Source organism: Festucalex cinctus, chromosome 1 (assembly GCF_051991245.1).
Source record: "Festucalex cinctus isolate MCC-2025b chromosome 1, RoL_Fcin_1.0, whole genome shotgun sequence".
Classification (NCBI taxonomy): Eukaryota; Metazoa; Chordata; class Actinopteri; order Syngnathiformes; family Syngnathidae; genus Festucalex; species Festucalex cinctus.
In genome coordinates, this window is record NC_135411.1 from 42777446 (window position 1) to 42921126 (window position 143681).

The following is a 143681-nucleotide window of genomic DNA, read 5'->3' on the forward strand; positions in this document are numbered from 1 at the left end:
GTCAGCCACGCCAAGTCTTCAACGTCAACCACGCCAAGTCTTCAACGTCAGCCACGCCAAGTCGTCCGTCAGCCACGCCAAGTCATCAAAGTCTTCCAAGTCTTCCACGTCACGCCAAGTCTTCCGCATCACGCCAAGTCTTCCGCATCACACCAAGTCTTCTGCATCACGCCAAGTCTTCTGCATCACGCCAAGTCTTCTGCATCACGCCAAGTCTTCTGCATCACGCCAAGTCTTCTGCATCACGCCAAGTCTTCTGCATCACGTCAAGTCTTCTGCATCACGTCAAGTCTTCTGCATCACGCCAAGTCTTCTGCATCACGCCAAGTCTTCTGCATCACGCCAAGTCTTCTGCATCACGCCAAGTCTTCTGCATCACGCCAAGTCTTCTGCATCACGCCAAGTCTTCTGCATCACGCCAAGTCTTCTGCATCACGCCAAGTCCTCTGCCTCACGCCAAGTCTCTGCCTCACGCCAAGTCTCTGCCTCACGCCAAGTCTCTGCATCACGCAACGCCAAGTCCTCGCCATGATCTGGGTACACGTCCAGCCCAGTCTTCTCCACTTCAGTCTCGTCCAGTCCTTCCCCACCACAGTCAATAAAGTCATGCTAGTTGCTGTCATTCCACTTTTCCCTGCCCGTTCATTCCGCCTCTGGGTCCGTCCATCACACCCCCTCCTTGACAGTTAACTTAACCAACAATCAACCAGTGTTCTGAACTAAGCTCAAAGCAAGTGAAGATAAGTGTAATGTTGATGACGATTTGTGTTGCAAAAGAAGTTAGGAAGATGCACTGTCATTCCTGAAGCCTTGCATGTACAATTTTCCGTAAGGAGATTGTCCCACATTTACAGCTCTACTTTTTTTTTTTTAATTATTTTTTTATTTTTTTATTTTTTTTATGCTATGCAGTACTGTCGTTTCCTTTTGGTATCGGAATGAGATGGTTTCTCAACAAATGACAGTGCAGTTAAAGTAAACAGTAAACGTGAAGTGTGAATCTGACACTCTTACACTTACAATCTCTTGCAATTAATCTTCCACATGCACGAAGGTGCAACTTACTATAATGAATAGTGAAAAGCAAAACTTAAGCTGTAGTTTACATCACAACATCCCTTCAGAGTACACTGATATATTGACAGTGTGACTAAGCAATTTGACTGTCTAATCAGTACACAATGTCACAAATATTTGTCACTCTGCTGGCACTGGCAAACATTTACTTTTGAGAGATTTACACTGTATTAACGATTTTGAGAAAGAAAATGCCTTTTGCAGAGGAATCATCATGTTTTGCTATTTGTATAAATTGCTTTGTGAAATGCGCTGTTTTGCGAATTTGTATCAAAGTGGCCAAGAAAAACGGTATAGTGCCATCAAATCACACTTACCTGGCAGTTGTAAGAAATCCATATCAGTACCAATGTCAGCTTTCAAAATAAAAGAAAACACAAGCTTGAATGAAAGAGAGGTGTAAAAAATGTGTAGGTACAAGTCACAGCAGTTAGTTACACAGTGACTTTTTTTTCCCAAAGAACTTTGCCTGTGGTTAAAATAGGTAGTGGTTATTTTTCTTTGCCAAACACTGTTAACTACAGCGACACCTTGAAGGGTCTGTGTTGTGTCACCTCTGTGCAGCAGAAAGCAACAATAGCTCAACACATCCTAGCAAGGGGAGGGGAGGGGAGGGGAGGGGAGGGGAGAGTCGGCGCTGACGATACAATGATTGCTCACTCCCTTCTCATGGTATATGTGTATCTGCTAAGGGAAAAAAAACTCAGAAGAATCAATTGATCCATTCACTAACAATAATGACAGATTTTTCTCATATCATAAAAACTTGTGCTTTATAATACACAAAAACTCACCTGAATGATCAATAATTTATTTAGGTAGTTAACAATTAGGCAGCAGATGCCCACTCTGTTATGACTTGGTTTGAACTTTCAAGACGATAGAAAACTGACGTTGTGAGTCACTGATAGTGTAGTCACTGTCGTGGTTAACTTGCTGTATTTCTGTGATGGCAGCATGGATTCAGTGCCTACTTAGCAATGGTATGAAGTGAATATGAATTTGAATGCATTTCTTTCTTTATACTGCATGTGGCCCCAATTCAGGGAGTAATCTCCCTTTCGCTCTATATCAGGTGTCATAGGCCTGAACAAGACAGGCAGTTAGAAAATAAATGGATGGGTGGGTTCGGGTGCTAAAGCAAGGCTGATTTGCCTCCCAAACAACAAGCCAGTCAGCCCCTGTGATGTACCTCCAGCAGGTATGCGTCAGAAAGAAGAGAGAGAATAAAATGAACGTAATAGCCAGAGAAAAAGATTAGCCTATAGAAGAAAAAAGAGGTAAATGTCAACTATTATATTTGGGGGGGCAATGAATTGTATGTAATTGTATTGAACAGATGTAAGAAGTGAGCACAAATACTTGGTTACTCTTGTTGTAATAAATTGTGTGAGTAGTTTTTTTTCCCCGAAAAGAGAGAGAGAAAGAATAAGAGAATGAACCTGATTGAAGATGACCATATTTGAGAATGTTGCCAGACTTCTTGGAGTGCGTTGAATGTGAGAAGTTGTCGCGTTGCAGTTGAGAGGAGCCGGTGGATGGCAGCAATGAGATGTCAGATGCCGCTTAATCCCAACAGAAGAATAAAAACAACGGAAGTACCAATAGTAGGTGGGGCTAAACTAGGAAGTAAATGGATACAACAACAAACTAGTACTGTACCGTTTTTGCGATTTCAATGCTTTTTTTGCGAAGATATGCCCTATTTGTTTTGTCAGTATTGGATTACGAAGACCACAATGTAAGTGTTTTTGTTGTTTTCATTCTTAGCAGTTCATGCCATCTATGTATCGTCTTTTTATGTTGGTAGTTAGCTTAGCATCTTCTGTGAAAACTCTAAACGTCAATATGCTTACAACCCTACCACAGCGAGCAACTTTAAAGGCACGTCGAAGAAATAAAGCACAACGTAACATTCGGTGTATTGGCGCTTGTGCCAATAGCAAAACAAAAAAACAAAAAAACAACAACAACAACAAACTAAATACTAATACATCGTCAATAAGCATGAAGAGTTTGCCTTAGAGGTTAAGACATTCTTGTCATGACAGTATGTTTGAAAATGATCAATTGATTTTTGTACTCAGCAGCTTGTCATATACACTATTTGCATTAAAAAAGAAAAATGATACAGTATTGGTTGTTTATTTTTCAGTGTTTAGAAGACTAATGTGGTGACCATATCGCCCCCACTTCCAAGTGTGATTGCATGAAGCCCATGGACACAAGATTGCACGACTAAGTATCAGAATGGAGGAGACAAGCCGTGAGGCGGTTGACACAGCAGTACAGCGTGTGGCTGGAATGCTGCAGAGATCTGACCAGTTGGACAAAGTGGAACAGTACAGAAGAAGAGAGGCTAGAAAGAAAGCCTCCGTCGAAGCAAGGCTTAAGGTGATCGCATTATTTACAATAAAGTCGTTTGTTGTTTTTTGTAGTGATGATTATGTCAGTGATGTCATGCAATTAAGTGCTTCTCTTACATCAGAGTGCCATAGAAAATATTTTGCCCCTTCCTGATTTAATCTTTTTTGTTTTCCTTTTTTTTTTCCTTTTGTATGTATATCAAATTTTAAAACTGGTTTGGATATTACACAAAGGTAGCCAAATTAAACACTAAATGTATGTTTTAAAGTTAAATGTTTTATGAGGTAAAAGATATCCAAACGTATGACCCGAAAAACTGATTTCCCCCTAAACTCAATTACAAGTTCCAATTAGTCTTTCTTTCTTGGAGCTGTGGAGGAATTTTTGGCCCATTCTTTTCTGCAGACTTGTTTTAATTCAGTCACAATGGATTATTATTAGAGGTGTGCAAAATTTCCGATTCTTAGATTATTCACGATTCGGCCGTGGAACAATCGAGAACGATTCACAAACGTCCAAATTCCGATTATATAAATATGCCAAGGGAAGCGAAACGAGCGAAAAGTACGCGGAACTGAAACGCAGTAGCGCGCGCGGTCTTCGGGACGCTTTTGGGACGGACCGAGAGTACACATCCACAACTCACGCCTCGAGGAGAGGCCAAGATGGCGGCGTAAGCGGTTGTGTTTTTGGGAGCTGCGTACCTCGTTCCGATTTGAGTTGGTGGAACACTGATATTTTGCTTCTTTTAGCCTGAAAAGTTTTCAACGTGATTTCCTTTATTGCAGTGCTGTGGAAGCAGTGAACTGTATTCGTCGTTTTTTGTTGTTTCTCTTTTTCTTCATTTTTGAGCGCTGTCACGTGTCAAGACACGTTAAAACGAGCTAAGCTAACGACGTGATCAGCTACTTTGACAACATGGAGCCGATGTCTACACCTGAAAATGCGCTTGTGGATAATGCGCACGACTATTGTCTGCGGAACCAGCCTGTTCTTTCTGTTAGGGACGCTGACTTTCCTCCCCTGCCGATCTCACCATCAAAGCCGCCGGCTTCGAAGAAAAGTAAGCAGCTTCGTACGGCAGAAGGAGACAATGTGAACATGATACAACAAATATCGACATTATTTAACACCAGAATCGATACTTTGGAGACAAACATCACGTCGAGGATTGAGGACCTGAAGAAGACAGTTGACTACGCTTGTGCTGAAGTACGAGATCTCAAAGTTAAAGTGAAACGCGTTGATGTGCGTGTTGGTTTGGCTGAGACAAAAGTGTCCGCGGTGGAGCAGCGGATGGCTGAACTTGAAGATTACTCGCGGCGTTGGAATTTACGACTCTATGGAGTACCTGAAAAGAAGAACCAAAATGTCCGTGAGGAGGTGATTCTGATCTGCCAGGCTGTTCTACCCGGAGAAAAGGAGAAATTTTGTGATGTCATCGGCACAGTGCATCGTCTAGGCCAGCTGAAAAATGATGAATCGAGACCTCGAGGAATTATTCTTCAGTTCACTTCAAGAATTCACCGAGATGCTGTTTGGAAGGCGGCAAAAAAATCTGCTTTTCTCCAGGACAACAAGATGCGGTTTGCTGAAGATTTGTCATCATTTACGAGGGAGAGAAGAAAGCAACTTTGGCCACTGGTGGCGAAGGCACGCGAGCAAGGGAAGACGGCATATTTCGTTGGAGGGAGAGCCTTTGCCAATGGTACTGAACTGCTTCTTACTGCTTAGGTTCCACCCGCCGACTTCTGATATTGATTATCTGATACTGAGATCAGGGACTCGTCGGAGGCCCCTTCAGGGGTGTCACTGACTCTATTTTGTACTCGTCTAAGGAATGCCATAAAAAAGCAAAAGGATCCCTTACTTAAAAAAAAAAAAAAAAAAAAAAAAAAAAAAAAAAAGCCACGTTGTGTTTTTTTTGTATTTTGTTTTTTTTTCCTAGTAGGAATGCTTCTTTTTGTTGGATGCAAGGCCACTTTTGGAAGGTCGTACTTTTATTTGTCTTTTTGCCACGTGGATTAGTTATATTTTTATAGAGTAAAGGTTTCTTTTATTTAAGTGGATATGATTGCTTTTGTTAGTAGGGCATTTTGTTTTTTCGTTAGACTAAAATAACTGATGAAGAATCCGTTGACAGAAGTTAGTCTATTTCTATTGTTGGGTTCCACTGACTCATTTAATAGTGATGTTTAAATGGTGCAGTCCCAAACAACGGGGTTATTGTTCTAGCACTCTAAATCTTACCTTGTTTTTGTTTGTTTGTTTGTTGTTGTTAATACGTCTTTGTCTATTGTTACTCTCAATGCCAGGGGGTTAAGAAATATTGTAAAGCGTAAAGCGATTTTTTTGTTTGCTAAACAGCATAGATTTGATTTTTGTTTTTTTCAAGAGACACACTCGACCACTGATGACATGCGGTTGTGGAAAGCTCAGTGGGGTAACGACTTATGGTTTGCTCATGGTTCTGCATATTCTGCTGGGGTTGCTACAATGAAACACCTGTTCTCTGGTAACATTTCACACACCATGTGTGATAAAGCAGGCCATTTCTTGCTACAGGTAATATCAATCAGCACTGGAAATATTGTAATATTGGTTAATGTGTATGGCTATAACTCAAATTCTGGAAATAATGACCTTCTTGAGGAATTGGAAAATTATATTAAGAACTTGCTTGACAAATTTCCAAATTCTGGCATAGTGATGGGTGGAGATTTCAATATGATATTGGACCATGATTTGGACTGTTGGCCTCCACGTGACCAATCTGCTGTTAACAATAGGTTGAAGATATTCATGCAAGTTTTTAACTTGGTTGATATATGGAGGAATAATAACCCGAATCTGAAGGAGTTCACTTGGAGTAATAGAAATGCCACCAGGTTGTCACGTATTGATTTTTGGCTTATTTCTCAAAATATGAACGTAAACCCAATCTCAGTTGATATCATTACAACTCCTTTAACTGATCATAATGCAGTCTCAATCTCTATTCCTTTGTACTCGAACAACTCTAAAATGTGTAGAAATGCCTACTGGAAGCTTAATAGTTCTCTGTTGCAGCATGATGCAGTTAAGGATAATATTGTAAGACTAATTAAAAAATTTTGGAACCAAGCTAAAGCGGAAGACTCTTTTTGTAGCAGCTGGGAATTATTTAAATTTGAGGCTTGTCAATACTTCAGGAAATATGGTAGTATCATGGCGAAAGCTCGTAGATCGGAGGAAGAGAAGATAGTCTCTGAAATAGTTGCTTTATCATTGAAGAACCTTGTAAATGTGACAGACGAAGATAGACTCATGTTGACTTCACTACAGGCTAAATTAAATGAATTGTATCTTAACAAAGCTAAAGGTGCATTTGTGAGGTCTAGGAAAAAATGGATCGAGGAAGGTGAACAAAATTCAGCCTATTTTTTTCGTTTAGAAAGGCACCATGGGAAAACTAATTTGGTACGGGAACTTAATATTGATGGCATAATAACTGATGACCCAAAAATCATAGCCAAGTACTGTTCTACCTTTTACAGCAATTTATATAGTTCTAAGTATTGTGAACAATCTACAACTTCCTTTTTAAATTCTCTTGACAATGTTACACAGATAGCTCAAAATGATAGAGACTTTTGTGATGAGGATATAAAGTTGGATGAAGTCCTTTATGCTATTGAACACCTCAAAATTAATAAATCACCTGGAATTGATGGCCTAACAGGAGAATTCTACAAAGCTTTTGCAAACGATTTAGCTCCTTTTCTACTTGAAGTTTTTTTAGAAAGTGTTATGAAAGGGTCTCTTCCTACCTCAATGTCACAAGGTCTAATTACTTTAATACCAAAACCAAAAAAAGATCTTCATTTCATTGATAACTGGAGGCCCATATCTTTGTTGAATAATGACTATAAAATATTCGCGTCTATAATAGCTAAAAGAACTAAAGGTGTACTAGATTCGATAATTGATGAAGTACAGTCTGGTTTCATGAGTAAAAGACATATTTCTAATAATATCAGACTTGTACTTGATCTAATTGATTATTCATATCTTTGCTCTGATCATAGTTATCTTTTATTTTTAGATTTTTACAAGGCATTTGATACGGTAGAGCATAAATTTATTTTTCGTTGTATGGAAAAAATTGGTTTTGGTGAGTCTTTCTGTAGAACTATAAAAACTATGTATGCTAATGGTAATAGTTCCATCAGGTTGAGTAATGGTACTTCCCCGAGATTTGCTCTAAATCGTGGAATAAGGCAGGGCTGTCCAGCCTCTCCTTATTTGTTTATTTTGTGTACTCAGCTCCTCGCCTGTCACATAAAACAAAGTGCTATTCAAGGTATATCTATTGCAGGAAGAGAAATTTTAAGTAGTCAGCTTGCTGATGATACTACCCTATTCCTGAAAAATTCAAGCCAAGTCTCTGCTGCTATTGAAACTGTGCAACTTTTTTCTGCAGCTTCTGGACTTTATCTCAATTTAAACAAGTGTGAACTGCTACCTATTCATAAGTGTGACAAGACTTCTATATATAACATACAAGTTAAAGAAAAAGTGACCTATCTGGGCATTACTATAATGAAAAATGATGTTACGAGGTGTACTGAAAATTTCACACCAATTATTCATAAAGCAAAAGCGAAATTTAACCAATGGTTAGGTAGAGATCTATCTTTAAAAGGTCGAACGTTGTTGGCGAAGGCGGAAGGATTGTCACGTCTTACTTATGCAGCAATCTCTTTATTTGTTAATAAGACTACTTGCAATATTATTGATAAGATGCTTTTTGATTTCTTATGGAGGAATAAGACTCATTATGTGAAAAGATCTGTTGTAATGAATACATATGAGACTGGTGGTTTGAACTTTCTTGATTTTACTACTCTAAATAATACGTTTAAGATTAATTGGGTGAAACAGTTTCTGAGCAATCCCACATCTATTTGGAATTTCATTCCTAATTATGTTTTTTCTCAAGTCGGAGGTCTTGAATTTTTACTTTTATGTGACTACAAGATTGAGAAAATCCCCATGTCTTTGTCCAATTTCCACAAACAAATGCTGTTGGCTTGGTCTTTGATTTACAAGCACAATTTTTCTCCCCATAGATGCTTTATTTGGAATAGCCGCCATGTCTTGCATAAGAATAGATCCTTATTTTGTCCTAATTGGTTTGGTAATAACATCATTCTGGTTAGTCAATTACTCAATAATGAAGGTTTACTTTTAAACTATTCAGAATTTTTGAATAAATTTAGCCTTCCTGTTTCTCCTAAGGAGTTTGCTATGGTCATGGATGCTATTCCAGTTGGAATTTTGTTCCTTTTGAAAGGAGTGGGAACAAATGTCTCTTTACCTAAATTGGACCCCAAGGCAACTTTAATAGGCAAATCTTGTCTTAATATTTCTGTGAGAAACAACAATCGTTGTATACGCTCCTTGTTTCAAAGAAATGTTTCTACAATTCCGTATGTGATTTCTTACTGGTCTGGTTTTGCTAGTGGTTTGCATTGGAAACAAATTTGGTCTCTGCCATACAAATATCTTTTAACAAATAAAGTAAGGGAAATTTCTTTTAAAATAATACATAGATATTATCCTGTTAAAAATTATCTCCTTAGATTCAAGAAAGACATTTGTGTTGATTGCTCATTCTGTGAATTGTCCCCTGAAACATTGGTCCATCTATTTTGGTATTGCCCTTATACAAAAAGATTTTGGAAAGAGGTGTCTCGATTTATTATTGATTATATTGACTCTACTTTCTGTCTTTTCTGGAAAAATGTACTGTTTGGATTCTGTAATGATGATAATGAACGGAACAAAAATGTTTTATTGATTAACTTGATAATTATTTTGGCTAAATTTCATATACACAAATCTAAAGTTAGTCATTCAAAACCTTTGTTTTCAGTTTTTGAATTGGAAACCAAACAGTACATTAATACAATATTGAACTCGACAAACAAGAAAGCAATGAGAACTGTGGCTTTATGCTCTTTCTTTAATGTTTTTATTTAAGTAACCCCCTGGCTTATTTGCGTATTTGTTTTTTCTTGTATTAATGACGTGTGTGTGTGTGAATTGTTCTCAAGTTCGTTGTATAACTTGTTTAAAATTATACAATAAAAAAAAAAAAAAAAAAAAAAAAAAAAAAACTCACGCCTCGAGATTCAAAACAACAACAAGCATGGCTGAGCTGACCAACCCACCTCTTCGTGAGATCAGACCTGCTCCGAAAAGGCAAACAACTTCAGGCGGAAGTATCAGCTAGCTGGCTGCAGTGCGTCGGTTAGCGTTCTACAGGGCGCCGCGCAGTGATACGAACGAACGAACAGAAAAGTAGTGGCTGGCGGTAATGGCGTCTGACTTTATTCAGAAAAGAGTATTGTGGTGGAAATGTATCACGCTTTTGAAAACAAATAGTTTTTTTTAGAAGAAAAACGCTTTATTTCCGAGACCCCAGCCAGCTTGCTGGACTATTTTCCTCTCGTCCAACGTCGAACATGAACGCGTGTCACCGAACACTGTCAGAAAGAAGTCAGTGCTGATCGCACACACGGGAGGTGAGGATCAAATTGAGATTCATGTTAAAAAAGCAGAACGATCCCTTTAATGTTTACACGTTCATGTTTACACAAGTTAAAAAGCAGAAAAGCACTTGAGGTTTTTTTTTTTTGTACCTCTGAGAAACTTTAATGTTTACATGTTCATCTTTACACAACTTAAAAAGCAGGAAAGCACTTTTTTTTTTTTTTAGGCATTTGTATTGAAGTAGTAGTTCACATTGTTTTTCATTTATACCACAGTGCACTTTTGAGTGGATAAAAATAATATATTTTTGCTCAATGCTATGTTTTATTCTGTTGAAGAATGAATATACTTAAAAGCTGTTGTTACAGAATGAGGACTTGAGTATTTTATTTACTGTTTTGAACTGTTAACTTGATACTGAAATAGTAGTTTATTTAGGCCTGAGAGGACTTTTGTACTATTTTTGTAACTAATGTACGAAACATTAAAAGCACCAAAATACATTGGGGGGTTTTTCTGCTGCCTGGGGGGGAAATCAATAATCGTTTTATAATCGAATCGTAGCCTCCGAATCGTAATCGCAATCGAATCGTGAGGTGCCCCAAGATTCCCACCTCTAATTATTATGGTTTTTCGATCATGAACTTCCCATTTAAAGTTATCCCAAAGCAAGTCCAGACTTTGACTTGGCCTATCCATACCCCTTTTATTAGTATTTTTGTAAGCCAACAAGTTTGCTCGTGTGCTCCAGGTCATTGCCCTGTTGTTACCCAAGTGCTAATTCATAAACTGATTGTTGTACATTTTAGTAAACTCATTCCCTGCCATCCCTTCCAGTTAACATGAATATGGCTGATATTGACTATATAGCAGCAAATGAGTGTTAATTAAGGATATTCTGGTTAGCGAGCACTGGTAGGGGTGTGAATTGCCTCGTACCTGACGATTCGATTCGTATCACGATTCACAGGTCACGATTCGATTCGATACCGATTAATCCCCATACGAATTTATAAGTCGATTGTTGCGATTTTTTTTCATTCAAATTTAGAAAATACTAATCAGTAAGCTTGTAGAGTGTAAGATTTATATGAAAATGTATTATTTATTTATCTGAAATTTCAGTCTTATACAGGTTGTAATCTGTTTCATGTTTAAACAGCATTAAAATAAAATATTAAGGCTTAATGTTCCGTTCATATAACATTCTTCCATGCTTAAGGTGTGAATCCTAAAAAAAATAAAAAATAAAAATAAAAAAAAATCGATTTTGCCTATTATTGAATCGATTCGAGAATCGCGCGATGTAGTATCGCGATATATCGCCGAATCGATTTTTTTTAACACCCCTAGCGAGCAGAATTCATGGTTCCATCATTTATGGTAAATCATTCAGAGCCTAAAAAAGCAAGGCATCCCCATGCTATCACACTACAACTACAATGTTTGAATATTGGTACGATGGTCTTTTTATGAAATGCTGTGTTGTTTTTGTGCCAGATATAACAGGGCGCATACCTGCAGTCCTGTGGATCTCACTTTTGCTGAGTCTTGTTCTTCAGGTTAAAGAGCACTAAACTCAATTAAATAGTGAGGCCTTTAGTCATTTTGCAGTTGTTCTTTCCGTTGTAACCTTCAGGATGAGTCAGGGATGCTTTTGGAAAATTACAGAGTTGCTTGTCACTTGTGGGAAGTTGTACCACTGTGCCATGCTTTCTATATTTATGTGGAATTGCTCTCTGCATGCTTATCTGGTTCCCAGAGCCTTAGAAAAGGTTTTGTAACCCTTCCCTGAATGATAGATATCAATTACTTTATTTTGCTTTTTTTATTTTTCTAAACCAATTTATTTTGATTGCATCATTGATATTGTGCTTTTTGAGTACTTTTGGCCCACATCACTATGTCAGACAGGTTTTATTTAAATGATGGTTGAACGGGTCTGTTAATTTGTGTGCAGTAAAAAAAATAAATAAAAATAAAACAAATATAAACCTTAGCAAACATCATATTGTGGACCCAGTAGTCACCCTTTGTGCACTTGCAGTGAACGTGCAAAGGCAGGATTACTGCATGTTCCCGAGATAGTGAGTCTTCACACTAAAGGTCTTTTCACACTGCACTTGGAATTTGGTGTGTACCATGGGGCAAAATGCAAGGGTGACAGTCAGAAGTCACTCAAGTAGATTGCGAGATATGAGGTAGCGATGGTTCATATGTCAAGCTTCTAACACTATCATCAATTAAAAGTCTCATTCTCATGAAATAAACAATAAATTGTTCCAAAATACCATTATGTAAAACCCAACATATGGATGTCTGTTTAGAGCTAATGGTAAAGCTCTGATTTGTCTTATTGTCTTTCGTTCCGTAGCACAATGCATAATAAGCACAGACATTATATATGTGCAGTAGAAGCACATTACATGATGAAAACAAGTCATAATGTGCTCATTTTTCAAATGATTTTCATGAGCTTTACTTTTTTGTCAACGCTAAAACGTGCGTATCATTATATACCAAATGGGGGTAAAAGCCCCAAAAACGTTTTTTTTTTCACTATTTTCATTATTATAATTTTTTTTAATATATGCAAAGTTTTAAAAACTAAATTGAAATTATCTTCTACATATCAGTAGAAACATTTGACTTTGACATTTTAGTGGTTCCAGTATATTTTGAAATAAATATATTTTGTTCATGCTCATGTTTTTTAGGCTGCCATCCAATCTCAGCTGGATGGTGTCCGCACTGGACTAACTCAGCTGCACAGTGCCTTGCTTGACGTGAAGGACATCCAGAGCTCGCTGGCTGATGTGAGCAAAGACTGGAGGCAGAGCATCAACACCATAGAGAACCTGAAAGATGTCAAAGATGCTGTAGTTCAGCATAGTCAGCTGGCCTCCGCTGTGGAAAACCTTAAAAATATTTTCTCAGGTAAGTATTACTCAAGTGTTCATTTGAAGTCTGATTCAGAGACTTAAGGAGCAGAGCTATGATCCCTGCTGTCACGCTAATCTACAAACATTACTTGCCTCATATTAATGCATAATCCAGTTTGAGATATTGTCAAAAATATAGCATCTCTTATTGCAGTCCCAGAGATTGTGGAAGAGACCCAGCAGCTTATAGAGCAGGCAGAGCTGCTTCAGGCCCACAGGAAGCTGATGGATCTAGAGAGCTCACGAGACGACCTCATGTATGAGCAGTACCGTATGGACAGCAGGAACACCAGTGACATGCATCTCATTTCTATATATTTTGAAGATGTAAGTTTGACCAAAAGCAGGTGACCATCTTTGCGATGCATGTGCAAATTTTGCTGCGTAGTATGTCTGGGCAACTAATCGAAATTCAGTCATGATTTTGATTTTGGCTTCTTACAATCATAAAAACATCCTAACCCAACAAAATAATTGATGTGCAGAACGGTGGCTTGCGTGTGTATATGTAAATTCCTATCTTATCTTTCTTCCCTGAGCAGGCTGTTTAATGACAACCTAGCTGCTGTTTACTATAAAACTAAAGACACAACAAAGAGAATTACATCATATATTTAAATGCAACACATCCTTTGTTATATTTATTTATTTATTTTTCCTTCCTTGCTGCTCTTCTAAATCACTTGATTCTAGGTTCAGCGGTTGTCAGATGAACTGGCCAAACAGTCGTGGATGGTTCTGCAGAGGGCCATGGTTACTGTTCGTCGTGATCCCACCATGCTGGTGTCAGTGGTTCGCATTATTGAGCGTGAGGAGAAAATCGACCGGCGCATGGTTGACCGTAAAAAACAGACAGGCTTCATCCCTCCTGGACGACCCAAAAGATGGAAAGACAAAATGTTTGAGGTGAGAAGAATTGTTATTTCGTCACGTGATTCGATCAACTTTGCTCAGGTTTCCTAAAGTCCAATAAATATGTGTTGTTATTTCATCACTGAACCAGTGGGAATCTTACAGCTGAAAGACTATTGTCTTGATTTTATGTTCTCAATTATATCATTTGCAATCGCAATCATGGTTATCAAAATATTTTCTAATGCAGGTATTGGAGGGCACTGTCAGCACCCGCATTGAGGGCACACAAGCAGTGACAAGAGAGGCCGATAAAATGTGGCTTGTTCGTCTTCTGGAGATAACCAGGAAATATGTTTTAGAAGACCTCATTATTGTCAGGAACCTTATGGTTCAGTGCTTCCCACCACATTACAACACCTTCAACAGGTATCACATGAACATTTTCCTCCACCATCTGTCACTTCTAAGAATCTACAAAATACACAAATGATGCCAGGCCCATACCTTTTTATTCTGAATAGAAAAATCTACCAGGCTACCACATTATGAAAAGTTTAAAAAGAACATGGATCTCTGCTAAAATGGACAGGAATACAAATTAAATGCAAATTTGTTTGGCTGGAAGTTGCTGTTGTTCTCTGATATGAACACACGGTCTTGTATTCATAGTTGTGTGCATATTTCTTTCAGGTTTTTCAGGCTTTACCACAATGCTGTTTCCACTCGTGTCAAAGAATTGGCATCTGAGGACTTGGAGGCTAATGAGATAGTGTCCATGTTAACCTGGGTCCTCAATACATATAAGAGGTACTGGCCATACAAATACACAATACCTGTGACTCATATACTTTGTTTCTACTTTCTACATTATGGAACATTTACCTGTTAAACAGCATACTGATGTTTTATTTGTTGGTAAGAAATGAAATTCGAGCTGAGCTTTAGGTGATGGTGAGTTGCAATGTTTACGCCACGTTTGAGTCAAGGTCAAATTATGTTGAAAGCCAAGGAACAAAAGTGTTAAAAAGTGGCATTTGCAGCATTTTTGAAATTTTTTATTTTTTTTGGGCTGACAGTATTGTCAGTTATTGACTACAAATGAATTAACCACAAACACAATATTGAATGTGTTGTCATACTCATCCAAGATCTTCAACATTGCATCCATAAGAAAGAGTCCTCCAGAACTGAGTATGACATTGAATGTATACAATACGTATTCACAAAAAAAGGAGTAACACAATACATGAATTGTTTACTTTGATACTGAACTCGTGTCCACTTTGTTTCACAATGGATTGTGCAACAATAACCCAGTGTTGGTCTGGAGCCCGACACTGCCGGGTTCAATCACTGTGCTTCTTGTGTTTGTGTGTGTTTCTTAGCGCCGAGATGATGGGCCATCCAGAGCTTATTGCGGAATGTGACATCAACCAGCTAGAGCCACTGCTACCTCAGGATGTGGTGGATGATCTACTCAGCAAATATGTCCAGACTTTCACAGTACGCATTACAAAATAACCATTAATTGATTAATAGAGGAATATTGAATCTGTTTAGATTTTTCTTTTTCCTACCTATTAAACATTGCACTTCTGTCAAATATATTATATTGCAATGTGCGTTCCTATCTGTGTCCCCAGTCGAATATTACCGGCTGGCTGAGGAAAGCCCTTGAAACAGACAAGAAGGACTGGCAGAAAGAAACAGAGCCTGAAGCTGATCAGGATGGGTACTACCAAACTACACTGCCTGCCATTGTCTTTCAGGTACCGCCCACATTTTTACACACATCCAGTTATTCCCCAAGAACATTAGAATGGCAAATACTGTGTACAAAACTTCCTTCAGTGACGTCTAATTTATCACTCTGATTCTTATATACTTCTTCACAATGTTAAAAAAGTACATCTATTGGATGTAAGTGTATTACATTTCTCAGTCATAGTTTATAGCCGTGCTTGAACAGCATTTTTTATTCTGTGTCATTATTCTATGCTTTGTCAGATGTTTGAACAGAACCTGCAAGTAGCTGCTCAGATCGATGGGGACTTTAAAGAGCAGGTTCTCAAACTCTGCCTGAAGCAGATGAACTCATTCCTCATTCGGTAAGCTTATCATTGTTACCACGTCGTCTTATTGGCTGTCTAGCTCGGAGGTTGTTGTGTGATAAATACAAATTATTTTACGAGGATGTTCGAGAAGTGTTGAATTTACCAATTTGTCCATGCTAAGAGAAATGTGTGTGGCGTGTGTAGGTACAGAGAAGAGGCCGTGGGCTATAAAGAGGAACACCTTCGAGATCGGCAGCTGCCTCAATGTTATGTGCAATACATGATCGCCATCATAAACAATTGCCAGACATTCAAGTAAGTGCTACGTAGCTAGCTATTGTTACTTTGGAATTCTTTTGTGGATCCTTGAATCATTCTTAATAATCGCATCAGCATTAGACAAAGGCTGCAACATACCCATTATTTTCTGTCATTATTATCCAAGTACTTTCTGTTGACTCGTTTCCCAATTCATCTGTCACGGGTAGTATTTGTTTATGTCCAACGTTATTGTTTAGAGAGTCCATCAACAGTCTAAAGAGAAAGTACTCTCAGTCCTCGGAGCCCACTGACAGTGATGCTGCCATAGAGAGAACACTCAACGAGGTGGCCAAGGAGGGATGTCAGTTCCTCTTAGATGAAGTCTTCTTGGACCTTGAGGTAGGAAGGTTGTCACCTTTTATGTGATGGAAGTAATGAAATATGACATGTGTCAAGATTCAAAATAACACAGTACATAGAATATCTCAGATATCAACAATTTGTCATTTCCAGCATCACCTCAATGAGCTTCTTACCAGAAAATGGCTGACAGGCTCTGATGCTGTGGACACCATCTGTGTGACAGTGGAAGACTACTTCAATGATTTTAACAAGATCAAGAAACCCTTCAATCAGGTAAGAAATGTATCTTTTTTTTTTGATAGATGACTATTAATGTGACAAATTTACTATATATTTTTAAAATTAGAGCTATCTGACTCCAGCTTAACTGTTTCTTCCAAAGTTTTGTCTTTTTTTTGGACATCCAAAAGGTAAGTGTGGTTTGCACATCTGTCTCAAATAATCTTGTGCAATGAATGCAGGAAATGACAAGTGAAGCCCTTCGAAGGGTTGTGGTAGACTACATTAAGGCTGTGATGCAAAAGAGGATCACCTTTAAGAATGCTGATGAGAGGAGGGAAGGAGCTGAGAGAATGATCAAAGAGGCCGATCAGTTCAAGTTCCTCTTCAGAAAACTGGCTGCCGTGAGTTCTCATGAAATCATACCTCAGAAGCGCTTTGATGTGTGATGCGCTCGCAACACTTGTATGACAATTGTACCTATAATGTTCCTTATTACTTAAAAGATCTGCTTTGGAATGTAAGGAGGCGGTTTATGGACAATGATGATTATTGTGTTGTAGGGAGAAGACACAGATCGCCTATGTGGTGCCATTGTAGCCATTGCTGAAGTCTTTAAGCTGACTGACCCGACACTGCTCTTCCTGGAGGTTACTACCCTGGTTTCCACCTACCCTGACATCAGGTACCAGGGCTTTTTTTTTTTTTAAATTGATAGTGAACTCCTCGGTGGCAAGGTCCCGGGGGTGGATGAGATCCACCCAGAGTTCCTAAAGGCTCTGGATGTTGTGGGGCTGTTGTGGTTGACATGGTTCTCCAACATCACATGGACATCGAGGACAGTGCTTCTGGATTGGCAGACCGGGGTGGTGCTCCCCCTTTTTAAGAAGAGGGAAGGGAGGGTGTGCTCCAACTATAGAGGGATCTGGAGAGGTGTTCCGGGCATGTCCCACCGGCACGAGGCCCCGGGGATGACCCAGGACACGCTGGAGAGACTACGTCTCTCGGCTGGCCTGGGAATCCCGCCGGAGGAGCTGGTAGAAGTGGCTGGGGAGAGGGAAGTCTGGGCTTCCCTCCTAAAGCTGCTGCCCCAGCGACCCGACCCAGGATAAGCAGTAGTAAATGGATGGATGGACAGTAACTTGAGTTATTATAGCATTTGTTAAGTATTTTACTGTGATTAGGAGCAATTATTATTATTTTTTTATTAACATAATGGAAGCATTAATGCCTTAAAAGAAAATAGGCACATTTGGCTGTATGTGTTTATCAATTACCGGTGGTATAATTCTCTTATTACTTGCACGAACGTAACTAGACGAATTTTGTTCTAACACATGATGAAAAACAAGTGCTAGAATGCGACCAATTTGGTTGCGGTCTCAAGCCATGGGCACACAAACAGTGTCTGAATTGCCATTTGCAAGTGATGCAATCATAATTCTTTTCATGGCACTGTGTGTTTTGTGTATGCTTTTCTACCACTTTTTTCAAAGCTCTGTTCCTTGTAAACCAGGTGTGTTAAACACATGGGCCACATCGTAGTTACTATTCCCTTTACAGGGCCATTTTTGACTGTGAAACCAAATAAATGTATAATCTCATATTAAATCAACACCACTAATAATTACTCATTTCAAGTCACGGGCCAAAATATGGCACATTTGAAACATTACATTTGTTTAAAAAGAGGGATTGATAACAAAATGCTTGCAATATCTCAATGTGTTGAAAAGTAAAGACAATTTGCCATTTGAGCAAGAAACATAAAGTCAATGCACATAATTTGCTTCCACATACAATAATATGGTGGACCGGATCTGGCCCCCGGGCCTTGAGTTTGACACCTGTGTTTTAAACGCTTATCAAGTATCAAAGATGTCATAATTATTTGACAAGTCATGATCATGTCATGTAAGTACTGAATGCAGAATTGCGTACTATCCCTTTAGGGAGGAGCATATCCAGGCATTGCTAGCGGTGCGTGGTGATGCCAGCAGGGAAATGCGCCAGATGATCATCGGAACTCTCAGCGAGAATAAAGTATCTTACGGAGGTGTCACACAGCCCATCTTTAAAGACATCACTGTGCCCACTATCACCATGACAACCATGACTACCATGACCTCCATGGCAACTGCAAAGCTACTTAAATAAATACAACCTTACTGTTTCCTCCTTCAAAAAAGACAACATGATGTTCACCTCAAGATACTGGGTTCTCTGTTTATTGCACCTTTTTGTTTGTTTACTTGCTGTTTAATCGCCATGCTGATCACATTAGTGCACTAGAAAATTGTCAATGTATAGTTGTAAAAATGAACAGCCTCTATAACTGTAATCCATCTGAAAATTATAACACTCAGTGAGAATTAGGACCATTGCTATCACTACCTTTTACGTTTTCTTTCCATCTGCAAGAAAATGCGAGGGAGCAACTTTTCTTCTGACATCATACTGAAACGTTTCTAATCTTCTTTTTTTTTGTCCGTCGTTTTGGATTTCACACAGGAACTGTGCTTTATATACACTACCTTTCAAAAGTTAGGGGTCACCCAGGCAATTCTGTGTTTCTTGGCAGTTTCTCGCATGGAATATACTGTGCTAACATTATTGCACAAATGTTTTCTAATATCCATTAGCCTTCCGATGCAACGAGCAAATAAATTATAGAACACTGCCGTGATAGTTGCTGGAAATAGGCCTCTATAAGCCCAAGTCAATATTGCACTAAAGACTAGAGATCTGCAGCTAGAATAGTCATTTACCACACATTAACATCACATTATCAATGTATAGTGTATTTCTGATTAGTTATCTTCATTGAAAAACAATTGAAATTTCTAAGTGACCCCAAGCTTTTAAACGTTTGTGTACATTCAGCTGAAAATGTGTGTATTTATCATATAGTATCTGTGCTCTGTCTGCAACAATAATGTGGTCCTGAGGGTATTTCTAAATCATTGGCTTGATTAAGTGCTCAATAAATTATACAAATTATGTATTGTTTGAGTTTTCCCTTCATTCAGTGTTTCCTAATTATGTAATTGACTCCAACACAAATGACAACGTAACTTTTTTTTTATTTTTTTATTTGTCATTTATATACTGCAATTCAGGGGTGTACTGCACCTCTCAGACCAACGCTATAACTGACAATTGATGCATGTGACTCTGCCAACACACTCATGTGGGTTGGATATAGTCTGGTGAGTGGGCCCCATTTGGGCAATTTTGGCCAGTTGTTTGTTTCATGGTGGCCCTATCTGGGCAACCCAGATAGGCTCAAGGTTGTTCTCATGTGGGCCCTAGCTAAAACTCACATGGGCATGGAAAGTGCTGGTGAATGGGCCCCATCTGTGTTGCGCATAAGGGGCACCGTCATTTTTGTCCAGGGATTTCATGGTGGCCCCATCTGGGTTGCCCATTCACCAGCACTTTCCATGCCCATGTGGGTTCTATTTCGTCCCTCCCAACCGCCAGGTGGCGGTTTCCCCTTGTCACGACAGCGTCATCGAGTAATAATAAAATATGCTCGTACCTAGTTCCGGCTGACGTAGTCCCGTATATAAAAAGGGAACGTCGCCAGAACACATCCTCTAGAACCTTTCACGCGCAAATCAACACGAGGGTTCTGAGTGGCAAGCAATGCTGGCGGTCGTTCGGGACTCATAGAACCGTAGTCCAATAGGAAACTTTATTTCATTTGTCCTTTCTATTTCCATTCCCTGCACTGTCAGAATTACTTCAATATCCATATTTTTACAACTGAATATCATAAATCTAGTTCTATTAATATTTATAGACAGTCTGTTGGCATTAAACCACTTCATAATGTTCTTGAACTCTTTCTCTATTACATGTAATACATTATATTTTTCCCAGCAAAAAATAGAGCGGTATCATCTGCAAACAAAATACATTTTAACAATTACCAAATGGTTGTAATATCATTTACATAAAGAAAAAGTACTGGCCCCAGACGTTTGTGTTAATTCCCTTCCCCTAGCTGAACCGGTCGTAACAGCAAGTCGGACATGGATTAGCTAGCACACAAGTAAGTCACAGCTGGACACCATTCTGTACTTGAGTAAAAGTACAATTACTTGCATTAAAAAAAATGACTGGTAAAAGTACTCATTCAAATAATTATTCGATTAAAAGTAAAAAAGTACAGGCTCTAAAACGTACTTCACGAGTAAAAGTAAAAAGTATTTTTACTGGATGTTTCCTCGTGTCATATAATTTAAAGCCAATGAAATTCAAAAGATATCGTCACTTAACAAATCCTTAAAACGGACTAAATCGCCTCATGAAGCCCTTGCAACATTATATTTTTTTTTTTAACTCCTCTAAATGGTGCCCTTGGTTTAAAGATCCAATGAAGATGAAGGGTCAGAGTCAAGGCCAGAGAGTCATGTTAACTGGTGTTTAGCACCTTAGTAAAGTTAGTTTGATCTAGTTAATTTATTGATTTAAAAAAATTAACAAATTGGTGCAATTTTTTTCTCCTATAAACAGAACAATAGCTGCAATGTACGAAAATTGTTTCAGAAAGATGTTGCCTCTGTAACTTATGTTTTTTTTGTTTTTTTTTTTGTTTTTTTAAATACCACTTCGGTCAAATTTTTTCCCGAACTGACAGATTGACGGACTGACGGGTAGTGGGAAGACGGGCAGACGGATTGACAGATTGACGGGTGGTAGACGGATAGACGCACTGATGGGTAGACAGAGTGACGGATAGACGGACCGACGGATTGACGGACAGACCGACGATTTGACGGACGGACTGACGTAACGACGAATTGACGGACGGACCGACGGATTGACGGAATGACTGACGAACCGACGGATTGACGGACGGACCGACGGATTGACGGACGGACTGACGGATTGACTGACGAACCGACGGATTGACGGACGGACTGACGAAACGACGGATTAACGGACGGACCGACGGAATGACGGACGGATTATCTGTGGGTCCGTCAGCCAATCCGTATGTCCGTCGGTTCGTCAGCCCGTAGGTTAATCCGTCGGTTCGTCAGGGAATCCGTCAGTCCGGCCGTCGGTACGTCCGTCAATTAGTCGGTTCGTCAGTCCGTCCGTCGGTTCGTCAGTCCGTCCGTCGGTCCGTCAGTCCATCCGTCGGTCCGTCAATCCGTCAGTTCGTCAGTCCGTCCGTCAATTCGTCGGTCCATCCGTCAATCCGTCGGTCCGTCGTCAAACCGTCGTTCTGTCAGTCCGTCCGTTAAATCGTTGGTCCGTCAATCCGTCTACCCATCAGTCCAGGAAAAAATGTGACCGAAGTGGTGTTTTAATTTAAAAAACAAAAAAAAACAATTTCCTTTGTGCTCAAATGCTAATCTATTCCCTCAGTGTTACTACACCTCCTAGTGGATGGATCTGGAATAGTGACATAGAAACGGAAACTACTGAGAAACTATAGTTTAATCTAGAGAAAATAAACAAATACAAAAAAAAAATATGTAGGTAAAAAAAAATATGTGGTCTCTGTTTTTATCCACTTTAAATCCTAATTCAGTCTGTTTGAACATTTCTATAGACGGCTGATTTCAACTCTACATAGTCACATAAAAGTAAAAATTCAAGACCTCCAACTTGAGAAAAAAAAACATAATTAGGAATCGTTGCTGTATACAATTAAATACTAACCTTGCTCTCACAAGATGAATTCTCGCGGTATTTTTGAGTTCACAAACTCCGGAGAATATCCATCTGGCTATTGCCAGGTTACTTAAATACCTTAAAATTAAAAACAAGAAAATCCTCATTTATTTTCTTTACTGTAGATTTTACAGAAATGTGCTACAATGTCTGCGATTGGCTGGCAACCAGTCCAGGGTGTCCCCCGCCTACTGCCCAGAGCCAGCTGAGATAGGCGACTCTTGTGAGGAATAAGCGGTCAAGAAAATGGATGGATGGATGGTGTTACAATGTTTTTTCCAGGCTGTTGTGGGTGTCAAAATCAATCCCAACAATTGTTATTTTCATCTTTCTTTATTCAAGGATTTATACTAGTGTTCATCAATAACTTGAGTGAACATGACTTCACACTTGATATAGATCCAAGAGTGACTGTTTGTTTGAGTCCCACAATTGCTTCCCCACTCAATTTTTTTTATTTTTTTATTTTACCAAAATATTCCTTTTTTTTTTTAAAGTCATGTTGTATTGTTATATGTTCATGCTGTATACAAAAATGTTCAAAATAAATACTTGTATTCAATTTGTTAATATGTAATTCAAAGTAAATGTACAAAATGTTCGACTTTGTCTCCTCATTTTGTTATTTGTACAAACCAAAAGAGACTTACACACACACACACACACACAAATATTCAAAGTATTAACTCCGATTTTAACGGTGGGTAGTATGGTTTCCTGAAATTGTTACAAAGATGGATTAATGAATTTATGGATAGAACGTGTAAAAACAGCAAAAAAAAACTAAAAAAATAAATAAATAAAATTTGCTTTTTTCTATTGATTGGGTTCTTACTTACCTGAGTCATAAAAAATATATATTAATTACAACTTGAGCAACATGACAAAATCACAATAGTTACTTTTAACACAATGTATTAGACGAAAAATATCAAAAACATAAATCCAGACCCTTTTTTATTTTGATCTTTTAATTGTATTTATTATTATTATTATTATTATTATTATTATTATTATTATTATTATTATTATATTATCAATTTTTTTATGTTTTTTACATTTTATTTATGACATGATGCATAAAATAGTTTCAAACGTGGTGGTTCTCACGATCAAAGCCCCGGCATTCAAAAAGACATCATAATACAAAAAATATGCTTAAAGAAAATAGTTTTTTTATGTCTGTATTTTATTTTTAATTACAACCTTTTACAATGCCAATACTTGTTTTACAATGCCAATATTTGTTTCCATGTCAACGCAGCTTTTTCCACAATGACACCCCCCCCCCCCCCCCCCCCCCAATAACAAATCTTATTGTAAGTGTTCCATACTGTTGGATGGTTGAAATTGTACAATTTATACTTAGTTAAGTTTTAAAGTTGGAAAAGAAACTGAAACACAAATGTGTATATTTTAAAAGGGCCATGATGAAAAACGATGTTTCAATATTTTCAGTACCTATTGCGTCCAGTTGGCGGCAGGGTGTCTGGCGGAGTTGAAAAAAGCCACCGCACAGCACATTCGGCTGAAGAAGACGTAGTAACTGGACGATGCGACTAATCCAAGAAACTGTATACTGTGGCAAGAACAACCCTGTTTAGCTTCAAAGGCCTTACCACCAGGAATTCTGTGGCAACTGCACGTATCGTCTGACGTCGGAAATCGACGAATCTGTTTTAGGTAAGACGACATGAACAGTGCGCATATGTGATGTTTACAACCGTACAATGCTAAGCTAGCCTTGGACCACTATACGTCAAGGAGCTCAGAAGCTAACCGGCCACCCACGACCACATTGCTAATAAACTTTGATCATGTTTTACTGAGCTGGTATATTTAATAATCTCGCAGGTAGATTCTGAGTAGGGGAGACCTACGTCTTTTGATGTAGTTATGTAAGGTTGAAGCGGTCGCACAAAGCAAACGTCACCTACAATTTCTTAACATGAGTATTCAAATCAAATCACTTTATTTCACTCTTTCAAATAAAAGAAATGAAACGGGACAGAAAGAAGTAAAGCTTGTTTTGTCTGCCTCTAATCAACACACACAAAAAAGAATCAACACAAAATCAATGACAGCAAGCGGTCAAGACGCTTTTGGTGTTACAATACTACCAAAAAATAAAAAAAATAATTCAACTGCATGTCCTTTTATGATATATATTTTTGCAGTAAATATGCTTTTATTCATGTTTTAAAAATACAAATAGATTGAGAAGATTTTGCTTTACAATCCAAATTGTTCCATAGACTGACACCAATATTCAGTATTCAAGGGATTTGGTGTCATTGATGCAACTAAATTACTTACATTATATTGGTACGCTGTTTTATGTATATATTTTGTGTTTAAGAACATTTTTATGCGTGCATGAGTAAGATGACAAAATGAAATAAATTGCCAAAGTCAATGTTAAAGATAAATTGTTATTTTGCATGGTTTGCAAGACAGTATAATATTTAAGGTAAAACAATGATGAAGAAATAGCTCTGTGATATAAAAGTATCCAGGTATGGCAATTAAGTAACCTGGCTATAGCCAGATTCATCTTGCGAGAGCAAGGTTAGCAATTAAGTGGCGACAAGAGTAAAACAAGGCAAAAGCAATTTCAAATTTATTTAAAATAAACTGTACAATGTAATGCACACCAAATATATGCACAACAAACGCACAAACTATAATACAATCACAACTACCCAGACAAAACCTCTTCCAGGTGAATTGCACCATAGTTCCTTTTGCATTTGCACTTAACATAAAGGAGGTATGGATTTGTATTCCCCTTTGTTGCACATTTTATTTTGAAGTTTATCTGTTTAGAGATGAGAGGAGTAAAAGTTTCTCCTTTTGATGATTTTAGGGCACTGGGATAATATTATGCCATCACAGCGTGCATGACATCACTCATATTTGATAAACTGAGTTTCAAACCAAACAACTTTCCTTTTCTGACAGCCCCATTGCTTTTCTGTAGGTGCGTATAATGCATACCAAAAGAGTGGTTAAAATTTTCTTACCCCATCTATTTTCCTCTCATAATTCACTTTACTTTTTGGCACCAACTCTTATCCTACTTCATATCTCCTCTGGGATGCATTCAGCTCCATGTTGGGAGGCAAAGCGCTTTGCGGGTTCCCTTCTTGCAGCTGAACCATCATAGACAGTCAAAACAGCACTGACATACTGCTCTCATTCGCAGCAATAAATGAGTGAAGGCGTAAAACAAAACATATACGCTAATATAGATATTAATTCACCTTGCATCAGCAACATTTTAGTAAAGATTTTGTTTTGTTTTGTGTTCCATCCCAATGTACAATATTATCATTTTTCCTTTTAGGTTCCTCAAGCCTATTGTCGTGCTCTTCAGCCACTCACTATGGTGGACTACTACCAGATTCTAGGAGTGCGGAGAGATGCGTCTGCAGACGACATCAAGAAATCGTCAGTGGATAAGTTTTACAAGTTGACATTTGTAGTCTATAATTGGCAAAGAAAATAAAAAGCGTGGGAGGTTGAGTAAAATAATTCAGTTTTCTGAAAAGTGCCAAGACAAAGTCATTATGAAGCTAATGAACGTTTTGGAATATATAGGCTTCAACTAGGGCTAGGTATTGGTCGATGTTAGATTCTGACGGTATGATACCCGTGAGCAAAAATATTGCAGTATTGAAATAACATCTCTTAACTGTCCTTTTTTTTTTCTTTTTCTTTTTTTTTTTCTTTTTTTTAATATTGGGCAAATATTTGTTTTAACACGATCTATTTTATCTTTGGAAAAAAATGTCGACTGATTTAAGTCAGAGTAACCAACCACTGGTCAGTTATTTTTTGAAAAGACCTGGCAGGCTAATTACCCGCTGGCGGCACGTTTTTATTTTTAAAGAACAGTGCACATTAATAAATAGAAGAAAAAATCAGTCGAGTGTTCTGGCCTCTTAAGTTAAAAGAAGCATCTCGTTTAATTTAACTCTGTAAGCAGCCAATCATATTGTGTCAAGTCAACCTTATGCAAATGTTTTTTGGTACTTTACAAAAAAAATTGCAATTTGAAATCAACCGATTTAAAAAATAAAATAAAAAATAAAAAATAAAAAATAATAATAATTATCCAAGTCAACCAACTACTCCCTCCACTTTAACCACCCACCGTGACCCAACCCAGTGATCCCACACCCCACAAATCAGAACTGTTACAACATAAATTAGACGAAAAACAGGACTAAGATATATTGTTGAAATTCTTAATAGTCACCTCCATAAAAAACGAAGACCAGCTCATACACCGGTGAGATGGTATTAAGTCATTGACGTTAACCGTCAACCCGATAATTGGCCCATGTCTACTGTCAACACCCTCACAATACTTAGGGTATATTTATTTGTTTGACCCATTTGACCGTGCAGTAATTGTTAATCTATCTGTTTGTGTTGCTTCAACTGTGGACGTGATCAAAGGAAACCACTAATGGCATTTCATCAAGTAATTCATCATCCTGAATGCACATCCTGTTGCTTTTTTTTAAACCTCTCAAAAGATATAATTTGTTTTGAATGTATCAAGACAAGTAATCCAACAACCTCCGCCCATTCTGATGTGTAAACAATGTGGGTGTGCCTTCTTAACCAAGCACACCCGCTAGCACCTGTTAGGCCTGTTCGACTCGGTCCAATTTTGGTCGTCTCAAACAAAATCTGCTCAATCGTGGGTAGAATTATCTATTGTAGCTTAGAAAGTTTGATTGTACATATTACAATGAGACACGGGCAAAGATACAAGATGTACAAGCTGTACTGGGTGCAACAATTCTCGCTGACAGAACAACAGTTAATAGGAACACACAATGAAATTATGGTGTGCTAATCATGGCGGCCACTCACAAATCTGTCATCAGCACCAACAACAACAAAAAACAGATGTAGGCGGACTGAGTGACTCAAATAGAGACGCACTGTGGGGTTGTGTTAGTAAAATAAAGCAAGTTGTGTGTTGATACGTAATAATGTGACACCTTCAGCTCTGTTTGAAAGACATCCCAAATGGGCCACATTTCCCCGACCCTGCACGTGTATTAACACATCACACGGATTGTTATTTTCTCGCTGACCTTTCGCAGGTACAGAAAACTGGCCCTGAGGTGGCACCCTGATAAAAACCCAGAAAACAAAGAAGAGGCTGAGAAGAAATTTAAGGAGCTGTCTGAGGCTTATGAAGTGCTGTCTGATGGTTTGTAACGTCTTGATGTCACTTGAAACTTTTCAATGTGTACATTGATAACTTCATTTTTCAACGGTCTTGTTGATTTGCATTATAGGGGTCATTGTTTTCTAATTGGTGAGCTTTTTTTCCACTCAGTGAACAAGAGGAGCACATATGATCTATATGGCAAAGAAGGACTGACGGCGGGTGCTCGAGGGCGAGGTAATGTAATCATTTGACAGAAAAATGCAAACAAATATTAGACCAGTATGGTACATTTTCTGGCTACAAGCTGTGCTGAACTATCAAAAAAGTCCGTTGTTTCCTCTCAATTCTTCCTCCTAACCCTCCTATCTTGGGGTTTTTGTCTCTGCATCTATGACTGACATGGTTAAACAGAACTTCTTATCATTATTGGACTGTGCTGGGAAGGATTTGGACCAGTGGTCTTCATTACCACTCTCGTTAATGGGACGTGTGAATTTAATGAATATGACTGTATTTCCTGAATTTCTGTACCTTTTTCAACATGTCCCCATTCTCCTTAACAAGTCATTTTTTTGACAAGCTGGATACAGCTATCTCACATTTTTTGTGGGGTGGGAAGTCCGCAAGAATCCGTAAATCAATACTCCAGTCCTCCAAAGATGATGGCGGTCTTGCCCTACCTAATTTCAGACAATATTATTGGGCAGCCAATATTCAGAAACTCTTAAACTGGGCGTGTGATGAGGATAATTCAATGCCAGCCTGGGTACAAATGGAAAAATCATCTAGCCACTATTCTTTTTTGTTAATACTTATCTCGTCGCTTCCTTTGTCTTTATCCCACTTTAGGAATAACCCAATAATTTGGAAAACCATAGCCATTTGGAGGCAGTTTAGAAAATGTTTGTGGCTTCTTGGACCGTCTATTTTAACACCTTTAGTAAAAAAAACTGTAACTTTATACCTTCAAATACTCATATCGCCTTCAGAAATTGGTATGATGAAGGGCTTCGGACAATTAGAGGATTTTTATTTTTTTTATTTTTTTTAAGCTTTTTCTGACCTATCATCAAAATTTGATCTACCCAATTCACTTTTTTTTTTTCTCGTTATCTACAGGCTAGAGATTATGTCAAGAAACTGTTCCCGGAAACCTTTTTGGATGTTGTACTGGGAATAGACCCTCAACAGCGTAAATGCATTTTAGTCTTGTATAAAATACTTGATGGAATCATTTTAAAATCACTTGATGTTTTTCAAAGAAGTTGGGAAGGCGACTTACAGATGACTTCATCTGAACAGCAATGGAATCTGATCGTGAAATTAATACATTCATCCTCAATTTGTGCCCGTCATGCTTTAATCCAATGTAAGGTGTTTTATAAAATACATTATACAAATGCTTGTCTAAAATCTATCCTGCAGTTTGTGACATTTGTAATAGGTGTGGGCAATCAACGGCAAATTTTATTCACATGTTTTAAGTGTCTTTTGGAGAGAGGTTTTTAATACACTTAGCCAAGCATATGGCTAAACTGTTCCTCCTAATTCGCTTTCGGCTATCTTCGGCGCTCCTCCTGACACAACAGTATCTGGTCCCCTGAAGCAGGCCCTTGCCATCACGACTTTACTAGCTCGTAGGCTCATTCTATTGAGGTGGAAACTCCCCAGTCCCCCATCCCATGACTTGTGGATGAAGGAAGTACTTTTTAATTTAAAGTTGGAAAAACTTAATGTTCACTGAATGGTTGTATTAACAAATTTAAGGAGAACTGGCAACCTTTTCTGCTATTTGCTGATACTGTTATTCTGCTTTCTCAGGCAGGGGTGGATTAGGCTGTACCTACTTTTTTTTTTTTTTTTCCCTCCCTCCTTCCCTCTTGTGTGTGAGTGGTGTGTTGTCTCCGTATGCAGCTAGCTACTAGATCGCTGCACTGTCTGTCTAGATCTGGGTTGGGTGAGTTCAAGGGTTGGGATATTGGGTTAATAGATGTAAAATTGTAATGAAACCAAGCTGGTTATGATGTCTACTTTATGTCTTTGGGTGAAAATTAATAAAGAAAGTTGGATTAAAAATGCAAAAAAAAAAAAAAAATGTTCGGGTAACCCACTTATTTTCATGAAAGGAACTTTGAGTGAGTAAAACATCCCTGAGGTTGCATAATTCGTGGACATTCTGTCTTTTAAAGTTTTATGCTTGTGTTTTCTATTTCGTCCCTCTCGACCGCCAGTAGGCGGTGCTTAAAAGCACGGAAATCCCCCACGCGCATGCGTCACTGGAGTAATAATCCCAAAAAAGGGACATGTACACCATAGTTCCGTATGACATCATCCCCATGTATAAAATGGGATGGGAACCAGCTATCGTTCGGGACTGATAGAACCGTAGTTACATTCGTAACTCTCGTTCTAACTTCTGATACATGATGTCATGTCAGCAGCATATCGGGTAGCACTTGAGCAAACTTAAAAGCTGTTTTGCCTTTTCTTTGACTTTTTGGTGGTGGTGGTTTTTTATTTATTTTTTTAATTTTTGCTATAGGAAAATGGATAGCTGGATGGATATTCAAAAAGATGACCAGCCTCAACAAGGGGTGTTATGCTAAGAATATGAGAAGAACATAGCGTATATGCATACATCAGGGCCTGACAGATAAGGATTTTTTAAGCCAATGTGATTCTGATATTTGGCAGAATGAAATTTGGATAACTTATTAACTCATTCACTGCCATTGACAGAAAAAGACGTCAAATGATGCATTTTTGCTGGGGTGGCAGTGAATGTGTTAATTAGCTAATTTATGAAAAAAAAAAAAAAAAAAAAAAAAAAAGCCAACAAAAAAGTGTTGTTTTTTTTATTTTGGTCCCTTATATACATTATTTATCACAAACTGGATTAAGCACTTGTCATGCAGCTAACCAGACCTCTCAGTAGTTTTTATATACCGGTAATCAATATTTAACCAATTATTTGATTGAATATGTTACAGGGAGCCACTTCCACAATGGCGATCATTTCCAAGAACCCTTCACATTCCGCAACCCGGAAGATGTCTTTCGGGAGTTCTTTGGCGGGGACCCATTTGCAGACCTTTTTGGTAAGTCCAATTTGTTTGTGGTTTTCCTGATGATTGAACTGTTGATTTCAGACGTTTGCTGGCATTCTCTCGTCTCTTGTTCTTCAAGGTGCAGATCCATTTGGAGATGATCCGTTTTTTGGCAATGGCCGACGCCACCAAAATCGGACAAGTCGAAGCCGGACAGGGGGCTCATTTTTAGGGGGCTTTGTAGGATTTCCTCCCTTTGGTGCTGGCTTTTCACCTTTTGATCCCGGTAAGAAACCGACAGCAATCGTCAATAGAATTTCCTCTGTATTTGTATCTTAGATTTTATGATTTATTTTATGTATTTTTTTTATGTTTTTCCCAGGCTTTGGTTCGTTTGGGTCCATGAGCCCAATGGGTCACATGGGTCATATGGGTCACATGACGACCATGGGGAGTCTAGGAGGCGGGGGCTTCACCTCTTTCTCCAGCAGCTCCTTTGGGGGAGGTGGTGGTGGAGGAGGAATGGGTAACTTTCGTTCCGTGTCTACTTCCACCAAAATCACCAATGGCAGAAAGATCACTACTAAAAGGTAAACAATCATTCAATTAAATCCAGTCTAATCCTATTAATTTTTATTTATATATATCATCAAATTTGGTATGTTAAGGCACATCAGGTTGCAAAGGTTTAAGATCATACTCTTACCCTTTTGTGGCCTCCTTGAGTTTACTGCCCCCTTGAACACCTTCATGACAAATATTTGCTCTTGTTCATAAACCACCTTAACAACATGTTTTTTTGTAGGGTATTCCCCTTAAAATGCTATCTATATTTGATTGTTGTTGTTTTTTTAAGTGACAGAAATTAACATAAAAGTGTATTTTCCATCTCATACAGTCCCCTCCAAAAGTATTGGAACAGTCAAGTTTTTGTTTACTGAAGACATTTGGGTTTTCGATCAAAAGATAAATAGGAGGAAAAACGTGCAAAATTCCAGCTTTTATTTATTATGGTATTTTCATCTAGATGTGTTAAAAAGCTTGGTACAGAGGACCTTTTATTTGAGCACGCCTACTTTACAAATGTGCAAAAGTATAGGAACAGATGTTATTCATTAACGACGTTATTAGCTATTCAAAGCTACCTGAGCTCCTGTGGAAAAGTACCTGCCTTCCCTGTTCTTAAAACCAGAATTTACTGTTGCTAATCACATTTCTCCATGTGTCCAGACCTGTTGAATCAAGAAATCTACTAAATAGAACCTGTCTGACCAAGTGAAGTCGAGCAAAAAATGTATTAAAAAAAAATAAATAAATAAATAAATAACAAAATCTGCACCAAAATGCCATGATTTAAGAGCACAGGTCTTTTGTTGCCTGTGTTGCTCAACATAATGAGCTTTAAAACATTTCTCCAGCAACATGTACATTTACTGTGACCAGAAAAGACACATTAGTCCTATAAAACATACTCTCAAGCCAAAGATACAGTGCATAGAATATAAAAGCTACAGTTTGGGCTAACAGGATTGCAGTTTGTATGCATGATGTTAAAATGGAACGCAATCAGAATTTTTTTTCTGTTTTGTATAAATAGGGTCGCACCCCTGTGGATTTCAGCAATTTCCAATCTCAACAGTTTCAAGGATCATTGTGTGTGTTTTGTTTTTCTCCTTATTAGCAAAAAGTCACCAACAATTTAGCGGGTGTCATGTTGTGTGTTATGTTGTCCTTCACCAACAATTTAGCCGGTGTGGTGTTGTGTGTTATGTTGTCCTTCTCCAGGATCATAGAGAACGGTCAAGAGCGGATCGAGGTGGAGGAGGATGGTCAGCTGAGGTCATTAACCATCAATGGTAAAGAGCAGCTGCTACGACTGGAACACAAGTAATGAACCAAGAGTTACCTCAGCACAGACATACCAACAAACTTGAGCTTGAAAACAAACATCGGCAACAACAAAAAGCAACAAAGAATTGTAATAATAGTGTGGCTTTTTTTTTTTTTCTTTTTATGTACATACTTTAGTTGTGTTAAATTTCCATTGATGGTTTCTTCTGGCAGACGTTGTTACCTGATGCTTAACATCTGTGGATTTGGATGACTATGCATTTTGTTTAAATACGTTTGAATGGAAACTGACCTTGAATTTTGGCTAAGGTTGGTATTGACGCTTCAGTGTGTGGGACCACAATGTTATTCTGACCCCTGACCCCCATATTCCAGTATTTTATGTATACACTCGTTGTGTGTGTCAGATGGCTCACAGCATTCCAAAAAAGTCTAACTCTGCTTTCCTTGTGAATATTACAAAAGTGTCTAAATGATTACGATAACATGGGTAGACTTAATAAAAGCATCACCCCCCCTCTTTGTTTGCTTGTCTAACCTGTTTTTAGTTTGTTTTGTTTTTTTATTCCAATGCTGGTATGATGTCTTTTGTATGTTTTGTTTATTTAATGATGCATGTATACCTGTTGATGTTAAGTCTTAATGTTAAAGCTGCATATGATACACAACTTGAGTCATTCTATAAATTATCCTGTATATTGATTCAGAACTTTAGTGTACTTTGTAAACCAATAAATTTAAGTTTCATTCTGTTTTGGGCGTCCTGATGTTTGGTTCTCAAATAGGGGAAACAGTGCCATGCAATGCCAGTATGGTGTGTGTGACCTCAGGGAACTTTTTTTCTTTTTGTTTTGTTTTGTTTTGTTTTATTTTATAAGTGTAATTTAAAATCCACTACAGTAGCGCTCATTGTCAGAGTGTGCAAGGAGTGTTAGTGCCTATGCAGAGGTGTACTGGCAACAATTTTGTAGACAGGATAGTTTTAGGGCCATGAAATATTTTCTTTATCACAATCGTTTTAGTTCAAAATTTTATTTATGGAGCATGTCTCACCGAGAGCACTCACAAAGTGTTCGTCATCAGTAAGAAACCAAAAATAGTAATTTAAAAAATCTAATCAATAGAATGCTTGCCTAATGAAGTGTTTGTTTTTCCAAAGAAATTATTCACTTCCTGAATAACCATGATAAAACCTTAGCTACATTCTTATGAATCTGTATGATTATTCAGGAGTGAATGTGATGGAAAACCTTGTCTTCATTATGATGTATGAAGGAAGGACTTTAAATTTATTATTTCTGTAAATTGTAATTGTTTATCTAGAAAATGTTTAGTCTTTTCAGTCTGAGTTACATTGTAAGATTTCACTTCATTTACCATATGGTAATGGAGTAAAATCTTCCAATGTGACTCTCAAAAGACAGAAAAATTGTGGCAGTGGTGTCCAAACTACTAATAAACGTTGCTAGATATGCATAGACACATAAAATTACAGCTAAAATAGCAACAGAATTTCTCTTCATGAGACTGTGGAGAATCAAAATAATGCTTTCAGTAACAAAATTTTTTCTCCGCCTTCTGCTTGTCAAGGTGCTCTTGGTTCTAAATGTGAAGATGGGATTCAGCTACTGTTCAGTGGAGGGGCGGGTCTATTCGAGTGGGATTCAGGTTCACCAACCACCTGAAAACCTTTTTTTTTTTTTTTTTAAAGTTTTAATCCTGAACTATTTGCCCTTTCACCTTAAGCAGTAATTTTCAAAATATTCTACAGTATAAACAGATGACTCAGTTTTACCGTGGCAGCACGGTGAAAGACTGGTGAGCACGTCCGCCTCCCAGTACTGAGGACTCGGGTTCGAGTCCAGGCCCCGGCCTTCCTGGGTGGAGTTTGCATGTTCTCCCCGTGCCTGCGTGGGTCTTCTCTGGGTACTCCGGTCTCCTCCCACATTCCAAAGACATGCATGGCAGGTTAATGGGGTATATGCCACGGAAGAGGCGGGACTGTTTTTGCATATCAGCTTTGGTTCCGGTTCCGGTTTGCGACGTGTGGGCTGCATCAAAATACTTGTGTTTCCGACTTTGCGATCTCGGTTGCGTGTTCGCAACCCGGATCGGAACCAAACTCAAGTGCAAAATCACGGAAGTCCCGCCTCTTCCGTGGCATATACACCATTGGGTGCTCTGAATTGTCCCTAGGTGTGCTTGTGAGTGTGAGTGGCTGTTCGTGTGCCCTGTGATTGGCTGGCGACTAGTTCAGGGTGTACCCCGCCTACTGCCCAAAGCTGGCTGGGATAGGCTCCAGCACCCTTGTGAGGAGCAAACGGTTAAGAAAATGGATGGATGGATGGATGGATGGATGGATGGATTTACCGTGGTTAGAATGGTAAAGAACAGTGTGTAGAATTTAGAGCCATCTAGTGGTGAACTAATAGAATGGAATGACCAATGTTTGAAGTGCCTGAATTTTGAAGCACACACACTACGGTGACTCAGAGAGACCACACTTTCCAAGACTACTACCAATTACTACGTTCATGAGGTTCTACTCCTTCAGGTATCCGTAGCAGAAAGATGGCAGTGAACATGTGAGCCTCCTGTTAGGCGCAGTGCAAACTACGTAATTAGATCTATATGATTGTTTAAAATAAAAATGGAGTACATTGATGTGATAGAACATTATTTTTTGCATATGATTAAAATTAATAGTGGGTTTTAAAAATGGATGAACATTGAAAAAATAAACATATATATATATATATATATATATATATATATATATATATATATATATATTCATTGCAAAGGCAATAAATACGTGGCAAAGGCTGCATTAGACAATATTGCTGCATTAGACTGGTTAATGCATAGACGTTAGATGGTTAAGCATAGACGAGTAGCTATATCTTTCAAAGCGTGCTGGACGTCTGAGGGGGCTTTATGTTTCTCTCAGATAAAGTACGAATAACAATATTGGTAAATCAAATATAGGAAATGCGGGCTGTGTGTTGAAGTAAATCCTGTATTCTGCATTGGAGCACTGAAGAGCTGTCCTTGGTGCTGAAACGCTCGCTCGCATTCTCTCTCTCTCTCTCTCTCTCTCTCTCTCTCTCTCTCTCTCTGTGATCCTTTTAGTCCTTCTTACATGGGGCTTGTGGGGCTTCCCTTTTTCTGTCTGTAGTTGAATTGAGGTTTCCTCATGTAGCGCCGCTACAGAGACACCTTCCTTGATGCCACTTTACCTGCACCATTCAAGCTTGCCTTAACTTTCGGCCAAAATGTGGTTCTTTCGTTGTTTCACTTGTGGGTTTTATCTCTCAGTATGGTGTTGAAAATCTGAGAGAGCTCGGTGGTGGCTATGGTGGGACCTCCTGGAAGGAGCAGAGTTCGACTTCAAGAATTATTCAGCAAAATCCATACAGGTAGGCTCCTATGACTTCCTTTGATTTACGACAACCTGGTTTCCAATTCTTTCCTTTGAAACACATTTTTATTCATATAAGTAAGACTTGAAAATTATTATTCATTATTCTTGAAAGTACAATGTTCTTGAATTACACTGAGATTCTTTTAGTCTGTGTGGTTTGTGCTTTTTAAATTTGAGGTACTCAGGTGCATAATCTCGGGATAAGCCACAGTCTGCCTAATCTCCTGATGATGAATTAGAAATGAATGCTCTCACTTTAGACTTTAATTCTGGGTGCTAAGAAGTTGCTTCCATCTTGGAAAAAGTTTGAATCTAATGGAAAATGGTATACATGTTAAATATTTTATCAATATTATCTTGCATGGCCTCTATTATTAACTATATAATATACAGGTGCATAGTTAATGTATCTACTGGTGACATTTGGGCCTACAGTACATTCTAAAATGAAAATGTTATATGTAAAAACAATTGTAGTAATTCTGATGTCTAAAATGAAAAATGTGTCCACTTGTGTTCAATATAGATTTACTTCAATTATTCTGCCTCAAATATAGCTTCATGTAAATATTTCAATGTGATTTTTTTTTTATATATAGTAAAAAAAAAAAAAAAAAGGTTCTGGTCATAGTGCTGGCATGGATACTTAGTTCATGATCTCTTGTTACACAGACAATATCAATATCCTCAATTTTGTTTAAAATCACAATGATCGCTCTCATAACTGTTCAATTGCACTTTTTCTGTAACAGTGCAAAAATTCAATTGAAAGCATCAGTCTAGGTTAACCTACTGCAATTTAAATAGTCTCTTCTTCTTCAACTAACATAATAAAAGGGCCACAATTATTTTTGTTCAATTGAAAAAAAGTTATTTTCATCACCTCTCCATTGTACACTGTACTAATGGATTAAAAATGTCAATGCTTGTTCAACTGAGCCATAAAACTTGCAATCCTAATTTAGAAATTATGATATTAGACATTTATTGTCAGGATGAATGATTTCAGATTGGGTGACTGAAAAGGACTTGTGATGTTGTAGTTTAGACGCTGACATAGTCGTGTGTCCTACAAGTGTCCCAAGAGAAGATAGACGGACTATAATTAACCTGGTCAGACTTGAGCTAGGACAGACGAAGCCTAATGCCCCCGCTAGGATTTATGGTACGATCTTATACAATCAGCTAAAGGGTCCCACTGTCAAAGGACATCTAGTGGCAGAATAAGCTCTTGTGGTTTCATAAAATTGGTTTTGCGACAAAAAGGTCAAATTAACTTTTAATACAACACTGTTAGAATCTGGGTTTTATTTTGGGTTTTTCTTAGTCATGTTTTCCTTGTGTCTCTTGTTCTGTCTCGTCAAGTCTTATCATGTCCACCTGTGCGCATTTTCCCGTTCCCTTGTGTTATCCAATCAGCTCCCCAAGCCACTTGTGTTTTGTCCAGGTGTCTCTCGTTAGTATGTGTATTTAGTTCCCTGCTTTCGTTCAGTCCTGATCGAGTCTTTGTTGTTGTTGTCCTGTCGCCGTCACAGCTTGTTTCCCTGCGTCTCTGAGTCCTGCTCGTTTACTTTACAAACTAGGCAGTTTAGTTCCCAGCCTTGGTTTGTGTTTTGTTGTACTTTGTTTGTTTATGAGTTAAATTAAAGAGTGCTTCCGAACACACCAGCCACGCCTCGCCTTGGCTCCCTCCATTTTGGTCCTCAATCCCCCACAAACCCTGACAAACACTAAGTGAATGATTTTAAATTCCAGAAAATGGTGGTGGTTCTCCCGTTTTGACATGTTTACATTAGCTAATATAGATTCCTGTGCTAAAGTGCCTACACTGTAAATAAATAAATAAATTGTAAATTAATAAGTTGTATTTTGGGGGCTAAAACAAAGACAAGCACAACAGAGAAACTTTTAAATATAAATTAATAAAATTTATGGCAACAATTAGCATAGCAAGTAGCATTGGTGACATTTACTGTAATGGTAACTGTCACGCCGCCACCGGCGTGACGGCCCATGCTTTTATTTTCATAGTCATGTTTCCTGTTTTATTTTGATATTCTGATTCCCTTCTCACCCCAGGTCACTTGCCCTTCCTGCCGCTCCCTAATTACCGGTTCCCTCCCATGATTATCACCACCTGTCACCAATCAAGCCAGACAATAAAAACCACCTGCATTCTCCCCTCAGTGCCGAAGTGTCACAACTCAGTGCATGGAAGCGTCCTCACAGTCCTCGTATCACAGTCCTCGTATCACAGTCCTTGTTTCTTGCCTTGCCTTGCCTTGCCTTGCCTTGCCTTGCCTTGCCTTGCCTTGCCTTGCCTTGCCTTGCCTTGCCTTGCCTTGCCTTGCCTTGCCTTGCCTTGCCTCCTTAGTTTGCCCCTTGTTTTCCTCCCTAGTGGAGTGCCTTTAGTTGTCCCTGTTTTTGAGTGCCCTTTTTGTATCTCCAGTTTGGAGCTCTTTTTGTTCAGCCTTTTGTCCCTCTGTAAGAGGAGTTTTCTGTTCGTGCGAATAAACTGCAGCCTTTTGTGGCCAACTGTTTACCTGCACCTGAGTCCTCCCCTCTCTCGTCGTGTCAGTAACAATGTTCGTCAGCACATAAAGGAAAGCAAGCAAGCTGTTTGCTTCAAAAATATATGTGGAGTTGATTATACATTTCTGTTTAAAGTTGGGGGATAATACACGGAACACTTGGTTCTATAAAGTCTTGTGATGGGAAAGCCCATTTTCTTTTTAGTTGCAACATTTGACCTGTTATTTACCAGTTGACTACTGACTTATAACTAGAATGCCGATAGTAAAACACAGACCTCTGCCAAGGCTAAAGGTCATATTTGTGTTTACTTGTCCATCTGTTTGATAATGAGGTACAGTACTTAGACGCTTCCAGGTTCATGTGGAGGATGACAAACAGAGAGTAGGGTCCGAGAGGTCAATTGAGTAGCTTTACATTTTTAGCCAAATCTAGCTAACTGCATCTGTCCTGATATGTACTGCTGTATGTCAAATTGACATCTTTGGAAAAACTATAGCCAGGATTCAAAGACTATTATAAAAAAATAAATGTTGTGGATTCATGTTTGAATAATATTTCCTTTTCCCATTCCAGCCATGGATCTAAACACAAGTTCTACTATCTGAAACGAGCTGGGTGAGCTTGGTGGGCCCGAGCCACTTTGTGCCCACCAGCCACCACAAAGTCGTCCAAATCAGCAAATATCACATCCATTAGTGGAGTCGGCACTGCACAAACATGACAGACAAAGCGCTCTACAGTACACCGAAAATCACCAATCGACCCCCGGCGGCTCCAGTGCTGCCCCCCGAGCCCATCGACATCATCCGCGTAAAGGCCCGATCTCGGAGGGTCCGGCTCAATGTCGGAGGTTTAACACATGAGGTGTTATGGCGAACGCTGGACCGCCTTCCCCGAACCCGCCTGGGACAGCTGAGAGACTGCAACACGCACGAGTCGCTGCTGGAGGTGTGCGACGACTACAGCCTCTCCGAGAACGAGTATTTCTTCGACCGCCATCCCGTGGCCTTCTCCTCCATTCTCAACTTCTACAGAACTGGCAAACTGCACATGATGGAGGAGATGTGCGCCCTGTCTTTTGGCCAGGAGCTGGACTATTGGGGCATCGACGAGATCTACCTGGAGTCGTGCTGCCAGGCGCGATACCACCAGAAGAAAGAGCAGATGAATGACGAGCTGAGGAGGGAGGCGGAGACTCTGAGAGACAAGGACAGGGAGGAGGAGGAGGAGGAGCTGGGCTGCTGTCCTGACCAGAGGCAGAAGCTCTGGGACCTCCTGGAGAAACCCAGCTCGTCTGTGGCAGCGAAGGTAACAGCTGCTCTCGTTCCCATGTTGACAGTATCAATGCAAAAGATTTCAAATTCTGGGAGTCAGTTGGAGTTTTCGCACTTCAACCCATTAGGGGTCATTCGGTGAAATTCTTGGACGTGTCACGGTGTTTTCTTCATCATTCTTTTCATAATAATGTACCTATTTATTATTTACTGTAATTTGTCGCCATAGCAGTTTATATGATACCATTATGTGAAAGTTGTATTTAATTACAGTTTCACATTGTAATTCAATTTGCCAATACAAGTTAAAGCAGACTTGACGCATGACGTCAAATCCTCACGCTTTCAAGGTTAGAACGGCTCAGAAGAAATAAGTCTTACCTGGCTACTTTTTCAGAACACAGTATAGATGAAAGTATTGCGACAAATCTCTTAACCATGTACACCACTGTGTAAGGAAAGTCCATTCAAAATATGTTTTCATGAGTTGAGTGTGGAATAACAAATGGAAGGATGCAAGGGCTACTTTGAAGTTGTTTGACTTTCAATTGTTTAAACACCATATTTTCTAGCTAATTTGAAAAGATGCTAAATAACAGCTTTCAAGATGTTGGGTTGGCCTCGACCTTGTATACCACTAGACTAGATCCACACCTGCCGTGACCAGCGACAAGTTACAACTGACCATTTTTAATACAGTTACTTGAGGGATTATTAATGGTTACAAATCGGACCTTGATGCAGATCAGAAAGTGGAAGAAGCAATTTTTGTCTTTATTCACCAGTTTATTCATTGCTGCATTTTTATTTAAACTCTGCGGTATCTATCTATCTATCTATCTATCTATCTATCTATCTATCTATCTATCTATCTATCTATCTATCCTCTCATGCTGCCCACCTCCACTATTTATACTTTTTTTTTTTTTTTTTTTAACTAGCCTTGTGTGTAAAATGTAATTTTTAATACAATACCGCAGGCTGCTGAAAAATGGATGGTGGGCCGTAAATGGCCCCTGGGCCGTAGTTTGGACATCCACATGGACAAAAGAGACTTTTGTTGTTGTTGTTTTTTTGTGGATAGCATGATTGAAGTCTTAGCGGTAAGAATAAAGAAACAAGACATATTGGCCATTTTCGCAAAGTTAAAATGATGATAAAACTTTCAGTGGTAGATAATGTCTTGGCAAGAATACTGTAATTAGATTTGACTTTACTAATTCTCTTGGCAGCCACTGTGGAAGGGATTCCTCATTTCATTTCACTTGTTTTGTCTTTAGATAATTTCCCGAGTGTAATGACTGGCACTTTGTTATGATGGGAAATGCACAGATGAACACAGTCACGTTTAACAGCCATGAAGCGCCACATTCGGAGGATGTCCGAATAGTGCTGGATGATGGAACAGCTCAATTGACATCATTTCTATTTGCCACACAGTAACCTGATATTAATGGACACTAAAGTATTGTTTCTTTACATTCTGTTGTTAAAACTAGTGTCATAGTAACATTATTATTGCCTCCACTGAGGGACAGCTCCTTTGTAAAGGACCTTTGAAAATGGAGGGTGAGAATTCATGTTCTGCTGTGGACAAAGTGTAAATTAAAAAAAAAAGAAAAAAGAAGGCATCTAGTTGTTGGAGTAATGCTAATCTGCTTCCTGAATATTGTGCCCTTAAGCAAGGCAAGGCCCCAGTCCCCCAGCTCAGCAGTTGTGCATGTGCAAAACAAATATACAAAAGCGTGAGTTGTATTTCCTTGGAGAGATTGAATCCTGCCAGAACAATCCGTGTTCACATGGACCTGCAAAAAACTACAAATTATAATTTGCTGAAGAATGAAAACGTGCTGTCTGGCTACATTGTGGTTTAGACTTTGATTTTTGTAGACTGGCCATCATGTCTTAACCAGTTGGAAAAAACACTTGCAAAGGTAAATCCATATTAGAAAAAAAATCAACAAGGTTAAACTGCGTGTTATATGATGTATGAAATGTTACATACGTACGTAGATATGTTTAGCAGCAAACTTCCTCACGTCTAAATATAGCCGAGATCTATGTGACTATTTCAGAAGTGTGGGGTCAGCAGGAGGGAAGCTTCTTATGCTGCGCAATGACACTGCCTGTGTGTCACTCAGCTCTTAGCCAATAAGAAATCCTCCTCTGAGCATAATAGAGTACAGCTGATTATAAGTGCAACACACACACTACACATCACTCTTTTATACGATGCTATTCATAACATTAATAACTTTTCCAAAAACCAGGATTAAACTCATGCGCATAATCTTCTTATTTTAGTTTGATTGGATTTATTCAAATGTTCTTCTTTCAATATCCTAATAAACCGTTTCTTATCCAACTTGACTGCTGGGGTCACCTAAGCGAGTCACTCACATGAATTATTTGGCAACGTTTTTACGCCAGATGCCCTTTCTGACACAATGCTACCATTTATCCAGGCTTGGGAACTGCATTGGAGAGCTCCAGTGGAAGGGTAAAATGTAAAACTACTTTGTATTTAAACAAAAACACAGACAGATGCCTTAGAATGGTTTGTAAATTCCCTTTCTGTTTTTTTTTTTCTTTTGTTTGTTTTTTAATCGGGACTCTCTATAGCAGTGTAGTAGTGAGCGGGTGGGATAATGTATTTTAAACTGTACAGGGTGTCCCAAAAGTCAAAAGACTTTCTTTTTCTGTTTCGTTTCAGGTATCATTCGGACAGATGTGAGGTCATCAGCTTAGGCTTTGCATTTGCTGTAAGCACATCATTCCCTTGCCCGTGGCCCAACAATTGACATTGGCCAGATTTTTTTTCTGTCCCTGACTGCAGTTCAGGACTACTTTGAGAAGCTTGAGAAGCTGCTCCAATGCATTAGTACAATTTCTGCTATCCATGGCAAGTTTCTTGAAACAGGAGTGGTTCTTGACAAATCTTGCCTGATATCAAGGCCAGATTTCGCATTGGACGTCAACCTCAATTAAAGCACAATTCTCCAAATTTGGCGAGCGATAAAGCTTTTACCCATGTCAACTTCAGGTTATGTACTGTAGCATCATAATCTAACCTCTTGAAGCCTTTGAACAATCTAAATAAATACAAAGTCAGCAGAGGTCCTACGAACAGAATTCAAAGTAACAAACAAAACACAGGATGAGGGAGTTGACAAAAGGGACCACCATATTGATGAGCACAGGTAGCGACAAAAAACAACCTAACAAGCAGGACAAGACATGAACCACAAGACAACATGAGACAGAACCAAATACAAATCAAAACAACACAAACACAGATCATAACAAAAGCTTTCTCATTCTCCAAAGCATCCGCTGAACCTAGCTTTTGTTGATGCCCACTTCCATATAGCGTTTCCATGGCTAGCTTGAGTTTGCAATTTTCATCAGTGGTGGTAGTAGCTGTAATGGTTTATCAAGAACAGATCCTGTTATGAGGAACTTGCCATGGATAGCATAAATTGTACGTTATGTTGTTGGAGCGACTTCATGCGCCTTCTTAAACTGGTGCTGAACATAAGTCGGGGTCTGAAAAACTTCCTTCTAGGCGGCAAACATTTGCTCAAGTGTCAATTGACAAGCTAGGGGAATGAGTGCAAAATATGCAATGCTACACTGTCAAATGCTGGTGGATTTGCATTTGTTTGAATGATATCTGAAACAAAACAGAGAACAGGAAATGAAAAGAGTATTATAGTTTTGTGTGCCCGTCGCTTGCTTTACTTCTCTGACGGCAACGTGCGGTCAGTGAATGTGAGTGTGAATGTTTGTCTGTCTCTAACCGTGGGATTGACTGGCGACCAATCCAGGGCAGAGACACTCTCCCACCCCTAGCAAGGGGGGTATTTCTCAAAGAAGGTTCAACAAACTGTGAGATTAACCATGAATAACGAGTTGACATACCCTCAAATAGGATAGGAAACTGTGTTTTCGGTTCCAGCACAGCTGATTCCAGTGAGTTATATCAACGCTGAGTAGTTGCACCTGGAGTTACACCAAACTTAAAAGACTGCCTCAATGGCACCCCGAGTCACCATGGTAACGGGGAAGCCGAGCGCGGCGCCGCCCTCTGCATCCTTTACTTCCTCTACTTTATGAATGAGGAAATGAATTGTTGTGTGTGGCTGAAAGGAGGTGGAGGGAGGGAAAAATTCGAGGTCCATTGTGAAAAACCTGCTACCAGGTACTAGGTTTCATAGACACTGTTACTACGGTAACTGACTGACAGTGTTGTCACAGATTACTTGAAAAAGTAATGTGATTACTGATTACTCCTAAAAAGTAATCTCGTTACTTAACTGATTACTTTATTGTCAAAGTAACTAAGTTACTCAAAAAGTAACTTATCAGTTACTTCTAAGTACCAATTTCCACCCTTTGTTGCCTCAACATAAGAATGACAACCGGTTACTTGAATAATACTTATGAAAGTGTATGAACTTGAAACATGAACATGTTTCTTTTTTTCTGTTTCTACAGTACATAAATTGTTGTAGTATAACACATTACACTTGCAGGCTTGTTGCAAACTGTAACTATAACATTTACATGTCAGCTGGTTGCAACTGTAATTCTAACGTTTTCTATTTTCTCAAGTACCAGAGCTGAACTGCAGTCATGCAGATAGGCTTTTTTGGCTGTCACCTTACCTGTCGGCTTTGCTTCAAGTTGTATCGTGCTGTGCTGTGATAAGTGTTTCCTCAAATTGGATGTGGAGTTTTTAGCCAGCGCAAATTTTGCACCACACTGAGAGGTTTTTGTAATCTTTACTGGACCAAAATGTGAATAATGGCTGCATTTCTAATGAGCAAATGCACCCGATTGTGGAGGTCCTCCTGCTTCTTCCATTGCTTACATCGTGACGAGCTCTTTGCTGTCCAATGGAAAGCCGATTGTATTATTCTTTTTAAATGATATAACCTACTTTATTTAGTTTGGCAGATCAATATCAATGAACAAATGATAAACTAATAATAATTATACAGTATATAACGGTATACTGTATAGAGTGTGATGATTAAGTTAATTGTCTCATTTAAGGACTGTGATACTGCTAGTCGGGCCAAAACCTCATAAGTCACAATTTGGTAAATTTCACTTTTTTTTTTCTCTCTCCCCAAAAATCAATTCAGTTGCCACATCTGGGGGATTATTATTTTATATCCATCCATCCATCCATTTTCTTGACCGCTTATTCCTCACAAGGGTCGCGGGGGCTGCTGGCGCCTATCTCAGCTGGCTCTGGGCAGTAGGCGGGGGACACCCTGGACTGGTTGCCAACCAATCGCAGGGCACACAGAGACGAACAACCATCCACACTCACACGCACACCTAGGGACAATTCGGAGCGCCCAATTAACCTGCCATGCATGTCTTTGGAATGTGGGAGGAGACCGGAGTACCCGGAGAAGACCCACGCGGGCACGGGGAGAACATGCAAACTCCACCCAGGAAGGTCCGAGCCTGGACTCGAACCGGAGACCTCAGAACTGGGAAGCGGACGTGCTAACGACCACTCGACTACCGTGCCGCCTATTATTTTATATATATATATATATATTTATTTATGTATGTATTTATTTATTTATTAATACAAATTATCTGAAATGTTGAAAATTGCTGTGTTTGATGCTACAATGTTCATGGCTGAACAAACTTACCATTTTGGGGGTTCCCTGAATAGTGACAATATCGGAGATACAAGGTTTTGGCCCGACGACAGCAATATGTTGCTTCTGAGCTGATCTATTTAGCATTATTGCACATAAGTGGACAGCAGATCTGATCATTTACAGAAGTGGCTCTTTGGCTGAACGTGGTATCATAATATCAGAAATGCGCAGATGTCCGCCAAATCTGATTGGAAACCCTTCGATTTAATTCTGCACGCTGTTAAATTACATTTGTAACAGCTGCTATGCAGAATGTTCTGCCTTGCTTCGCTAACAAAGTGATTTCTGAAAAAGTCCTTGTATTGGGCTCATTTGATTGTGAATGTGATCATAATGTTGCAACCAGACGGTGTATATACAGCTCACTGATATGCAATTTGCAAAAGACTACTTGAGTAAGTTTTCTCTTTCTTCTGAAAAAGTTTCATTGCCAAATTCTTGACTGTAGTGATGTCATCAGCGCATTTTGTGCATCCATTTCAAATACCACTTGTCCTCATTTGAGTCACAACAGATGAGTAGGAGCCTATGCCAGCAGACTTTGGGCACCCTCATCAGGCCCCTGCGCATGTGATCTCTTTGTGCACAGACATTGTCATGATGGAACAGCGAGGGGGCATCCCCAAACTGTCCCCACAAAGTTGGGTGTAGGAATTGTCCACAATATTGCTCCGTTAGTTCAAGTGAAAGGAATTCTGAAAGCGTCAGTAGCCTACACTAACAAGACTTTGGAAGATTCCATGCTCCCACCTTTCTGGGAACAATTTGGGGATGTCCCTTTACTGTTCCCACATGACTATATCCTGCATGTGCACAAAGCTAGATCCATAAATGTCAATGTCAATTTAATTTGTATGGCAAGCATAAACGCTATGTACTTCAAATACATGGATGAGATGATAATTCGCACACAAAGTTATAAAAGGATATCATATTAGCCTTTGTGTGACTCTTCTTGTCTCTGTGTCACTTCAACCTGCTAATGACGCTCTAATCTCAATGGCAGCTTCCCAGTCAGAACATCCGGTTTGAAGCCTCACAGTGGTGAGATACTATTGATCAAGTTTTAAGTTCAAACTTCTCACATCACCACTTGACAATGACATTGAACTACAGAATTTGACGCTTCTTACTTGTAATGTCATCCAACTTTAGTTTTCAGATTTAAGGTTAGGATAATTTATTATTGTTGCAATGTAAATGTTACAGTTAGTATAGTTTTATGCTTCATCAGATGTGACTTTGTGACCTTGTGTAATCTACCTTAGCCCCTGGCCACCCCTCCCTCTCGCTCACAATCCTTCGCATAGAGGAGGAGGCACCCAAATCTCTTTTACCAAAATTTTTAAATATAATCTATTTCTTCATACAATTATTATTATTATTATTATTATTATTATTATTATTATTATTATTATTATTATTATTATTTATTTATTTATTTTTGTAAAGACTAGCTTCCTTTAGAACACAATTTTCTAATACATACTACCATGCTTGATTCTTCCTGTCAGTGGAGGAAAGAATGAGTAACCACTTCTAACAGCTCTCTATCCTCGCTATAGATAGCAAGACAATCCTATTACAATTATCCTGAAATGTCCTAGCAGAGGCTGCAGTGAGAGACTACACAAGCTAATGCCTCCTCACCATTCCACCTGGAGTTCATTTGAACCTAGTTTATACTTATGTTGCATATAGGTCTGTGAGGAAGTCCCTAAATCAATTTTCAGGGTGAAGGTTACATTCATTATGACAGGTTGATACTTTTATATCTCAAATGGAATTCTGGAAAAGATAAAAAAAATAAAAATAAAAATAAAAAGTTTATAAGGACAAATAAAATAAGCTGGAGAATGCTGGAACACATGCAACTTATGTCAGTGACAAAATATTTTAATCAGTTCAGTTAGATTTAATTGGGTCACAGGTTTGGTACGGTTAAACAATGTTTACATTCATCTTTATTCTACCTGGTTGTCTAGTATTCTTTCATTGTGTTTTGGGACAAAGTTGGATTAAAAAATAAATAAATAAATACACCAGAATGGCTTTATCGCCATATATTTTATTGTATATTAACTGCTATTTATTTGTAACCTGGCAATAGCCAGATTGATATTGCGCTTCACTCAAGGGAATTCTCCGCAATATCCATCTGGTAACTCAACAGTAATTTGGTCGGGAAAGGCGGGACATTCTGTACAATAATTCGAGCTGATTGGACGATGTAGCATTGTACACGCTTGTTTTAACCAATCACAACCAATCACGGTCACGGGTGAAAATTTCGTCTTCGTTCTTGTCGAAGTGGGAGAAAAGCACAAACATCTTACCAGCTAGAAATGTACGAAGCACCTCTCGCTGTTCAACATTCAACAAGGGAACGGTGAATAATTCTGCAAGAACAGAATTAATTGCAGCATCCATTCGCCCATTCGTTCAAACCTCTAACTAATGTTTTCGTGCACTAAAACAACATTGCTAAAAGTGCTTTCGATAACAAAATAGCCGTTTATTGCACATAAAAATAAACAATTGACTGGTCTGAGTGCAGCTCTGCCGCAGCATCCAGTTATCCAGGGCTCGACGTGACTGGCGAAACGAGGTGTTTACCCCGTGGGTGATTGCTCGACGAACAAAGCGTCTTTCGTGGACGTGCAACAACTCGATCGCCAGGTCATACTTTGATGATCCGATGAGGGTACTTTTTTAGGCCAAAAAGCAATCCTGCAGGGTTAACTGTTTTGTTCTCAACTCAACTCAACTCAACTCAACTCAAGTTTATTTATATAGCGCTTTCAAACAGCCTGAACTGTCACAAAGCGCTTTACAGAAACTGCTGATCGTTTATTTTCTGCTTCCTCCCCGCTGCTCTGCAACATTCTAGTAGTGAAAGAGGACACTCCCAGTCCCAATCTACACTTCCTGTTTCTCTTCTTCTGCAAAAAGATCCTTGCGTGTACTGGTTGATCTTATACTTGCTGCCACCTGCTGGCTGTTTCGTTTCAGTAACATTGCAGTCAAGCCTATTCCTTCAGTCAGAAACTGCACCTGCCCCTCCTGTACACTCGCGCATAAAAAAAAAAGCTTATGACGTAGATATACATCATGTGTGCGCGGCAACCATGACGCTTATGACGTATTGATACGTCATATTATTGAGAGAGTTTAAAAAAAACATATAAATACGTCTTTGGGACACTGGTGGTAATATTTAAATTAGAACACATTTATACGTTTTTGGGAACAAATGTATTAAGAAGAACTACAGTACAAGCCAAATCATATAGAGCTGATGGAGTAATACATTCTCTTCCCTTTGTTTTGCAGATCCTGGCTATGATCTCCATCCTGTTCATCATTATTTCTACAATTTCCTTGTCACTCAACACCTTGCCAGAGCTGCAAGTTATTGACGAATTTGGCCAGTTTAACGACAACCCAAACCTAGCCCATGTGGAAGCAGTGTGCATCGCCTGGTTCACCATGGAGTACCTGTTGCGCCTGCTGTCAACACCCAACAAGTGGAATTTCATCAAAGCGCCACTAAATATTATTGATTTGTTGGCTATACTGCCTTACTATGTGACTCTCTGCCTCACTGAATCAAACAAGAATGTAATGCAGTTCCAGAATGTGCGGCGTGTGGTCCAAATTTTCAGAATCATGAGGATTCTGAGGATTCTGAAACTGGCCAGGCACTCCACGGGACTCCAGTCTTTGGGTTTCACTTTGCGAAGGAGCTACAATGAATTGGGTTTATTGATTCTCTTCCTAGCCATGGGCATTATGATATTTTCAAGCTTGGTGTTCTTTGCTGAGAAAGATGAAGAATCCACCAAGTTCACTAGCATACCTGCTTCTTTCTGGTGGGCTACTATCACAATGACCACTGTTGGTTACGGAGACATCTACCCTCAAACTTTGCTGGGGAAGATTGTTGGAGGGCTCTGCTGCATAGCTGGTGTGTTGGTCATTGCCCTCCCCATCCCAATCATTGTCAACAACTTCTCCGAGTTTTATCGGGAGCAGAAGAGGCAGGAGAAGGCCATCAAGAGGAGGGAAGCTCTTGAACGGGCCAAACGAAGTGGAAGTATCGTTTCCATGAATCCCAAAGATGCTTTTGCACGTAACATGGAACTGACAGACGTGCTGATCGAAAAGAAGGAAGAAAGCAAGTGTCCAGTGGACAACCACTTATCACCCAGCCGCTGGAGCTACCATAAACGCTATTCCAATGCGAATTTAGGCAGCCCCAGCCAGCCGAAAGTCGCATCTCTTTACCAGGAAGTGGCTCAAGTGGCCTCACCTGACTGTCCCAAGGCCTTGACTACCAAAGGTAGCCCTCAACACCTCAATGTTAAGACATTAGAATGTGCTTATGACAAGGCACCCACGTTCCAAGAGAAGCAAGCAAAACTAATAGAAGAAGAGGTGGAGATGAATGTGTTGTCCCCCATGGCTGAGGACTTTTCAGGAGAAAAAGGTTCTCTGATTCCCAATGTTGGAGGTAGTCAAAGTACTGCACGACAACTGCGTGCACCACCTCCCTTGGATCTGAGTCAGATTAGTGCCATGGAGATTAATAAGACCACTGACAGCACCCAGCCAAAGACAATTATAAAAGAGGGGCTGTACAAGTTTATGTCCAGTCCCGGACAAGTCCCGAATACAACTGCAGACAGCAGCTGCGGCTCTTCAACAGATTATAGCAGCCTGCAAAAGGCAATAGACCACAAAGTTGACCTCACTGGAACTCAGGATGATGTGCTTATGGCAGTCATGACACCAGTGGCCACTTCCGCCAAGCTTTCTCAGCAACCGTCAGACGACAAGGTTTCCAGATTTTCGTCACGGCAAGACGTTAAATCTCCACTGGCTCCGCTACAATCTCCATCCCTGGTCGGCCAATCTGTTAGTCCAAGCAACTCTCAAGGGGGAGGTGAGTGCTCAGCAGCCAAGAGATTAGAGGGTGAAGGGCAGCTCACAGGCTTAAGCCACCAGGGGAAGAATCACATGGGGAGGTCTGCTGCCGGCTCAGGAAGCTGCACTAGCCCTCTGCCCAAGGCCAACCTGCTCAACTGTTCCCAGGAGCTGGTAACTATGGAGGGAGGGGGAAGGGAGGTGGCACCTCAGGGTGTTGAGAGACAAGAAAACCACATACTTGATGGAAGTCTGGAACCGTCCAATGAAACGAGCATGTGAGCCCAAATGTACAGGTCTTCATTCACAAAAGTGGTAGGCCTACTGAAAGTTACTCTATGCAATGGATGAACATGTGTCATATCCCTCAATACTCTACTGTGAAGGACAACTGCCTGATGTAGTTGTATCTGTGGATATGAGGGAAGTAGGACATGCCTGCATATTGCCAGTGTACAATCAAAAAAAAAAAAAAAAAAAAACATTGTTTGCGAAACAGTATTATATTTATTTTTACATAAAACCTAGAAACTACTGAATCATTTTTTTGATCACAGATAACACATGGAAAAAAAGTCATGCACATTTGCATCCCTTTCTGTTTTATATTCAGGCTATTAGGGTATATAATTCTGCACAATGTGGGGAGAATTGTGTCTTTTGCAATACATGAAAAAAAAATAATAATAAAATAAGGGTTCATCGGTCTCTCTGCTATTATGTACTGTACATGAAATACTGCCCAAAGCATAGTCAAACATATTGGTTGATCCATGTTGTATATTTATTGTATGAAGTACATTGTTTAATTTTCACTCCCCTTTTCTATAATGCCTAAAAATAATTAGAAGGGAAGTCAACCTAAAACTTTTCTTTACAACATGTTGTATGTATGTGCCCCCAATAGTCTAAACACAGCATTCTAAATAATATTGTGTTTGTAGACTGAGTTAAGCAGCAAAATCCACCCGTTTTTATCCATCTCAGAAGGGCGGCCATTTTGCTATCGACTGCAAATGACATCCCAGTTGCTCAGGACTCAAGTAATGGCCAATCACAGTTCACCTGTTTTCTGAGTTTTGGTCATGTAACATTCGCAAGCTGAGCCGTAATTGGTCTACATGAGTACTGAGCAACTGTGATGTCATTTTCAATCGGCAGCAAAGGGCAAAATGGCCTGAGATTTTGCCGCTTAACTCACATTCCAAAAATGCAATATTAATCACAATATAATTTTTAGATTAGTGGGGCTGCATAGAACATATAGTTGTGAGGAAATTTTTGGGGTTGACTTCCCCTTCAAAGAGGTCTGATGAGGAATAGTAAGTTATTGTATTTACTGTTCGTTCGCATCATCGCACGCCTCTTGACAAAATGCTCACGAGGGGACAATAAGAAAGTAGCAACGGTTTATAAAGAGTAAATCCTGTATTGGGAACTTCAATAGATAGTGTCACAAAACTTGTCATTATGGAGGGAGTAGTAGTTGACTGAGGCTCCTGTCATAAACAGCCAGAACAAATCAAGGGGCCTTGACACATTCCATAGACAAGACATTTGCCCATCACTTACTCACATGTAAGGAAGTGCACTTGTGCATGCACCAGCAATTTGGTCTCTATGAGACTTATGTATGTCTTTTAATCGAATCACGTTTGCCATCATTGTCATTTCAGTTTTGATCACTTTTGGCAATTTTAGTTGCTGACATCTAAAATATTAGAAGATCAAAGCTGTATAGGTCAAGAAACACATGCAGAAAATGCAGTGCTCTGCCCAATGTTTGCTTATTGTATATGTAAGCATTATTATAGTGTAGCGTCTCTCTTATTTTCTCTCACACTGAAATACTGATGCGGTGATGCCAGAGTCTATCCGAGGTGCTAACCAAGGCTACACCCTGCAGCACGTTATTGTCAAACTGTATTATTGCGTGTGTGTATTTTGTGGTTATTTTGCTATGAACATGTTCCCCTTAAATGATTGCATGTTCCATTCTAATGAATGTTTTAAGATACATTGCACGTTCAAACGAATGCATGGCTGACCAGATCTATTAGTATTACTGGTACGGACAAAATGACTGAGAGAAACTATAGCTTGAGCAGGGGTACCAACACACTTAAAACATGAATTGTGTTCATTGTGTGTGTAAATACATACCCAGTCTACTGTATAGATAGACACACCACATGTTTTTCTGTCTAATAACATTGATTCACTGTATTTTTATAAGACAATGGCGCTGCATTTTCTTGTTGACATCTAGATGTTTTTAAACATGGGTGCCTTTTCATAAATAGACAATTTATGAGAAGGTGGAAGAAAGAAACTGTATAGTAAGAGCGGAGATGTGTTTTTTGTTTTTCTTGCTCAATGGACACATGTTGATACGCAAATCCTTTGCTTTTGATTGACTTGTACAGTACTTCACTTAACCTCAATGTGACTCATTTAGTAACATCGCCTACAGTTATAACCTCACTGTGCCGCAATTTGACTATGATTTTCTCTGTGTTTGCTAGTATGTTAAGCTTCTCGTGAGAGCACAGTACATGATTTGAATTGCACTGTTGATCTAAATACAATATACCAAACAGGTATATGTATCGATAAAATGAATCCAGTATGGTTGGATTACATTCTACACTGGTTAATAAATGTAATTGTGGCATGACATGGCCCCAATATGTTAAAAAGATGTGGCAGAGTATTCTAAAATTATTGTTCAGTTAACAATAAAAGTACTGCTGTAGTCTTGTTCAAGACAAACATGGACACAACCAGATTTCCCAACTATAAAACGAAATATTGCAAATACCCTACAAACCCCCATATTTCGGTTCTTCAAATGTTATCGTTTTTGTGAGGTTCCTCATCATCTATCTAGTTTAACAGAAATGTAATGATTACTTGAGAATCATCAGATATCTAGTGAATAGTGACTTTTCATTCATTTACTGATACATGCAAAATAAATAAATGTGTCTGGATGACCTATTACTGTCTGGTGTATATTTAATTTTATACTTCTTAAAGCCACATGTGTTTCACTGATTGTCTTATTTCCTTGATTTAAGTACTATATTACAAAAGTGTACCATATAACAATTCTTATAAGTTGTATGTAAACCGTATTGTAAGACAGTATTGTAGGCTAATTGACTTGATGATTTGTTATCCTGCCTTCACCCTGAAATAATAAGACATTTTTGACTAATTTTTCAGGTAGATCTCAAAGTATTTGGACAATTGCATTGACTTTTACAGCAGCTCAATGAATTAGAGATATACACTGTAATTGAAGTGTACATTTTCAGCTTGAAATGAAGACATTCTCTCACGAAGCCCAGCACAACCAGGCTACCTGCTACCTCTCCAACCTGCTCCATCGATTGCCACGCCCCTTCCCATAGCCTCTGCTCCTCTGCAGCTAACCTCCGCCGGTCTCCGGCTCTCAGAAGTCAGAACCAAGCAACGGACCCAGGTCCGTTGGACCCAACAGCATGTCAGCAGACGCTGGCGTCACGCACCTATGAAGTCACGCGTTGTGAAATGAGTACAGTACACTGACTGCTGCTGCTGCTGCTAGCTTGCTGATGTCGCTTCAGCTCTCATTTTTTGAGACCCTGAGAAATACTGCACCGCGGTACCGTCCTACCGAGGACCGTGGGATCCGTTCGTTCTTTCCGCCGTGTTCTTGTGAATACGAGGTAGGCTGCTGCGCTTACATCTCGCGTTTGTAAAACACAGGCGACCATGATTGGCTACGTTTACATCAGTAGCTTGCTAGCCTTCTGTGACATATGTAAACATGATCCCTGATGCTCCACTCAGCGACGAACGAGTTCATGCGGCACTATGAAATAATGCTCATAATAAGAAGATACACCGTTACATCTATTGCTAGGGCTTTATTTTTAAGAGTGTTGGTTAGATACAGCATATTTAGATGTGTGCATTTATGCGTTTCTTTCTATTTTTGTTGTTAAATATTCTACTTTTTGATTGTGAATATACTTACACTTTTAAAATATCATGGCCAATATTTGCATGATTAAAATAAATGACAAATAATAATGTTACTTCCGCTTTTGATTCGAGATGTATAAATTTGCTTAAAAAAAAAAAAAAGCAGTGCTGGTGTTCCACTTGTGTGTTGAACTGTGTTTAGCCCATAATCTGATTAGTTGGCAAGTACTCTAGAGACCCAAATATTTGTACACAGATACCAGCAATTAAAACATCTTTCTGTCTGGTTGTGAGAGCTCTCCAATCAATCAATCAATCAATCAATCAATCAAGGCAGAGACAGTAAACCATTCACACCATCACTGAGTGAGAACTCCATCCATGCTGCCTGCACTTAAGAAAAGGGAACCACGATGCCATCAGTGACTGAATTGAATTATACACTTTCCATAATAAGTCCACTTTAAAGTTTGAAGAGAGCTTGCACAAGAGTACTTGTACAAAAATAGCATGGAATAAAGTTATTTGATAACAAATCTCTCAGTCACTGACTTTTTGCCCTTTGTTTGTGCCTGTATACTGCATATGTAGGATGCCCTCCCTATCGGAACAGCTGCAAGAGGCACGCAGTCAGGCAGAAGTGTGTCTGTACTCTGGTGGCAGGGTGGTGGAAGTGTGGGCTGGTGTGAGGGTGATGGCTAATCTTCCTTTACCGCCATGCTCCAAATACCACCACATTGCTGCAGAAATCATGGTGATAGAAAACAGCTTTGGCAGCAACAGAAAAGAGGTAAAATAACTTCCTGAATTGAATTATTGAATTAAACTGTTTATTTATATAAGCTTGGAGCAAACTTATCTTGTCGCAGACGTGTGACGTCATTCTTGTTGTCATTCATGTTGTGATCACGTCTCTGATCAACTGCTGTAAGGAGATTGATTCTGTCCTCTTTCATCTATAACTGCTTCAAACATTAAAGTGTATGTAGTAGGAATTAAAAAAAATATTGGTTTGTTGTGATTTGTATTGTATTTCTGTTAATGTTTTATGTGATGTTTGTGTTCAAGCGTTTTCAAGCACTTTGTGACAGTTAAGGCTGTTTTTTTTTTTTTTAAATTATTTATTTTTTTATTTTTTTTAAAAGAGCTCAGAATTCTTCATTCGGTAGTCTTACCGATTCAACGTCTTGTCATCATTGCTCTTTTGTGTGTGTGTGTGTGTGTGTGTGTGTGTGTGTGTATGTGTGCGTGCGTTTGCGTGCGTGCGTGCGTGTGCGTGCAAATACGTATAAATTTATACTCATTAATTCACCTAAAACCTTATAAATATCCCATTACCCTTCGCCTTAACCAGGTACTTCAGAATCTTGCCAGAGTCGTGAGGTTCAAATGGTCAGGAGACCAGAGAAAAGGTCAGAAAAAATAAAGAGAAAAGAAAGATAAATCAAAGTGAAATCCAGCACCGACCAAACACTTCCTGCCTTCCCCATGGTTACAAAATCAAAGTCTTACACCAACCCCGGAAGCCTCTAAATTCCAACAAATTAGCGAGATCTCAAGAGACCAGAGGAAAAACTAAAGAGAGGAAGGAGGGAAGGATCGATGAGGCAGAGTGAGATCCATAGAAGCCAGTACATCCAATCCATCAAAGTGAAATCCAGCACCAACCAAACCCCTCCTGCGTGGTTACAAAACCAGAGTCTTATGCCAACCCCAGAAACCTCAAACTTCCAATAAATTGAGATCTCAAGTGACCAGAGGAAAAACTAAAGAGAGGAAGGAGGGAAGGATAGATAAAGCAAAGTGAGATCCACAGACACCAACCACGGTCCAACAAAGCGAGCCCCCCGGAATCCCCAGGCCGCGGCAGCACCAAAGCCACCCCCAAGCCACCCGAGCGGACACCGGTCGGCGAGCCGACCCAGACGCCCGGAACACCCCCGCCCCAGCCCCGGCCCACACCCCCGAGCCCAAGGCCGCAGAACGAGGCCCGGCGGGCCCCCACAGCGCCCCACCGGTCCCCAGCCCCCATCCCCCCACGACCCCCCCGCACCCCACTCAAACCCGCCACCCACCACGATCCAGGCCCCGCCACCCCCGGCCCCCAAACCCCCGAACACACCCCGACCCCCAACCCCCCACCCACCCATACCCCCCCCAAACAAGCCGCCCCCCGACGACCGCCAACCGCCAACTGTTGTTTTTTTTAATATATGTTTTGTCTATTATTACTTTGGGTATTGTTTTTATTACTTTTTTTACATGCTGAAGTTGCTGAACTGTATGCTTGTTAAAAAAAAAAAAAGAGTAACATATTTGACTATATGTGTGACACTCATGCAGTTAATCAGTTCATTAATATTGTGTGGGTTATGTCATGTTATGAAAATTAGTAATCCCGTAGGAAATATAATAGCAAATAATGAGGAATTGATTTCATGAAATCTGAGGTAATGGGGACTGTGCTTATGGATACTGAAGTGATGGTGATTGTGCTTATGAGTACTGATAATTGTTACGATAGATGAGTGATTAACAAATCTGATTGTTGGGGTACACCATTAGCGCACAAGCACTTCACCTTGCAATGCAGATTACCTGAATTTTTCAAAGTCATAAGTAAGTCCATTCCATTAGTGTTGCCAAACCGGGGATAACTTTTTTTTCTTTTTTCTTTTAGCAGCCTCCATGACCAAAAAAAACAAAAAAAAAAACACCCCCACTGACAAGCAACTTTTGCGGGGAAGCATTGTGCTTTATATGCTGTGTGAAATTCTGCAAAAGAACGTCATCGGTGACGTCATTTGCCTGGAATGACTCACGCCTCGACACGCGCTTCAGAAATTTCTTCCTGGATTAGTCGACACGCGCTCCAAAACCTCGGCACTACGTCCCATCACTACACACAAGGAAAACATAACACAACAGATCATGACAGAAACTAACTAACCCAAATCATGACAACAAAACCAAACCCACCAAACTCAGACCATGACATGTACTCCTTTCGTCTTTGCTTCTCTTCAGACACTTGCATCACTGCAGCGCTTATCTACAGCTCTGAACATCCTAGAAAAGTATGGGTGTAACCTGACAAATCCCAACAGACCCAAGTACTGGAGAACTGTCAAACACAACAATCCAGTGTTCAGGGCCACTGTTGATGCTATCCAGGTAAGATGTACACTTGGACTGCTAAAAGGTGGACTACTAGGGCACAGCAGCTGCATTAGCAACCATAAGCAGTAATATAATGAAAGCAACTAGGTCATAATATTTATACAGTGATCACCCGTTTAGCACAGAGGATATGTTTCACACCTACCTATCATTGGTAAAAATCTGCAAATTAGAAAGGCCATGTATTTGTAAAAGAGGGACACAATATCAGGCACAAGGTGAGTTTCCATTCTTTTCCCAGCGAGTGTAAAAAAATCAAGCAAGCCACAACAAACGTTTCCTGGCGAACTTTTGATTATCTTCTGTATTCTTCTAGGGAGGAAGGGCTGTGCTTTGTCTCTATGGTTACTCCAATCAGCAGCCGGATGCGCTCAGCTTCCCTGATGATGTCACAGATCCTGATGTAGGCAAAGTTGCTGCTGTAACTCTGGAGGTGATGAGCCTCAGGATGGAGCTAGAAATGCTTATCAAGGTGTGCCCCTTTTCATTTTGCATATCATTTTCCTGTCCTACACCAATCTGTGGGTAATTTCTTCTGATTTTGTGTTTCAGTTCATTGAGCATCATTTTTTGCAATTTCAATTATTTTTCTAATTTGTAATGTGTACATAAATAGTGCACTTACGGTATTTGTATTTGCTTTAAAACATGGCACGCATGAAATTCAATGGTTGACTTAAGTTCTGTTTTCACAAAATGTCTCACGTTGAGTTGGACTGCATAACAGTCAGTGTCACTCAAATAGATTATTGATATCTAGTGGCTGCAGACTTACAGTTTCCAAAATTAGGGTTGAGGTTGAGTTTGGAGAATCATTGATTTCCCTAAAATCTTCCCATTTTCCTTATACAGTAATTGGATCAAAACCCTTGTCTTAATAAAGACGTATGAAAGTGTTGTTTTGGAAGGTAGCATCAGATTTTGCTGAGCACTGTAAAATACATTCATGATTTATTCTTATATTTGATCCTAGGAGACTCATCCTCATCCGGAATTCTATGAGAGAATCATTCCTACTTTGAGACACAAGGTCAGCCCCAGCGATCATCACTCATTATGTGTCGTATTATATTGCAACCCCACGGGGGCACAGGCAAGTGCAAACTGTAAGGCGGTCCCAAGCCCAGGTAAATGCAGAGAGTTGCTTCAGGAAGGGCATCTGTCTTAAAGCCCCTTCCTTTTTGCAATAGGGATGGATGGACTGACAAATGAGTTTAGACTGGAATCCCCATGGAATATGCACCATTTATGCACAATATTAGTGAATGCCGTGAAAACGGGGAGCAGGTGGGGGGACATTTAGAAAGGTGGAGGCATATGAAAGGACAGGAATGAAGATTAGCAGACGACAGAATATCTGTAATGATAACAGTAACTTTGAGATTATTGTAACCAATTGCGGTGTACCCTACCATGATTTGAATTAATGTTTTTAGTTCATAATGTGCTTAGAGTAGCTAGATGTTTGTTGAAATACATTTGCTTTACATATTTTTCTAAATATAAATCCCTCTTGAAATATCTCATGGGAAATATAATGTAAATACCAGACCCCACTCAAAAAACAGTTGGGTCAAAAATAACCCAAATTGGGTCAAAAACCAACCTCTCTCAAAGAGATGCGTCAAATGAGTAACTCAAAGAGCAACCCTCTAAAAAGGGTTGCTTTGTGGTTATAAATTTAATTTGAGCCAAATTAAATAGGTCAAATTATGTGTCCCATTTTTGGGTCAAAAAGTTGGGTAGGCTCTTTTTCGACCGTTTCGATTATTCCGTTAACCCAAAAAGTTGGGTCATATGAATAACCAACAAAACAACCAAACAAATTGAACGAATTGACAACAAATTTAATAACTCAAGAAGTTGGGTCGGATCATGTTTGACCCAATTCAGTTGGGTTATTCAGTTAACCCAAAGAGTTGGGTCAAAGGAATAACCAACAAAACAACCCAACAAATTCACTACCTTTGAGAAGTATACTAATTGTCAATTACATTCTTTTCAATATGGGGCCAGGTGGGGGAGAATCTGAGGATGCTCCACTGTAAATGTCAAAGTTGGAAACAAACAACTTTACTGATGCACAAACTAGTAGATGACATAATCCCCTCATTTTATATGAAATAAACACAGTTTGAGAGTACATGGAAGTAATGGCCGCACTACATTTTTCTACTGTTGATTATAAAACAACGGCACAAGGCAGAAAGGCGAGAGTCTATTCTGTCATTTGGCAAATTCCGTTTATATTTAATTATTGAACATAATACCGTGTGGATATTGAAAATTTATAAATTTTCTAAAATGGCTGGCATTGAATGAGTAAATAGCTCAAAAAGTTGTCAGTTTTTGACCCAATTCAATTGGGTTATTCAATTAACCCAAAAAGTTGGGCCAAATGGATAATCCACAAATAACCAAGAAAACAACCCAATAAATTGACAATTTGACGTCAACAAATTGAAATAACTCACAAACCCACAAACAGCCCAACAGATTGGGTTGCTTTCTTTGTTGTTAATTAAACTTGATCCAGCTGCATCTTTTCTCTGTATTTAGGATGTGGGTTTGAACACAGATGCTGTGGTCAGCCGTTCGTCTTTCGGCAGTAGTAAACATCATTCAGACAGCCAGTCCAAGTCGCTGGCCTTCCCTCTCCAGCATCATTCCATGAGGGAGAGCAGCCACGCTCGCTCACTCTCCTCCACCCATCAAAGTCTCAAGCCCATTCAGGCCGCGTTCCCTCCCTTCAAGAAACACCCAGGTGAGGAAACATACTAATGGCTTCACAGCACTGAATTATTTCTTTGCCTTGAATCTCAAAGCACAATTACATACAGATGGGGTTGCCACTAAGAACCACATAAGTTGCCCAAGGGCCTGTTCTAAAAATAGCCGACCAGTCATGGGACTTTGCGTTTTCCTAGGAATGTTTTAAAAGTGATCATTTGATGTTGCAAAGATTTATATAAATGACGTATTCTGGGTTTTGATATATAGGTACATGTTTTTCCTGGAGATTGCATCATGCTATGCCAATTCCCAGAATACAAAGCACTATGAGCTATTCAAATCAAACTGGAGTCAGGATGATGTCATACCATTTCACAGTAAGGGTTACTCCACTCTCTGTAATTCACATAAACTTTCTCAAGACAATGCTCCCCAAAGAGATTGGCACAAGTGAAATAGATTGTGACTGTAAGGTCTGCTAATTGTTAGAATTGCATTATATTAGTCAAATAGTAAAAAATAAAGACATTGTCTTTATTTTAATTTTTAACCATATTGAATCTGTGTTTTCATGTGTTTTTAAGACATGTATACCATCTAGTGGTGAATGGTGATATTACAAATAAAAACTGCAGTCAACCCCTGCAAGGTTGCAGATTATTAATTCATTTTTTCCTTATTTTATTTATTTACATTTTTCTATTTTTCCCGGTCTTTTAAGGGATTTTAAAATCCATTATCACCCCTGTTTTTATTGAAAACAGCCATTGAATGTTTAACAGCGTTTTTCGAAGAATATTTATTTGTAAAAAAAAAATAAAATAAAATAAACCTAAAGGGCCAATAATTTTGGCTGATGTTCCCATTGTCAGCTGATTGAATGTCATTGTTTATTATGCCTTGTCAGAGAACTGCACTATGTGTGGAATATTTCGCATCACTGTCCACTGCCTGACCTGCCTGCAAGGCATGTGTTCCGAGTGTGACAGACTGTACCATTCCTACCCTGAAAGGGCCAAGCATCGTCGAACTGCTGTCACAACCACCACTTCTGCACCAACGTCCAAAAGTGGAAATAGTAAAAGGTTAGACTGATTATATTGCACAATATATCTTACGCACATAATTGGCTCTGAATGACAACTTGGCAGCTTGAATAAAACTTGAATAAAAGTGAAAATAAAAAATATAATTAAAAAATTAAACACAAAAGAAAAATAAATATAAATGAAAATTTATATATATATATGTGTGTGTGTGTGGAAATACAAAAATAAATTAATATCGAAATAGAATTAAATGTCAATTAATAACTAAAAAGGCTCCGCTCATATTTATTTATTTCATGCTGCAGATGCTGTCACAATGAAATCCATCATGTAATGTTATTAAAATGAGGGGGAGGTTCTAAGTGTGTCTTGCGTTGGACTACGCCATTCCAAACCTCCTTTCAACGGTTGAGTGAGCGGGTCAGCGAACAAGGAAGGCTCGCGGGCTTGCATGGAGAGCTCCAGCAATAGTCGACTATCTTGTCCACTGTCACCACAACTTGCTTCTTGAGTTGCTCAACAACTTCACACAAGTTCCTGTAAACAACAAGGTCCATTGTTTCTTTCTGTGTGTAAATTCTCTCTTGCTGTGGAACAGGCAGAGTCCGACATAGACTGACATGTCGATCAACCAATAGGTGAATAGTTCATCCCAAGACACATTAAGGACTGCCCCCTAATTTGAATAACATTTCATGATGGATTTCATGCTGACAGCATCTGCAGCATGAAATAAATAAGAGAGCAGAGCCTTTTTATTTATTGACATTTAATTCTATTTTATATATTTATTTTTGTATTTATTTCCACATTTATTTTTATATTTTTATTTTTTCAAACATTTTTAATCTATTTTTTTACTTTTGTATTTATTTTTATTATATAATATATTATTATTTATGATGATTTATTTGTATATATTACTATTATTTTTGTGCTATTTAATTTTTGAATTATATTTTATATATCCGTTTTGATTTTTTACTACAGTATGTGTCAGCACTTGCCAGCCTGGAAAGACTGACTGTTGCTCATCTGGCTCATCTTCCTTGTGGATTATTTAGACATAGCCACAGTACATTACCTTATTTAAATAGATACTGTGCATTAAATACATTAAGGTAGATGAATTTAAATGAAATATAGATCTAATATTGTATAATATTCAAATATAACATTGCTTAGTGTGCAGTGTATCAATTAACAACAAAGCGTATGTAGTAGGAATGGAAAAATGTTGATTTGTAGTGATTGTATTGTATTGCTGTTAATGTTTTATGTTATGTTTGTCTTGTTGTGTTTCTGTACAGCGCTATGTGACAGCGAAGGCTGTTTGAAAGCTCTATATAAATAAAGTTGAGTTGACTTAACAGTTGAAAGAGTTGCTATGAATGAAATAATCTTTAAAGGTCTATTAAGTTTCAAATCTACTGTATATAACTTTGACCAATGTTGGGCCTTCCACTTTCAGTTCTTCCACCTGGCATTGCCTTCACTGTACAAAAGTCAACTCATGCCAGGATGTGCTGTGTGAGGGTTGTGAGTGCCCTCGCTATGAATCACTCGGATCTGCTGCAGATGAATCTCCACCAGCTACCATTACAGGTGTGTTCCAACACTTGGTACTTCCCACAACCTCTGTAGTCAGATCGTTTTCATCCTACTATTTGTTTGGCGCAGAAAATATTGCCATTGCAGAACACGTCATCATTTTGCTTTCCGTCCAAGTGTGAAAATCAAAAGTGTATAATCGCCTCATCATGTTATTATGTATTTACAATTATATCTGCATTTCATTGCTATTATGTAGTGTAGCTCATGGAAAGCATGTGGAAATATAACCAGTGTTTTCATGTTTCAATATTAGAGTGGCAGTGTAAGAGCTGCACTATGGTCAATGCAGCCAGCAGCATTCTGTGTGAGGTGTGTGAAAGACCTCGTTTGGCCACGCGACCTCCGGTTACCCCCTCGCACCCTCCTATCACCCCACCCAGACCACCAGCACCTGTGCTGGGCATGCCTGGGGACCCTGACAGCCAGGTGAGTTGATTGTTGGGGTCAAAAAAAATTGTGTGGAACAGAAAAATCTGTTCTTGAAAGAGTGATCCATCCATCTGAACTGCTTATATAATTAAATAATAATAATATGATTGCAAATATTTTCTGTTTTGTGTTTTTTTTCTGGCCAGTGGGTGTGTCAGTTCTGTACATATCTCAACTACTCGCCTGCCACAGTTTGTGAGATGTGTGACCTAGCCCGTCCAGAGCCCGCACCTCTGCCGTCAAAGCTCCGCCCCCCCTCCCCAGTCAGACGGGTCCCCGCTCTGCCAGTCAAACCCAAACAACTGACGCAAGAAGACCCCAACTCTTGTCGGCAGCGGCGAATGAAGGAGGATGGCCTGAAGCTAATACAGCTGATTCGAGCAAGTCCCCGTAATACACTGCACAGTTTCACGTGTTTGTATTCTCATGTATCACATTTGCTCCTTTTGCCTATGTCAGGATGGGGAGAAGAATGGCATCAGCCCAGAGGAGGTGTACACGTGCATGAGGGTGGTTAAAGATACCAACATTATGCCTTGCAAATGGTTGAAGTCAGAACTGCCTCAACAACTGGACAAGATCAGCTTGTTGTCGGCAATGCTCTCCTATCAGTCTGCAGTATGTATTCTCACACTCATTGAAGTCTGCAACCAATTGCAATTTAAATAATTCACAATCACAATTTGAAATTATGACAGTTATGGTAAATGTGTATTTAAGGTGATTGTATAAAATGTTTCTAGAGTGCTAACCTCAGTAAATCAGTGTCCAGTAACAAGTCACAAGATTAGTCATTAGGCCATAAAATATGATTAAGTTAAGTATCTCTATTAGAACTCGTTTAAATTGTGGAGAAAACAATTGTACTATGCCTCCTTTAATCAAAAGTACTCTCAATGCAGAACGGGTCGTGTGAGTTCCCCACTGAGGATTCTGGAAAAGCGTATGAAAATTTCAAAGCAAAAGTTGCAGTCCAGCTTTCCAGAGCAGAAGCCAAGCAGGCCTGGCTGACGACAGGAGGTGACCCTGAGAGGGCTGCCAGACAAGCTCTACGAGACAGACTCGCAAAAGTAACAAATTGTTGACTTAGCTCAAAATCGCTGCACCCTTGCTTAAGTCTGATACCGCATGGGTAACATATGTTGTCCCCAGGTAAAGATGCTGTGCTCATTGGGCTTCAGTGATGAAGCTCATTGTCATGAGGTTTTGAGGCAAAGTGGGGGAGAGGTTAGAGGGGCGCTGGCTGTTTTGCAGCGCCCCCTACTGGAACCCTTTCATGAACGGATATGGAGTGACAAGCCTGAGCCAGCCGTTGATATCCACCACCCTGACAAACAGGTGAGATCATCACCACACTGTAGCTGCTCATCATTGAGTACACACCAGCACGTGTTGGGGAAGCTGTCAATATTGGCATCAATTAATGGCATGCGACCTAAAAAAAAATAAAAGAAAAATGTTGCTACAAAGTCAGTTTTTTATACTTTCAGCGTATATGTCGGAGGTTACTAGCGGTATATGACCTTCCCAGCTGGGGCCGCTGCGAGCTGGCGCTATCTCTCCTTCAAGAGCACAATGCCCCCTACTCCCTGGAGGATGTAGTACAGGCCGTGCGGGAGTCACATGACAGGGAGTTCATCAAAAGAGTCCTGGCCAAAGAATGTCCCATCTGCCTTTCTGTCTTTCCCCATAGTAAGGTAATGATTGTGTATTTGTAGTCATTCTTTTACTGACATGTTATTCTGCAGGTTTAAAACTATGAAGTTATATTTTTACTTCTCTTCATGGAAGGCTGCAACTTGTTAACACAGATGTATGTGCGCTTCTAAATGTGTTTCTGTCATCCCCTTTTCAGATGCAGTCCCTGACATCGTGCCAGTGTTCCGTGTGTTGTGGTTGTTTCCAGCAGCATTTCACCATCGCCGTCAGGGACAAACATATCAGAGACATGGTGTGTCCCGTCTGCTGGGAGCCCGACATCAATGACCCTGAGGATCTCAACAGCTACTTCTCCACTTTGGACATCCAGGTAGCACATTAACACAGGATTACATTTCTATTTGTTATTCAATGTCAGTGTTAAAAAACAAAAAGCATTTAAAAGGATCCTCAATACACTGGTCCTTTGTAGGTTCATGGCTATTTTAACATTTGTTTGTTGGATTTATTGTTTTTATATTATGTTGACAGTATACGTTCACATTACAATAGCATGCATCTGTGAATATAAATGTGTATTTCAGCTGAGGGAGTGTCTGGAACCCGAAGTATATGAACTCTTCCATAAGAAGCTGACAGAGCAGGCCCTTATCAAGGACCCAAAGTTCCTGTGGTGCTGCCATGTAAGTTCGTCGGAGTTGTTATGCACCGAACCTAACATCAAGTGGAGAAAACAAATGTATAAATCAATGCCATCAAACTCTCTTCTTTGCAGTGTTCGTATGGGTTCATCTATGATGGAGACCAGCTTAAAGTCACATGTTTTCAGTGCCGCAACAGTTTTTGTGCTCAGTGCAAAAAGCCTGTAAGTATTAAGTAGCAGTTTTATATATTTAGAACACTGAACTGTATCTTTTCTTCTTAATGCCTAAACTACCATTTCCTCATATTGTGGTCTCCATTTAACTCATTCAGACCCAAAAATGTGTAAACACGTTTAATACGTTGTCCTACACTCCCAAAAACGTATTTACCTGTTTATTTTTTTTTATTACATATATATATATATATATATATATATATATATATATATATATATATATTGGGGTACTTGCATATCAGGGTACTGGCACGTTGAAGTCCTGTTAAATAGGACAAGGACCAAATGTAAATGTTCTTGCCAAGCCTTGTGTGTGCAAAGTTGGCACATGGCTACAGAATATCTTTTGGAGGTATTAGACTGATAGGTATGCCTCCCATTATTCACCTAGCTGAATCATATAATCGGAAATGCGTCATAAAAATGTCTAGAGAGCGCTATTGAGCCATCTATTGCAAATTACACAATAAATCTCTAAAATATTCATGTTCGTGACAGGTCTGATGTGTGTGCAAAGTTTTGTGAGTTTTCGGCCATGTTTAGACTTTCAAAAAAAACATTTTTGTTTGCAAACAATGCATTGCTACAGGCATGCGACAAAATAAAAAAAATGGATAGCTTTTGATCTTTAACATCTTAAGATGAAACACGCCAAGGTTGAAGACGATCGGATAAGTTTTGTAAGAAGGATTTTGTAAAAATATGACCCCCTATAAAAAGCCCCCCAAAAAATGGCTACAAATCCCAACGTAAAGTCAACGTAAAATCAAAATGGCGGACTTCCTGTTTGGTTTAGCATATGGTTCCAAGAGACTTTTTTTGTACATCATGGGCTCTTATGTATGCCTCCAAATGATCATGGCGCTAGGTGAAACGTACAACCGGGAATTCTTTGTTAAAGGGAATTTTTTTTTAACTCAAAATGTGATGCCCGGCCCCAGGGGGACTTCTTGTTGGATTTAGCACATGGCACCCAAAGTCTTTTTTGTACATTGTGGGCTGTGACATATCGCGACAAATTTTTGTAGTTCTAGGTGCTTCGTACAACCGAGAATGCTTCATTAAGAAGGAATTTTTTCCTTTGCAAAGAGTACATGCCACAGCAACAACGTGCGACAAAATAAAAAGCTTTCAATAACTTTTCATCTTCAACATCTTAAGATGAATCACACCAAATTTGAAGATGGTCGGATAATTCTGTAGGAGGAGTTTGTTACAATAAGACCTCCAGAAAACAGCCCAAAAATCGTAACACGTTCCAAAGTAAATCAAAATGGCGGACTTTCTGTTAGGTTTAGCATATGGCTAAATATGGCATATAGCATATCAAAAAGAGTTTTTTGTACCTTGAGGGATGTTACATATGTCTTCAAATTTTGGTAACTCTAGGTGAAAACGTACAACTGGGAATGCTTTATTAAGTAAGAATTTTGAGACGCAAAATTTGATGCCCCACCTCTGGCGGACTTCCTGATAGGTTTAGCATATGGCATCATCAGACTTTTTTGTAGGTCGTAGGCTGTTACATACAGGACTGTCTCAGTTTCAAAATTATAATATTGTGATAAAGTCCTTTATTTTCTGTAATGCAATTAAAAAAAAAAAAAAAAAGTCATACATTCTGGATTCACTTTGAAACACTTGCAGGTGTTTCAAGTTAATTAGACGATTCAAGTGATTAGTTGAATCGCCTACTACGGTAGTATACTTTCTCATTATATTCTAATATTTTGAGATAGGATATTTGAGTTTTGTTTAAGCTGTAAGCCATAATCAGCTATATTAAAATAATAAAAGGCTTTCAATATTTCAGTTGATTTGTAATGAATCCAGAATGTATGACATTTTTGTTTTTCTTAATTGCATTACAGAAAATAAAGGACTTTATCACAATATTAAATTTTCTGAGACAGTCCTGTATGTGTACCAATTTTCGTAGCTCTAAGTTAAATGTACAACCGGGAATGCTTCCTTCAGTAGTAGTTTTGAAACTCAAAATTTGATGCCCCACCCCCGTCATATAGTACGTTGAAAACATTTTATTTTTTACCCTGATTTTGTCCCAGGTGTTGAGATGGTACGGCACAAGTTTGAACTCAATCGGGTTAATCATGCAGGAGAAGGGGGCAAAAGTATGACCCCTGTAAATGTTCAAAATGGGCCAAAATTGGACATTCAAATCCTCATACCTATCAGCTATCAAAGTATTTTTTGTTCGTCTGGATATGCTACAGGTGCCAACCAATTTTCGTAGTCGTAGGAGAATCGTAGAGGGATAGGGATCCTTTAAACCTATATAGGGGGCGCTACAGAGCCATTTTTCTTCTTGCATGATGACATTAAAATATCACATTTTTCACCAGGCGTATGTAAAGTTTGGTGAGTTTTCGTTAAAGTTTAGCGTCTCAAAAATGCGATCGTTTGTGGAGAAGAACAATAACGAAGAAGAGGAAGAATTCCTTCAGGAACAATAGGGACATCGTAGGGGTCGCTGCTTGGGCCCTAATTACATGGAATGAATGACAACAAAGAACTCACGTGGAATTATCACTTCCCACGGCGGACATCAAAGGTAGAATTACGCCTTACAACAAAGAAGCGCTTCTTCAAAAGCAGTACAGCCACGGAGGACACGCCAAAGATTTGTTTCCAACCGAAAGCCGGATGAAACTGGCACATCGCTTTAGTGCACATTAGAAGCGACCACCCCCACATGGAATGACATGAAACCAGACGTGTTGAGGACTTCACTCTGAACAGAATTGGCGCAGTATTTGGGATCGAAGACATCTTTTTCTTGCACATTATGTCAACAAATTCCCATTGAAATGAACGAAGACGGCAACCGGTTACGTCATCATAAGTCATCACAATCACGTGACCAGGAACATCCCTTAGACACACCCACCCCCATGCCCAATAATCACGGGAGTCTCCCAATCCCCCAAGCCTCACCCCCACCCCACCTGGCCCTCCAAAAAATGGACTAGCCACCAACAGCAACAATCAATATATTACTTAGATTATTTTATTACAATTTTAAATACAGAAACATAGAACAACACCATTAATTAAATACAATACAGTATTTAAATTGCGCATACTTTTTTTATATATATATATTTTTCTGCGGCACGGTGGACGAGTGGTTAGCACGTCCGCCTCCCAGTTCTGAGGACTCCGGTTCGAGTCCAGGCTCCGGCCTTCCTGGGTGGAGTTTGCATGTTCTCCCCGTGCCCGCGTGGGTCTTCTCCGGGTACTCCGGTCTCCTCCCACATTCCAAAGACATGCATGGCAGGTTAATTGGGCGCTCCGAATTGTCCCAAGGTGTGCTTGTGAGTGTGGATGGTTGTTCGTCTCTGTGTGCCCTGCGATTGGCTGGCAACCAGTCCAGGGTGTCCCCCGCCTACTGCACAGAGCCAGCTGAGATAGGCGCCAGCACCCCCCGCGACCCTTGTGAGGAATAAGCGGTCAAGAAGATGGATGGATGGATGGATGGATGGATGGATATATTTTTCTTTCACATAACCCATTCAATTATGTGTAGGCATATGAGTCAACATTAATTATGAAATATAGTTTATTTGGAAGCAGTTTTTCTATCTTTCGCAATCAAATATGATAATTGTGACTACAGCAAAGCATGCTGGGAAATGGTGTGGTTTGAAGCGCTGATTAAGCACAAACTATAAATTCCACAATGCAGTGCAACAGCCACCTTACCAAATTGAAAGATACTTGCGTCCAATCAATTCCTCTGTGTCCCTAATTATTTTGTTAAGGAATATTGTTTTACCTAAATTGTTTCAATTAAGTTGTTGTAAATGCTTTTGCAAATTTGAAGTTGAAAAAAACATAGTTGACGAGTTCTTTCGTCGGCGGGTGACAACCCCCGGGTGTCACGTGACGAGTCTTCTCGTCCGTGGGTTGTAAAGGCCTCAGTATGCTTCTGCGAGAGGCTCGCGTCGAGGCGTCACGTTGGAGCTCCGCTCGTGCGTTTGCCTTCCGACTTGTGCGCAATACACATCGGTGTCTGCTGGAGTTTCACACCAAGTCCCGCTGTCGCTATGGCTGGGCCGCCACAGAGTGGCGATTCCTCTGCATTTTATGACGGATTCAGGAAGTTCAATTTAATTCAGAAACACGAAACAAAGCCGGGGGGAGAGTAAGTTCATCACCGTGGCAATTAATTATTGCCAATTTGCACCGGTATCGGCCGTAAACTCGCCAAAACACAACAGCCGTGCGCTTAGCGAACACAGTTTTTTTTTTTTTTGTTGTTGTTGTTGTTTTCCGCCTCTCGTCCCAGGCACATATCCACATGCACAGCCGTGGTCTCCGAGCAGGGAAGTCGATTTGCGCCGCCCAGATAGTTTCCGCCAGTTGCCTTCACGGAAACTATCTGGGCGGGGGGCGGGGAGAGAGAGAGAGAGAAAAAAAAGAAAAAACGCCATCGAACGGACCAATCAGAAGCGAGCGACGCCCCGCCATCGACGTGCGTCCAAGGCTTGGCGACGTGTGCACGTCGGCCGGCCACGAGCGACGCAGCACTTAAAATTCATGGCTCGCGTCGATCATGTGATCGACGGCGCTCATCGACGCGAGAGCAAACGTGGAGGCATAAATTAGGCTTAAAGAGTTAACAGAAGCCATATATTGAATGTGTATGTCTTCTGTTTTGGATTTTTGATAATGACACAATTAACTGCACTCATTTTTATCAAACATTTCATCACACAAGAGAAAACAAGAATGGATAAAGCACTAAAAAAAAAAAAAAAAAAAAAAAAAAACCTAGGGAGAGGATGAAAGGTGAGGAAGATAGATTGATGGGGTTTGAATGTGATCAAACGAGGCGCAGGAGCTGAACACATTATGGGAAAATCCCCAGCGGTCGCAGTTTATAACAGCATGACTAAGGGATGATTCAGTACATGCCTGAGCCAACCCTTAAACTGTAAGCTTTATAAAATTGTCTAAATACTTTGTTGGGCTTACTGCAGCAGAGTAGGTGTTCCAGTGTAAAACAACCAAAAACAAAGTCACATTTATGTAGTGATCAGACACTAAGCAGTTGAAATAACAGCTAAAGCACTTTAGCACTCACTTTCCTACACTAATTTGCCAAATGGACAAAGGAACCTCATCAAGCTTGTGGGAACTGTTCCTAGACTTTGTATATATTTTTTTCTGTTTCTGTTTCCTGTGTGCAGTGGGAATCTCAGCATGCTGGTTTATCCTGTGAACAATTCCAGTCCTGGAAGAGAGAGAACGATCCAGAGTATCAGAAACAGGGCCTGGCTGGCTACTTGCGAGACAACGGCATTAGTGCGTATTACACACACACAATCACAGACACTACCGCTATTCTTACATGTGTCATCATCCTGGTAATTGATCACTAATATGACCTTTAACAATCTCAAGCACAGTGGAGGTCATCATCAGAAGGGGGAGATACATAGTAACGAGTAGTTTAAAGACCATTACAGGAGGAAACAAAATGGATCGAGACAATACCTCCAAACAGACTGAAGGAGCCTGGTTGTTGATAGTAGCCAATAATTAGACCTAAGACCAGTGTTTTAAGTGGGCTGGAACGCACTGGTACGGAGCTCCAGCACTTCTAAAAATCTCCCTTGAGGGTCAAGGTACTTCTCAACGTACAAAGAACGTACTATCAGTGTTCTGGTACGTCTTAACAATGCATGTTTTGATTCCCAAAAGCTGTTCGGGCAAACGCCGCTCTATCCATTGACTTACATATAGCATGGAAGTCCTGCGCTCATCACATCACTATGCGCTTATGCTTACTCCATTACTCATATAAATCTGTGCTTTCACTGCTTTGCGAGAGAAGCGCGCTTACGTCATTCAAGTACACCTCTCGACAGTGCGAGCATTTCACTCGCAAATGCGGCCAACTTTCAAGTGCGTGCTGGTGAAAAAAAATTCCGCTCCCACGGCGCAAGCGCATTAATGCTCCCTCTGCACTGTTTAAAACGTACATTCGAAAGTCGCCGTGTCCTCCGCTGGCTCTCCCGTAGCAATGAGAACGCACAGCTGCGCAAATAGTATTTGAGTGAAACGACCCGCTGGGTGGGATTGGCTGGCTACTTCCCGATCGGCACAGCATACGCATATACGCGCACCGCGCAAACTACAATTTCCATACAAACATATGTGTGTGACTTCCCACTCGTGAAATGTTATGGCAGATCTGCGCGCACTGGGGAATGCAAATATGGCTTGGACAGTTCAAGCAATGGAGGCGGTGTGGTGTTGTAGCGTGCCGTGCGGGGCTAATGGAAAAGCAGCATTCGCGAATTAAAAAAATGAAGCGGTATATTGCTAACTATTTTCTAAAACAAAATGAGAATGAGGAGGAGAATGATGGTGGTAAAGGAGGGCCAGTTGAAGGTGCCAAATCAAATGATACAGATGAAAAGGGTAGGGGAACATCGGCCGAGGAGCAGGTGAAGAATAAAAAGTACTGACTTTTACTGAGCTAAACAAAATAAGTTAAGTTATACAAAATTATTGACTTGTTTTGATTGCCACAGCTGTTGCAGGCAAACCTCGTGTTCCAATGAAATATTTTGCAAATATATCGAATTGCGTATGCCTAAGTTCATGCTGTACCTCCACAAAAAAATGGTGCGACCAAATCCTGTGCTGTGCGACCAACTAAAAATCTTACTCGCACCAGTGCTACCAGTGGAAAAGTTAGTGTAGAGCCCTGAAGTATTTCACTGTCAATGCTAGCGAATGCATTTACAACCATAGCTCTTGAATTAAGAAAATGAAATGAAATGAAAACACCACCATGCTGTCCTGGCTCAACGCTTCAAAAAGACCACGGTCAGACTCTGAGGTCGGTTCGCATTCGCAAGCTGATAAAGCACGGACGTAAAAAATAATGCTGTAGCGAGAAGTGAAGGCAGTGACGGCCATCTTGCATTGAAACATAGTAGTTGAACACATTATCCGCTGCATACTTTTCACATCACTTTCTTCATCTACAGTGAAAATACCACAGTGTGTGGCGTATAGTTGTACCAATAACTAGTATAAAATAAGTGTGGGAGAGGCTCTAAATGCAGATGTCATAAGTAAGAATGTGAATATAAATTTTCTCTCATCAGGTATTTTTCCAAGTGCTTCTCAAGAATTGGTCTGCATCATCAGAACCAGTTATAATATTTTTTGCAATTAGGGGAGTGTACCGGCACTTATTTTTTACCACTTAAAACACTGCCTAAGACCATATTAATCAACTTGTCTTGGGTCCTTTTATGAGCCGTATCTTCTCAAGGGACAATATTATATAATAATTCTGTTTCTCTAATCATCAGAGCGCTCTTTATGTACCATGTTGAACATATGTACCATGTTCTGTTCGCACTGGGATTTGAATTACAAATTTCTGGCTCCACAGTGCTTCTAGATGAGAGACTGCCGCCCCATAAACTTGAGATGTACTCAACTGTGGTGCGAGCTATTTAAGCAGTAATGGCTGTGTGTGTTGTGTAATTTTCTGGTAGATAGTAAATCTATACAGTTATACACAGACAGGCTCATATGGCGTAAGCAGCCCTGAAATATAGGCAGGATAAAATCAATTCTTAAACAGGTAGCCAGTGAAGGCCAGGAAGGACTGATGTGATGTGCCATGTCGCTGCTTTTGGAGGATAGACTTCTCGCGGCAGCATTTGGTGTTAAATGTCGGCGTTTACAGTCAATTCATACACGATTGCCTTTGTTTAACCGAAAAACATTTCTATCAAGACTGTTTAGGAAGTAAGTAATTCCAGGTCTGAATTAACTGCACACTCTGATGAATGCTGCCAGGTTGTGAAATCAGTTTATGCGGCCATCACTTCGAGACGTAAGACACAGCATAACTTAATTGACATGGACATCTGATTCTGAAACACACAACCCTTCTTTTCACCAGTTAGCAGATGAATGAGATTGTAGTACCATTACAGTCGACATTATAAAACCACTTTCCCACAACAGAATCATTTTTGCCGTTTTTTTTTTTTTTTTAAGAAGAAGAAGAAACATTCCTATTTCAAAACATTCTTTGTGTTCCTTTAAGAGTGATTTTTTTTTTTACCCCAAAAAAATTAACTTGTAATATTTGTATATTTTTTTTAAAATTAAATTATACATTTAAAAAATGAATAATGAGCTATTCTAGATCGATGCAGTTTGACACTGCTGCAGTGTAAAATTAAAACGACATGAATCTGACACTGCGAAATTTGTTGTGGTCTGCAGCTGCTGGAAACAAGATCATTGTCTATTCTAAAATATTTGCCCAATAAATATTATTCTAATTCTAAATGTAAGCTATTGTATTTATGTAGGGGAAAAGGGGGTTGACTCTGTTCTTTTAGGCTGTGTGACTAAAGTGAAAATAGCATGCCGCCAGCTTTTTGTGTATTTATTTATTTATTTTGTAGATCTGCCAAAGACAGTCTAGCTTTAAGAAAATATGTAACTGTTGTTCATTAGGAAGCACATTAAGGAAAACTTGTCTGGGTAATTATCGCTTCAGAACACTGATCACATCATTGTGATTGTTCTCCTGCTTTAATGACTTTCAAGAAAAAGGAAAAAAAAAAAAAGCAATTAGGCGAGAATTATCGGCGCACATAATTAGCACAATATACAGCCTTTCTTATTCAGCTTAAGACCTTGCTATTTAAGTTCTGCAAAATATACCTTTTGTGATGAATCAATTAATAATAAATTATAATAATCAATCAATACACCCGATTAAGATCTCTTCCTATATGTACGTCATCTCTATTTGACGTCCTTCTCTTTCAGCCTGCCCGAACTGTCGCTTCCAGTATGCGCTGTCGAAAGGCGGCTGCATGCACTTCTGCTGTTCTCAGTGTCGCTACCAGTTCTGCAGTGGTTGCAACAACCCATTCCATACTGTAAGTTTGCCAAATCAACTGTTCACCATCTGCTTTCATCACTTGTTTGTAAGTAATATACTGAAAAGTGATGGAAATGCCACACATGGAGTCTTGCATTTTTTCCCCCCTGAAATAATATGACTTAATAGAACCACTTTTCTCTTAGACCTGCGCCGTGGATGAGTGTACTGTATCTGGACTCCATGCCCATCACCCCAGGGACTGTCTTTTCTATTTGAGAGACTGGGAACCTTCGAGACTCCAGGCTTTGTTGGAGGTATCTGATTGTTAGTCATTTCTATGGCTTCTTTATAGGTAAAAATAACTGGTCTTGGTAGGCATAAAGTATTACAGTACATGACACTGGAAACAAAAATACAGTCAAAGAACAAGTAGGACAAAGTGGTGGTTTAATATCATGAACTCAAATCACGATGACGGGATGAATGAGTATGAATTAGGGATGTTCGATACCACTTCTTTTCAGACCGATACCGATACTCAGACCCTCAGTACTCACCGATACCAACTGCCAATGCCAGTAGTACATTTTGACCAATAAAAAAAATCACTAAAAGATATTTTTAAACAAATATATTTCCTTTAATTTTGACACAAAAAAAAACAGCACAGTCACTCTTCAATAGTCTTAATGCTCAAAATAAAACACAAAAATGCTCTTTTTAGTTTAAGATTTACAATTTTGAAGTATTTCCAAACCGGTGAAGTTTTGGTGAAAAACTGCTGCAAGCTAGCGCCAGTTACAGGCAAGGAGGACTCACTTAACGTCTTCTTCATCTGCCATCGGTCGCTTGTACTCGTCTGCGTCACGAGTACTTGAAAAAAGGCTGGTATCGGCCCGATACCGATACCTGGTATCGGTACTCGCCCATCCCTAATTATGAATATGAGAATTTGTTTTTGATGATTACAATTTTTAAAAAATTAGATAAAAACATTTGAGCTGTTTAATTAGTTACTAATATTAATTAATAATTTACCAATATTTTCTTTTGTCCTCTTTGAATGACAGAATAATGGTGTTGCGTACAATACTGAGCCCCCTCCTGGAACACAGACAGGTGGGTGACAAAAAAAAAGAAAAAAAGAAAAGAAAACACCACAGCAAAAATGTATTTGTTTTTAATGAATAATGATTTTTTTTTTCTCTCTCTCTCTCCCTCGCTTGTTATCTCCCCAAGGGCTGTGTGGCGTGATCGAGCAGAAGGATGACGGAGGCCAGCAGCCTGACTCAGCTTGTGGAGCGCAGACCCAAACTGGACATGCTGGACTCTGCGAGTATGAGACCTCCTTTTTATTCAACATTATTTGCTTTACTCACAGGGGCACACAGCTGGTTGATCAGCACTTTTGCTCCATCATTAAGTACCGGGGAATTCAGGAACAGATTTGATGTGATGATAGACCATTATATTAATTGGTTTCAAATCTATCCTTAAAAGTCTCACATAAATGTGAGTTATATCGGCTCTCTGCAGTCATTGTCTGTACTCAGCCTCTTTATATTGTAACTGTGCTAAATGTTCCCAGCCATCCATCTCACATAAAACGGCTTTCGTCGACTTTTGTGACGATCTAGGAAGCATTATAGAGAGTACCTGGTCAGCTTGATCAACAGCTACTCCATCGACCCAGCGCGACTGTACAGCTCCAATGAACTGCTGCTGGCCTGCAGGAGGTACAAGGTAGATGACACCCGCGGGGACGGAGAGGATGGATTCAACTACTACGGCCGACTGCTTGAGGTGAGCGTGTTGGTGTGGTTGGGAGGTGAGTGAATATTCCCATTTGCATCCAGCAACATATTTCTGTCATTCATCTGCAGAAACTAATGGATGAAGTACCACTGGGTGACAAGGTCCCACGCAAGAAATAACAAGTGCCCAACTCTGTCGCTAACGTACACATTATTTAAGATCTCATCCGAGCCCTGAGCTATTTAGACAGCACAACAACGAAAGCAGTTTTCATATAAGAACCTTCATATGATACTTTGCCAATCAAACCAGACAAGTGTGTAGATATTGTAATTTCTCCACCACGCACATTTCATGGATTAACGGTTTTATGACAGCATATCAAGACTACGATAAAATGTAATCAAGCAGCTCAACTGTGTATTCGTGAGATAAATCATGAAATAAGAATTAGAAATTGTTTAATACATTTTCAAAAAACATGACCCTGGGCAGGATAAATGAAAGAAAGTTCATGAAGAAGAGATTTCTTGGATTTAAAGAAGTTGAATCATCTATAGTTCATTTAACTTAAAAGGGACAGTGTGTAGGATTTGATGCCATCTAGTGCAGAACTAATAATTCATTCGTTTTAAAGACCCACTATTCAGTTCAATAATATGCAAAAAAAAAATGTTCTATCACATTTTGTTGTTGTTGTTGTTTTTTGTTTGTTTTGTTTTTTTTTTAATTTATAATTGTATGTCACCAGTGTTTGGGAAAATGAAGCTTCATGAACCACTTGAACCATAATATTTTTTACTCCTCTAGATGGTGCTCTTGGTTTAAAGTTAAAGGCTAGAGCAATGGGAATTAATTAAATTTCCACTGCATCTTTAGACAAAGTGCACCATCTAGAAGAGTTTCATTTTCCCATCACTAGTAGTTGTTAATTATATTACATAGCTCGCACCGCGCCTTACAAGACGCTTACAGGTTTCACCGCCATCTTTTTGCTACGGATACCCAAAAGAAAAGAACTTGATGAACGTAGTTGGCCTCTGGTGCTACTTGCCTAAGTTGGGGCCTGCAGGTGGACGTCACTGAGTCCCGTGATTCGGGCTCCCGCCACTTGTCTGCCTCTGCTTTGCTCTTGCTAGCTTTTGCTAGCTTTTCCTGCAAGCCGCTCTTGTTAGCAGCTCCAGCGAGTTTTTGTTCGCCTTTCCCGTTGGCTCCTTCTTGCGCGCGAGTTTTCCACTTGCTCACTCCAAAGAATAATTAGTAGTAATTTTGCCAATGTGCTTGCCAAGTATGGCACCTTAGTGTGCGTGCTTCAAAATTGTTGCATTCTCTTAGTTCACCACTAGATGGCACTAAACCATACATACTGTGTTTTAACCCATTCAGACCCATAGATGGTTGCAGTGGACATGATATCTTCGCGTGTCTAAACCAATAAAACATAATTTAGATGATGTCAACACTTCTGGTTCATGATTGATTAGTTCTTAACTAAGCAATCACAGTCGCAAGTTGATTTGCATGATGTTCATGTTAACAATGTTGCTTATAAGTTTGCAAAACGTTACAGCCATATTATCCTGGTGTCCACTATAACAACTAAAAACATGAGATAACCCCCCAAAAACATTTCCATGTTGTTCTTACATGGGAAAAGAGTCAAAATTGGCAAAAATAAATACATTTTGCCCAGCAGAAAAAAATGCCGGTCTGAACATGTACGATATGATACGGTACGATAAACCATTTTCAGTGTTGTCATTTGTCAAGTCGTCATCTTTATTATACTTATTATTTTCTTCATTTGGCTTTACAGAGGCGGTGAAGGTGATGGCCAAATCCAATTAGAAGATAATCTCATATTGTATACGGTGTTGTGTCCTGTGGTGCAAGGAAGGAGGAAAAGACTCCTTATTTACTGAATTTAAATGAAGGATAACGAGTCATTGAATCATTAGACTGGTTCGATGGCATCACCTAAATCACTGCATTTGCACCGCAGCATTTGAGAATTTTATAGAAAAAGAACGTAAAAAAAAAATGTATGTATGGGAACATAATGTTACCATGCTGCAGTGAATATCAGCCATAAATGGTGAGCAGAAACCTCACTATTTATGCAGGCTCTTGGTTTTTAATTACATTGTCACAGTGTGACATCCATCATTTCTCGCACATTTGTCACTGACTTGGGTGATTAAATGTAGGATATGAAACAGGTTATTATAATATTGCATGCAGGGGCATGTTTTTATTCGACGTGCGCATATGTTATCAGAATAGATTTAGACCGAATTCACTGATGATTTATGGTCTATATTAACTTGCATTAATGGCCTCCTATCTTGCAGATACTGTTATGGCGTTATTAATATGAAGCCGTATGCCATATAACTGGGGCTTTTAATACAGTTCAAGTTTTACAAATCAAAGGATATTTGATTGCTGCTTTGAGAACGTCAATTCATGTTGAATCCGTTCAACATAGATGTCAAGGAGAAACTGATAATACAACAAGCTATTGAAAAATTTAAATGTTACAGTCTGTAAAAAAGAATGCAGATTGCTCTTTTTTTATTATTATCCTTTTTTTTTTTAACACTTTCTGTGAAGGAGCAATTACAGAATTTTTTCAAACTAATTTCACCATGTTTTGATTTGGAATAATTGCAACATTCTCAAAGACGTTGCATATACTGTATGGAAAAGTTGTAATAAGGACATTTTACACTTTAGTCACCTGTGAACAAAACTATTCATGGATCCCAAAATATGCCTCTCAGCCCAACATGGGGCTGGGTGGGTGAAGCTCACATTTCACACATTTTGGCGCTAGTGATGAAACGCTGCGGATCATGTTCTTCGACTATACTCGGGCATCTTCATCGACATCCTGCCACAGAAGTTGAGGTCCACACAGATTGAACCTTTCTGTCCCCTTTCCTGTTTATACATTGGACTCTTAGTGCATCACTGAGGGAGGTCAAGAGGATTACAAGTGGATGATCAAAAACTTAACTGAGCTAAAGCATAACATTGCAAGACTAAGAATATCGGTGTCTGAACTCCTTCAACATCACTCAGCCTTTTAAGTGCACCTTCTATCATTGCTGTGACCAAGTGCACCTTTGGCAGTATCATTAAGAGCAAATTCCGGATAAGCATGAGTCAGGTTTATTCAAGGGTGCCGAGCCATTAGTACGCGTTGGTATATCTTTGGTTTGTCTACCTCAACTGCTAACTATTCTAATAAGATTAATATCGAATAAAACATTCATATTACTTAACACAATACCAACAAACACTAGCTGCCTCTTGTACATAAGACCAACAGTGTTCATGTGCGATTCTGTTGGCCGGGCACCTGTTCCATGAAAAAGGCCTCAAGATAGCTTGTGATGTGTATTCAAACCCGACATCAAATTGGATTTCAAATTAAACAAAACAACAAATAGATGAATGTGAGTAAAAACATAGCATGATGTTATGTATGTATTCATGCAAATGAAATAAAAGTTGATGTAATTTGTTCTCATCTTTGCATTGTTATTACGATATTGTTTTAGTCATACTGTATGTAATTTCTACTGTTTGATGGTATAAAGATACAAATTAAAAAAAGTGAAGGAGACATCTGAAAATAAAATGAGGAAATGAACCTCAAGATCAATGCTTTTGTTCCATTTGTTTTCAATCAATTCTTTCTGCAGCATACAACGGTATCTAAAATTGATGACCCCGGAGAATGTAGACCCATTCGAACCAAACATTTGTCACCTGAAAAATCAAGGCTGAATAACTCATATTTTATGATCTCAAATCACAAAAACAGGTGCGCTTTTGTCCAAGTGCTTCAGCATTTGATTCAATATTGTATAATAGTTGATGCCGTGTCATAAGTGCGTGAATGAGCTCCATCATCATCGTGTGATAGAGTGACGAGGTAATGAACAAAATTGTGCACTGGCACTGACTGGATTATAAGGATTGTTGCCTTTTATGTTGCCTATAATAAAACACCTAAGCTCAACTGGCCTTTCAGGTGGCACATAAACATGTTAACAAGAACTAATGCACATATCCCACCTAGGCAATTGTCCAACGTTTAATAACATGCATTATTTATTATCATTATCAATTATCCATCACCCAAGTAATCTGATTCCACCCACTCATCCCAGCCTTAATATGGCAGTTAGAACGGTGCTGAACATTAAATTTGATTGAACAAAGCATTTAAATGATGCTTTATCAATTACATGCGTATAGCCAACTGAATGAAGCGAATCTTATGGTGTGTAGGACTGAGGGGAGGGAGCAGAGGTTGGTTACATGACAAAATGGTTACTTTATTGCAACTGTTAGATAACATTGCTTACCTTTAAGATGGAAAATATCAAAAGTACTGCAACTCATTTTGGATTTCATCTTTATCTGTACCGCCTGTCCTTATTTGCGCTGTGGGTTAGCTGGAGATGCCTGATGGTGACCAGCCAATCACAGTGCACCATTTTGAGAATCCTACTGTGGGGTTGTAATATTTGTGTCAGTAGATAACAAGGTACAGTATTTGAGAAAATCTTCCATAAAATGCTATTAATGGTGGTTGGGGTCAAAGGTCACAACACGAAACGCTACATTATGAAATGACCATTAGTAATCTCAACAGTGTTGTTGTCAATTTAAGTGTCAAGAGTGCACACAGAGATCCTGGGATTTCATTGCCATGGTTACGGCTTTTCCACTCTTTTTTTTTTTTTTTTTTTTTCCCTAATAAGCACACAATCTGTGGAGGGGGGAGAGTCAGGGAGAGATGATGTCATAGTTTCTGGTCTGTGCCACTGAAGAAGCTGGTGGCTGCAGCCTTCCTCCTCCTCATACTCTCCATCCATCATCACCTCATCTGCTTCGTCGGCCTTTCAGGATCCATCTGCTTATTGTGACAACGCGCAAAAGCACAACTTGAGCGTGCATGTGCTGCAGGCACACAACGGAAGAAGCCCGCTTAAAGATGTGATATATGAACCAAAGATATAAGCAGTCCGGGCTTTGTTTTTTTTACTTTTTAAATTGTGGATTATGACCTGCCGGCACTGTAGCGGAGCTGCTCCTGCCCAGATAGGAGGAGGCGGAGGAGGACAGAAGAGGAGGAGACGCGCAGAAGGGTGTCGACGGTGAGAGGAGGCAGGGGTGGAGGAGAGGCTGGGAGAAATAATAGACTAGTGTTATTATAAACTGGTAATAATGGCCGCTAAATCGGACGGGGTCCTGAAGATGAAGAAGAGCGACGTGGCCTTCACGCCCCTGCAGAACTCGGAGCACTCTGGCTCGGTGCAAGGGCTCCACCCGGGCGGCCAGCCCGACTCGGCGGGAGCCGGGGACGGTGACTTCGCTAACGGGGAGTCGCGATGCTGCGGCGGCGGGGGCTCCAACTCTGCGTGTCTCCGCTTGGGCAGAGAGCAACAGAAATACACGCTGTGGGACTGCCTATGGATAGTCGCCGCAGTGGCCGTGTATGTGGCCGACGTGGGCACCGACGTATGGCTGTCAGTCGACTATTACCTCCACCGAGACTACTGGTGGTTCGGCCTGACGCTCTTCTTCGTCGTGCTGGGTTCGTTCTCGGTGCAGCTCTTCAGCTTCCGATGGTTCGTTCACGACTTCAGCACGGAGGACGCGGCGGAATCCGCCGCCGATTGCTCGCACATGGACGGTAACAAGCTGCTGAGTGGCTCGGCGTCACACGGCGATGTGAGCGCTCAGCATCCTCCGACCACGCCGCAGAGGCAGGCGTCAACCGCCAGTAAGAACACTACGACCAACAGCACCGGCAGCACCGCCATGGGCAGCCGGACTCGGAAACGCTCGGCCTCGTACTCCTTGTGTATATGGTTCTCTCAGTCCCTCATCCACATCTTTCAGCTGGGCCAGATATGGAGGTAGGATGACTGTGTGGATGTACACTTAATTGTGCTGAATGTACTAATGAAATGACCGCGACGTAGCCTGATGGTCATTTTGGAATCACAATTGTCCTACAACCTTACTATAGCTTGGCATGCAGCTGCCATCTTTGCCCCTCCGCTACAGAGCAAACGTTACATTATGGGATGCTTTCTTTCACCACTTCACTTTAAACGTAAAATGCGCTGCACATTACACATGGGCTCACACACAGGAGTTGATAGTCAAACACTGCACTCCTCACGACAAGCAGTGAACCCGTGGTCACCTTTAGACAGATCATGACATTTAAATGAGTGCCAGTTGCTAGACACGCCCACATTTATTAAGTAGCAGCTAAATACTGTGAAACAGCACACTTCATTTTCATAGAGGTAAATGCACTTGCAAAAAAATATATATATGACAGAATTATTATTCTTATTTATTTTTTAAATACAGCCTTGGTTTATGTGTAAATGTTTCCCACGCTTAATCGGCCACACTCAAAGTCAGAGTTTAAAAAAGTTATTGATGATTTTAAAATGTTGACGTTCATAGCAAAGGCTATCCTTATTGACAGAGCAAGTAGTGCGCCCTTAAAATGGCTGTGTCAAAAATTGGACAGAGATGCTAATGGGTCAATTTTACCTACTTTTGACCAAATTTTTGGGGTAGTTTTGTACAAATAAATGGAATGTATTGTATAAAACAGCGCAAAATCAAGTGGGCTTCGGCCTTCCTGGGTGGAGTTTACATGTTCTCCCCGTGCCCACGTGGGTCTTCTCCGGGTACTCCGGTCTCCTCCCACATTCCAAAGACATGCATGGCAGGTTAATCGGGCGCTCCGAATTGTCCCTAGCTGTGATTATGAGTGTGAGTGGTTGTTTGTCTCTGTGTGCCCTGCGATTGACTGGTAACCAGTTTAGGGTGTACCCCGCCGACTGCCTGAAGCTGGCTGGGATAGGCTCCAGCACCCCCACGACCCTTGTGAGGGATAAGCGGTCACGAAAATAGATGGATGGATGTATAAAACAACCTTTTTTTTTGTGTACAAACACATTCAAAAGGTTTGTTCAAATTGACCCAAGTTAGCAGGATGGTCCAATGTTTGAACCAAATTTGGTCGTTTTTGATACAGCTGTTTTAAGAGTGTAGTGGCCAACTGGAAGACACTTCTTCCTCAAGGTTGTTTTTTTTTTTTACTTGTAAGTTGCACAATTTACATGTGTACAAGTGCATAATCTGTCCTAACCATTCATTAAAGCTTACATGCTAAATTTCTGACACGTTCACAAATTCATACATACTGTATGTCAGAAATAACACTTTATTTTGCTGTCTACTGTTGTGTGAATGCAAAATGGCTGCCTTGTCCTTGGACTTCAGATCATAGATCCCTCTGGTGTATAGCAAGAAAATGACATGGCTCTCAGTAGGGCATTAATGGTTTAAAAAAAAAACTTTGAAGACATTAAATGGTGGCTGCATGAGTTGTCATGGAAATGGCATATGAGCAAGAGGAAACGCATCCTATGCATCCAGAAATGTAAATAACATCTTCAAAAAACATGATACATATCATGAAACTATATTTGAAACAGATCTTGGTCAAGACAATTTTTCATTAGAAGGTTAAAATATGTTGCTTTCAAACAGTTAACATTTGATTGCAAACAACTGTCAGTAATTCCAATATTTATATCAGTAAAATTAATTGATTTCAAAAGGGAATTGAGTTGGGCATATGCAAATGACTATTACTGTATTTAAAACTGACTGAAATCAGACAGTATGCGATATGGATATGAATTTTATACTCCAGCACACCCGTTGGGTTCATTAAATACTCTAACCTGTCCATCGGTGTGAATGTGAGATTGTGAAAGGGATCTTTGATACTACTTTTTTTCAGACCGATAGCGGTGCGAGTAGCTTCACACCAATTTCAAGTACTGCTACCTCCAGTAATTTCATTTAAAACAATGACGAAAAAAATAATGATCAAAGACTTCTTTATGACGCAGATCATTATTATCCGATGTGTCAATCCGCTGCAGGATAGCGCCACCTACTGCCGATGAGGGCTTACTCAACGACAGATTTTTTTTTCCCCCGATTATGTATCAGTGGCTGGTATCAGCAACCTCTGCGAGTACCCGATTCCTGGTAACGGTATTTTCCCATTGCTAATTCCAAGAATTATTAAGATCCTAAATGTAGATCCTGATTTCCCAGGTCACAAAGACTGCTAGGTGTGAGTCATGAAAAAATGATTGCCGTTAATAATATTCAATACATCTAATAGAATATTCATATCTTTCACATGCACTATATGCCATATGTTAGATGCATAAAATGAACAAGGAATTTTTTTTTTTTCATGGTCTCACCGGAGCCAAGTCTCGATTGTGGTCATTTGATGACAGGCCATCTTACTGTGAGTGTCTGTACTGTTAAATAATTGAACGGCTGTTGTCTTGGAATTGTAGCCGACCGTACACTCGGAGGTGTGTGTTCAGCTTCCACATGGTCGGCGGTGAAAGGTTGTCATGATGAGTGACTGGCGACCAGTCCAGGGTGTGGTCAGTCCGCCTTTCGAGGCAAGTCTGCTGGGATAAGTTCCAGCAACAAATGAATGGAAGTAATATGTTTGATCATTTGAAGGCTGCTGGTTCTCTTAACAAATCCTAAACATAACCTCAGTTTCTGCTGCTGATGTTATCTCGGTGGAATTTGTCATGCGTTCGCCAATTTTGTGAAAGCTCAACAATATTTCATCCTCGCATACATTTGTGTTTGCACACAATTTATTACGCATACGTATTCTTGGCACACACCTTCCAAATTTACATTTTGCTGCTGCGTTGAACCGTCGCGAGTCTGCTGCCACAATGAATTTAGGAGCATCTATTGCAATATCTTTATGGCGCCTGTAGTTCATTATGTAGTATGAATTTGGCATATGCATAATGCATCAATGAACACGTCAGTACTCCTGGTACTAATAGGTTTGTTGAGCGAGCCCGCTTTGTTAGTTGGAGTTGTCATGGTGATTTAAGGAGGGGGTGGGGTGTGTGACTGCAGTTCAACAGCAGCTGTTCAACACAGTCACGGTTAAGTATCTCCATCAGGAAAGCCCGACTGCACTAAACATTTGACTGTGTGCGTGTGAAAGGTGTCTCCACGTCTTGCATTATTCATATCCATCTTGCAGAGGTCTCTCTGACCACGAGACACACTACAGGGCGGAAGGAGCAGCTTATGTAACATTCAACATTTTCTCTTTCAAAATTCTATGAAATTAGGTACATTCTGTTTGTCATTACTTTCTAAATCAACCTCATTAATCAGATGAAATATTGTATGGCACTGAATAGGGAAAAAAGATGGATGGAGGGTTATAATACACCTGTCTTAGGCTGGCTCTTCAGTTAAGTAAAGCTGATATCACGCATTTTTATTTCTTAATGACTCTTGACCATATGACTTGGATCTTATCATGAGAATGTTCTCATTTATGATAACAACATGGTACTGTTTTTGGTCCTTTTAATGGAAACACACAAACTTTGAACATACAAGCTACCACCACAACTTATATACTGGGCCCAACCTAGATGGATTTATTTTATTGTGCAGATTTTTGGCAACAAAACATTACCAATTAATCATTACCAATTAAAAAATAATTACCAATTTATCGGCTGATTAATTTAAAAAAATAATGCATAATACATTTCCCCCCCAATGGATTTCAATGGGTGTCAATTCAACACTTAATAATAATAATAATAATAATAATAATAATAATAATAATAATAATAATAATAATAATAACAATAATAATAATAATAATAATTATTACTATTATTATTATTATTATGACTGTTTCCAGTAGTTGAATGTGTCATATTAACAGTTATGGTTATGTTTGATTTATGTTACGCTATGTTTTTATTTATTAATCTATTTATTTATTTTAACAATCTGTCACTTTGTGTTGTGTGTAAAATAGTGACATCCAGGTCAATTCCTTGCATTGCTAACCGAAGCATTGCTTGTTAAAAAAAAAAAAATAAATGCTTTCTTTTGAATGAAGGTCTATAGCATGACCTGATGAATACATTTCTATAAATATATATATATATATATATATATATATATATATATATATATATATATATATATATATATATATATATATATATATATATATATATATATATATATATTTATATATATATATATATATATATATATATATTTATATATATATATATATTTATATATTTAGGCGGCACGGTAGTCGAGTGGTTAGCACGTCCGCTTCCCAGTTCTGAGGTCTCCGGTTCGAGTCCAGGCTCGGACCTTCCTGGGTGGAGTTTGCATGTTCTCCCCTGTCCCTGCGTGGGTCTTCTCCGGGTACTCCGGTCTCCTCCCACATTCCAAAGACATGCATGGCAGGTTAATTGGGCGCTCCGAATTGTCCCTAGGTGTGCTTGTGTGTGTGGATGGTTGTTCGTCTGTGTGCCCTCCGATTGGCTGGCAACCAGTTCAGGGTGTCCCCCGCCTACTGCCCAGAGCCAGCTGAGATAGGCGCCAGCAGCCCCCGCGACCCTTGTGAGGATTAAGCGGTCAAGAAAATGGATGGATGGATATATATATTTATATATATTCAGTTTTTAGAGATACAAAGTTATGGTATGGATTTCTGTGTAATATCTGTGAGACTTGTGTCACTTGTGTACAACTGCTGTAAAAGGTTGGAGTACAAAAAGGTAAAAAAAAAATATAAAAATAAATTAAAAAAAAAAGACAATCCGCAAACATCTTCCATTTGGCCGATGATTCTGGCCGATGTTTTAACGGTCATAATCGGCCGATTTAATCGGCTGGCCAATTAATCAGTTAGGCCTTATCATAACTTTAAAAAAAATCCCAGGTGATGAGGCAAGGTACTATACCTTTAGTACAAAACTAGAACAATCAAAGCTAACAAGCAACTAGAATAATGTTGTAAAGCCAGCAATGCAGTGATCCACTCTACATCACCTCACTCACTCAGTCGGGTGAAGAGAGCAAAACCCCGATACCATCGCCTGTCCATTTTCTATCCGACGTCATCCTTTGCAGAGGCACTGGCAAGCTAGAGCTCATCACAGCTGACCTAGCGTGAGAGGCAGGTACACTTTGGATTGGTCACCACTTAATCACAGGGTTGGCCATCGAGACCTTGACGATGACTGATGTTACCAAGGGGCTGCTAATATAGAAAAAATATCCATTTAATGCTCGGTGTTGCCACGACGCAGATTAGTGGTGAAGGAGGTGCATTTATCCATTTTAATGAATCCTAAATTATTCAACTTTCGCTTTCATTTATTAAACTGTCATTGATAAGAGCAGTGCCAGCTTGATTAGTGCTTATGCCAATGTGTAAGGAGCAGGTATGATTTACGGATTAGACTCAAATAGACTTCAAATATATTAAGATGCAGAATCATCTTTATTGATCAAGTCTGATAAAAACATCAAAATTAATTTGTACTTTGTAGTTGGAGTCTCTCTATACTGTAATAAAAAGCCACTATAACAAAATATACATTTAGGGCATAAATACAAATTCTGTTCAGTAATTAAGGAATATAAAGTGTCCTGTTGTGTGGTAATACTGATCAAAAACAAGTTTGCAAGTGATGCAGACCAATGATGCTAATGTTAGCACTACAGAGATGTTCAAATGGTCCAAGTGTCATGATGAAATGTAGCTCTCACAGAAATTAGTTGGAAAATACACATTTACGTAATATCTATGTCAAATCTCATACTCCAATAAATCTATTTGATTTATTAAGTTAGAGTGAAGTGCTTCAAATGTATTTTAAATGTGAGTCTGACAGTTGAAGAAAGTGAGATCAGACCACAATCGGCCCTTCTGGGGATGACGACAGACTGTTTTTGTGACTAACTGATGGATTTTGAACCATATTTGTGAAAGAAAATGATTTGTTTTTCCTTCTGCCTCAAATTCAGGTCACTCAATGTTTTCAGTCAGTTAAGCTCAAAATCATATTTCACTTCAGCTCTGCTGGAGAGGTCATTGTGCAATCATCTCGCTGGTTAGTATTTGCAACCTATTTATTAGGTCACAAACACACAACATTGCTGCTTTTCAATTGAAAATTGTTATACTTTCATGTTACCTGGGTGGAATTGTTTACATAATTTATATATTTGTTTAACTTGTGACCCTGTGTCATTGTTTGTTTCCATGACTGTTTGTTATAGAACTTTTTTCGTCTCTCCTCTATGTTTGGGTGCTGTGTTTCTGTGTGTAAATTATTATTATTCAGCTGTTTCTGTGAGATCCAACGGGAAAAGTTGGGATGAAGTGGCTGGGTAAAGGTTATTCTGTGATTCTCTGCAACACGACCCCAGATACGCAAAAGAAAATGGGTATATGTATTGTTAAGCAAGCACATGTACAACAAGATAAAGTCTGTGTATATTTTTAATCTATTTTGGAAAAGATCTCTTCATCCATTTGTTACCTATGACCCCACGTTGTGTAGTTCATAGCAAGTGTCTAGCAATTACTGAGCGTTTATGCAACAAGACTTTCTGTGCAGACTGGCTTGTTTTTTGGCCTGCATATTAAAACCTCAGGCCACCCGAGGACCTCTCTGACCTACTTTTGCACCTTTCCTATTCTAGAGTGGACAGTGACAAGAATATGAAAGGAGAGAGATAGAGAAGACATCAATTTACAAAAATGATATCCAAATGCATTTTTATGAAGTTAAGTCAGGGAAAGCATTTTAGAAATCCATCAAATGTTACTTTCGAAGGTTCACCCTGTACTTTCTAACAGACCGTCTTCGTGCTCAGACATGATGCAATGACCCATCATCACAATTGCGCTGTGGCAAATTCAAAATTGATTTATTTGGGATTAATGGTCAAATTGCAGTACCGAGATGCTGAATAAATGACAGCTGCTACTTGAGGGAGTCAATGCTTTATGAATCAAGTGCTGTTGCTATGGTAACAGTGACTGTGCTGATGCTGACGGCTAAAATGAAAATGAGACATCACTTTCCTTTTCACTGGATGTGACAAGCAGTCAGAACTGGGACACCTTCGGTTACGCTGCGAATGTTGCTGGAGTGGCAGGTCAGCAAGTCAGCTCAGTCTGCACACACAAACACACAACGAGACGGCTGGGAGCAGCGAACATGCTGCAGCTTTGATACCCTCGCAGCAGATTACATTTTCCAAATATTTATTGACAATGGAAATTCATTTCATGGCCAATTAGCTGACTGCTAAATGACTGAATATATCGGTGATAAGAGAGCATGGATAGGATTGTATGTGTATGAGAAAGAGACAGAGGATCCAGGTCACAAATATAGGACCAAGAGAAACAATATGAAACTAACTTCAAAGACTTTTCCTTCATTCTATGAGACAGCGTGTATGAACATTAAAAGTGCAAATAATGGCATATGATTCCCTGGAATAAAAAAAAAAAAAAAAAGTTTTAAGCTGAGTAAGTATCAAAATGACGACATACCCTGTATGCTTCCATATTGGACATTTTTGTGCAATCCACGTCTTCACTGTGATGTGTTGTAACACGGCTTGTCCATTTTGGACTTGTTTACTGACCTATCGTTCAATAAAAATGATATATGGCCTCGTCGAGTATTGCCATAAGGCACCCCTAACCATCTGAGGTTTCATAATCTTTCTTCTTCTTCTTCTTCTTCGAGAGAGAGAAGGCATTCATTGCAGAAGTGACTCGTGAACGCAGCCAACCCTTCCACTGCTGCACAATGGACGTTTTGCAAAAGCCCCGCCCCCTCAGTTGACGCTTCTGGCCCAACATCCTTCTGTACACTTACAATTTAAATAAATGTACCATAGCATGTCATTGAGTGATTTTGGAGCAATACAAGCGCAATATCTTCCCAATAGAGGCAAAAGGGTCTACAGTATGTAGTGAAAGGATATAGTCAGAATATGAAAAGGTGCAGAAAAGTGGACTTCACAACTATCAAGGCTAAAGCATCATAAGGGTATGCTGTATGAGACCCAGAATAAACTACCTACTAAGGGGCCTATTCACAAAAGGTTTGCGTCGCCTTTGCACCACGCTAACCGGCAAAAATGGAGCAATCTGGGAGCGCCTAATTTACTAAACACGCGCAGATGGGGAAATCCGTCACTAAGTGCGCTGCCAAACAGATTGCATCACAGTGCGCCGGTGTTATTTGCGCGTATGTAAATTAGGTAATTTGCATACATTTGACACAAAATATGTCCACCCCAATGCAAATGAGACTCATTGATATACAGCATCTAATACACTAACGCCAGTGCAAATAGCCACATGTAGTTTGTGTGACGCAAATAACGTTTTTGGAAAACATGTATTAACCTGCTGCAACTTCGATCCCGGGATCATGAGAGCACTGCGTGTCATTTGCAGCACAACATGCACGGCAGATCACGCAGAGAGGGAAAGAGAGAGGGGGGAATTTTTCCGTGTTAGTTTAGGACACATAATGTAACCCGGGCTGATCGGCAATGACAGGGAGGCATTTTACGATCATTCTTACGTGCCAGATGCATACTGTACGCCCACGCCAACCTCTGAAAATATATTTTTAAAAAACGATTGCACCAATAATTTGTACTTTATGAATGAATGACGTCGTTGTCGTCCTCTCTGCTCTGTACAGCTTCATGGCGCTCTAAACGCCAACATCGCTTTCTGATAATGTCATCTTTGTCGCAACTGTTACTATAACAACCATGTTCTTGGCGCAAATCCATTGCCATGTGTGGTAAATCAGGTGCAAATTTGCTCCAAGCTGTCAGTTTTGTGGGCGTGTTTGCGCCGGTATATGATTAGAGCAATATCCTTAGTGAATAGGTTGGTAACTGGGCGCAGACTGCGGGTGCAGTTGTGGTGCAATATTTCGCGCTATTACTGGACGCAGGAAATTCTTAGTGAATATGCCACTAATACGTCACGTTATCCAGTAAATATTAATAACAACGAACAAGATAAATCGTGAACTCGTCGAAAATGCAGACGCACTCGCCGAATTAGGTGATGAATGACTGATGATGATGACTGATAATGATATCCTGATACACAATATTAAATAATCATTAAGTAAAACTTTGATGTCCAGTTTTGTGGATGATCTTGCCTCTAGTAAATTTGACAGCAGAAACAGAGCTAAAAGCTGGCTTTTAGCTCGTTCGGTTGCTTTAGCCTAGCCCCAGCGAACATGTACAGTTGGGGCTCACCTTTTACATCCTAAGGAGATGATTTAGGCAAAAAATAAATTTTGTAAAAAAATAAAAAGACTTTGGCAATTATTTTAAGAGGGTAACGGTATGTAATATTTGGACTATTAATTGACCATTTCATACAAGTTTGATAGCACAAGATTAATATTCAAAGCCAGAAGAAAACACTGCACAGCATTCCAAAAAGATATGGTAAAACCCCTCCCGCTTCGAGCCAGTTAAAGGAAGTCTCCAAATGGCAACATTTTGCCACCTCAACAAGTGCTCCAGGCTCCAAGTTCATTTGAGTTGGAAAATAAATCATTCTGTTTGACAGTGTTCAATAATAATAATAATAATAATAACAATAATAATCAGGACTGGACTGGCACAAATAATCAGCCCTGGCATTTTGACTTGGCCCGATTCTTGACCACCCTTGGCTACCACATAAGCTCTCCCACTGATGTTTCTTGACTCAGTTTGATCTCTACATTGTAAATGGATGAATGGATGAATAATAATTGAATAGCACCACATCGGCCCCAAAGGACACCGGCCCACTGGGCATCCGCCCTCTATGCCAGATGGCCAGTCATGGCCAATAATAAAGTAATTGAGCTTATTATTGGTCTCCTTGTTATTAACACTTGTCACAAAATATCTGTGTAGCATGAGTGTGAAAGGAGCCCTTATGTGTACAATCAGGAACACCATAATCAGCACAGTGGGCCCCAGATGGGAGATAACTGGGTTGCCCATGTGGGTTTTAGCTAGGGCCCATAAGGGACCCAACTTGAACCCATCTGCATAGCATAAATTGGTTAAAAGTACAGGGTGATTGATTCACAAAGAATACACCAAAATCATTATGCGATATTTCAAATATTAAAAACAAGAGAAAACCCTAGCTTGGACTAGATTGAGGAGATAAAAATCTTCTCTTGCAAAACTCAACAAAATGATCACTGAAATACTGAAAAAGAGCATCGAGCCACTTCTGCAGGAAATTCAGCAGCTGAGGAGAGAAACACAAGAAAAAGATCAACACATTGTCGGAACAAAAAGTGGATGATTTGGAACAGAATTTTCATATCAACGATGTGATTGATAGTCACAGGCATCAAGATCAAGCCGCGCAGCGCGGGAGCTGCGGCCAGCACAAGCTCAGATGATTCTGGCCAAACTTCAGTGAACAAGACTGTAGAACAAGTAACAACTCGACTTAGAGAATTGGGATTACGTACTGTGAATCCAGCGCACATTCAGATGTGCTTTTCGCTTCCAACTGGGGGGACGCGACCACCGGCAGTTCTGATCAGGTTTGTTGACAGGAAGAAAAAGATTGCTCATCTAAGAGAAAGTTTCAAATTAAAACGTAAACATGTTTACCTCCAAGAAAATTTGACGAAACGAAATGCTGACATTGCCAAACCGGCGCGACAACTGAGGAAGAATGGTTTTATCGAGAACACGTGGACAAAAGGCTGTCGAATTTTCAGTCAAACAAAAGAAAACTCTGACCAAAAGAAAACACGGCTCGTCAAAAAAAAAAAAAAAAAAAAAAAAAAGAGTGGCAGAATTGGCGGCGTTTGAGAGATAGTAACTACAATCAGTAACTCAGTATTCACAACACATCATTAAATTGTGGATAGTGTTCCCTCGACTTCCGCTGGGGTTAGGTTCCAATAAATACCCGCAATAAATTAAATCCACAAAGTAGTTAGCTTTGTAATTTACATTTATTATAAATGTTTAAGTAGAGATAGACCGATATGCTTTTTTCAGGCCCGATACCGATTCCGATTATCGGTAGTCAAGGAGGCAGATAACCGATATTTGAAGCCGATATTCATTTGCAGTAAAAGTTAAAATGTTGGCACCAAATTTTTGAATAATGCAAACCCTAACAGTTCTTTACAATGGATTCTCACACTGCACTTTTCATTTTACATCCTTCTATCTGCAATAAGACGTTGGTGGTGGGGGGAGTTAAATGTGGGGCCAATGTGACATTACCTTTTATAGCATTTGGGATACTTGTAGTTTTATTCTATAAATGTTATATTTTTATATTTTGAAGTAATAGGAGGAACCCTGTCATTCAAAATGTGCATCAGCTGTGGCATTACTTATTACTACAGCAAAAAAATAAATAAAAAATTCCATGAGAAAAACTATTCATCCCTGAACACCATACAGTTCTTGTAGACCTTATTATGATTATTGTTATTGTTACCATATAGACAGTTTTGATAAGCTGAGGATCTTAAATCGAGAACAGCAATATCATGCTACTCCTCTCTACAAGAGAACTGTCAAAAGACACTTCGTCATGTAGTTTACTGCCACTTAGGATGCCCCAATCAACGCAGAAAAAGGTAGAGTAAAATAACGTGGTTATAATAATAGTAAGAATAACTTGGTTAAACAGACATTGTTGCGGTGGACCGCTGCCACTTTCTGCTGTTTAATGTGTTTTACACTTATAGACACGTGTGTGTATATGGGCACACTATTCTCTCACTACTGTACTGTACTGTATCACTTAATGGCACAGATGTACTTGTCTAAATAATAACTGGGCTGCAACATTGCTAATTCACGTTAACAAGCACTATCTTAGCTGTCCACATGAATAGTTACTAACACACGAGAAAGTTATACAACACACCAAACATGAGCTCATTATTCAAAGTATGAGGCACGTAACGAAATTACATCACTGAACATTAATTGCAGCCGTGTACGGCCGTAGATGTTACATATTAGTGGCATCCATTGAGAGCATAATGTCCCAACTGACAGCAGACATGACGTGAAAAGAGAGACAAAACGAGCAAATAAGCACACTATACTTTAGTGCACTTCTCTACTAATGCCAAACATATGGAAGAGAACACGTTCATGTAGTTAAACGGTGTTTGAGACACTTAATTTGTTACGGAGCGGACTTTAACGAGGTGCACAACGAGCTGTCAATCAAATCGAAGTCGAAGCTTAAGGCACACAATGGCAAACTAGTGCGACAAATAAACACAATATAAAGTAACTAAACGCTATTTAGTGTCACTGTGGCATCTCACTGCATAATAACCGCTATGCAACAAGTAGTGGACGTGACCCAGAATGCAATGTGTGCGTCACGAGAGGTAAACTTAATTAAGTGAAAATGTGTGTGATTCCCTCCCTGAGTAGTTCAAGTAGCGAATTAGCTACTGGGTGTTAGCCTCCATGCTAAGCTGAACACACCACTGTTAGCTAGCGGGGATTCAATGCAAGGCAATGCAGCTCCATTCATATAGTGCATTTAATACACAACATAATTCAATGTGTTTAGCTTATCACGGTGAAAAGTTCAGCGGAGTCTCTTCTCTTTTAACTTACCTTCGAAGCATGCGTCTCGCGCTGTGGGTGCGTGTGTGACCGGCTACTGTGATACACGGCATACACTACTGATTGGTTCTGGCTCTTGCACGGCTAACCAATCAAATGCTGCTATGGGCGTTACGTTGCTGGAGTTGGACTCCAAAACAGACAGAGACGCTCTGGGCTGCATTCGAAGCGAAAAGACTGAGTTTTAAATGGATCGCTCATATCGGCCGTCAGATTAATAAAACAGACCGATACCGATATGTACCAATATGTCAAATATCGGCCCCGATTATCGGCCCGGCCGATTATCGGTCTATCTCTATTAAATTGTGGATAGTGTTCCCTCGACTTCCGCTGGGGTTAGGTTCCAATAAATACCCGCAATAAATTAAATCCACAAAGTAGTTAGCTTTGTAATTTACATTTATTATAAATGTTTTAAGGCTTAAAACCCCTCACCAGCTCACTACAGAGTTTATACACTTTTCTCATCAAGACATTTACATTTTCTTACATTTCTCTCTTCTTTAAACATTCTCAATGTCCAAACCTTCATAAATTTTATAAAATAAGTATGTTACTGTAAAAAAATAAAAAATAAAAAAATAAAAGAAAAGAAAAAAATTATTTCAAAATTGTACTTAAAAAAATAATAATCTGCGATACAGCGAGGCGGCAAAAAGTGAACTGCGTTATTGCACAAGGGAACACTGTATGTCTTGTATGTCTTATTTTACCCAAATGGAAATATTGTAACATATTACTAATTAAGTCGAAATTGGAGTTGTTATGATTTGAATAAGTTAAATATAGCATATGATTACTTGCTGACACTTGCCAAGGTTAACTTTGCATTGATAACATGTATTGTGTGTTCTTGTAAGAATGTAAACATTGTCTGGCTATAATTTTGTTTGGACATTTGCAATGTAAACATGCAAGGCTGTTGTGATGAAGGTTGTATTGTGGCTGCAATGAATCTGCTGTAAATATTTCAATGGGGTTGTGAGCTGTTTCCGGGATGCTGCTGCGAGGCGACTCTGCTGGGCAGACTGGCCTTGGTGAGCGCTCAGGAGTATCAAGATCTGGATTTGAAAGATCTGAAGAGCTGTCGGGTTTCAAGCATTTTAAGCATCATCGGATGCTGGCAACAGCGGTGGCTGAGCTGACCAGAATCGAGTGAACGTTGCTGTGGACGAAATGGTCATAATGCAAGCCGATCTACTCTTCTGGAAGCCACAACGTGTGTGAAAGCTGATCCAAGGTCAGCGAAGATGCGACTGGTGAACGAGAGAGCATGCGCTCGCCTTGGCTGCTCGCCTGGCGGGGTGGGCCTGTCGGTGGCGTCTGGTGACCGATTCACCAGTTCCAAATGACTGGGACTAGCCGCAATCTACACACGGACATTCAAGATGAACTGAGCGAGGAGTGTGCAGACTTAAGTCTGAGATTGATAGATAACGATAGTAATTAATGACTATCATAATCAATGTATATGACTGATGCGTTTAGTATAAGAATCGATGGGGACGGATTTCTAATAAGCCATCGGCTTCTACCCATCAGCCCTTCTTTCTGATGTCAATGTTGCAAATGATGTGATCGATGAAACCTGTTGTAATAATGTGTCCAAAAGGAAAAATGAATAAAAACAAAACAAACATCTGAAGTGTTGCCACTTTCATATGCGTATGTATACTATCGCTTCCGATGTTAATATAATCCAAAATATTGTGATGTTCGTTCAAATATTTTCAGACTACAATTAGCACATGTCTACACATGTACTCACAAATTCTAGTGACAATCAATCACATTTTATGGACAGTGATGTCATGTTTTGTGTCTACGAGGCAACTGCAAGAGCCAAACATCACGATGTGAATTGAACAAAAAATGTCACGAGTTCCCATACCCAAAGCTTGACCACAATATCAACTTTCCACCAGTAATAGTCTGTGGGATGTTTGACTTGTTTTTGTAGCAGACTTCTCCAGTTATATTACGTTTTCCAACCCTACAGAGTAGGTAACCAGCAAATCAGGGCTGGGTAGTATTCATGAGTGCAAAGGAAAAATCAGCTTTTGAAGGACTATTTCCAGGGTGTGAGTGTGTTATTCTTAAGTAATTATGGTCGTTACCACTTTGGTATTATTTTCTTACAGGTACCTCCATACCATTTATCTGGGTATTCGGAGTCGTCAGAGTGCTGAGACAGACCGGTGGCGTTACCACTGGAGGATGATCTACGAGTTTGCAGACGTGAGCATGCTGCATCTGCTGGCCACCTTTCTCGAGAGTGCTCCTCAGTTGGTGCTGCAATTGTGCATCATCATACAGACACACAAACTTCAGGCTGTGCAAGGTCAGCTACGCATTGCCTCTTCTAAGTTAACTGGTGTAAATGTTGCACAGTGGTTTGCCATATGTGTGTGCATGTGTGTGTGTGTGTGTGTGTGTGTATGGGAGTGGGGCAGAATGAACAGGAAGTCGATTGTTTTCTACTTGGCAATGCTGGCCACAAACTACACTTATTGATTAAATTTAAAATTGTGTAACTCCTTACCTATCTGGCACTTCCCAGCTTTAACCTCGACATACTTTGCAGCTAATTGGAGAGCCAGGACTTCTGTCTGCAGCTCTGAGCTACAAGTCAAGTCAAGTCAAGTCATCTACATTTAAGAGCCGAAACACACTCAAGACTTTATTTGCGTGCCCAGTGCAGGTCCAGCGTGAGGTGCAGTCTAGATCTGCACAGGGGTGGGCTAGACTAGATGTTGGTATTTTTGAAGATGTACATAGTTTGATGCAGCTAAAAATGTAATTCAGGAAAGGTGGCATGAAAGCTAAGAGATTTAACTTCAAGATGCACTTGTTTGTTATTTAGGCAGCTTAATAGAGCCTTAACCATGTGTTTGCCCTCTGTGGTTAGCTGTCAAACTGGTTGGTAAATGCTTGGTTAGATATGCAGAGCCTGCATTATAAATGTAAATATCTCAGTGGCAGCCAAAATGGTGAGCACAATTAAAATTTGATTAATTGTGCAGCCCTAAATCACAGTTTGATGAATTTTATTAATTTAAAGATCTGGCAAAGACTGTGAAAAATACTTTAATTATGAGTGAACCTTCAATTGCTGCCAACGAGATAAATAGAACAGCAAGGCCAACAGAGTGGCCTAGTGGTTAGGATTTGGTTCTCTGACCACCGTGGATTGGTTCCTAGTCAGGGAACCAAACTTTCTATCATATTTCGCGACATATTGTGGAAGTGTTTTTATGCCAATACAATAACTTGAATCCTTAAAACCTTAATTTGTCATGCTTATTTTTTTCAATTGGTTGTCTTCAAAGCTATCCTATATTTGATTGTCATCCATACATCCATTTTCTGTACCGCTTATTCTTCACAAGGGCCGTGGGGGTGCTGGACCCTATCGCAGCCGGCTTCAGGCAGTAGGCGGGGGACACCACAAACTGGTTGCCAACCAATCACAGGGCAATGATTGTCATGTACCATATTAATCCAAATTTACTATGCTACCAACAGTTTGTTGCATTGTAATCTCAAGAATTTTCAACATGTATAATGATCTAAATAATCCAGATGCAAAACAGTGAGTGCACTGATTGATTCACTTTAAGTGCTGTATAATTGCAAATGGTACCAAACTGTAATTATATTGGTTTCATTTGTTTCTCCATTTACCCATCCTTCTTGTATACTGCTTGTCTTCATTATGTATGCCGTTGGGTGCCAGTCAGTTACAGTGTATAGACAACCATTGCCAGGCATAATACACTTAGAGAGGACTTGGAGTCATCAATGAATTCAAAACAAAACAAAACAATATATAGTAATATACACATGCAATCCATGCACAAAACCGGGGGCAGCTTCCTACTAACAAGGACAGAGCACACAATTAGAAATTAACAGGAGGTGCGTGATTGTAATATAGATACAATAATTTGTGACAATTCATTAATGATGATTTGGTTTTATTGTTTAAAAAAAATAAAATAAAATAAAATAAAAATTCTGGCCGGTGGCCAGCTTTAGTTTATCTAGCAGAAGTCTGAATCTCAGGCTAGCAATTAAATTAGTCAAAGAGCTTATGCTAATACATCTTGTTTTTAATCCGAGATATGCACCTTGTTGGAAGTAAGACACATAATGTTATTAAAAGCTGTATTGTGAGAAAGAAAAAAAAAAGTAAATTGTATTTGTGCTAAATGCCACCAAAATAAGGTTCTTGTTGTCCTACATCCCTTGAGGGGCCTCTTATTCAGAGCTTAATACAGTATGAATGATTTATTTGTGATGCTAGGAAAGGGTCGATCCCCAAGTGTTTGTGCTAAGCTTGAGCAAACACCTCCCAAACCAATCTGTCCTGGAAACAATGTCTGCGTAGCGCAACGTGGCACTGAAATGACATGTTTGTGTCTCAGGTATGACAGCGGCAGCCTCCCTCATCTCCCTGGCCTGGGCCCTGGCCTCCTATCAGAAGGCACTGCGAGAGTCTCGGGATGACAAGAAGCCCATCACCTACCTGGCCGTCATCATTCAGTTCTGCTGGCACTTCTTCACCATCGCAGCGAGGGTCATCACCTTTGCTCTCTTTGCGTCCGTGTTCCAACTCTACTTCGGCATCTTCATCGTGCTGCACTGGTGCATCATGACCTTCTGGATTGTCCACTGTGAGACGGACTTCTGCATCAGCAAGTGGGAAGAAATTGTGTTTGACATGGTGGTGGGCATTATCTACATCTTCTCCTGGTTCAATGTCAAGGAGGGACGGACAAGGTGAGAAGGATGCTTTGCTCAACACCATATTTGAACACTTAAGATGGAAGGTACATAAAAAGTTAACCTATTTTTTCTTTAAAGTGCCAGTGTGTAATATTTAGCACCATCTAGTGGTGAACTAATAATTCATTTTTAAAACATGCTATTGATTGATTACTGTTGCGGGTGTAAGTCATTAACTGGACCCCAAAGCAGACGAAGGCAGAGTAGGTGAGTAGCAACAATATTTTAATAACAAAAGGAGCACGATGAGTACGTGAGGGAATAATGCTATACAAAGTACAACCAAAATGGAACAAAAGGAACGCCAAAGGCGATAACAACTATCTAGCAAAAAGTACAACAGAAATACAAACAAACTGAATGGCTGGGCGGAGTCCCAGCTGAAGGACGTTGTTGGATTAAATACAAAAATACTACTAAGAATCTAACAAAAGGCAAAAATGCATAAACAGTAGTTGTCTCGGGAGTAGCAGTCAGAACTCGGAACAACACGTAGTAACGTACACAAGAAAAATCCGACGGCGTTCTTCAGATCCTGCTGCACCTAAATACTGAGCTAATTTTGATGCCTGCGAGGTGTGCAGCTGGGGACTCCGACCTCCCAAAAAATGCTAGCAGCTGTGAGAGAAGGAAACATGTGACCCAGCAGCCTGACATAATACACAAACATGACAATTACAATAATATGCAAAAAATAAAAATCTGTTCTATCACATTAACGAGACCGACATGTTTCGCCTCCATCTTCCTGCTACGGAGCACTATGTGGTTTCATACCGAAGGGCAATTTCGCACTCGTAGGTTGACTGCCACTTACCTTCCACAGCTGGGACCTGCAGGTGGTCATCACCGAGTCCTGTGACTCGGGCTACCGCAGCTTGATGCCCTCTGCTTTGCTCTCACAATCTTTTACTAGTGTTTTTTTTTTTGTTTTTTTAATTAGCTTCTCTCGCTAGCCACTCTTGTTAGCCTGTCCGGCCTATGGCTCCAACTAACTCCCGCTAGCTGTTCTTGTTAGCCACTCTGGCTAAATCCAGCTCACTCTGTCTTTCGGCGTCGCTCGCCAGGGTTCACACCGGCTGCCAAGATGCCATAACTCACCGAGATACTCGTTCGCTCATGCAAAATGTGAATTGCTTGCAGGCTTGCGTAGTGTGGTCTCTCTGTGTCACTGTAATGTGCGTGCATTTTGGCTATATTCTTTTATATAGCGACGTATAGTGGTGGATGCACACACACGCACGCACACTGTCACTTTAAAAAAATAAAAACCTTTTTCATATGTAACAATAATAACACGCACCCAGAAACCTGGTCCCCCCACACACACATCCCTCGTGGTCAACTTGGGAGTAGTCCACGGTAATAACACGTTGCACTCCGCCTCCCATTTGTCAGTCAAATTCAACACATGATTGGTCCTTTAAAAAAAAAAAAAAAACAATGAAAGACTGACATTTTCTTGTGGTTCTAAAAACGTTTGGTCACCTGAAGTAAACCACCAATAACTAGATATAATGATATTTTTTTTTTGTCCATAGAGATCCAGACGCTGACATCACGCATCCCAAAATGGGCGTTAAAACAGCCATTTTAGCAGCATAGAAAACGGGTCTGCCACTTTGAGTAAACATCAAACGCCACACTTTTAACAATGATTGACAGCTGTTGTGGACGGTATAAATGACGGTGGCCGCGACCCAATTAGCAGTCGCTAAGTTACTAACGTACCTAAATGACAATGAAAGACTTGCGTGAAACTGCTAACTTCGATGGCATTTTGAGCACACATAAAGGAAAAAAAATCTGGATTGTACAAACTTGTAAAGTCTTTGTATAGATTTGAAAGCACTCACTGGTGTAAGAGAGGAAGTAATTCCACGTAACAGCGTTGTCGAGTTGAAAACAAAAGCATGCCTGACACTTCATCGGCAGTCTCAACATGTCCACTTCGTGCATGTATAGCATGTCCTTTTCATCAAAGTCAAAGTTGACGGATAAACACTAGTTTTAGCCCTCCCTGCCATTGTAGTCCATTAACACTGTGCTGCTAGAAAGTGAGATGTGTAGGGTTGTAATAAATGAGGCTAAGGGAGCACTTTGGCTTCTGATTTAAAAATAATCTTATCTTATGTTGTTGGCACAGGTGTCGTCTTTTTATCTACTACCTGGTGATCCTGGTGGAGAACGCAGCTCTGAGCGCATTGTGGTACATCTACCGCTCACCTCACCCCACTGACTCCTTTGCTGTGCCTGCACTCTGCGTCATCTTCAGCAGTTTCCTCACAGGGGTGGTTTTCTTGCTCATGTACTATGCCTTTTTCCATCCTAACGGGCCACGTTTCGGACATTCGCCAAGCTGCCAGCGCCTCGACCTGGACGCCACCGCCCAGTTCTCCACGCTACCGTCCGACGGCGGCACCAATTCTCTGCGGTCCAACCGGGGAGCCGCCACAACGTTGGAGCGCGACGCCGCAAAATACATGGAAAGGGATGGCTGCATGCCAGTGTTCCAGGTGCGACCCACCGTGCCGTCCACGCCATCGTCCCGCGCGCATCGCCTTGATGAGACCGTCATCAAGATTGATCTCTGTCGGAATCGCTACCCAGCCTGGGAGCGTCACGTCCTCGACCGTAGTATACGGAAGGCCATTTTGGCCATAGACTGCTCGCTGACTCCTCCGCGGCTGCAGTATAAAGATGATGCCCTGGTACAAGAAAGGTTGGAGTATGAAACCACATTATAGTGCTCTCATAACTCCCACTCAGCAGCCAGAATCAGCCAAACAGACCGTGGCAATAACATGTTACTTCCTGTCTCATCTCCTCCCCCTTCTTTCTTGGTCAACTCGGTGACCTTCCAACGAGAATTTACCCCAATCAAAGGAGAGGTGAAGCTCATCACTATCTCTCTGTTGCGTTTTTATGTGTTTATTTTTTGTTACTGTATTATTTTTACTTCGGCTCATCAGGGAAATCCTGTGTGGTATAAGAAAAATGCATATCAACAGAGTGCTTGAGGCTGATGCACTGTTTGGTTTACGGTCAACAACTCCATAAGGATGTCCATGTCCCTCCAGGGTCCAAGTTTGAAGTCATCAGATGTTACACGTGTACCCCGAAATGACACTTGAAAATATCCCTGATTCAGAATTATAAGAAAAACTTGAAGAAGTCATGTACGTCTTACTGTGCTGGTGCCCTCATGTTTGAGCGTTCCAATGGTGTGTACGCCTCACAGACACTATCTGTACCCTTTCCTAGTGCCAAAACGTTTCCTCGGAAATATTGAAGATGTGGAGCGCCTTATAGATGGCATAGAAGTCTCTCCACAAGTGTTGACTTTTAATCGTCTTAGATCATTGTGGTCCACACTGGAAGAACTACTTGAAGACAATGGTTAAAGTAGCATTTATTCTCAGTTGTCAAACCTGGCTGAGAAAAAGGGTAGAATAAAAAGGTACAATTGTCAGTTGGACACGTTCATCCACAGCCCGTGTCTCTCTCCAACTCACCGATTGCCATGAAATCAAAAACCACCCTGGCAGCTCAAGTCCACAATAAGCAGTACAGCATCCTCTTCACTTAGCTGAACTGAAGTTCCACCTGTTGGTGTGGTGGAGAGCAGGAGAAATGAGGACTGTGCCAGATGCCAATTGAAAGGAAATGACAGGTGCGGAGAATGCAAAAGAAAGAGGCGGAAAGGAGAGGAAGAGAGCGCTCGCGACACCAAATCCAAGCAACCAGGATGTATAAAGCAGCACGCAGCATTTTCTTACTTTTACTTTTATCAGTCGTGAGATCATTGAGTCTTGTTCTGTATGTTCAGTATCGTGCAAAAGTCTTAGGTCACTAACCGTTCGAAATGTTGTCTTAGCAATTACAGTATAATATGTTGGAGTATACTGCAATGTTGGTGAGTAAAGCACAGGCCTCAACCAAGGCCAAACTGAACAGAAATGACTGCACTTTATTTAGTCTTACCACTAAAACTCGAGGTGCTTCCTCATCCTCGGTCAATGCCCAAGCCCTTCATATACTTTCATGAAAAATGGTTAGCTTTTTTTTATTTTAAATCCTGCTCAGAATGGCTGCCATGAAAAAGGTCATTATAACAATCAACCTCAAAGGGGCCTATGACTTTGCACAATACTGTGCATTTGTGTGCGTGTATCTATGTGATAAGGATGCAGTGTGTGCAGATTCTGATACTGTATGTACATTCAGCTTTTGTGACTCACCATTACCCCTTCTGGAAATGAAAGGAATTCCTGGATGATGATGTTTGTTTATGTGGATTAAGATAATAAGGCCACCATATGGTTTATCAGAGTGCGACCACAATCCAGTTTTAAATACAGTTCAGGTAATAATTTAAGTAACACTTAAACATTCCATACTGTACTTGTATGGAAATTCACAATCTAAAGAGCTGGGGCTGCAGACAAAATCAAGAGGTGAGCCATATATTTCCACCTCTTCTCTAACTACCCCAACCCGAACCACCAACCCAACCACAAATCTTGATTTCAGGGAATGCAGGAATGTTAAAGCAAGCACATGATGACACAATGAGATGTCATATAGTCAAATCCAGCCTGTACACTTACACAAAGTAGCTAACAAGGTTTTTTTTGTTTGTTTGTTTGTTTGTTTGTTTGTTTGTGTTTTTTTGTTTTGTTTTTTGTATTGTATTTTTCCAAGGAAAGAGAAAAGCACAACACAAAGCAATTGGATAATCAGAATGTTACTTTTGATCTGGTATTTCAGATGAACCTAGTGAAAGATTACATGATGCATCATTTCAGATTCTCTCATCAGTCTGTACTTTGTATTTAAATACCATTTTCCAAGACAAAAATCTTGATATCATCATATTGGTGCTGATGTGCTGTAGCCAACTTGAATATTTGTGGACCAGATTCGTTAGAAGAAATGATTTGTATACCATCTTACAAAAACACGAAAGACAGGAAGGCTGTATTTTTATTTTCATTTTAGTAGCGCAAATTGCATATTGCTTTATCACAATCCTGAGTCTTGAATCTTTCTCTCTGGTTGCTTCCTAATACTGTTTTGTCTTTGAGAAATCTGAGCTATTTTAAAAATGGGCAAACAAATTGACATTTGAAAAAATTTAAGATTTACAACCGCACATTTACACACACGTTTACAACCCCCTTTTCAAAGTCATGTTAAACAAATGAGTGGAAGTAATTGAAGTCTGCAACAGTAGTGTGTTGAAACATATATATTATTTACTTTTTTTTCATAACCAATTACAGCGATGTCTGTGTGTGTGTGTGTGTGTGTGTCTATATATAGTAGAGTTGAGGTATACTAAGGAGGGGAACTTAGTCAAAAGCTGTGCAACTTTTTTCTTTTTTTTACTACATTAACTTTAATATAATGGGAGCTTTTTGTTTTTGTCTGCTTTGCTTTAAAACAAACAAAACAGAAAGAGATGCTGAAGAGATTAGACAATAGACACAGACAAAAGTGATCATGTTACTGTAAATAAACACAGGATTCCAAACGGCAGAAACTCTACTTTTTATCTCAGAAGCTCATATTCAACTTCTTTTTGGGCATCCAATTCAGGGAATCAGAAATCAGCAGCCCCCCCCCCCCCCCCCCCCCCCCCCCCCCCCGTTGTCTGCTCGGTGGCGGTTGCGTCTTGGCCGCTCCCTGGGCCCCCTGTGGGGTGCGGTGTTGGGGTGCTTCCCCTGGTGCCCGGGGCGGTGCCGTCCCGGCGCGGTCCGCTGCTCCGTGCCCGGCGGCGCGGTTCGGGGTGGGTGGGCCTCCGGTGTGCCCCGTGGTTCCCTCTCCCCTCCCCCTTCCTCCCCCCCGTCGCCTCTCCCTCCTCGCCTCCTCCCGCCCATCCTCCTCTGCCTCCCGGTCCCTTTTCCCTTGTCGCCCTCCCTCCTCCTCTCCCCCCCCGCCTCCTGCCCTGCAGCCGCCCTTTCGCCTTCTTGTCGTCTTCTCCCCGCTTCCCCCGCCCCCCCCCCCCCTTCCCTGTCTGCCCTGCGGCCCCTCCCCCTCCCTCTCCCTGGGCCTGGGGCTCCCTCCCCGGCCCGGGCGTCGGGCTCCGGGGGCCGGGCGAGGGTCTGGGGCCTGCCCCACTCCGGTATAACTCCTGGCGCCCCGGGCGGGCTCCGGTGGCCGGTGGGCTGTCCGGTAGCCCTGCTGCGCTGGCTGTCCGCCCATTGTGGTGCCGGGTGGATGAGGTGGGGGGCGGCAGGGGGTGGGGGTGCTGGGGGGCGGGCGTGCCACCTACACCCGCCGGGTTGGGTGAGGCCCCGCTGGTCGCTCCTCTTACTCACTTCACTAGCTTGCACTATACACTTTGTAAATATACACATAGGGCACACAACACATTTCTTGGTGGGGTGGGGAAGGGTGGAAACACCGTCTTCACCCTTCAACTCCCCTCCAATTTTAATGCACCTCACGTCCAAGGGGAGGGGTGAGTTGGGGCGGGGAGCCATCAGAGGGGATGGACTGCAGTGCCTGGCAGCGCTGTGGTCCCCCCCATTTGTGTCCCTGCCCCACCACTTTGTCCCTCCATTCCCTTTTTTAATGCACCACACATATACATATTCATTTTTTGGGGGGGGATACGGGTGTGTCGGAATAGGGGAAAATTTTTCCCTCTGCTCCGACTCACCTGCTCCCAATTTTAATGCACCACACGCACACACTTGTATATACACTGGGTGGGGCCACATTCACGGTGTAGGGTAGAGCTCGCCAGTCGGCGAGCTGGCGGACTCAGTAACAGGGTTAGGTGTCACTTGTACTCTGGCGTGACGACCGGGGCCTCTCCCCACCGGGCTCGGTGTTCTGGTGTTCCGCCTTCTCCCCTGGTGCTTCCTCCTCTGCTTCCCCCCTCCCGCCGCTGTGCAAATCTCGCGCGGCTGGAGGTGGGGTGGGCACATCTTCCCTCTCTGCGCTGCTGCCCGGTGCCGGTTTCCGGGGGGGGTGGGGGGTTCTCGCGGGGGGCCGGGTTCGCGGGGGGGGGGGGTGGCGGCCGTCGGGGGGGGGCGGCTTGTTTGGGGGGGGGGTGGAGGTATGGGTGGGTGGGGGGTTGGGTGCTGGGGGTCGGGGTGTGTTCGGGGGTTTGGGGGTCGGGGGTGGTGGGGCCTGGGTCGTGGTGGATGGCGGGTTTGGGTGGGGTGCGGGGGGGTCGTGGGGGGATGGGGGCTGGGGACCGGTGGGGCGCTGTGGGGGCCCGCTGGGCCTCGTTCTGCGGCCTTGGGCTCGGGGGTGTGGGCCGGGGCTGGGGCGGGGGTGTTCCGGGTGTCTGGGTCGGCTCGCCGACCGGTGTCCGCTCGGGTGGCTTGGGGGTGGCCTTGGTGCTGCCGCGGCCTGGGGATTCCGGGGGGGGGGGGGTGGGGGGGGGGGGTGCTCGCTTTGCTGGACCGCGGTTGACGGCTTCTTTCTTTGGTGGTGGTCCTTATGCATGCCAGATCCATCGCACCAGCATCTACTGAAACTCAAACAGAAGTTGCCTCTCCCTCCCACAGCCCCTTGAATCAGTGGGTGCTGGTGTCTGTGGATCTCACTTTGCTTTATCTATCCTTCCCTCCTTCCTCTCTTTAGTTTTTCCTCTGGTCACTTGAGATCTCAATTTATTGGAAGTTTGAGGTTTCTGGGGTTGGCATAAGACTCCGGTTTTGTAACCACGCAGGAGGGGTCTTGTTGGTGCTGGACTTCACTTTGATGGATTGGATGTACTGGCTTCTATTGATCTCACTCTGCCTTATCGATCCTTCCCTCCTTCCTCTCTTTAGTTTTTCCTCTGGGCTCTTGAGATCTCGCTAAATTTGCTGGAATTTAGAGGCTTCCGGGGTTGGCGTAAGACTTTGATTTTGTAATCATGGGGAAGGCAGGAAGTGTTTGGTCGGTGCTGGATGTCACTTTGATTTACCTTTCTTTTCTCTTTATTTCTTTTTTTTTCTGACCTTTTCTCTGGTCTCCTGACCATTTAAATCTCACGACTCTGGCAAGATTCTGAAGTACCTGGTTAAGGCGAAGGGTAATGGGATATTTATAAGGTTTTAGGTGAATGAATGAGTATAAATTTATAAGTATTTGCACGCACGCACACGCACGCACGCAAACGCACGCAAACGCACACACGCAAACGCACGCACGCACGCAAACGCACGCACGCAAACGCACGCACACATACACACACACACAAAAAAAAAAAGAAAAAAAAAAAGAAAAGAGCAATGATGACAAGACGTTGAATCGGTAAGACTACCGAATGAACAATTCTGAGCTCTTAAAAAAAAAAAAAAAAAAAAAAAAAAAAAAAAAAAAAAAAAAAAAAAAAAAAAGAAATCAGCAGTTACGAGATTGTGTACTAAACACATACTGTCACATATTTGGCATACAATTGTTTTAAAGATGTGATAGTCACTAACATGGAATGAGGAGAATACTAATCTGTCGTGACTCATCACCATGGCGACCCCAGATTGCCCAGTTCAGTAGCCTATAATATTTTTACCTATTGTAATGGAGCTAATTTACTATTCATGCTGGTTTTACTGCTGTTCACTGAAATGTTCTAATATTTATACATCAATCTTAGATGGATATTTGTTTTGGGGTTTTTTATTTGGTGTTAATGGTTCATTTTTAATGACTTGGCTCATAAAATGTCTTACTATCTTAAAAGTAAATTGCATTTCATACTGTCAGGAGACTAACTACAGAATTCCATAGCCTACTGCTTTTATAAAGTAAGATTATGCTGTAGGTGTTTCGGATTGAGGGTGTGGTTGCAGACATTTGACGTTCATCCTTCATTCCTTCCCCGAATGGAATTGATTTGTGGCGTATGATGAAAAGTTTGACACTCAGTCACCGTCTCGGGCAGCATCTGTAATCGCAGTACAGTATAGCGAGTCCGTACAATAACAAAACGTAAATCTCATCGGAATACTACCAGTAATTTAATAATAATTATTGACTTTCCTGTGTGCCTATTGTGTTATAATCTTACTCAAAACAACGGTAGCTCTTATACAACTGCACAATTATAGTTGTAATGAAAAAAAGCAAGTTCTGCATTTAGAATATAATGTTCAGTGTTATTGACACTGTCAGAGAGGAGCAATGTGTATGTACATTTTCTACAGCGTTTGTCCTCAACACTTTTTGATCACATGGTCTGTATTTGTTTTTGTTTTTTTGTTTTTTTGGGGAGGTTGAGATCGGGGGATAAGATGAACGGACTTGAAACAGAATGATAGTAGACTGACACATATTTGTTTGTTTCTGTATTACTCTTATCAGTTTACAATTTTCTAAGATGTGCTTAGATGAGGGCTAAAAAGTACACAGCGTATCATCCAAGCCTTGATTTTCTCCAGACATGACAAATGTGGCCACAATGACAAAAGCATCTTTTTTTTTTCTCAGCAACACACTAATTTGTCATCCGCATAACATTGAAAAGAAACATCATGCTTTCTTAAGATGGAACCCAGGGTCAGCAAATAGAATGAACACCAACACCAGAGGCCCCAAGATTAAACCCTGTGGAACACCATATGATAGGGCAGAGCAAGAGTCAGAACAGCCAAGGCTGAAACAAAACTTTCTGTCTGTCAAATACTGATAAATACACTGATAAATAAATACTAATTACATATGATGGGGGAAAATGAAGCTTCATGAACCACTCCACAACGATATCAATTATGCCCACCTGCTGCTGCAAACAACTATGATCCTTACACAATTCAAACATCTCTCAATAAAACTAAAAATGCTTGACTTAATGAGCGTTAACATTTTTGGGCGTATTCAGACCTGCACTGTTTGGTCCGCTTTAAACGGACCAGAGTTCGTTTCCCACGCTGGTCCGGACCTTTTGTGTAGGTCTGAATACACACAAACGAATCCTGGTACGGACCAAACAAGCGGACCGAGACCCACTTTTTGAGGTGGTCTCGGTCCTCTTCCAAACGCACTCGGTGCGGTTTGCTTCGCAGTCTTTAGTACAAACCACGGCTGATTCGCTCCAACTGCAGGATATATGCGCCTTTTGGGGCTTAACAAGCCACCGTAGCCAGGCATCGTGTGGAGGAAATATTGTGCTAAATGCATTCATAATCATGCACATTCTGTTTAGCCACGCTGCTGTCATAATGTTGTGGTGGGGGCGGGGCACGTGAAGCGCAACAGCTCCTCCGGTTATTGCACGCAATCGACGACTCCGTTCCAAAATCAGAAACAGCGTCGCGGAACCTCCGTTGAATGAGCTGCCATTGACGCTCGCAAATATCGTGCATCTAATAATGCCGCAAATATGCAGAGCAATAATGCAGCACGTCGGAATGTCATGTTGTCCTCTATTTCCTAGTTTCATTATGTTCAGGCCTCGCCATTTTCGTCCAATGGGAGCACAGATCGTGACGCGGGTCGATGTGATTGCGCAATATAGTCCACTTGCGAAAAGCACAGTGTGAATATGAACCGCACCAAACGGAAAAAAAAGAAAGTCCGCTTTTGATCCAGACCAAACAAGCGGACGAAATGACTTTTCTGGTCTGAATACTTTGCCTAAGATTTGCCTCTGACTTGGCAAGAGATATGCTATTGCCTACTGTATTTGTCAGCAGTCAATTGCAGACCAAAATTGGACAAACAACCATTTTACTCACACAATTACACTGAGCAACAATTTTGAGGTTTCATCTCATAGCTTTACATACACTGTCAGAAAAGTCAATTTGGGCGTATGCTGTATGGTCTGATTTGCAGTTCCCATCACCATCATGTGAATTTCCCGTTGAAATGAAGCTACCTCAATACAATCAGTGAATGAGTAACTCTATATCTTCATCACATCCAAGCAAGCATATCCTGAAGATATTGCATTTCATTGTAATGTCAATATCATAATGCTTACAGTCCATACAAATGATTTCACTTTACTTGCAATGTGCCAAACTGAAACCACAAATTATCCGGTCATAGACAACTGAAGCATGATGACAGACTCTCAGGCCCTTTCAATGTCGCATGTCACTGAATACACACATCATAAATGTACTGTGACCTGAATTTCAGCCAGCGTTCGTTCGCAGCATGTTCCCGTAATGCAGATCATCAACAATCTTTGTGGAGGTTAGCATGACTGCAGTAGAAAACGTCGACATGTGCCGTTTGATGTTGGTTATAAGGAAAACAGCCCACGTCAGTCTGTCAAAAGAAAAAAAGTCCTACTCTCAAGTTTGTATTCGCTGCAATCATTTATTTTGTAGAGAGGATATAGGTGAGGTTATCGATAGAAAAAAAAAAAAAAAAATCACAAATAGGGATGTTCATCTCCAAATAAACAATTTGGTATATATCTCAATATATGGCTAGCGATACAATTCAAGGACTGTAGATTTTGCTTCAATTCACTGCACTCACATCTTACCCATTTTTGATTTCAATCCTTTTTCATGACACCCTTAATCACAAGGCAGGAGCTCCAAACTTTTCCAGTGCTTTTGACTTTTTTCCTCAACAAAAACATTTTTGAATTGTGTTCTTATCTTATCACGGGGCAGTTTCATATTGTTTGTCCAGCCTCATAATTAACACATTTTGAGTTATAGTGATTTAATATTAGGCTAATTGGTCTCTTTTAATAAGGAAAATGATACATAAATTGAGAAGATACCCATTCAACAAATATGATTTCACTTTAACAACGCATGAATCGTTTTGGCCTGACTGTATGTGCGTGTATGATAATGAGAGTGCATACATGTTCGCAAATTATTTGTGTGGACAGTAGGGAGTGTGCAAATAAGGGCAGACTCCAACTTGAAGGTTCTTTCTAATGCCCAACTTGCAACTTAGGAATGAAGTGGAGATTGTGGTGTGTGGGACATTGAGCAAAACTTTGACAGCATCCCACTCACCTTGCTGTAGCGTGATTTTCCTCTCTTGACACAGCAAACACCAGAATGAAAGGAAACTGGGCACACTGAAACATGTGCAGCAACACCTAGCCTATGAATGATGATGGAAATGAAGTTCTTTATCTTGTATGAGCATCCTGTTCAAGTGTCTGTGTAGACAGTTGGATGATGAATATATTGAATATGGGAAATGATGAATTTAGATCTTAACTGTAAATAAACATATGCAAAATGTACATGTTTAAAAATAGAACATTCCTCTCTTGAGTTCTGACTGTGAGGGGTGTCGTTTGAGGTTTGACGCCAATAGGATGGCTGTAACTATGACAATATACAGTACTTCAGAGAATAAAACAATACATGTGGTGTATGTGGTGTATTAAAAAAAAAAAAAAAAAGATTCAAATGTTTAAAAGAAAAAACGGTAAGTTGCATTGTGTGATTAAAGTCTGAAGTGCTAAAATGTGGGGGGAAATGTGTTCGATGAATGACGAATACATACAAAAAAAATAATAATCCAGAGTTGTGAAGATCAAAACATTTTTGTACATATGGATTTTTTTGTAAATTTTTATTTGAATCTAATGCAACACAAACTACCAAAATTCATTTAATAAAGTACACTGTGGTCATTTTCTGGCTTCTATAGATTCTATTCTGCATTCCCATTTCAAACTGAAATTTGCTTTTCTTAAATATATCGCAATTATGTTACTATTCCTATCGTTGAAATAACTTGCCTTATACAGTTTAAGTGAATATGGCAACATGTTATTTACTTAATCGTGAATGAAGCCATTATTGAGGTGTGATAAAAACAATCCATAAAGAGGTCAATGCAAATATCAGCAAAAGCTGTACAATAGTACAATAATGTAGCTCTCTTACAGATTGTGTGGTATGTGGCACATGAGGTATCTATAACCAAGTCCTCCATTTAAATAAAAAAGGAAATAGAAAAGAAAAATTAGACAAGAAATCACTAGGTAACAGTCAGTGGTAAAAAAAATAGGAGATAACTGCTGCAGCTATGATGCTAAAGACAAATTGGAAAATAGAGCTTTATTTACTCCACTGCAGATTGGATGCATACTGTATATTTACATATGCTTTCATTTCATTTTTGAACATCAAGCTTGCATGCATTAGATTACACATACATACATCCATTTTCTTAACTGCTTATTCCTCGCAAGGGTGCTGGAGCCTATCCAAGCCTACTGCCTACTTCGGGCAATAGGCGGGGTACACCCTGAATTGGTTGCCAGGCAATCGCAGGGCACACAGAGAGGAACAACCATCCACACTCACAAGCACACCTAGGGACAATTCAGAGCGCCCTATTAACCTGCCATGCATGTCTTTGGAATGTGGGAGGAGACTGGGGCAGGCACGGGGAGAACAAGCAATCTCCACCCAGGAAGGCTGAAGTCTGGACTCAATCTTGCATCCTCAGTACTGGGAGGCGGACGTACTAACCACTTACCACTGTGGATTACACAATTCTGAATTTTATTATGAGCCGTTATAAGAAAGGTTCACATCACATCGACTGGATGTACTGGTTTCTGTGGATCTCACTCTGCCTCATCGATCCTTCCCTCCTTCCTCTTTTTAGTTTTTCCTCTGGTCTCTTGAGATCTCTTTAATTTGTTGGAATTTAGAGGCTTCTGGGGTTGGCGTAAGACTTTGATTTTGTAACCATGGGGAAGGCAGGAAGTGTTTGGTTGGTGCTGGATTTCACTTTGATTTATCTTTCTTTTCTTTTTATCTTTTCTGACCTTTTCTATGGTCTCCTGACAGTTTGAACCTCACGACTCTGGCAAGACTGGGAAGTATCTGGTTAAGGTGAAGGGTAATGGGATTTTTTATGAGGTTTTAGGTGAATTAATGAGTATAAATTTACACGTATTTGCACGCACACGTACGCACACACACACGCGCACAAACGCACACATACACATAAAAAAAAAAGAGAGAGCAATGATGTTAAGACGTTGGATCGGTAAAACTACCGAATGAACAATTCTGAGCTCTCAAAAAAAAAAAAGAAAAAAAAAAAGAAAGGTTCACATCAAAAATGTTTAGATAAGTCATTGATATACCGTAATTGCTGGACTATAAGGCGCACCTGATTATAAACCGGACTATAAGGCGCACCTGATTATAAGCCACACCCACTACATTTCTAAAGGAAAAAGCATTTTGTCCATACATAAGCCGCACGTGCCCACATTGAAAATGAGATATTTACAAAGAAAGACGGTACTATGTAAGTGAGGACCAGTGACCACTTTCATTATTGTAAGCAGAAGCTCTTGCTTACTTTCCACTCGCAGAATGCAGGCAAGTCATTCTTCCCCGTCATGTACAATCACAGTGTCACGGCAAAATTAAATCACCATGTAGCAACAAACTAGAAAGCACTACCAAAACCAATACAACTAGACCACTAACTAGCAGAATAATTATCACAGAACTTGCATTTTAAACACCCTTTCAATCGCCAGTGCCACAAAGCATGCTGGGAGCGCCTCCAAGCTCCCAGCGACGCTACACATGGTAGCATCCCATTAGAAGTATGCTAAAACATACGCTAGCACATACTAGCGCTAGTTTTTCAAAAGGCAGAGAGCAATAACAATGTACTCACGTTGCTTTTGATCAGTCACAAATCCCTCAAAGTCCTCGTCTTCTGTATCCAAAACAAACTGGGCAACTCCATCAAACACATCAGGCTCCGTCTCTGTCAGTCAGTCTCGTTGACGTGCGCTCCTCGTTAGCTCACCGTCCCCTCTCTCTCCCTCCCCACGCTCGCTGATCGCGTCTTCTTTGCATATTAGTGTCAATCAAACAATTAACTTTAAGTGGCTCGTTAAGCTCTAAATCTAAAACAAGCAAAAAGAGAAAAAAAACAAAAGGTGGACACATGCTCACTGAACATGCATGCTTTAACTTAAGGCAGAAGTTCCCCACTTCTTTTCATGTATCCTTCCGCCGATGGCCTCATTCACAGTACAAAATAGATCCCCAAAGATATCAATGTGAAAATAAATCAATTTGTCGATTGGAAATCCTCCCACAAAGAAAGAGAAAAATAATAAAATAATCAAATATTCTCTCGCTTCCAGTGTTAATTTAATTAATTTTATGACTACAAATGCTTGTTACGGTTATGAAAAATTCATATATTAGCCGCATCATTGTATAAGCCGCAGGGTTGAAAGCGTGAGAAAAAGGTCGCGGCTTGTAGTCCGGCAATGACGGTATTTAATTAATTAATTAATTTTAATGTAAACATATATAAACCACTTTTGGCGTTTCCCACTGTTTTAGGAACAGCAGCCTCATCAATGCCTTGTGATGAGATAGTGTTTTAAAAGGGAGACAAATTGTTGAAAGTAAAAAATAAAATAAAAATAAAAAAATCACCTGACTGCAAAACCAAATCTTTTTTCATTATAATTTATTTTTTTTAAGGGACAGCAACATAAAAAAATAAATAAATAAATAAATAAAAACTTTTGGGAGCTTTTCGCCGTGTTTAAATGCTAATTCCTCACCAAACACATGATGGAAGTGGTGTTTTTCTCCATTCTCCCCTTTCTGAGAAATCTGCTCTCCAAGCACCAGCCCTTCCCAACCTGAGAAAACGACCTGTTGTCACTCTTTGACGTCATAACGTGCGGATCCGCACCGCCTCTGCGGACTAAACGCATGCCCACTTTTTCTGAGACTTCCATGGGATAGTGACAAAAGTAGCATTTATCAGTAAACATTCTGTCCAAATGAATTCAAAGCAATCAATTATTCTTCACATTTGCAATGCCAAAATGCAATATGACAATTGGCTGTCTTAAAATCCCAGAAAGGTTCTGGCTGACACGTGTAAACTACAAGTAAAACTTTTGTGCAGTTGAACCCAGCTGAATGAATAGAATAGTGCTCGGTTGCTGTGTAAGCAGCAAGTACCTGGTTCGAGACCAGCTTGTGTTTATTTGTTTTTTTCCCTTATTCTTTCCTCTCTCTTCTTCCCTCTACTCCCCTCTTCCTCCACGATTTCTTGCGGCAAGGAGCCGTTTTGTTTCAAATGTTTATTGAAGAATTGGCTTGCGTCAAGTTGCGTAGCCATTCAGAGAATGCTCAAACACAGATCTCCAACAGCAGACTGCAGTCGTCTCACCGGGGGCACGGCAATCACACGGGGAGAGGCGGGGTTTTACTGAATCGGGCATTTTACTTCCGCGATAGAAAACTAAACAGCAAAACACCTAATATTTCATTCAAAAAAATTACATTGCCATGGTGTCAAAGGTCAGATTTAATCATCATATACCGATAGTTAACTGTTGGAAGGCTTGGTGTAATATAAAGTGACAATGTGTAGGATTTAGTGCCATCTAATGGTGAACTAATAGAATGCAACAATTTTGAAGCAAACACACTAAGGTGCCTTCTAAGAGACCACACTTCGCAAGCCTACCAATTACTATTTAGCTAGCGTGAGCGGTGAACAAGAATTCTCTGTAGCAGCTAACAAGAGCAGCAGAACCTAGCAAAAGCTAGCAAGAGCAAAACAGAAAGTGAAAAGTGGTGGGGGCCTGAATAAACAACACTCAGCGATGCAGCCTCCAGCTGTGGACAGTAGGGTGTTCCATATCATACCTTCTAGATATTACCGGTGTATTTTTTTGTGTGATAAGAATTTGAAATATCGCGAAATTGACGTGGTGACATAATCCATAACATCATACGTCATGTTGTCCATTTGGACGTACACGCGTCGTTTGCTGCGGCATATAAACAACGCCGGAGCATTGTGAGCAAAAGTTCATTGCTGGAGCACTCTTGATCAGACGCACTCCTTATGAAAAATAAAAAAGCAGACAGTGGTTGGATAATACTGAAGCGGTCTCATATTTTTTGGCCAAGATAAACAATCCACGGTGGTTATTTTACCGTGACTGGTAAGTCACTGCCTAGTTGACGTGACTTTGTGATGCGAACCGGCCTCTAAGCTAATGTGCTCTTGACGAGAAGGCGTGCACGTTGCTCTCGCGCAGCGCCCTAAAAGTGCACATTTGTGTTATTCATACTTGCTAGTAATGTCTACAAGGAATCACGGCATGTTCTCGCTCCTCTGATTTCCTCTGCCTAAACAATTGCGGAGGGAAAAACTTTTCAGCGATGTCTGGGATGTACAAAGCATGACGCCACCACAAGCTGGCTGCCACCGCATCATTCGTGATTTATTTATTTATTTTTGCCTCTACAACAGGAGGGCTAAACCACACAGGAGAAAAATAATGGACTTTCTTGACTCATGAAATTTGCCACTGACTTCTGAAGGTTTGTGTGTTTGTGTTTTCTTTGAATCTGCTAAGTAAATGTGCTTCAAGTGCTTGAAGCAGTTACTGTATGGTACAGTTAGACCTTGCAGGGTAAAAAGTACCTGGCCTGTTTTTTTTTTACTTCCATTTCATTCCATTGCGGTTGCTATATTTGCACTTTGTTTACATTTCAATTGTGGAAAAAAAAGTGGTTTATATATAGTGCTGTAATAAAAGTGATAAGCATCAATCACAAATTTATTATGCAATATTTATTACCAATATTGTCCAAAATATCATCACCACAAATTTCTTTGAAATATTGTGATATTATTTTTAGGCCATATCACCCACCCTTAGTGGACAGTAAGTGGCGGTCAACCCAATGGGAGCAGAAAATTGCGGTCATAATAAGCTATTAATGCATGCCCATGCCCTTCAATAAAATCATTGAAATAATTATGCAATACCTTAGTTCTACTGCTTTGGTCTTAAATTCCTGTGTAATTGTCCTGTTTTCCTTGTGGATGGTTGGCACGCACGAGCCATCGCGATAAAAGGGTGTCTCGCGAGAGGAAGCTCGGCTTTGTAAACCGGAAGGCCGACAGGTTTCACACACACGCAATGAGAAATAAAGTTGTGTTCGATCTGAGAGGTTTCTAAAACGTGAGCCTTTTGAATGGCAAAAAGGCTGACAGTCTAGCTGCATGCCTGACAACACGCATGAGCATAATTAGCATACTTGGCTAGCAGCAGTGGCTTTGCGTCCCGGAGATGGAGGGCTGGCAAACGCCAGATTTCATGCCTGAGGAGGCTCCAGCGTTATCGGCCGTGCTCCGCTGTCCTCCAGCCCGCTCCAGGAATGCTCCAGGAAAATATAATTTCAAGTGGTCGTGCTACTGGCGTAATCATCACCAAAACGGGGAAGAATTTCGTTCCTCGCTTTCAAGAAAGGACGTACGAGAAACATCAGTGGCTAGTTGCAGTTACAGGTGAGCAAAATTTATTGGTGGTTGAAACCTCTTGCGGCTCTTCTGCGATGTCATTTTTTTCCCTTCTCCCGGTTGAGCCCACATCATGGGCACGAGCCAGTTTCGAAAACTGTAAATTCCAACGAATTGGCAAATTGTGATTCTGTCATTTTACTCACCACGGAGCTGGTTACATTACAGTGTGTTGCGTATCAACCTGCGTCAGTCCTGAATATTTCCGCTTTAATTTTATACCTAGTGGTATAAAATAATATTTAATATTGAAATTAATAATAAAAATACCCCCAAACTGGCGGCACGGTGGACGAGTGGGTAGCATGTCCGCCTCCCAGTTCTGAGGACTCCGGTTCGAGTCCAGGCTCCGGCCTTCCTGGGTGGAGTTTGCATGTTCCCCCCGTGCCCGCGTGGGTCTTCTCCGGGCACTCCGGTCTCCTCCCACATTCCAAAGACATGCATGGCAGGTTAATTGGGCGCTCCAAATTGTCCCAAGGTGTGCTTGTGAGTGTGGATGGTTGTTTTTCTTTGTGTGCCCTGCGATTGGCTGGCAACCAGTCCAGGGTGTCCCCCGCCTACTGCCCAGAGCCAGCTGAGATAGGCGCCAGCACCCCCCGCGACCCTTGTGAGGAATAAGCGGTCAAGAAAATGGATGGATGGATGGATGGAAATACCCCCAAACTTTTCAGCTTGCATAAGTAACACTTCAGCATGCTAGGGGGTGTAACCAAAACCGATTTGAACCAGAAATCCGGTTTTGAGTTTGATGGGAGTGTGTCAGCACATGGACTAATGAATCGGTCTAAAAATAGCTTGAACCGGCCAATGGCCAGGTCAAGACATGATTAATCGGTTTTATGATACTGATATATGGAATCAGACTGTCAACCAAAACAGCCCAGTTGCAATCGATTCAATGCCATGAGAATGAAATGTCCTGAATGAGAATATGAGACTATTATGCATTAGCGAGCTGTTGAAACTGCATTTCCTTGACTCTAAGTCACGCGAGACTTCGCCCAGGAGACTGAGACTGAGAGTTTGTTTGTGCTTGGGTGGAAAAAAACAAAAAAAATCACGCGAGACTTGTCGGTGTGATGTGATCTCAGGTGCTCTTTGCTTTTGGGAGGAATTGAATGGAGACGCGTCACTACGTGCTCCGGCAATTCTAATGTCCAAAGTATGGAGGAGATATTTATTTTATATGACCAATGGAATGCTGGTCACCATGTACAAAGACTATCAACCGCGAGTACGGCAGATGTACGTACGGCATAGATCCGCGGTGTTCAACCGCACGGACAGACAGACAGACAGGACTTCTTATAATTAAAACGCCTACAACTTGACCAGAGTAAAGGTAATAACGCTTAAAACCCGATTTGTTGTAAAACACTTAAACCATACTGCGTTGTGGCAAATGAGGGCATTCAGGACTTGATAAAAACATTACCACCCCCAATACAAACATTTGAGCTCATCTTCATCATCATCATCTTTAGCAGTCTCTGCAGCCGGCCTCACGTCATCACTTCTTGCGGCTCTCAGAAATGTTCAAAGTATGCGGTGTGGTCGGTGGAGCTACAACGATGAATGGCTGAATCTGAAGCTCAGCGGCTACATACTACAAACACTCGAAGTGCGCATGTAAATCTTAGTTAGGACAACAGTGAGAAAAATTTGCTGAGCTTACAAGTTTTTGTAGGTTATAATATAGAAAGCTTTATTTTTTTGTCGGTTTAATTTTAAAACTTGCATAAAATCAACAATTAATAGTTATCGTTTTTACAGTGTAGAAGTCAAATCACGACATAATTTTCTCGTAAAAAGGCCGATCACAATATCATTCTGTCGTTGTAGTTTTCCTCACTGGTGTAACACTTTGACGTTACGTAAGGCCACCCATTTTATTCGTCCACAATTTGCAAGTTAGCTGGGTCAAAGTCCTCCTTTTTCAAGCTACAATGAATAGCATCAAAACAAACCCAAAAATCTCAGATGAGCTGCAGTGTTGTTGGATGCACAGATCAGTGTTGGCGTCTGATAAGCGGCACATACTCGATTGCCCGAAGAAGTTGTCGACATGGCACGATGATGAAGTGCTGCCTCCACAAGTGAAAATACTATTCATCCATATATTGTCTTTAAAGGGCTCACATTTCACAATCAGGTTTTTAGCCCACAATACAGGCTAATTTCAGCAAGGCTTGAAAGACAAAAGTGTTTTCACTTGTGGAAACAGCACTTCATACACTCCACTGTGTGTGTGTCTGGCGCATGAACAAATCACCAAACATGCGCACACCACATCATAAAGCGCCCAAAGCCTTCAATTATTATAATAACTAGGATTATCGGACGCTAATACTTTCCTGTGCATCCGACAAAACTTAAGACAGTTCAGGTTACCTGCATACTAGCTCCGCCTCTGCTTGTTATGCCTCTAAAGGCAAGCTTGTATTGGCATACCCTTCAGTCGAGGGGCGATAATGTGGAAGCAGCACTTCACACATGACAATTTGTGTCAGGAAATACTGTTACATGATTTTGAAATGACTTTAATTTCTATTTTAATCAATTTTGACTCAGAATGGTGAAGAAAATGTAGGATTTTTTTTTTTTTTTTAATTGTCTATTATTTTTTTGGGGGGTAAGATTTGCGTTGTTGTCTTGACCAATGAGTGTCAAGAATGCGGGGCTCACCTTGGTTGTTGGTGTTTCTGGTGCTCTTTAAAAAATGTGAATGAAGTAAATGTTACCAAAAGTTGCAATTTTAATTACAGTAAGGATGTATTTTTTTGTTTTGATGGAAACGGTCAGAGTTGTTGTAATACAATATTTTATTAATTATGGCTATTATCATTTTATTAATAAGAAATAAAGAAAAAGAAAGTATGGTACGTGTGTGCACACAATTATTGAAAAGATGTCACCCACTAAAGCAAGAGAAAACAAACAAACAAACAAACAAACAGTTCCATCAAATGGAGCAATGTTAATTTAAATTAAACATCTTAAAAAAATAGATTTATTCAACTTTAAAAGTGCCCTATTTAGATTGTCTCATTTAGATTCAGGTAGACTACACATATACATATAAAGCAGCCAGGACACGGATATAAAACACTCAGTTCAACAACAAATTTCCAATTATTACAAAAACAAACTCTGAATTGGCAGTACAATTTGAAAGCATTTTTTGTGCAAATTACAATATCAGTTGAATTATTAGTACATACATGTAAATATGTATGTTTTCATGCAAATAAGTCATAAATTACACTGCATCTTCAACCACAATGTAAAAAAGGGAGAGAAAAAAAAACATACTGCATGTTTTAAAACATTTCAAAGCACCCAGGATCCAGGAATGAAACGAATAAGATTAGATTCTGTTCTTACACAATATAGACCTTGCAAATGGTGTGGTTGCGTAGCGTCAGAGAAAAATCACTAAATATTTAACAGAATTATGCAGGGACGCTAATAGTTTATGAGCAGTGAAGGCGAAAGTCTACACCCAAGTTTTTCCCCAGAGTCATGTATGAACTGTCGCTAAAACATCAAAATTCTAATTAAATAATAACTTGAGGGGGGGGGATCTTAAAACCCTCAAATTTCCCAGAATACATATTTGAACACGTGGCGAGATCTTGACGTTGTAACCTTGTCTTAAAATATGGATGCTTTGGAGAATTAAAAAAAATAAAAATAAAAAAATCCACAAAAACTGCATTTCTCTCAACTTCACTCAATTTATAATTTTTAAAGGTTCAAGACAATAGCACAAGAAAAGCAATTTTCAAATAAAATTAGTCACAAAGGTGCAAGCTGAAAATAATTGCATGCAATATGTAAGCAGTATAGAAAATGGATGGATGGATGACTGCCTCTGAAAATTGCATTTTAAATGAGTGAACGTGCTTATTTTCCAACAATCCCTTTTTCCAAATATAGAGATCCATCACCCATCCCAAAATTGGGCGTTAGCGCAGGCGCAGCCATTTTGGCGACACAGAAAAGGTGTCTGCCACTTTGAGTAAACGTCAAATGCCACACTTTAACAATGAATGACAGCTGTTGTGGACCAGCTGCCACAACGAGAAGAGGCAAAAAAAGGATCAAGCATTCTCCAAGCTACCAAAGGAGGAATCAATGCATAGCCAATGGATCGCAGCAGCCATAAAAAGGGCGAACAACAAGACGGGGGATTTGGGATCCTCTTCAATGCTTGTGCAGCGATCACTTCATATCAGGTGAGTCAATTACTGAATCAGTCGTGTAGCCGGAGCTCCAGTGTATAGTGATTAAATGAAGGCAAAAGACATGATCGGCCACTTTGTACATGGTGGCTGAATCAGCAGATGATAACTTCTGTACACCTCGCGCATGTACTGTATATCATGCCCTTTTCATTAAAGTGAGTGTCAATGCTCTTGGGTGGAAAGTTGACGGATAACCCAACACTAGATTTATCCCTTCTCGTCATTGTAATCCATTAATGTGCGCTGCTACCTTGCCAGAGGGGGCATGTTCAGTGAAATAGTCATGTGACATCCAAATCTCGATTGACCTTCAAATTACACTCAATTTCTGGCCACCCCACATCTAGGGGCAAATTTTGATACCTGTGATTTTCCTGATATTATCACAGGAATGCAGTAGTCTTAGATACCTTGATATACAGCATCACGTATAAAAAAAAAGTTTTTTTGTTTTTTTTTTAAGTCAGAATCTGTCAAAAATAAATATCCCCCATGATGATAATATAGTACCTCACAGGTATGTTTGTTCCAAGTACACAACAAAAACAGTCATTTTAAAAAACAAAAACAAAAATGAGGCCAAGGTGTTATTTGGTCCTAACTGTTAAGACTTCAGTTGAACTGTAAAACATTTACGAAGGCATGTCAAGAGTGGCTCCAACCAACAGTTCTGATTCGGTTTGCCCAATAAGTAGGCTATAGCAGGCCTACTGAACTCTGGTGGAGGGAAATCAAGATTAAAACAAAAACCTCAAACCTCTGAGAATATGTAGAAAGCAAGTCAATTGACACACTAACTTTCTGGAAACGAACACACACTCTTATAACCCAAAGAATATGAACTGCGAGGAAACCAGTCGTCTGTGTTTGAAACTATGCAGGCAGCAGCTCTCTCAAGTCTTAACGTGTGCCAGAAAAGTTTCACGAATTGTGTCACAAAAGATACTTCAAATCCAAACTTCAAGTTTTCTGCTTCGGCCAAAGTCATCCTTCTGGAGTCTAATGCACTTTCCCAGCCTTCTCTGCCATTTTGTACACACACACCTTCTGCTGCGTGTCCCATTTTTGTTCTACTCATCTGATGGCTAGTGTTGTGTATGCTGATGCTATTTAAGTTTGTATTTGGTGTGGAACCTCTCCAGGAGGGCTCTCAAAATGTTCCCCGGGATCTGCTGATGCTTGTCTATGAGGGACTGGACAGACTGTTGCACCTGCAGAGAAAAAGGATGACACGACTCATCATTACAACAAGGAAGACTAATTCTGACAATTATGTGAGACTGATTGTTGATGAATGGTATCTTCAGACAATTAATAAGGTCAAATACAGCATTTTAGTTGTAAATTGCCACTTTTTTTCCCCTACTTTGACATTTAATGCTGTTGTAACAACTGCTGGAGAAGAGATGATTCTCGAAACAAAGACAAAAACAAGAAAGATTCCTTTGTGTTTTCTGACATCCAAAGCTCCTTTCACACTGCCTGTCAAAGCTATTTTTTCGGTGTCACTGCTCTTTGAGAAAAGCACTGTTTGGAATGACAGAGGTCAAAGTGGATTTATGATTTTCTGGGTGTGACAGACGCAGCAATGTCCCGCTTCAATGGGTTTGAAGGCGCAGGCAAAGAAATGCCGTTTCAACAATCAGTCAATGTCCCATGCAGGCAATTTTGCAGGACATGTGAACGTGGCCTATCATCCGTCAAACCGTTTTCTCAAACACTATTCCGGTTTATGTCCATGGATGGATGAAATGGAAGCTATCCCAGTTTTGGGCAACAGGCTCTTCAATCAATCACAGGATGCTCTAACCCTGGATTTACACCGGTTGCGTGTGCGGTGCGGCTGCGGTGCGGTGCGTCTTGACTGCGTGCTCCGGGCGCGTCAATATTTTGGCCAATCCACACCGGCTCCGCACAGCTGCGGTCCGGCAGCTCCGTCGCCGACCACTTCCCGCCGTGTCTCGCGTGACCGCGCGGCGATCATGTGGCATTAAAAACAACGACAAACACGCAGAAAGTCTGTGCTCAACAGAGAAGCAGAAAGAGAGGTGGACTTTTATTATTTTGTGGCTTTCTACCTCCAATATAAACCTCTCCTCGTCCATGTTCGCTGGTGTCTAAACCGTGAATGAGCACCTCGCACGTTAACTCCAGGCCCGTCTACGCCCACATCACGTTTTGCTAGCATGCTTGCGAAATAGGAGCTGGCGAGTGTTTTATCTTGAAAGGTAACCGGAAATTTATTTGGAAACTGCGTCGGTCTTCCTGTCCCGCTCGATGTGTTTTGTGCTAGCTTGCCATTTGCCGGAGGCCTACCGCTGCGGCGTCCGGCAAAAATAGAAAATAGGTCTAATCTTGCGGAAGGGCTGCGGCACGCCGCAGCTGAGACGCAGTCGACACGCAACGCACCCGCAAGCGGTGTAAACTGCACCATTCGAATGAATGGAATCTAATTGCTTGCGTCGCCGGAACGCACCGAAACCGCACCGCAGCCGCACCGCAACCGCATCCGGTGTAAATCCCGGGTAATGCTCCAAGTTGGAGGCGCGCCTCAACACCGGAACTGGCATCATTCTTTTGGGATGCGAACAACACGTTTGCTGCTAAAGTCTGGATTCTATAGGTAGTGTGAGTGCAATCGATCCACGCCTGAGTACGTTTCGGTTCCCCAGTTTGGCACGATTGGGAGAGGTGGGCCAGAGCACGGTACGGTTGGCCGCAGGTGCGCACAGCCGCGGCGAGTAGTCGCGTGGGTACGTACGTGCACGTATACAGCCAGCGACCAGAACTGTTGACCATACAACAACCAGAGCGTACCTCACGTTGGTCTGATGATATTTAGCAGAGAACTGACAAAAACAAACATTAAAGTTAGTGCACCCGTATTGTCGAGTTCTCTCTCCATAGCACTGCTGCTAAACAACACGTGGAACTGTTCAGGGAAAAGCCGGGAGAAATTGTTGTTTCCTGCAATTCCAGCTCTCGACAAAGGTTCGGGAAAACTCCTTGCCTTGGTCGCTGCGGTATCCAGGATTTTGCCCATTTTGTGCGGTTTCTCCTTATCTTATGCCTTTTCTGCCTTAATCTTCGTACAATCACAAGAGCGAGGGTTGACAATGGCAGCATTCTACGACGGAGGGTTTCATTCACGTGGGAGGACATCGTGCAAGAAAAAGTAACCGGTATGCATTGTTTACGTTTTCATACCCCGCACTACGCAACGTGCCGACGTCTGGACCGACACCACATTTGGCTGACGTCGGATTGGTATATCTCGGCCTTAAGATAAACAGAGCAGTCAAATTCCGATCCATTCAATGCCCTGAGAAAGAAATGACCTGGATGGAAGAGAATATCCACAACCACATAACAGTACTCACATTTAGGGCTGCAACTAGCTATTATTTTAGTAATCAATTAATATGTTGATATTTTTTTCGATCAGATTGTTAGAGTCTAAATCAGGAAACTGAGGTAGTGGTTTGGTCCATAATGTCAGAAAATTGAGGGGTTGTTAACAGACAATCAGCTAAAGCGTCTACTCTCATGGAGGGCTTCAAATTGGAGAATGTTTTATGTCGAGAGGCTGAAATTCTAAGCACTTTAACTATTTCAAGTTAAACAATATCGCTAGAGATCAATTATCAAAATAAATGATTAATTTGATAATCCTAAATTGTTTCATCTCTACTCACATTCATATCCTTTATTCTTTGCATAGTACAAGTAATATTAGTGTTGTACCGAGTACAGTGAGAGAGGACTTGAGGTGTTGTTGTTATGAATCTGACTTGAGTTCTAGGCAGGACACGACATGGCTGCCTGCTGCATTCAGTCAAGGACTCTGCCTAGAACTCAAATAGGATTCACACTCGCTCCTCACTGAGCAGTATATCCTTTTGTTTTATACAGTACTGCCTCCATGTGGCCAAGGTGTCAGACTTGAAGCAGCAGCATTCAATTGATGCAATGTGTGTGTGGGGATGTGGAGGCTGTATTTATTTTTTATTTTTTAAGTATTATATCATGGAGCGCTGTCTTTACTCAAGGAAATACACATTACAATATATTTTTGTCTAAGACTGGAATGGATTTATAGGCTTTCCAGTCATTTCAGTGGAAACTTATGTTTGGACTGTTTGGACTTACGAGCATGGTTACAAAATAAATTAAACTTGTACCCTAAAGCGCCATTATAATTCATATTGGAATAAAATTTAGGCACAGTCACACATGGCAAACTACACCATGACATTTGTGTGCCAATCTCAAGACCATGCATTGCTTTGCCTTCTCTCAGTTAGTGAGACATTTAAAACAATGTTGTGTCGTGAGCGTACTTTTTCGGCCAGTTCCAAAGAAGTTATATTCGGGTCATAGGGGATTGGATCGCCAAGGAATGTCCGGAACTTCACTGGGAATCCACCATAAACCGGAGCTATGGGAAGACGAAATGTCTCATACATCCAACGGAAAAATCCTGGCCAGAAAGAGAGAGAGGATCACAACATTAACGTCTGGTGTGGAAAAAAAGAAGAAAGAAACAGCTAATTACATGAATAATATTTACCACCATTAATTAATTAATAATGGCAATTAAAACCTAGTCTTGCATTATTATCCAGTGAAAGTTTGCACTCGACTGTTGCTAGTGAAATGGCTGCTGGTGAACAGACGTGAAATAAATATTGGATTAAGGAGAAAAAAAGATTTTGAAATAATTCTAGCCAGACAGTTTAACCAGCACTTACGCAGTGTTCCCATAGATCTGAAGCCTTCTCGGACATTTTGGGTAAACATTGGAATTATGGCCTGAAAGAGAAAGTATGATACAGTATGGGTGGAGGAAGCTGAAATAAAATTAGAATTATTATGATCATTGCGCAATTTTGAGCTTAAGAGCCACCATCCATGCTCTCTACTTGTGTGTATTTAATGTTTTGAAATGATTTATAACACCATTCAAGTGTAGGAAGAAGACAGCTATGGGGTCCGTAGGTTGTGGTTACAAGTTGCTGTGATAGTTTAAAGATCATTCCCGTGTGTGCTGGTATGTTTGAGTTAATACAGCAGGCAACAATACATTGCTCTGAATGATTCAGTGCACGATTTATATTGTGCATATTTCTGTAAATGAGAACACTTTTCTGCACAGTTGGAGTTATTTGTTCTGTACCAGCAGCCTGTTCAACCATAAATAAATAAATGAAACCATAAAACTTTGAAATTCTGTACAGGCAAAGTTTTAATCAGCATTATTGGCGATGTGCATCATTTTCACAACCATTGTTAAGAGTAAAACTTCAAAAGAAATGTGAAGCTAACATCACATTTGATGAGTATTATTTCAGCAAAGGGCTTTTCTTTTTTCTTTTAGTACTACTGTCATTGGGTTGTTTTTTTTTCTCTCGAGCTTGTCATCACTTTGTGAAAGGTTTATAAAAAAAAAATGGTGTAAACGTGTCATATGTGAATAACCTCATTACCTAAAACAAGATGTAAGTGATTTGAGGATTTCAAGGAATATTACATACCACCTTAGAGTCGATGGCGACCTGGGCGAAGCCTTTGCGTTTGCCCCAAAGAAGAGGGTAAGTCTCATCACTAAACAAAGCCTCCCGCACGCCTCCTGGAGAGATCCCCAATAGGTGGCCGTTCTTCAGTGCCTGTACACAGTCCTCCTGGGGACCATGCATCACACTGAACACCTCCAATAGTAATTTGAAGCCTGGAGGAAGCAAAAATGATTAAATAATTTGAAGCACAACGAGGAACAGACGATATGAAATCACTCAAAGAGGGGTTACAACACCATGTTATCTGTCTGTGTCCGTTTGTACAAAACCACAGAAACATTGACACTAAAATTATGAATGTGTCAATTTAAAATAAAAAAGCACATTGCATACAGTATTGACTAAAATAATGCAATTTGACCAGCGAGATAGAAACCTAATTTTTGCCAATGATAAACACAAGATTTCAGATAAGATTCAGCAGCATGCATGCAGACTAAGTATCTGTCAGAAAGAGCTCATACCGGGTATTTTGAAAAGGAAATGGTCAGCTACAGAGTGGCAGGTTCGTCCTTTCTGGATAATGACATTGGCTAGGAAGTAGTAGTAATCTATTGGAATGGCTCCATGATAGTACACTATTAGTGCCGGCCCTTTGTCAGGGATCTTGTCCATCCCATGGATCTCATAGCCTGGTGCGAAGAAAAATTACACAAGGCACAAGTTAATGAAGTGTATGAATACAAGGAGAATTGTGTATCAGCAGATTGTTGTGATCACACTGCATTACTGCAACATTCTTGAGTTCATGACTTATTTGAAGTCAGGGTGGATGTATGCTTATTTTTTGGAAGCATTCAGTGTCAATTAATTCACGACATCACTAATAGTTTCTCAATTTGCTGTGTGCACCAATTTAAGTAACATTCCACCCAATTCAAACTTACCGTGCCATATAGCGCCATGTCCATCCCATAAAGTTGCCAGAGTTTTTCTGGCTCCATCCCAAAGGTTGTTGCAGTATGCCTCTCTCAACTGATTCTTCCTCTATTAGAAGATAAAAGCAGCAAACGAGGTTAACAATAACACTGCACCTTTAAGCCCATGTCGACTGAGCGGTGCAGACTTGTGAGGGTGCGCGCATGTAGCGAATGTTGGCATTTCGTCAGGTTTCGTTCAAGATTGCAAAATGTTGCAGACGTTCACCAGACCATCGTGAGTAGCTTTTCTTGTCGTCATTAAACTTTGAACATTTTCAAAATATCTTATTATTACTATTTAGATCAGACAACAACATTGGATATTAAAAACCCATTATGTTGTTACAACATACAATGAATATGATATAATAACTGAAAACTAACAAGTGATAGGATTAGACAAGTTTTTGTTTTTTTGCTTCTTCCTCCTTTTTGGACAAAAACTGCATCAAACGACATTTAATGCCACTTGCTTTTTCTCTTTCTTTAGTTTTGTTTTATATCCATATTTTCTGTTATATTCAAATAAAGGCAATCAATACAAAAAAATCAATCACACATATTGTGTGCTTCTTGCTTGAAAGTACAGTTTTGTTGTTCTCCTATTTTGTCTTACTGTAGTCTCTTTTTACAACTAAAATGTACTTTTTATACATTTGCTCTCTGCTTACTTTTACCTCTCATTCAAGGCTTCTCAAGTTCTTTCAACAATAACTTTGAGAAGCCTTGAATAACTGCAAAGCACATGCTAGAGTACTGACGATAATCTGGACATGGTTGCATGAAACTTTGTGAAATACTGTTAAACAGCACATTGTTTTTGCAAATTTGCGTACCTTATAGACATGAAGAAAAAGTATCGAGAGGTAGAGAAGGATGACGATGAGGAAGGGCAGGATAAAGACGATTGCTAAAGGGGTGAAAACCCACAATAAGTATTCCAAAACACTCAGGTAGTCCTCCACCTGACCCAGGCCAAGCCATTCCTCCAAGGCATGAAAGCCACACACCTTTGAACAAAGATGGACATACAGTAAGTACAGTTTCTAGCTTAACAGTTACTCCTTTTTTATATTATATACAATAGACATGCACAGATAGATACAATTGCTCTATGTTAATGAAAGAAAAACACACAATGACTGCTAAATGTACAATATTCTGAAACACTTCCTACTTTTGCAAACAGTCCAAGAGATAACGTAATAGACAAGGAGTGTGTCGATATCACGATAAATAATGATACTTTGTCTCCCGATAGATTATCGATACGCCTACGCAAGTATTGCGATATTTGTAGTTAATATACAGCCACTATAACGGCTCCATTGTTCATTACTTATTGAGCAATTACTTGGCGGGCCGCTAAGGGAGCGCCTCATAAGAGTGGCGGGGCCGGGGAAATGTACAGCAGTCTTCAGGCGAAGAAGACTCATGAGCTTACTTTTACTTGTGTAAGACATTTATCTGTCCAGCAACTGACTCAGTTTTGCAAACGTTTCTATGAAAAATATGTATATCTTAAATTTTAACATTTTGAATCATATTTTATGTTTCGATTTTTTGAAGCACACAATTTCTGAGGAATACTAAAACATATTTAATTGGATTTAATATTTAAGTAATTTTATTTATTTATTTACTTTTGCAATGTTGGGCAAACAAATCGTCACAGTTTAGAAAATGAAACAATTGACTGTGTCTAACATGACAAATAGTGACAATAGTGATTAAGACAAATTAGTTCACAGAAAGACATTTGTATTTGTTAAAAAAAAATACACTAAAGTACTTACTGTGAAGAAGACACCAGTTTTAATATTGTGTTTCAGTGATGGTACAAAAAGAAACAATTTTCTCATTGAAAAAACATCAGCTTATGTCTTCAGTAGTTTTATCGTTGATTATCGTGGATTTATTACCTGACCAATATATTGATAATCGCGGTATCGTCATATCGTGAGCTCATAGTTATCGTGAGCCTTGTATTGCATATCGTATCGTGAGGTACCCAGAGGTTCCCATCCCTAATAGAGACGGTGCCGAGTTTTAAATGTCTTACTATGAAGGCAACTGTATCCTCTGCTCCTGTCAGACATGACTGATTTTCAGTATCTGACATCCTTCCTTGCTGTCATTCAATGGAGATGTAGCTCTGGATTACTCAGTTGAGATGCTACTATAGCCACGCAAGCTAGGGAAGAGAAGAAAATTTTTAAATTCAAGATTTAGGTGAAGTTATTTGGTGATTGGCGTCCAAAGTCGGTCATGGAGGGCCAGCGACCAGCAAGTTTTGGATGTTTCCCTTCTCCAACACATCTGAAACTCATCAACAAGCTTTGCAACACCTGATAACGATTCTGTTCATTGGAACCAGGTGCGTTGGAGCAGGGAGACAGCCAAAACCTGCAGGACTCCGGCCCTCGAGGACCAAGTTTGGACACCACTGTATTAGGTGAATAAGACAAATATTACTTTTTCACAATAAACAGATGAGGTTAATGCCATTGCTATGACGTTACAATTCCAAAATAGCATTGTCTCATATGATAGACGTGTTTTGAATGATTACAAGGGCGCTAGTTTGGCAGAATGCTGTGAGAAGAGAGATGGGGGGGAAAAGTACATCTAGAAAAACTAGAAATACTTGAAATAAACAAAAACGGTGGGTCAGTGCTGTGGTCATGTTAACTTAGTGTTAACATTCTGAAATTAAGTTCACGTAACCAAGACAAAACATGAATGAATATAAATTTACCATGGCTGGATACTCTGTTTGTGGCGTCATTGATTAAAATCCTACTCTTCGCAACGACATTTAACAAACAAATGCCCTCCTAATGATTCCGGATCAGGTCGCTTTGAGTGTTACATAGAAATTGGTCCGCTGATGTAATGTTTTCGAGAAGCACGTCTTTCCGCTGAATGGAAGCGAAACCCAAAAATAAACAAATGATAATATAATTTATATATAATAAAATACGACACGAGTTATTTGGTTGAATGTGAAAAATATCATCATCAAAATATATTGGTAACTACAGATTACGAACGTCGGCACTTGCTATTATTCTGAAAAAAATTGTTGCTTCCGGCCTGGACACGTTCGTGATACGGAACTAGTCTTTTCGCATACTGGTACGATTAATAAATTTGATGTCGTTGACCTGATTAAGACACTAAATTGGCCTGCAGTTTTTGTTATGATGCTGGAAAGGAGCACGGTGACAGTTGTGGCAGATATATTCTTCAGCAGAAGACATGCACCCGAAGAAGTCATCCACTGCTGCTGCTCCAGAGTTTTTGTGCAGTCCGTGAGCTTTTCTCATCTCCAACTATATCTTGCAAACATGCGCACTTGTTACTATGTATCAATTGGTTAGATACGGTGTTTATCGTCTTTTGTCCCCTAGCGATCGAGAGCTATATCGGTCAGATAATAGGCTTCTATCACCTGTACAGGCAGACGCTGCAATCCAAGGTAAATCACTATTATTCTATTATTAATAAAACGGTGTGTCTCAGTCAGACTTGACTGGGTGTATCCTTAGTGCCCGTGTCCTTTAAATCTCCCGGATGAAAACGCGAGGATGATTCATTGGCTAGATAGATAATTTCAGTCATGTTACATCATTCCCTTGTCTGTAGAAGCGGAAAATGAAGAAGAGGAGGGTGATGAGGAAGTTGAATGTTTAGATGAAGAGGCTCAGTTGATGTTTAGCATGGGTCTGCCTCTTGCTTTTGCCAGCTCATCCAAACAGCGTAAAGAGGTACTTTTCAAGTGTGAATATTATATCCCTCTGTTAGTAATACCATATTATTGCCATCAGATGTAATAAGGTCTGAATTATATTTTTGATCATGTGGCAGGAGAAGAGATCTACGGAACGAAGAGTTACCTATAAGACAGAATCTCTTGAGGAAGAGGAGCAAGATTCACAATTTCCTGACAAAGGTAATATAGACCTAATATTTATGTATCTATTTATTTATTTATTTTTTTCGAACCAGCAATTCTTGTTGTGGTTACCATAGAAAAGATTTCCTTGGTTGAATTAGACTGTGGTGTTGTTATTGAAAAGAACCCCCCCCCCCCCCCCCCCCCAAAAAAAAAAAAAAACTATAATAATGTTGAACCAAGAAACACTCTCTGTTAGGGGCCTTTATGCTCCATAAAGAAACTGGCTTATTTCCTAATCCCGTTTGTTCAAGCAGAACAAAATTATGCTAGCAATTGGGCATGGTTGTTGCGCCATCATTAATTACACAAACGCAAGTCTAACAAAAGCATTCTAGGCAGGGCAGGTTTCAAAGACGAATTAAAAGGACTCACCCTAAACTCCTCCCAGACCATAAAACCCTAATTCAACCACAAAATGTATTCTCATTATTCACTGTGATTTGTATGTTTATCAAGTTTGCACAGACATCAGTGATCCACTGGATGAAGAACTGAAGACAAAGACACAGAGCGAAGGAGTAGAAACTCCACCTGCCAATGATGCTGGCTGGGAGACATATTGGGGTAGGACTGATGCGAAAATTCCAGTCAAAATGTGGACAAATTCCATTTTCTGAATGAGAAAATGTGTCTAATCATTTTGGATCAAACTACTGTACATCAATTGATCCAGTCCAAAGGATAATTGAATGCGTTACTGCACAACTTTTAGTAAGCTTGCGTGATTTATCGTGGTCTGACATCACACTCCATGGAATGTTCCGCTAAGTTATGTTGTGTGCCTACAACCCTGTTTGACAACATATCTAAATTGTCTTTTAGTTGGTTTTATCTGTTGTTTTATGTATTCCTGTCTGCAAAAGCTCAACAAGGTGAAACGCTTCTGTGGAACAGCTGGGTGGAGAAACATGCTGATGAGTTGCGATCTTCAGAAGGTTCCCACTGTGTAATTGCCCCGTGGGACGACCCCAACACCAAGGCCGCCTGGGATCAACACGCTGCAGAAACGTATTATTACTACTGGGAGCAATACTCATACTGGGCAGCACAGGGCTGGACCACTGACGTATCTTGTGAGAAGAACACTTGGGAAGAAACTACCGAAGAGGGGATGGATGGAGGCATAGGGACACACTCCGAGGAGTGGCTGGATGAAAAGACTGGTGGTCAAGGTGGTGTTGAGGTTTTAAATGATCTCCTCGTAAAGAACTGTACTTTAGAGGCAGGTGGGAGCATCTCAACTGACTGTGGAACAACTACACAGTGTTCAAATATCACAAAGAAACCAGCAGAAGACTGTATTTCTGAGCCTTGTGATGCTGGAAATCATGGCAAGAGATCAGATGTTTCCTCACAGCAGAACGGAACGCAACACACAGGTGAGCTGAAGTAAATAGAAGTTGTATTATATCAGGCACATTGTTTCAGAATTATGTAATGGGGAAAAAAAATGTGTAAGCTTATAGTCCTATGCCACAAGTGATGACAGCATAGTGAAATAGTGGTTCACACATCTGCTTCAGGTTCTGTGTTGGAATCTCCGCCTTTCCGGCAGTATAAACGTTCTCCCTGTGCTTTTGTGCGGGTTAAAAGTTTTTAGATTCTTAATTGCCCATATAGAGTGTGACTTGTTGGTTGTTCTCTATGATTGATTGGTGACCAGTCCAGAGTAGGCATCAGAATCAGAATCCTGGACCGAGTACTGGTTTGAAGGTTTACCGCGGTTTTAAAGAGTCAAATAACCGCCAAGATTGTCCCTCGCTAGCTTTTGTTTTTTTTTAAGCGACTTGTAAGCATCTGAACTCTGATTGGCTGCTTGCAGACAACAATTAACAGGCTGCCTCTTTCAAGCTAACAATGAGAGGTCAGCTGCTCTTTTTTTTCTCTCTTCTTCTCAGCTGAGCAGAGAGGGGAGGGGTGAGCTGTTACATGGAGTGGAAGAGAGAGGAAGGACGAAGGGAGAGTTTCAACTCTTCTCATCTTTATTTATGTACACTTTCACAACAGCTACCTGACAGAGAGTTAGGCGTGTCCGCAATTTACCCAAATATTTCAAAGAATGACATTTTAAAGCTGTAATTTTATTTCAGTGACTGCAATATTTTTGCTCATGGTTATACAGACAGAATCTAATATTGGTATTATCCTAGTCTAGGCTGTACCGCACCTCTCACCCAGAGTCAGGTGGGATTGACTGTAGCTCACCTTAATGAGGACCAGTGATCCAGAAAATGGATGAATGAAGGAATTGATTGTATTAAATTTGAACTAGGGATGACCGATTTAACATTTCGTAAATCCGTGGTCAGGAATTGGGTCAATTGTTGCTTATGTTGTTTCACTTTTTTTTTTTTTTTTTTTTTTTTTGTATTTTAGGTGGTAGAAGATACTAAAGAAAATGTATGCTATTCTACATTTAAATGTTTACCACCCAAGTTTGTAGGTCTATGCAGGATTGCAAAATTGATGTTATTTATTTTATTTATGTGAAAAAATGTCCCACACTAGTGAGAATGGATTGTTGTATCAATACTCTGTATATCAATATATTTGTTCTTATTCTGTTTGTTTGTTTGTTTGTTTGTTTAATTAGATTCCCATCAGGCTGCTGGCAGCCTTAACATACATTTGGGTTCTACAAATCAGATATCAAATGGGGACGATGATGGTGATGATGAAAATCCCACAAGAGGAGGACCAAGTAAAGTAAAACGCAGGTGGAATTTGAACATTTACTTCTTCTCTATTGCTTTTTCCTCATCAATCAAATAGATAAACTTTCATTAAGCAAAACAAACTCAAAAGTATAGTGAAATTCTAGTACAGCAGATATTTTTATAGGGAAAGGAAGCGAGGACTATAACAGCACTTTGAAAAACAATCCCTGCAGCATAAGATCGAACACAGTGCACATATTTAGAATATAAATCAATATTATTGTCTTATTAAAGTATGCAGGAAGAGCTCCCTTCAAATCTAGACACTATTATTCTGCATTGTTGCATGTGTTAAGCTGTTAGTAGAAAAGAGAGAGGAGCAAGATTGAAATCTCCAAAGACAAGGGAGATGTTGTTAATAGGCTGCTGCTTGGAACAAGTGCCGGTATTCTCCAGCAAAACGTCACAGCTAAAATCCTGGAAATAGTGCAGAAAGGTTTAGGTAAATAGAACAATAATTGGTAACAAAGTTGGTGACACAGTTGTGAGTCAAATATTGTGAAATTACTGTATACTTTATAATTGCATCGTGTAAAAATGACTTAACTGATGGACTTTTTATCATTTTGTCTGCAGTCATGAATTTGATGTGGAGGAGAGCCCACATTTAGCAAGTGATGAAGCCTGGAGCAAACTTGGACTCAAACACAATCCAGAATCACTGTGCGTCTGACTTCTTACTGATTTATTTATTATTTTTTATCTTCATGCCAAGTTTGTTTTAGTCCATTGCATTAGATATCAATGAATCATGTATCTAAAAATAATTCAATTGTACCCGTTTGTCAGGTTCGACAGTGTGTTCAACTTTAAAGACAGTTTGGGTCAGAAGCGTCAGAGGCGGTGGTGCTCGAAGAGAAGTGGCAGCAGCATGAACAAACACATCAGATTCACTGAGACAGATGAAGATCAAACACAGCCGCAGTGTAGCACCACCCTGCAAAAGGTAGGAATGTGTGTTTGAAATTATTTTTTAACACATCCCTGTTAAAATGCCAGGTAGATATGATGTATTTTTATTTATTTTTTTTAAATCATCCTTAACAATGTCTTGGTGGACAACTGATTGGAAGATTTGATCTTGGACCAGTTGCCACCCAAATCTGGTGTGGTTAACACCATTTAAGCTGAAATGTGAACATTAAACCAATCCAAGTTGAAATAATCACAAAAACAAAAAAAACCCACATATTTAAGTGTAAAACTCGATGTTTTCGAAGCGCTGTTTCTCTCAGCTGCTTGCCTCAGTTTGTGAATGGGCAGTGTTGCCAGGAAAAGACCACAGCTGATAGAAGTGGACAAACAATAATATAATAATAATCCTACAATGCAATTTATAATGCAACATTTCTGCTGCATATTGTCACATAATCTGTGACGTACCTTTTTTAGATGATAAAAATAGTCAGTGTTAACCCTAAACAAACCCAACATGCATGTTGTGTTTTTTTTTTGGTCTAAAATTAAAACTTTTGATGGCATGTGTTCAAGTAGCAAAATCGTTAGGCCCAAGCGCATTACTGACACGTATGAAATTCCAGTATGCATGTATTGAAACAAACCTACTGCACATTGAACCAATCATGGGCGTGTCATGCACAGTTCTATAGGTGACTGTCATTTGAAATATAGAAAGAAGTGACAGTAGACCATTTTGTAAATAAGGGTTTTGAATAAAATGATGACTGTTCTGGGCTTGTTTCGCAGGTCCAAAACTTCCTTGAGAAGATTCAGAGTGAGGCACATATGACTGTAAACGTGCAAGACCAGCATGAACGAGGAAGCGTGCACTCTGAGGAGAAGCCTCCCACTTCAGCTTCCACAGAGAGAAATGATGCGAGTAGTGAGAAGGACATTGCACATGGAAGTGGTAAATCCATGGAAGAGGAGAGTCCTGCTTTTTTGAACACCGAAGAGGAGGGCATCTCTCAGAGCTGCTCGAGCGAGGAGCACAATAGGCGTCTACAATGTCTGGAAGTCCCAGACTTTCTCTTGCCCGACACACCTGCAGGAAATGGCGGTGAGAACAAAACTGTCAGTTTCAAATTGGATATTTCAACTTTAGACCTGTATCTAAAGTTCATAGTATGCATTATGGGGACACCATGGTGGCTACCTACTATTATTATTATTAAGTTGCACACTTCTGTAGTTATTCTAATCATCCAGAGGAGCATTTAAGAAGTCTTGAGTTCACTGATGTGACTGGAACTGATTACAATGTCTGCTCGTAACAACTTTTGATACAGTACAATTTGCACGTTTTACAATGCTTGTTGTTTGTATGTGTTCCACATATTGCAGCACATTTGGGAAAATAATGTTGTATGTTTTGGAATGTGAAAGACACAAAGAAGCCAAAGAAGAAGAGTAAGCGATGGAAGAGGCAGCAGATACCGGCAGACATGGCAGCAGAACCAGGGCTGGCCAAATACTGGGCTCAGCGTTACAGACTCTTCTCTCGCTTTGACGAAGGAATCAAACTGGACAGAGGTTGGTGTGGACATGTCTGTAATATAAAGGAAAGCACAGAAGAAGGATGTCTCACGGGTTCATTGCCATGTGTGTTTTTGCACCTGTACATGTTTCAGAGGGCTGGTTCTCTGTGACACCAGAGAAGATTGCCGAGCATATCGCCCTCAGAGTGGAGTCCAGCTTTTCCAACACGCAGCTGATCATCGACGCCTTCTGTGGAGTTGGAGGAAACGCCATCCAATTTGCACTCACTGGGAAAAGAGGTAAAAATCGTCTTCTGTTGTCATATATCACAGTGATACAAGCTAGTTTTTTCTTGACCATGATTGATTTGAAACATGCATATTTCATCTTCCAATCAATGGGGTTAATTTTTGAAGACTGTAATACGTGGACAAACTAATAGCAATGAAGCAAGAAGCTCTCTTAAGTAGAACAAAGTCGGGAATTAAATGGCATCATTTTTTTTTTCTTTGCTAACCCTTTACTTACAAAGCTTTCTGTTTCTTCTTATTGGGATTCTGTGCATTTAGTTTTATAATGATTAATAAGTCAAGAGTTTCTCATTAAGTTAGATAACAGGTGACTTTGCCTGAGTGGATTTATTTTCTGCTTATTTTTTTCCCTTGAGAAGGAAGCTCTTTTAGATATGTTTTGGGTCATTCAACTGTAGCAGCTATATTTGGCCTAATTGCTTGAATAAGAACGTGGTGTCGTCAATTTACAGGATACGACATTATGAAGCGACATGTTGGTAAATTCAACTTATGCATCTATGCAACATGGCTTTTCACATTGTTGGGATAAACGTTGTTTCACTGTTGTACTAATGTTGCTAAGCGACAACAAGCACCTTAATTCACAAAAGCACTCAAATTGGCTTGATGTTTAGTTGCCACACGTTGCATGAAAATTGTAGTTTTTAATGATTTCAAAAAGGTGTAAAACGGAAAGAAAGAAAAAAAAAAAAAGACTCATTGTCACACCAAATTTGATGTCGTTTTGGGAAAAAATTCCCAGTGGGTGTAACACAAGATTAATAAAAGAAGGTTTTGTTGGAGCCAACAACATTAAATAAATCAGTCCCTTATAAGGCTTGGATGGAGAACATTTTGCTTCTCTAAATCTGTGACATCATCATCATGAATGCTTTTTCCTCATTGCTGCTACGGTCATTTCCACTTGAGATTTCAAATCAACATTCCAAGTCCAGATGTGGAGATATCAAGCAAATTCAGAAATTATTACTGTCAAAAATGTACCTCAACTACCACTGAGGTGTTTTGGTTTGAATTTGTTCTTTTTTGTTTCTGTGAGAGAATGTCCATGAATTTAAATGTATGACGTGAAAATTGTTCCTATAATATACATTTGCTCACATGATTTGTGTTTTACTCTCAGTCCTAGCTGTCGATATCGACCCAGTCCGTCTGGACTTGGCGCGTCACAATGCTACTGTTTATGGCGTCGCCCATCAAATCGAGTTCCTGCAAGGGGACTTCCTTCAGCTGGCACCTCGTCTCTGTGGTGACGTCGTCTTCTTGTCGCCCCCCTGGGGAGGACCAGATTACCTGACTGCTGAGGTGTTTGACATTAAGACCATGATGGAGCCCGATGGATATCCTTTTACTTTGTATGTTTGGGGTTCACATACGTACACCCATTTATCACTGAAGTGGATTCATTTTTATTTTCTTTTTCATTTCGAGCTTGCCACTAGTCAGTAAGTAAGGTCAGGTGAATTAATGAAATGACAGTGGTGTTTCTATCCTTAACTGTAGTTACATTTCAGATTTTCCATCTGGCCAAGCAAATATCAGACAACATTGTGTACTTCCTGCCTCGTAACGCAGACATGGATCAGGTCGGAATCTTCACTGTCTTAATATGTGTGTTGGTAAAAGGTATACAAAATTAGAAAATGTGTGGGTATTCAGATATTATGGCCATCAAATTGTTTACCTGTAGGATACAATCTTATATTTAGTTCAAAGATAATGATTTATTTTGTTTGACTCTGCTATTCATATAACAACGTTTGTTGTTTATATTACAACTACAACAATTATTGTAGTTGTAATGTGCAAAAGAAACAAGTATGCTTAATATCTCCACTGCATATGCCAAATATATTACTTGATGTATTTAATGGACTTTACGTAATGATTACTGGCGTAATTTGTAAGGAAAACTTGTTGAAACATGATGGCGCATATAATCTTTGTGTCTGTGTATTTGTCTACAGATTGCCTCCCTGGCTGGTCCAGGAGGAAAGGTGGAGGTGGAGCAGAATTTCCTCAACAATAAACTGAAGACCCTAACTGCTTACTTTGGCAGTTTGATTAAGTCTGACACCTAAAAGTTACAGCAAATGCTCAATCCACTAAATGATTATGATTTCTGTTAAGCTTCTTGATTGGCACTGGATTCATCATTTTTTTTTTTTTTTTTTTTTTTTATATTTTTTAATCAGAAAGTCTGTCTTGTGCAAGTAAACACAGTACACCACATTTTAATGATGTATTATAAAATCTTTGATTTTGCAATGCATCCTTTTATTTTTCTACTTTGTGTAATGAGCCAATAAATGTATTTTTGTTTTTTTTTGTTTTTTAAAGGTTTGTATGTTTTTGTCCCCTAATGTGCTGTTGGGCAGGATGGCTGTTTAATCGACTGCTTAAGTTAACGATGAAAGAAACCTGCAAGTGTTTTGGTTTCATAAAACTTTATCGTCGCGGGGATAAAGGGAGCAAAGACTGGCACATTATAGACACAAGTTTACAAACAAATGCAAACAGTGATAGAGAAATGAAGCTTCATGAATAATGTGCAATATTTTTTTCTCCTCTAGATGGTGTTCTTGTCTGAAAGATAACAGCTAAAAAAAAAATAAATAAATACTGCAAGTGGTTCATGAAGCGTCATTTTCCCATCACTTATATCAGAGGTAGGCAACCCTGGTCAGGAAACAGCTCTAAGGCCGTTCCTCTTTGCAACAATGATGGATGAGGCTGACAGTGGCAGATGAGGCTGCCACTGGGATAGACCTCACCCGCAATGGTTGCGTTAAAAGGAAAGATGTTGCAACACTGAGGTAAACAGGCCCATGCCCGACTCTTTGGTAGGGTTTTGAAGACAAATTGAATATGTGCAAAGAAACTACCAGTTTAAACAATAAATATGTTTGTTATTTTATTCAGTTTTAATTTACATTTGGCACATCTCATTATTTAAATAGCGTTTTGCATGACTGACACACTACAATTGATATAAATAACGCATTTCAGCTGGCATCCTTTCTCCAGTCTCGATACACAATGTGGAATTTAAGTACACAGCGGGGGAAAAAAACATTCCAGTTTGGAGAAAAAGAAAAAAAAAAACGATATTGGAGATTGTAAAGTGGAGAAAGCCCTTTATCTCTGGCAAAGTTGCTGTATTTTTTCTGCCAATTCCAAGCAGTGAAGGATCCTAATTTTCTCTTTCTGGAGCTCATCTGGGCTTATTTGGCCCATTAGCTTGGAGGAGAATCGTATCAGATCTTGCATGAAAAGACCCACCGCTCCTCTGGGTGACGGAGGGATTTCAGTTAGTGGTCCCGACTCAAATTGAAAGTTGATATTCTTGGCTCTTGGCAGGCCTGGTCCTCGTTCCTCAATCCAAGTCAAAGGTCTGAAAGGGAAAAGGTGAAATATAAGTTTAGATTTTTCCCCATTCCTCCTTATGCATTTACTCAAGTGACGCATTCGCATATAGCGGGAGTCAATTAAATGTATTTCCTCATTTTCTTACTTTTGGTATTTTGCTAGAGCGGCACAGACAGAAAAGGCCGTTACCCGACATTTGCACCATTGTGGGATGTAACGCAGAAAGCTCAACTAATTCCTTTTAAATTCAGCGCACTTAAGGCGCATTAGTCCTTGACAGTGCGGAAGGAGAAATCAACTCGAGGGGTCTGTGCAGGAGTTTTGCATGAAGTACAAAGTACATATATAAACTGCGGCCGCCCCAGAGTATAATGTTAATGCTGCCATTGTAGCATTTTATCAAAACTGGACAGCATTTCTCATCTTTTTATTTAAAAAAAAAGAGGGACAAATAAATTGTGTGAAACACCATTGCCCCAGTGGTACATCACCAGTGTGATATTATGAAATTATTGTGGAAGAAAAACATCTCTCTCACTTGTTGTCAGCAGTTTGCATTTTTGCAGTCATCTTGCTGTAGTTGTTGCCCAAATCCTGCTCCATGGTTGCTGCGGTTACAGAGAGCTCCCCAAACAACTCAACCAACCAGGTGAGACGAGCGATGCCACTAAATGTCAGGAAACCAAATCCAGGTTTCAGAACTCCACCTAGAGAAAAAACGCACACACAAATAACACAGGCCTGGTATGGTAATACTGTATCTACAATCTGGTGTCACTATGTTGAGCATTTTTTCAAGACAAAGGTTATGGTCTGTATACAGAAATTGCAAGGAGTACCAATGTAACCATAACCTGTAAAATGAAGAGTTCCTTCCTGCAAGGTTTTCCCTTTGACCTCTTTCTTCAGCCATTTGTAATCTTCTGTAAAAAGTTCTATGTGCTCCTCATGAAGAATCACCCCTAACACAAACACATACAGACAATGTAGTAGATAATTTATGCACAATGGTGACTATAGCTACAAAATTCAGAACTAATTCGTTAAGAACAAAATAAACAAAATCCTCTATTTGTGTGCACAAACCGTACAAGCTGTTACATTTCATGTTGCATTTTTTATTTTATATTTTTTGCTTTACTTTGCTCTCTGCAGCCAGGTCAAATGAAAACATTCTCAATGACGTTACATGATAAACGTTGGCTAAAAAAAAAAAGAACCCAAAGTAGAATAAAATGTCACAATCTTTCGCTGCTCAGCCGAGCTCAATGTTGATCATGCACAAGAGAATTTGAACTATTGAACATTTCTGATAAATCAATTAAGAATATTGTTGTCCCTGTCAAGCCACGCATTAATATCACCTTTCTCCTGCGCCAAATCCCAGAGCTCGACAGCACTTTTGTAGTTGAGTGTCATGGGATACTCCACACAGACATGTTTCCCTGCCTGCAAGAAAGTTCTGGTGGGACAGGAAAAAATAAAATAAAATCAGGAACTAGTATATGTCCAAAACTTGAAGCTGACCTTGAACAAAGATACATATTTTTATATTTTAAGATTACGGTACTTTACTCGCAGCTACAATTCTCCTGCACTGAAAAGCAAAACATTTTAACTAACATTTTAGCAATCTAGCTTTTAGAAATTTCAGCGGATTCTCTTGTAGTAGTCATTGGGTTTCTGGGGGATATATCAAAACAAAGTAGTTCTTTTAACTTTAAAAAAAAAAAAAGCTTAACTTTTATTTACTGGATTATTTTATACTGCCAGCTATGGAATCAAGTAGGGGTGTGAATTGCCTAGTACCTGACGATTCGATTCGTATCACAATTCACAGGTCACGATTCGATTCGATACCGATTAATCCCGATACGAATTTATAAGTCGATTGTTGCGATTTTTTTCATTCAAATTTAGAAAATACTAATTAGTAAGCTTGTAGAGTGTAA

The 143681-nt window shown here is 40.1% G+C and overlaps 9 protein-coding genes across 16 annotated transcripts in view; 6 read left to right on the forward strand and 3 right to left on the reverse strand.

Moving 5' to 3' along the window:
- Nucleotides 1-2682, reverse strand: part of gad3 (glutamate decarboxylase 3) — a 24946-nt gene extending 22264 nt beyond the window's left edge. Inside the window, exons 1-2 of one of the 3 annotated variants that reach the window (XM_077536173.1) lie at nt 2520-2653; nt 1395-1433 (exon numbers count right to left, since the gene is read on the reverse strand). In XM_077536173.1, the coding sequence (XP_077392299.1) occupies nt 1395-1416 (22 nt within the window). In that variant the 5' untranslated portion in view covers nt 1417-1433; nt 2520-2653. Of the gene's footprint in view, nt 1-1394; nt 1628-2519 lie in introns of those variants that run through there. The other 2 variants (XM_077536182.1, XM_077536192.1) reach the window with 2 other exon arrangements.
- Nucleotides 2656-19675, forward strand: exoc3 (exocyst complex component 3). Of its 3 annotated transcripts, none has more exons than XM_077536119.1 (16): nt 2656-2818; nt 3233-3471; nt 12699-12918; nt 13078-13250; nt 13617-13829; nt 14026-14204; nt 14469-14585; nt 15164-15281; nt 15422-15547; nt 15786-15886; nt 16037-16147; nt 16351-16492; nt 16607-16729; nt 16918-17079; nt 17239-17360; nt 18628-19675. In XM_077536119.1, the coding sequence occupies exons 2-16, from the start codon at nt 3328-3330 to the stop codon at nt 18830-18832; spliced, it is 2256 nt and encodes a 751-aa protein (XP_077392245.1). In that variant the 5' UTR covers nt 2656-2818; nt 3233-3327; the 3' UTR covers nt 18833-19675. The 3 variants fall into 3 exon arrangements, with proteins under 3 accessions (XP_077392245.1, XP_077392254.1, XP_077392263.1); XM_077536128.1 differs by having other exon boundaries at nt 2671-2818; nt 3278-3471; XM_077536137.1 differs by lacking the exons at nt 2656-2818; nt 3233-3471 and adding an exon at nt 9653-10013.
- Nucleotides 19676-23865: 4190 nt separating this feature from the next.
- On the forward strand, nt 23866-33210 carry dnajb6a (DnaJ heat shock protein family (Hsp40) member B6a). Its single transcript, XM_077536204.1, has 8 exons — nt 23866-24049; nt 25713-25816; nt 27490-27599; nt 27729-27794; nt 30551-30658; nt 30747-30893; nt 30990-31197; nt 32393-33210. The coding sequence occupies exons 2-8, from the start codon at nt 25752-25754 to the stop codon at nt 32496-32498; spliced, it is 810 nt and encodes a 269-aa protein (XP_077392330.1). The 5' UTR covers nt 23866-24049; nt 25713-25751; the 3' UTR covers nt 32499-33210.
- A 2398-nt stretch (nt 33211-35608) lies between these two features.
- Nucleotides 35609-53353, forward strand: LOC144030173 (potassium voltage-gated channel subfamily B member 2-like). Of its 2 annotated transcripts, none has more exons than XM_077536230.1 (3): nt 35609-35877; nt 38991-39725; nt 48715-53353. In XM_077536230.1, the coding sequence occupies exons 2-3, from the start codon at nt 39135-39137 to the stop codon at nt 50587-50589; spliced, it is 2466 nt and encodes an 821-aa protein (XP_077392356.1). In that variant the 5' UTR covers nt 35609-35877; nt 38991-39134; the 3' UTR covers nt 50590-53353. The 2 variants fall into 2 exon arrangements, with proteins under 2 accessions (XP_077392356.1, XP_077392361.1); XM_077536235.1 differs by lacking the exon at nt 35609-35877 and adding an exon at nt 37402-37486.
- A 325-nt stretch (nt 53354-53678) lies between these two features.
- Nucleotides 53679-78234, forward strand: rnf31 (ring finger protein 31). Its single transcript, XM_077536219.1, has 24 exons — nt 53679-54020; nt 54871-55069; nt 57307-57453; nt 57776-57931; nt 58433-58489; nt 60019-60223; nt 61100-61277; nt 62713-62846; nt 63109-63281; nt 63431-63664; nt 63744-63902; nt 64187-64354; nt 64437-64622; nt 64775-64981; nt 65140-65313; nt 65528-65626; nt 65719-65808; nt 71037-71151; nt 74665-74777; nt 74926-75036; nt 75793-75841; nt 75962-76058; nt 76360-76525; nt 76606-78234. Exons 2-24 carry the CDS (start codon nt 54872-54874, stop codon nt 76654-76656), a joined length of 3267 nt encoding a protein of 1088 aa, XP_077392345.1. The 5' UTR covers nt 53679-54020; nt 54871; the 3' UTR covers nt 76657-78234.
- A 3077-nt stretch (nt 78235-81311) lies between these two features.
- xkr4 (XK related 4) lies at nt 81312-104192 on the forward strand. Its single transcript, XM_077536248.1, has 4 exons — nt 81312-82416; nt 97270-97469; nt 99556-99910; nt 102063-104192. Exons 1-4 carry the CDS (start codon nt 81722-81724, stop codon nt 102661-102663), a joined length of 1851 nt encoding a protein of 616 aa, XP_077392374.1. The 5' UTR covers nt 81312-81721; the 3' UTR covers nt 102664-104192.
- A 16981-nt stretch (nt 104193-121173) lies between these two features.
- On the reverse strand, nt 121174-131828 carry tmem68 (transmembrane protein 68). 2 transcript variants are annotated; one of them, XM_077536283.1, is made up of 9 exons: nt 131688-131828; nt 130992-131123; nt 129766-129939; nt 128897-128996; nt 128474-128641; nt 127968-128161; nt 127185-127245; nt 126774-126913; nt 121174-123644 (listed from the first exon to the last, which is right to left on the reverse strand). In XM_077536283.1, the coding sequence occupies exons 2-9, from the start codon at nt 131049-131051 to the stop codon at nt 123540-123542; spliced, it is 1002 nt and encodes a 333-aa protein (XP_077392409.1). In that variant the 5' UTR covers nt 131052-131123; nt 131688-131828; the 3' UTR covers nt 121174-123539. The 2 variants fall into 2 exon arrangements, with proteins under 2 accessions (XP_077392409.1, XP_077392417.1); XM_077536291.1 differs by lacking the exon at nt 130992-131123 and having other exon boundaries at nt 131688-131766.
- A 166-nt stretch (nt 131829-131994) lies between these two features.
- tgs1 (trimethylguanosine synthase 1) lies at nt 131995-142396 on the forward strand. Of its 2 annotated transcripts, none has more exons than XM_077536263.1 (15): nt 131995-132239; nt 132343-132410; nt 132578-132699; nt 132800-132884; nt 133347-133454; nt 133754-134269; nt 135484-135607; nt 136184-136270; nt 136397-136553; nt 137315-137627; nt 137954-138100; nt 138199-138345; nt 139484-139700; nt 139868-139946; nt 140328-142394. In XM_077536263.1, the coding sequence occupies exons 1-15, from the start codon at nt 132133-132135 to the stop codon at nt 140439-140441; spliced, it is 2391 nt and encodes a 796-aa protein (XP_077392389.1). In that variant the 5' UTR covers nt 131995-132132; the 3' UTR covers nt 140442-142394. The 2 variants fall into 2 exon arrangements, with proteins under 2 accessions (XP_077392389.1, XP_077392398.1); XM_077536272.1 differs by having other exon boundaries at nt 132014-132243; nt 140328-142396.
- The window catches only part of blvra (biliverdin reductase A), a 4765-nt gene continuing 2345 nt past the window's right edge, over nt 141262-143681 (reverse strand). The window contains exons 4-7 of the mRNA XM_077536303.1: nt 143094-143191; nt 142584-142691; nt 142268-142436; nt 141262-141754 (exon numbers count right to left, since the gene is read on the reverse strand). Of these exons, the coding sequence (XP_077392429.1) occupies nt 141499-141754; nt 142268-142436; nt 142584-142691; nt 143094-143191 (631 nt within the window). The 3' untranslated portion in view covers nt 141262-141498. The remainder of the gene's footprint in view (nt 141755-142267; nt 142437-142583; nt 142692-143093; nt 143192-143681) is intronic.

Coding starts and splice junctions, on each gene's coding strand:
- LOC144030173 (XM_077536230.1), top strand. CDS start 39,135: ATGACAGACAAAGCGCTCTACAGTACACCGAAAATCACCAATCGACCC. Junction 39,726..48,714: donor GCTCGTCTGTGGCAGCGAAG/GTAACAGCTGCT, acceptor TTTGTTTTGCAG/ATCCTGGCTATGATCTCCAT.
- tmem68 (XM_077536283.1), bottom strand. CDS start 131,051: ATGTCAGATACTGAAAATCAGTCATGTCTGACAGGAGCAGAGGATACA. Junction 128,642..128,896: donor ACATGGCGCTATATGGCACG/GTAAGTTTGAAT, acceptor TCTTCGCACCAG/GCTATGAGATCCATGGGATG. Junction 126,914..127,184: donor CAGATCTATGGGAACACTGC/GTAAGTGCTGGT, acceptor CTTTCTGGCCAG/GATTTTTCCGTTGGATGTAT.
- tgs1 (XM_077536263.1), top strand. CDS start 132,133: ATGATGCTGGAAAGGAGCACGGTGACAGTTGTGGCAGATATATTCTTC. Junction 135,608..136,183: donor CCAAGTAAAGTAAAACGCAG/GTGGAATTTGAA, acceptor TTTTGTCTGCAG/TCATGAATTTGATGTGGAGG. Junction 136,554..137,314: donor GTAGCACCACCCTGCAAAAG/GTAGGAATGTGT, acceptor CTTGTTTCGCAG/GTCCAAAACTTCCTTGAGAA.
- dnajb6a (XM_077536204.1), top strand. CDS start 25,752: ATGGTGGACTACTACCAGATTCTAGGAGTGCGGAGAGATGCGTCTGCA. Junction 25,817..27,489: donor GCAGACGACATCAAGAAATC/GTCAGTGGATAA, acceptor GACCTTTCGCAG/GTACAGAAAACTGGCCCTGA. Junction 27,795..30,550: donor GGCGGGTGCTCGAGGGCGAG/GTAATGTAATCA, acceptor AATATGTTACAG/GGAGCCACTTCCACAATGGC.
- xkr4 (XM_077536248.1), top strand. CDS start 81,722: ATGGCCGCTAAATCGGACGGGGTCCTGAAGATGAAGAAGAGCGACGTG. Junction 82,417..97,269: donor CAGCTGGGCCAGATATGGAG/GTAGGATGACTG, acceptor ATTTTCTTACAG/GTACCTCCATACCATTTATC. Junction 99,911..102,062: donor GTCAAGGAGGGACGGACAAG/GTGAGAAGGATG, acceptor TTGTTGGCACAG/GTGTCGTCTTTTTATCTACT.
- rnf31 (XM_077536219.1), top strand. CDS start 54,872: ATGCCCTCCCTATCGGAACAGCTGCAAGAGGCACGCAGTCAGGCAGAA. Junction 57,454..57,775: donor CCACTGTTGATGCTATCCAG/GTAAGATGTACA, acceptor GTATTCTTCTAG/GGAGGAAGGGCTGTGCTTTG. Junction 63,282..63,430: donor CTGGGGACCCTGACAGCCAG/GTGAGTTGATTG, acceptor TTTTCTGGCCAG/TGGGTGTGTCAGTTCTGTAC.
- exoc3 (XM_077536119.1), top strand. CDS start 3,328: ATGGAGGAGACAAGCCGTGAGGCGGTTGACACAGCAGTACAGCGTGTG. Junction 13,251..13,616: donor TTTCTATATATTTTGAAGAT/GTAAGTTTGACC, acceptor ACTTGATTCTAG/GTTCAGCGGTTGTCAGATGA. Junction 16,148..16,350: donor AACAATTGCCAGACATTCAA/GTAAGTGCTACG, acceptor GTTATTGTTTAG/AGAGTCCATCAACAGTCTAA.